Source organism: Phyllobates terribilis, unplaced genomic scaffold (genome assembly GCF_046119375.1).
Source record: "Phyllobates terribilis strain yellow unplaced genomic scaffold, ASM4611937v1 Scaffold_65__1_contigs__length_7625178, whole genome shotgun sequence".
NCBI lineage: Eukaryota > Metazoa > Chordata > Amphibia > Anura > Dendrobatidae > Phyllobates > Phyllobates terribilis.
The window spans coordinates 6,597,171-6,741,349 of record NW_027362825.1 but is presented as its reverse complement, the minus strand read 5'-3'; the positions used below and the strand labels follow the sequence as shown (position 1 = coordinate 6,741,349).

Sequence of the window (144,179 nt, the reverse complement as noted above, 5' to 3'; positions counted from 1 at the left end):
TTTTTATGTGAGATTCCCCGACATGACATGAACTTTTTTTATCTGCATGGATTTACTTCAATAAATTTTGCTATTTTGGAAGCTAGCTTTCCTTCTCTTTTTCCTAATAGGAACTCTCCTTGCCTGGGGATTTAGGATTTTGTACCCCTTGCAGTTGTCATTGTATCTAATATTGACTCCTTCTATTGCTCTTATGTTGAGTTTGTGCATTTTTCTTATGGTATATAGATGAATGCTCCACGACCAAAAACTCTGATGTGTTTTACACTTGACTTTTCATCGTGCCACAGTTCATTTTGAGATATTTCTCCTATTCTGGAGAAAAGTCCATTTTGTAAATAATAATTTTCACGTAGTCCAAAATCTAGTCATTACAAATTTTATTACCAGGTATGTCTCAGACCTTGTCTCTAGTGTATGAATCACTGCACTGTATGAGTCAGATAAACTGAATATCAATATGATTGCAACATGGCTGTCTTTTATATCCTCACCCAGCGTTTGACTGGGGTGCTAGGGACCCACCTGTAACATTTATTCTGGGGGCCCTCTCTTCAACTGTCTGCAAATATTACCTGATTCTTGTTCCCATACTCCTGGCTGACACATTCTTTATTTTATATATATAAATGGAAAAGTGGCTGCATTTGCTGCAGATTTAGCACAAAATGTTAGTTTTCACATTCATTTTTGTGGTCCAGGGATGAAGATGCTGCAATGTAATCTACTACTGCTCCTTAATGTCATCTCAGCCTAGGCTTTTATATAATAATAAAGTGGGGTTTTATTAAATAAATGATGAGATACTGATTCTGTCTTTGCATAGTGCATCAAGTGTAGTGTGCCAAGCACTGCTTATGTAAGGATGGTAGGGGCCCACTCCTGCATAGGGGCCCAGCGGGGGATTCACCTGTTCTCCCGTGGGCTAGTTCCAATCCTCACCCACTGATTGCAGCTGTGTGATCACTTTCAGCATGGCACTTATGTGTTTCCCAGTATTTGCCGAATCTCATTCTGTAGAGACATCCTCCATGAATAAAATGGTGGCTCTTGCTTGTCTATTTTTCTTGTTCTATTCCTGATTATTAATTTGTGGTCCCTTTGTAGTAATAACCTGTCACAAGTCATCAATGGGTCAATAGCTGGTAATTGTCATTTTTTTCAGTTTGGCCACTGTAAATTTAAGCTCTGGGCTGCTGGCCATATTCCTTCTCCTTTGTATGTAGTTACTGATTATGCCACGATGTCTCCCATTCACAACACAACAGACAAAGAAGGATTCTTGCTCTCCACTTCTTTTTTAGCACACACAGATGGAAGAAGCAGGAGCATGGAGGACAATTAACAGTGTACTGAGCAATGTAGATGTGAATCCGGCTCTGGGGTGAGGTAAAAGACTTATTAGAAAGCTCACCATGATCAATCTGCATCTTCCTCAGACAAATTATTCGGTTGAAAGTATTCCATGTTCCACTTCGATTTTGAAGTGTTAACACTCCTGCTGAAATCAGCCATAGGCTACGGCCCTACTATCAGTATTTGGTCAGTATTGTCAGTATTTTTTCTCAGGAGTGGGAGCCAAAACCAGGTGAGAAACAATCAGAGAGAAGGTGTAATAGAAACAAGTCACCAATTCTGCATTTATCACCGACTCCTAGATTTGGCTCCCATTCCTGAGAAAAAATACTGACCGAATACTGACCAAATACTGATAGTGGGGCCATAGCCTCAAGAGAAGAATTTTGAGATGTCAAATCTGACTACCAGATGAGTAAAAAAAATGAATGTATGTAAAAGACTGGACTAAGATGTTTTGCCAGCAGACAGTCAGGAATATCCAGACAAAGTAAAGGTGCATAAAATATCTATTCCATCTTAAAACATTTTGAGATTGGTACATTCTCACAATCAGATTCAATAATAAATGTTAATTACCTGTCCAGGCTCCAGTGCTGGGCTTTGCTTCCTCCTTCCCTGGTTGCTCTCTCCCATTAGGTTAGTGAAAGTCGAGGTTACTAACGTAACCTGCCACCTGCCGTACCTGAGATATTCTCAAAATCCTTTTAAGGTTGGCTTAGATGGCTATATGCCACCTAAGTAGTCAGGCAGCAAATACACACTGCAACCATGTGCTTTCAAGGAGTCTAGCCACTACTTCCATCTGGTTCTACTACAGACAGGTAACTGATAGTCTATACAGCTGCTATCCACGCATTCAGCTCTACAAGGTGGCTGTCTATTCAGCACTGTTGTTCTTTAGTGTATCCACAAATCCAGTTTGAAAATTTAAAAGAAAATGTTTATTAAAAATGTAAAAAAAATCTAAAAGTTCAAATCACCCCCTTTTGCTCCACTGAAAATAAAAAAAAAAATAAAAACATATACATATTTGGTATCATTGTTTGTAAATGTCCGATCTATCAAAATCTCAAATTAATTAGCCCAATCAGTAAACGGTGTAATGAGAAAAGAAATCGAAACGTTACAGCTCTTGAAAGAAGAAGAAGAGGAAAAAAATAAAAAGCAAAAAATGGAAAATAGTCATATCAGGAAAGAAAAGGAAAAAAATCAATCACTCCATTTTTTTACACCATTTACCAATCACCATAAATGATCGGATCACTGGATTTTTATAAAAGAGCGATAAAAATGACATTTTTGTGATTGCTTTTCATTATTTTTAATATTTTTTTAGGAAGAAAAAAATCTGACTTTTATTTTCCCTGAAGAATGCAGGTACATAGAAATGCACTGGTATGTAGAGATATATCTCTATGTATCAGTATAATCTGCCTGTGATTTCAGAGCCTGCACTGCAGATTCAAGTTTAGAAAATTCTCCTATACTTGTTAGTGCAGGCTGTGGCTCATAGCTTTAGTAACTGTATTCAATGATACAGGTTGTGGGTTTGATTCCCTGGGAGACCAGATCACAAGAAAATAATTGTTTAATTAATTGAAAGTGAGTGCAGCACAGAAAGATGCCGTCCCCACCCCCAAGGAGGAGCTACAGAGCAATGAAGACAGCAGGAAAGTAGATATCGCTCAGAGAGAGTGAGTGGAAGTTGGGTGACAGCCCTGACCCGTTGGGACAAGGGGAATTTCCCCTCAAATCAAGACTGTTCTGCTAGATCCAGGATGGTTGAGAGCTATTATTATGTTATGTGGGGTGTTGCACAGGACTGCAAGTAACTTCTACTACATCTATAATATAATGGGAGATACGTCCCTCTGTCTGAAGCCTTTATAGACTGTGCAAGTGCGACACGCCTGCGCAGTCTGGCTCCAGACAGAAGAACGCATCGAGCCGTTACAGGTAAGAGGAGTGTATGGCACCGGAGATCGTGGTATACACTGAACGCATACCGCGATCTCTGGCCCCATACTTACATACTTACCTGACCGGGAGGAGTGTTGCTGTGGCACCTCTGTTCCATCCAGAGGCCGGGGGAGGAGTGCGGCGTCGGAATCGGCACATAGCGCTATCCGACGCCATTTTACTGACGACACATTTGCAGTATGTCTTCAGCAAAATGGCATCGGACAGCGCGGTATGGGCACGCGTGTACTCCGGCGCCACACTCCTCCCCTGGCCTCTGGCAGAACGGGACGCAGCGCTGGAGCACAGGGAAGAAAGGTGAGTATAAGTGTTTATTTTTTTTGCATGTGCAGCGTAATAGGGATGAGGGATGGGATACCATGCATACCAGGATGAGGGATGGGGTATCATGCATACCAGGATAGGGATGAGGGGCCACCATGCATACCAGGTTTGGGGATGAGGGGTGTCATGCATACCAGGATAGGGATGAGGGGGTACAATGCTAACGAGAATATGGATTAGGGACCATGCATACCAGGATACGGATGAGGGGGTACCATGCATACTAGGATAGGGATGAGGGGTGCCATGCATACCAGGATAGGCATGAGGGGGTACCATACATACCAGGATTGGGGATGAGGGGTGTCATGCATACCAGGATAGGGATGAGGGGGTACCAAGCTAACGAGAATACGGATTAGGGACCATGTATACCAGGATACGGATGAGGGTGTACCATGCATACTAGGATAGGGATGAGCGGTGCCATGCATACTAGAATAGGGATGAGGGGCGACCATGCATACCAGGATGAGGGATGGGGTACCATGCATACCAGGATAGGGATGAGGGGCCACCATGCATACCAGAATACAGATTAGGGGGTACCATGAATACCAGGTTGAGGGATGGGGTACCATGCATACCAGGATAAGGATGAGGGGTACCATACATACCAGGATATGGATGAGGGGGTACCGTGCATACCAGGATGAGGGATGGGGTACCATGCATACCAGGATAGGGATGAGGGGTGCCATGCATACCAGGATAGGGATGAGGGGATACCATACATACCAGGATTGGGGATGAGGGATGTCATGCATACCAGGATAGGGATGAGGGGGTACCATGCTAACGAGAATATGGATTAGGGACCATGCATACCAGGATACGGATGAGGGGGTACCATGCATACTAGGATAGGGATGAGGGGTGCCATGCATACCAGGATTGGGATGAGGGGTGCCATGCATACCAGGATTGGGGTTGAGGGGTGCCATGCATACCAGGATTGGGGATGAGAGGTACCATACATACCAGGATAGGGATGAGGGGTACCATACATACCAGAATAGGGATGAGGGGTACCATACATACCAGGATAGGGATGAGGGGTACCATACATACCAGGATAGGGATGAGGGGTACCATACATAACAGGATAGGGATGAGGGGTACCATACATACCAGGATTGGGGATGAGGGGTGCCATGCATACCAGAATGAGGGATGGGGTGCCATGCATACCAGAATTGGGATGAGAGGTACCATGCATACCAGGATGGGGGTGAGGGGCCAGGCATACCAGGATATGGCTGAGGGGGCCATACATACCAGGATTGGGGATGAGGGAGCCATACATACCAGGATGAGGGATGGGATGCCGTGCATACCAGAATTGGGATGAGGGGTGCCATGCATACCAGGATTGGGGATGAGGGGGCCATGCATACCAGGATGAGGGATGGAGTACCATGCCTACCGGGATTGGGATAAGGGGTGCCATGCATATCAGGATTGGGGATGAGGGGTTGCCATGCATACCAAGATTGGGGATGAGGGGTGCCATGCATACCAGGATAGAGATGAGGGGTGCCATGCATACCAGGATTGGGGATATGGGGTGCCATGCATACCAGGATTGGGGATGAGGGGTGCCATACATACCAGGATTGAGGAAGAGAGGTGCCATGCATACCAGGATAGGCATGAGTGTGTCATACATAACAGGTTAGGGATGAGGGGTAGCATACATACCAGGATAGGGATGAGGGGTGCCATGCATACCAGGATAGGATGGGGGCAGTACATAACAGGATTGGGTAGCACAAATACCACGATGGGGGCAGCACAAATACCAGGATGGGGGCAGCACAAATACCAGGATGGGGACAGCACATAACAGAATGGGGACAGCACATAACAGGATGGGGACAGCACACAACAAGATGGGGGCAGCACATAACAGGATGGGGGCAGCAGATAGCAGGATGGGAGACCATATACCAATAAAAATGCTCGCCATCCAGGCATAGAACGGGTTCAATAGCTAGTAATTATACTCAGAGAGTTATCACTGAGTTATGTGTAGTGTTACATAGGGCTGCAAGAAAAGCATTTTTCAAAAGAGGGAGGTTTATTCTTCATGGTTCTTTTATATGATCCTTACATTCAAGGCATTGTTTTTAGGGGTTGGGCTTCAGTAAAAAATATATCTGTAGATGTAGAAGGAAGTCTATCATCTTTGAAATTCCAAATATGAAAAATCATATTCAAAGTTTACTTACTCTTTAAAAGCCAGAACTAATCCCTCCACAAACACCGACCAAAAACACAGACATCCCTATCCCAGGAAAGTCGTGATCTGTCAGACCAGAGCCTTTACCCCCATAATGATATCAGGATTTGTTGCATTTCTTACCGAAAGGATAAACAAGAAAAGCTGAAAAGTTCAATGGTGACATTGAAAGAAGGTGGAAGTAGCTAACTTCTCCATGAACCTGGAAATGGATATAACTGAATCGACCATACCTGAAAGGAAAGAAAGGAAAGATAAATGTAGAAGTTTTATTGTTTATCATTCTCAGGAAAGAACTTGTGAAATTGGGTATATAAATAGCTGAGGCTCACAGATTGTCACTGATTTACTCAGTCCCCTCTGTGTCCACCCTCCCGTCATGCACGAGTTACCGCCCAGCCAGAAATGTCCTTACAGGTCAGTGGTGAATTTGAAAGGTTTACTGAAAAATGCTGCTGGTAAACTTGGAGAAACTTTTTTTTTTTGCTGGCAACGTTAAAGTTATATGTAGCAAAATTAGTCATAATCACATATCTTCTGCCATAATGTGGGGCTGCTACAAGAGCCGCTCATTTGGAAAATACTCTATGGCCTCCTGCTATAAAGTCAGTCTGGCACTATAGTTTGAAGCCAGAATTCCTACCAACGGCCTGTTTTTCCAGTTAGAAAATCAGTTTATATCATGACAAAATGGCATAAATCCATAAAGCCACACAGTCCTTCAAATGAAATCTTATACACTGCTACTGCATGTATGTTGTGAAAAAATTCTCCATCATGTACTAACTTCAGTCATATATGTAAAGAAGGTCATGTTAATGAAAACTACAACACACGGATGAGAAATAACTGACATGTGAGTGAGCCCTTAGACTGACTGCATGGCCTGACCCCATGATCAGTGTGACGACACGGCCTGACCCAACAATCAAAGTGACAACACGGCCTGACCCCACATTCAGCGTGATGGCACGACCTGACCCAACGATCAAAGTGATGGCACGGCCTGATTCCACGTTCAGCATGATGACACGGCCTGACCCCATGATCAAAGTGACAGCATGGCCTGACCACATTCGGCATGACGGCACGGCCTGACCCCACCATCAGCGCGGCGGCACGGCCTGTCCCCATGATCAGTGTGACAGCATGTGTCACGCCCCCGGGGGCCTTACTGTTTGGGGACAGTATATATATATAACGGTGGCTGGCCCAGGGCGGACAGTGCACTAATAAAGTTCAGAGAAATTCGTGACGCCACTTGTGGTGTCTGGTGAAGGTCACCAGCGCTGCAGCAGTCCTCTGAGGCAGGTGACAAGGCAGCTAAAGATGGTACAGCTCCCCACAGGTGGAGCGGTCCTCAGGGCAGTGTAAATGGATAGATGGTGGGGTGGTGTGCTGGGCGTTGTAGTGCAGTGAGGATCAGTGATGCCGGTGAAGAAACAGACAGAGGCTGTTCGATGCAGTCGTCCAAGGTTTTACTTACAGTTCTTAGGTAACTCACAAATGCACTTTGCAGGTGAAGGCCTCCCTCGTCGCGCTGCGTTCACCGGGCAGGGGTCCAATCATTCCTCAAGCAAATTTAGGAATGCCTGGCGGAACCCCACTCTCATATGTACCTATCTTGACCTTTTTCACACTTGGTCCTTCTCACCATTGTCCTACGCTGCCCACTCTCATTCCCGCTCGGGTATGCTGAAGTCCTTCCTGTACGTTGGATCCGGGACCAAGCTGACCCCCTGGGGTTTTGAGTGTAGCAACCGATCCTTTAAGTAGAATGGAGCCTGCTCCCTGCTCCCCTCCGGGGCCTCTATCCTGGGCCCTAACTTGTGGAGCAGAGCTCTGACTGAGCCTCTGCTCCCGGACTGTTCCTCTGAACAGCCCTCACTAGAACTGTCCCCTGTACTGGACTGACTGATCTATTAAGGCTTCCTATTATATACTTACTGTATATGTGCTCCGTGTATCTGTTTCCTCCACCCACACCCACTATTGGTTCCCCCTACCTTTGGGTTCCCCCCCTACTCCAGCCAGGGCCAGGGCTCAGCAGAAAACTACATTGCGTCTTGCCCCTCCAGCTGGCCTGGAGCAGTGTTGTGTTGGATGTAGGTGGTTGGGGTTCCGTGCAGCACTCCCATCCTACCTGAGAGAAGGGAGACACCACACCTCGGGGAGAGGTGCAGTATCTCTGTGGCGACTGAACCCTCATGGGCGCCACATTCCCCCCCGGTAAAACACAGCACATCCACGGGCTGGAATAAAGCAAAACAGGGATAAATGACATGCAAAATTTTATAAGACATTTCTTCCCTTTATGGGAGGTACACTTTCTTTAAATGTTACATTGCAAAATACTTTTCTCATAAAACATCATAAGAGCACTTCTCAAGAAAGTTCCTGCACCAGGGTGCAACAGTAGTAGCATGAGGGACCCGATCCAAACCCTCAACGTAGGCCCTGGGCGTGGCTACAGGGCATAGATGATCCAGATACTGGACCTCGTCTTCCGCCACGCCAAGGGGTTTTTGTTCTGAGGTACTATGTTTCAAGTATAAAACCAAGAGGGTGCACTTTAAGAAGTGCTAAACTAAATACAAAGTGAATGTCCGGCTGCTCATAGTCCTCAGCCTGTGTACCCTGGCGGGTATTTATAGAAAACTTCACACTATATAGAAAACATTATGATAAAGTCAACATGGTAAACTCAGCAAAAACAACACAGCACCCGGACGGGTGACTATAAACAGTTATTTGCAGTCCCAGTACTAAGCCTAGTACTGGGGACCCCTCCTGGGGTATTCCTGATGCTTCCCTGACCCAGCCGGGTCACGAGGGACTTCCTGCAGGGGGTTATCCTTGGAGATGCGGTACACCTGCAGGGCATACCAGCCACATTCACCATGATGCCGGGTGAACGTGACGTGATCCCCAGGGTAGAGGTTCCGGTCGGGGTGGCCTTCTTCCAACTAGGGCTCCACATCCCACCAGTTCACAAATATGTCTCTATTAAATTCAGGGCTGCGAATGAAGCCCCATCCAGCCTGGAAGTTGAACTTGACGATGAGGCCTTCCTCACGGGGGCTGGGGTTGGCTGTCTCCGCCTGGCGGGTCTGCGCCTTGGCGGCCTTGTCTCGGGACTCCAGGCGTTCACTGCGCGCGTCGCTCCCTCTCGAGCTGCCGGAGCTCTCGCTTGCAGAACTCCTGCCTTTGTAGTGCTACGGCCTCGGTCTCCCATGGGAACCCATCAGGTCTCCCCTCCTCGGTTGTCCCAGCGAAACTCCACTCCGCTGGTATAGGCAACTGGGGGCCCTCGTGTCGGGAGCAGCAGGTACGGCTGCGGGTCCTCCGTCCGGGCGGACCAGTAGAAGGCCGGCGCTCCGCACACCCACTGGGGTGCCGGAGGTGGCGGAAGAGCGTCCAGCAGTAGTGGGCTCACAGTTTCAGCGCCCGGGATTAACGGTTCCGGATAGGTGCTGTAGCGTCGGCGTCCCTGCCTCCTGCTAGGCAGGGACGCTGTTCCCCTCACCTCTCCGCTCCGTGCCCGGCGTCCTCCTCCCGCTCTGCTGGCAGCACGCGCTGCTTCCCGGCCACTGTGCTTAGGGCGCGCGTGGGCCAATATGCCATACGGTTCCGTACCCTTGCTTCGGAGCTGGCCTGGGATAACGACGCCCTGGTGTCTGTCTTTTGGGAGGGTCTGTCCGGCCGTATTAAAGATGAACTCGCCGGTCGGGACATACCTACCACTCTCGACGACTTAATAACTCTTGCCACCCGGATTGACATCCGGTTCCAGGAACGCGCCAAGGAGGTCACCCGTGAGAGGAGGTTTCCACATCTAGCCTCTACCTTTCAGAAACCTGTCACTTCTCCCGCTACTCCCCAGGCGCACTCACCCGAGCCTATGCAGGTCGACCAGATCAAGATGGTCAAAACCCGTCAAGAGTTACGCCGTGCCGAGGGGAGCTGCTTCTACTGTGGCAGTAAGGAGCATCGGATCCGTTCCTGCCCGGAGAGGTCGGGAAACGCCTGTGTCTAGGATCGCTCAGAGAGGTCGTCCTAGACAAGAGTAAACCCTCTCCATCTCTGTTGCTGTCGGTCTCTATCATCTGCGGGGAGAACCGTTATTTTGAACTAGCCCAACTTGACTCTGGAGCTGCCGGAAATCTCATTTCTCAGTCTCTGGTAGAGAAATACCGCATTCCCACCAAACCTCTAGCTGTACCCTTATCTGTCGCTGCCGTGGATGGGGGCCTCTTACCACATCCCATCCAACTCATCACCGAATCCATAACCCTGCAGGTGGGAATGCTGCACTCTGAGAGCATCTTCTTTCATGTTCTGCCTGGACTCTCTCACGCCCTCTTACTAGGCCTACCTTGGCTTCAGAGACATGTACCCGTGCTTGATTGGCAGACCGGAGAAGTCCTTCGCTGGGGACAGGACTGCCATAAGACTTGTTTAGTTCCTGTCCATCCTGTCCGTCCTTCTCCTACTCCAGCCAATCTACCTGGTCTTCCGGCTCCTTATTAGTGTTGAGCCACCCCCGTAGTGTTCGAGTTCGGTTTGGTTCGTCGAACACCCGTGTGTTCGCCGAACTGTTCGTCGAACTGTTCGTCGAACACCTTCGAACACCGTTAAAACCAATGGCAGGCAAACAAAAACACATACAAACACATAGAAAACACCTTCAAAGGTGTCCAAAAGCTGACAAACTGCTCAGAAGACACAACTAACACATGGAAAAGTGACAAGTACATATAGTCATGCGAAAAGAAAAGAGGTGGAGGAGTAAAAGGAGGGGGAGACACAGATATAGGCATGTCATGCCCTTCTAAAATCCAAAAAGTGAGAAGCCGACACGGCCAGTCCGTTCCTGCCCGTGCCACCTCTGTGTCGCCGGGTTTGTGCCAGAGCCGCGGTGGACCCTGACGGCCAGCCCCCCTATGCCAATACTGGTGCCTGTCCGCCGGTGGGTCGAGGCCCCCCACGGTGGGGGGGGGAGTAACATCTGCAGAAGAAAGACCATCTTCCAGCCAAACTAAGATGTCGACTTCTTTTCGTGGACAATGTGATACGATCCCATTCTTACGGACACGCCCATCGCTACAAATTCTAAATGAGGCACAAAAACAGCAGGTGCTTCAACGGATATCAAGTGCTCCTTCAAGTGGGCTCTCCATCACCTCAATTTCAACATCACAAATACTCCAGTCCTCAGAGGTGTCACCCCAATCGCACTTGCTTCCTCACAGCTCCCAAGTCTCCAGCTGCCCGTCTGAGTATGGGGTAGCACAGATGGTTGAGTCTGCACAGCTGTTTACTCATACTATAGCCTGGGAAACGGAGGTCTGCTCCAGAGCTTCTGTTAATCCAGATGAGGAAATTATCTGATCTGATGCCCAGAATCTTTATAAGTCGGATCCAGGACCAGATGAAGAAGGTTCTGAGCATAATGTAGACCCTTGTTCCCAAACTGTAACTCCTGTTGGTGGAGACAATGATGAAGACGATGATGAGACTCAAATACCTGATTGGAGCGACAACTTGACTTTTCGGTCAGGGCAGGAAGAGGTTGGCTCTGAGGACGACGGGTGTGATAACACACAGGGTGATGATGACGAGGTTGGAGATCCCACTTACTGTCAACCCACAGTCAGCCAGTCGATGAGGTCAGCAGAGGAGGTGGAGGAGGATGTGACTAGCCCTGGGGATGGGGATGACTCGGTACCCGGGCATTTGCCTGGCCTTGGGGATGTCGCGGTGGTCGGCTCCCTGGCCCGTACCCTGGGGTCTCTCTTTAAAAGGGTGGATAATTGTTAATTTTATAAGAGTTCATGACGCCACCTGTGGTATCTGGTGACAAGCACCAGCGCTGCAGCAGTCCACTGAGGCCGGTGATAAGGCAGCTCGATGGTATAGCTCCCCACAGGTGGACCTAGGTCTCAGGGCAGCGTATGCAGGGGGAATGCAGGACAGGCGAGACCCAGCTGGGTCAGAGCAAGAACGGGAACGGACACGGTAGTCACTTCAGTACCTTTTACTGGTGGAAATTCAGGCACATCCCGGAGCACTGTAGGGTGAAGGGTGCATATCAGGATCCTCCCCAATGAGCGGGTGTAGGGCCTCCTGTTTCTTGCCTCTGCGTAGTAAGTTTCTGACCTGCCTGGAGCTAGGCCTAACTTTGTCTCTGTCCTGCGCTGGCTGACCTTGTGGTAGGGCCTTCTCTTGGAGTTCACGCTCCCAGTATGCGGGGCCTAAGCGTCTCCTGGCTCTGTTACATATCAGCACCTTAGCGATCCTGGGACTTGTAGTTCTCCAGGGATTCCGGTTATGCCTTACTGGGTCATAGAGATACCGGTAAGCTCGGATCCTGTGTCCGGTAAATGCTTCGGGGTGAGCTGGTTAAGCTCCTCTGCCCCTTATGTACTAACTCGCCACTCGCCTTCGGCCTACTCGGGCCCTCACTAGGCTATACACACTAACGGCAGCTTGCCGCGCTTCACTGATCTTACGGCACCGGCACACCTTAAGCTCTATCTGGGCTCCCTGAATCTAGCAAGCAGGAGCCTCGTGCTCCACTGCTGAACTATTAACTGCGTTCTCTAGACTAGACTGAGCTCCACTGCAGACTGACCTCTCTTAGGCTTCTCTACTGCAGGAACTCTTCAGAGGAACTGAACTGCCTAGCTCCACCTTCCCTATTTATATCCCTAACGGGCTCCCTCTGCTGGTCTGAGGTGGAAGGTGGAGATGTGTGAATGTTTATGGGGGCCTCTTGTGGAGGATTCCATCAATGCACTCTTCTAGGATCTGTGATACCAAGCGCAGCAGGGCATCACAGATGCTATTGACGACGAGGTTAGGTTGCACCTTCCTGAACAGAGACGGAGTACTGGAAGCACGTCAACAACTGCATCCTCAACCACAACTCTGCCTCTGACCACAAGTCGTAGTGGCTCTTCAGGTCACATGGGCTCTAAGCTTTGTATAGCCTGGGCATTTATTCAGATCGATAAGGATGACCCAACTCGTGTTATCTGTAATATTTGTCAGCAAAAGCTAAGTAGAGGCCAAAAAATCCATAGTTTGAGTACTTCATGCATGTACCATCACATGGATATGAAGCATAAGTTGCAGTGGGAAGCTCACTGTGCTGCAATGCGGCCTAGCCGGCTGGGCCAACCACCGTCTGCCCCATCTTGTGCATCCGCAGCCTCTTCATCCTCTGTGACTGGGGGGACAGCAGTCACACATGTTTTTGGACGCAGACCTGCCACCTCTTTACCCGCAACAGCCAGTGTGATTGGCAGGTCGTCAGTTCATTGGGAAGTGGAAACACCTGCTAGTGTTGAGCGCTCTTCGACATCGAGAGCACCACCTTTGGATCAAGGCAACCTAACATGTCCGCCTGCATTTTCCTCACAGACCGGCAGTTTGCCGGGGACACCCTACTCAACACCGTCTAAGCACAACAGCCAGCCCTCGGTCCCTCAGATGTGGAAAAGTAAAAGACCATTTCCTCCTAGCCATGAGAAAGCTAAGAGGTTGAATTTCACCATCTGCAAGCTGTTGGCTACAGAAATGCTGCCTTTCCACCTGGAGGACACAGAGGATTTTCAAGACCTTATGTCCGTCACAGTGCCCCAGTACCAGATGCCCAGTTGGCACTACTTCTCAAAGAAAGGTGTGCCTGCGCTCCACTAGCATGTCGCACACAACATCACCGCTTCTTTGAGAAACTCTGTGTGTGACAGGGTGCACTTCACCACAGACACTTGGACGAGAAGGCATGGACAGGGGCGTTACATGTCGCTGACTGGGCACTGGGTAACTATAGTGACAGCAGGACAAGGGGCTGCTGTCCAAGTCTTACCGTCCCCACGAGTTGTGCGTCAATCCTCTTTATCTCGAAGTTCCTCCACTGCTTCTGCCTCCTCAACCTCCTCTCGGTCCTCCACCTGCACCCAAAGCCTGTCTGGTAATGCCACCTGCTTTCTAACTGCGCAGAAGGAATCCTGCACACCTCCTTACTATGCTGGCAGCAGGGCTCAACGGCATCAGTGTTTACTTTGAAATGTCTGGGAAATGTGAGTCACACAGCTGAGGAGTTGTGGTCAGCTCTGGAGACCCAGTTTCATGAAAGGTTGTCTCCACTGGACCTGCAACCAGGGAAGGCCATGTGCGACAATGCTGCAAACCTGGGTGCGGCACTTCGCCGGGGCAATGTCACACACGTGCCTTGTATGGCTCACGTGTTGAACCTGGTTGTCCAGCAATTTTTAGCCCACTATCCCGGACTAGATGGCCTTCTGCAGAGGGCACGGTCGCTGTGTGCTCACTTCCGCCGTTCGCATCCCGCAGTTCAACGACTTACATCTCTACAGAAGTCGTTGGGCCTGCCAGTTCACCGGCTGAAATGCGATGTGCCGACACGGTGGAATTCAACTCTGCACATGTTGCAGCGACTGTGGCAGCACCGACAAGCCCTGGTGCAATACGTTCTGACGTATAGCCTGGGCCAACGAGATCCAGAGGTGGGGCAAATCACGCTGCAGGAGTGGTCTCAGATCAGGGACCTATGAAGTTGACGCGCCCCCTGGGCCATGGGGTACCCTGAGCTGGGACGGTAGACGCTGGGGGTTGTAGTCACTGTGGCGGTGACCCAGTCTGTGACCCAGGGCGGTCAATCCAAGGGTAATTTGTATATATGGATTTTATAATGTCTGACTACGCCACCTGTGGAGTCCGGCCAAAGGGGCCGTCGCTGCGGAACAGTCCTCTGAAGCTGGTGGTTTTGCAGCAACGGTATTATTACTCACCACAGGAAGAGTGTAGCTTCAGGGCAGTGTGGGTGGATGATGGTGGTTGTAGTGCAGGGAGTCAGTTATGAACACAGAGTCCGTGTGATGCCGTCTCAAGATATTACTCACAGTTGTTGTAGTCCAGATTACAGGTACCAGAGCAATCTCCCCCGTCGTGCTGTGCATACTCAGTGAGGGGCTCAGTCCACCCCCAGATAGCTCCGGAGTACTTAGCAGGACCCCCTTCTGTGTGTCCTTTCTCTGGCCTTCTCCCTGCACCTCACACCCAGTGACACTTCTATCCGGTATCCTCGGGCCTTGGCGGGTGACGTGTGTTCCGTCCCCTCGGTCCTATGTGGCTACCTTCTTAGTGAGACTGGTGTGGACTTTGGCCTGCAGTACATGAAATGCAGCAGCCTCCGGTTTCTAGTTGAGCCTTGCTGTTTCTCCGCTAGTTGAGGGACCGGTTCCCCTTATCTGGCCTGACCCCTCTACCTCCTGGTAGCAGCGGGAGTACGGGTGGCCTTCTGCACGGCCCGTAGCCGTAGGGTCCCTTCGGTTCCTGGAGCCTTCCAGCTCCCACTCCTCTCTTCTCTCCTTCAGTCCTGGGCCTCCCAGGCTAGGCCCGCCTCCGAAGCAGAGCTCATGCCTAGTCTCTGCTCCTGTCACTTTTCCTCCTCTGTCTGGCTTGCTCTTTCTAAGATGGCTTACTATTTATACTCTCCTTGTCATGTGCTCCCCTAAGCTGCTCCCCTAAGCACCCACTACATAGGACCCTCATGTTAGAACCTTGCTGTTAGGTTTTTTTTTCCTTTGCTGGTCACATGACCTTGTTGGCCTATTTAATCCTGCTCCGCCCTTCTGGCTTTGCTGGACTTCATTGTATATCTACTTTCTAGCTAGCCTGTGCTCTGTATCTAACTCTGTTAGTTTGCTTGGACTACGGACCTCTAGGTTCTATCTATTTTGTTTGTTCGTCTGTCTGCTACTATTTCTGTTAGGAGGTGTCCCATATTCCTCCCAGTCCTTAGTACTTCTAGGGATTCCCTCCCCAAATCTATAGGTCTCCGTACAGACTAGATTAGGACTTTAGCAGGTCTGATCGCAGGATCAGGTTCCCTGTTACATCGTAGGGATTCAGCTGAGTCTTATAGTAGGGACAGATCTCCTCTCTTTCCTTAGCTTTGGTAGCAGAACATAACAGTAAGTCCAGCCTGTAAATTCTCTAAGGAAAAATTTTTTTTTTGTTCCATCATGGTGTCGGTTCAGGATTTGGCTAAACACCTGCAGGGACTCTCTCTGGAAGTGGCCGAGCTCCGTCAGCACGTGAGTAACTGTCCTGGAGCATATTTCTTGGAGCCTAAGGTATGTTTGCCGGATTTATTTTTTGGTGAACATCGAGAATTTTTTTCATTTAAAAATGCTTGCTTATTGTATTTTCGTTTGAGACCCAAGTCCTCTGGGGATGAATCCCAGCGCGTAGGGTTCATAATGTCACTTTTGCGCAAAGAGCCTCAGGAGTGGGCCTTTTCTTTGCAACCTAGTGATACATGCTTCAGATCAGTGGATAGTTTTTTTTCTGCTTTAGGACTATTATATGATGATCCTGACCGTGTGGCATCAGCTGAGACTGAGTTGAGACGTTTAAAACAAGGATCAGGTAATATGGAAAAATATTGTACACATTTTCGTCGTTGGTCCACTCAAACAGGGTGGAACGATTCTGCTCTGAAAAGTCTATTTCTTGCTGGGCTCAGTGAAAAGGTTAAAGACCTGCTAATTGCTTATCCTACACCTGAGGATTTGCAACAGGCTATGCAATTAGCTATACGGGTGGACAGAAGACTGCGTGCTAGGGTTAATGAGAGCAAATCCTCTGCTATGTCAGTTTCTGGTTATGATAATGTGTGTACTAACAGTGGTGAACCGATGGAGATTGGATCGGTGGCACCTCGCTCTCAAGAAAAACACCGTTGTTTTTCAGAAGGCTTGTGTTTCTATTGCGGGAAATCTGGTCATTTGATTAAAGGCTGTGAGCTTCGTATGAAGAAAGAAAAAAAAATGGTCAGTCACGCCCGTATTGCCTGTTTAAATTCCAAGGGTATATTTTTAGCTGCTTCCACGATTGCTCAGGAAAAATTAATGGAATTTCGGGTGTTTGTTGATTGCGGGTCTACACTGAATGTTATTGATGGGGGATTCGTGGAAAAACTCAATTTAAAACCTGAACCTTTATCATCCCCCATTGCTGTGGTTTCTGTGGATGGCTCCCCTTTGAAGAATATTACTCTCAAGGTCAGTGAATTTCCTCTCACTATTAATGGTGTTCACCATGAGAAATTGGATTTGGTAGTGTTGAATAACTTGCCTTCTCCAGTAATATTGGGTTTGCCCTGGTTAAAATTTCACAATCCTGTACTGGATTGGTCTACCAGTGAAATTAAATCCTGGAGCCATAAATGTTATGACAAGTGTTGTAACGGGCGTATTGCAGCTTTGGATAGGGGAGAATTGCCTGTTCCTATTCAGGATTTTTGGAGAGTTTTTTCTGAGAAAGAATCGCAGGTTTTGCCTCCCCATAGAGACTATGATTGTTCTATTGAATTTGTCCCTGGAGCGACTCTTCCTAAAAGTCGTTTATTTAACCTTACTATTCCTGAGAGGAAGGCTTTGGAGGAATACATACAGACAAGTTTGGCCGCCGGTCACATTAGGCCCTCTAAGTCTCCTGTGGCGGTTGGATTTTTTTTTGTAAAAAAAAAAGGACGGCGGTTTACGTCCTTGTCTGGATTTTCGTGAGATTAACAAAATTACGGTACGCAATCCTTACCCACTGCCATTGATTCCTGATCTGTTTAACCAGTTATTGGGGGCCAAGTGGTTCTCTAAAATTGACCTTAAGGGGGCATACAATCTGTTGCGCATGAAGGAGGGTGATGAATGGAAGACTGCTTTTAACACTCCTGTGGGTCATTTTGAGAATCTGGTTATGCCTTTTGGTCTTACTAATGCTCCTGCATTTTTTCAGAATCTGATTAATGACATCCTTAGACCTTTGATCGGTAAAAATGTGGTTGTGTATTTGGATGACATTTTGATTTATTCGCCAGATCTGGAGTCTCATTGGCGGAGCGTGCGTGAGGTATTACAGTTATTAATGGACAATTCGCTTTTTGCTAAGCTGGAGAAATGTGAGTTCGCTGTACAGAGAATTAGTTTTTTGGGCTACATTATCTCCAGCAAAGGTTTTGAGATGGATCCGGTTAAGGTTCAGGCTGTGCAGGAATGGCCTAGGCCTATTGGTTTGAAATCAATACAGAGGTTTTTGGGTTTCGCCAATTACTATAGAAAATTCATAAAAAATTTTTCTAGTATTTTCAAACCTCTGACTGATCTCACCAGGAAAGGTGCTGATGCGGTTCAGTGGTCTTCTGAGGCCATTGAAGCTTTTGTGTATCTCAAGGAGAGGTTCACCTCTGCTCCCATCCTTATGCAGCCTGATGTTACTAGGCCGTTTTTGGTTGAGGTTGATGCTTCCTCTGTGGGGGTTGGCGCAGTATTGTCTCAGGATAACGGGGATGGATTACATCCCTGTGCATTTTTTTCAAAAAAATTTTCGGAGACTGAATTGAATTACGATATTGGTAATCGGGAATTATTGGCTATTAAACTCGCATTTGAACACTGGCGCCACTTCTTGGAAGGTGCGGAATTTCCCGTTCAGGTTCTTACGGATCATAAAAATCTGATATATCTTGACGCTGCCAAGCGCCTGAATGCCCGTCAGGCTAGGTGGGCACTGTTTTTCTCGCGGTTTAATTTCTCCGTTACTTACATCCCTGGTACTAAGAATGTTAAGGCGGATGCCTTGTCTCGCAGTTTTTCTCCCATAGTCGGTGCTGAGAAAGAGGAAAACATTTTACAAGAAGGTGTTGTGATAGCTGCTTTAGACTCCGTTTTGGAAGATGAGATTCTTAAAGCTCAGGAGAATGCCCCATCTAACACTCCTCATGGGAGGTTGTTTGTGCCTGGGACCTTTAGGAGAGATTTGTTTGTTGAGTGTCACGAATCTCGGTTGGCAGGTCATCCCGGAATCTCTGAGACCAAGAGACTGGTGGGTCGCAGTTTTTGGTGGCCTGGATGGCAGAAGGAAGTCATTAAGTGGGTGCGCCAATGTACTATATGTGCTAGATCTAAGTCCTCACATACTCCTGCTGCGGGGTTGCTTTGTCCTTTGGAGGTCCCCAGTGCTCCTTGGACACATTTGGCTATGGACTTTATAACTGACCTTCCCCCCTCTGAGGGTTTTACTGTCATCTGGGTGGTCGTGGACCGTTTTAGCAAGATGTGTCACTTGGTTCCCTTCGTCAAACTGCCCTGCGCTAAAACTCTCGCTAAGGCCTTTGTCAAGGAAATTGTCAGACTTCATGGCGTTCCTACTGACATTGTTTCTGATAGGGGTCCTCAGTTCGTGGCTCGTTTTTGGCGTGCCTTTTGTGACAGGTTGGGAATTCATTTGTCGTTTTCGTCCGGATATCATCCTGAATCTAATGGCCAGACAGAAAGGAAAAACCAGGATGTTGAGCAGTTCTTGCGTTGTTTTGTGGCAGACAATCAAGAGGGGTGGTCTGAGTTTCTGCCACTTGCCGAATTTGCTCTGAACAATCATACATCTTCTTCTGCTGGTTGTTCGCCTTTTTTTTGTTGTTCTGGGAGACATCCGTCGTTTGGGTCGTTCTCCAAGTTGGGATCTGCCGTGCCTGAGGAGGAGAATTTTTCCGATGATTTGGAAAGAGTTTGGACGGATGTGCGTGGTAATCTTCAGGAGGCCAACAGAAAATCTAAAGACTACTTTGATAGGAAACGACAGGAGGTTTTGTTCGCTGTTGGTGACATGGTTTGGTTGTCCTCTAGGAATCTGCGGTTGAGGATTCCTTCTAAGAAATTGGGTCCCAAGTTTGTAGGGCCCTTTAAGGTGCTTCAGGTTGTCAACCAATCTGCTGTTAGGTTGGAGGTTCCTACCTCCTGGAGAATTAATCCGGTCTTTCATTTCTCTCTGTTAAAAAAAGCTGTTGTGTCGGATGGTGACGCCTCTGCCTCTGTTCCTCCGGTGGTGGAGGACGGGGAATATGAAATTTCTCGCATCCTTGACTCTAGACGGTATAGAGGTAGTTTGCAGTATCTTGTGGCCTGGAAAGGTTTCGGACCCGAGGATAACTCTTGGGTGAGGTCAGATGATGTTTCCGCGTCCAGACTTATCAGAGCGTTTCACAGGAGATTTCCTGATAAGCCTGGTCCTAGGGGATCCGGAGGATCCTCTTAGAAGGGGGGGTACTGTTAGAACCTTGCTGTTAGGTTTTTTTTCCTTTGCTGGTCACATGACCTTGTTGGCCTATTTAATCCTGCTCCGCCCTTCTGGCTTTGCTGGACTTCATTGTATATCTACTTTCTAGCTAGCCTGTGCTCTGTATCTAACTCTGTTAGTTTGCTTGGACTACGGACCTCTAGGTTCTATCTATTTTGTTTGTTCGTCTGTCTGCTACTATTTCTGTTAGGAGGTGTCCCATATTCCTCCCAGTCCTTAGTACTTCTAGGGATTCCCTCCCCAAATCTATAGGTCTCCGTACAGACTAGATTAGGACTTTAGCAGGTCTGATCGCAGGATCAGGTTCCCTGTTACATCGTAGGGATTCAGCTGAGTCTTATAGTAGGGACAGATCTCCTCTCTTTCCTTAGCTTTGGTAGCAGAACATAACACCTCAAACCAGCTAGGGACCTGGGACTGTGCTCTCCCTTAGGAGCAATCTCGCCCTACCCCCACTGCGGGTATGTGTTGAATGCAGGAGTCAGGGTCCCGAGCCATACGCCTTCCTTACCTGAGGGTGAGATACCACACCTCTGGGTGAGATGCAGTAACTCTGTGGCGACTGAACCCTCAGGGGCGCCACACACCCTTCTGCACAGTTTTGAAATGGCGACGAAGATGTTTAGTGCTGACGACGATGCCATTATCAGCATGACTATTCCGGTGATTTACATGCTGGAGCACACATTAAACAGAATTCAGAGTCAGGTGGTGGGACAAGAGGAGGTGGAGGAAGTAGAGGAGGAGTCGTATGCGGAAGGGATAACATCTCCAAGGTCCAGACGGTTGGCAGCACCAAGGCGGCAGGCATGGGAGGGTGGGGGAGAGGGATTAACCAGGGCGCATGGTAGCAGCCAAACTGTTGAGGAAGGTGCAGGAGCCGAGGAAGAAGTGGAGGACGAACTGGCGATGGGCATGGAAGACTCATCAGATGAGGGAGACCTTGATCACATTTCTGTTGTGCGAGGTTGGAGGGAGAGGGCAGAGGAAGGAAGCATGATTCTTACCTCGCTACCAACACAACAAGGACTTGGTACTTCTGGATGCGCAAGACACATGAGTGCCTTCTTGCTGCACTACCTGCAACATGACCCCCGGATTGTCAGAATTCGAAGTAATCCCGACTACTGGGTTGCCACACTCTTAGATCCCCGGTACAAAAGTATATTTGCCGAAATAATTCCTGCCATAAAAAGGTATTGACGAATGCAGGAGTATCTGCAGACGCTGTTGCAGAATCTTACATGTGCTTTTCCACAAAACACCAGTGGTGCACGTAGTGAATCTCACAGTTCTAACTTGCCAACGGTGGGACTGTCGAGTCTTCATCACTCAAACAGTAACAGTAACACAGTATCTGCTGGTAACAGCAATTTTGTGGAATCGTTTCACCACTTTTTTAGACCATCCTTTGCAAGGCCACAGGAGACAAGAAGTCTGACACATAGTCAATGCCTAGAGAGGATGGTACAGGAGAATCTCCAAGTGAACATCGAAGCCATGACTGTGTCACTGGACCCTTGTTCATTTTGGTATTCCAATCTGGAATAATCGCCGGAGCTCGCCACTCACGCCTTGGAGATCTTGTCATGCCATGCAGCCAGCGTTCTCTCTGAACGTGTGTTCAGCGCTGCTGGTGGTGTGCTGACAGATAAGCGCACGCGGCTGTCCACTGAGAATGTAGACAGACTCACGTTCATAAAGATGAACAAATCATGGATTCGCAAGGATATTTCTACCCCTGTGTCATCCTTGGGAGACTAAAAGCTTGGGGATTTGGTAAAATCACCTCACCAACCGTTTTAAGCAACAGTGGGGCAATTGATGCCACTTAACCCTAGAACGCATGACCATAAAAATCTACACTTTCACATACCTGGGGCCCTTTAGGCCCGTGTGCAAATAACATGGAATAACTCAAACTCAAATGACAAACAACTATATACATGAAGAATACCTAGAGTTTCAAAATTCTAACTAAAGTAATCTTGCAGAAAATAGAAAACAATTAACTGGGAGGGCCTGCAAGGCCACAGGTATGCGTTCTAGGGTTAAGTGGTGTCTGTGCCACAATTTTGGGAGTCCCCTTGCTGTGTCTTACGTGACGTTGGCATCGTCAATTCCAGGTGGGTTGGGTCGCACCCCCCCCCTTTTAACTGTAAGAAACTACATACACTATGGCTTGGGGTAACACAGATGGTTGTGTCTGAAGAGCTGTTTACTCAGAGGTCTGCTCCAAATCTTCAGTGTCTGCTAGTCAGCGTAGAATTTTTAACTGCATCTAGCCTAGGCAATACTTTGGGCGTAGTAGCCCAGCTGCGAAGCAAGCTGCACCGCCTGTGTATCTAATAAGAATTTTTAAATGAATCTAGCCTAGGCAGACTGTGGGGACCCCCAACCAAACCCAGACGCTCAGCCCCCCTACCGCCCCCCTTTCATGGACAATACAATAATGTAACTCTTACAACTGGATGGGTGAGGATCGGTCACACCTTTATTAATTCTTTATACTCATTCCATTAGAAAGGCATTTTATTTCTAAAATAATTCAGCTTGTTGCAGCATGCCCTGGGTCCCCACTCCGGCAAGTTGGCCAACAAGTGTAACTCTCCAACATGTCCTTTCTATTTCCAGGCCACGGAGGATCCAGCGTACTCGTATGCAGGACTCTGACCCCCACCCATCACTCTTAACGCTTGTTCCACTCCGTCCTGGAGTCCTGACAGGAATATGTCCAGTCCAATATCTATTAAGTGAACACCGTCGGGCCGTATGAGGCCTGCTTTATCTCCTTCCAGTTGTCGGTGTCGTATCACTACACCGCCTCTGTCTCTTCTAAATTTTGCCATCCGAATATTTATTACCCGCCTTGTCCATTCGATGGCCGTGATGTCTCGCGCACCTTGCCATACCGCTATCGGCACAATCTCTGACCATACTATAGCTAATTTTGTGAAAAATTCTCTGAAGCGCTCAGTGTCTAGTTTCATTATTGCCATTAGTTATGCGCTCTTGTGATGACCTAGGTTGTTTCCCCCAGCCTGTATAACTAAGATGACCGGACCTCTTGCCTCTCTCCCTACCTTGATTACCTCCATTAGTACCTGTGGCCATAGCAGGCCTCTAATACCTCTCCAGTTGAAATATGTGTTATGAAACTCTAATTTCCTCCCGCCTGAGCGGACTTTCGCCCTTTTTTGTGCCCAATATATATACGAGTGGCCTATCACTCACACTGTTGGCTTAGCGTCACCTGTAAAAGAAACAAACCACGTTAGGATAACAAGTCCGGTCTTATGTATCTCGCCAAACACGTGGATCGCCATCTCCCTATCCTCTGAACTTCCGTTTCTGACAGTCCTGCTCTTGCTGCTTCCGTGGCCGCACCTATGCGGAATGAGTGTGTCCCGTAATCTTTGGGGTGGTTCCCTGCCGATGTTATGCATTTATTAAATATAGCTTGGAACAGGTATCTTGATAATGGCGTTCCATCAATGAGTGATAGGAAGAAATTACTTTGTGATCTGATGGTTAGATATGTTTTTACTATTGTTACCCGACTCAGTGTACCGTTTGTGGGTTGTAGAAGTACCCAAGTACCCCTGCCCGCTGGAACCGTTTTCGATTGGTGTATGCGTAGACGTATTGCATTATTGGCTATGACTACGTCCTGGTGTAATAAGCCTCCACTGGTGGTAATTTTGGATTGAGGGACTAATTCGCTTATACATAGCGCCCCGAAGAAGGCGATCACAAATGCAGTAGACATTAGTGTTGCTTCAAATTGTGAGTGTCATGTTAATGGTGTTAGGGATATGATGTGAGAAATCAGTTTTAGTGACACGGGACGGGACGTCTACATTCCTGACTTGGCTGACCCCTTTTCCACCCTTTTATGGATTGTCTGATGATGAATCTTTGTCACATCTCCCCAATTCAGTAGTTGGAAGTGAAATGCTACTCCGGTCAGACACCGCTGCGCTGACGCTCCTGATATGCCCCTCATCATTAGCTGGTGGAGAAATTCTATGGTGACTTGTGATCTGGCTTGTTCACATTGGTCAACCCGTCTGCCTGCTACTAGTCGTGTCCACTCTTCCCATGCCTTACCGTATGCTTGCCACGTTGACGGGGCAACTGACGCTCTGATTAATGGCATCAACTATTCGCCACTAGATCCCATAGGGAGGGTGGGCAACTGTTGCCCGATGGGTGGGCGTTGTGGAAGAGCTCTGTGAAAATCTGCCAATTGAATTGTTATAAAGCGTTAGCAGCAGCTTTATACCCCTCAGCATAGTCGCTAGCGCGGACCCATACATTGTGTTTTAGGCACCGGAATGCTAGCCTGCGTAGTAGGCCTAGCACTGGGAGAGACGATGATGCCATCTTATTAATGCAGTGCGCTAGGCTGGTGTTTTGTGTTATGAAGCGTATATTTTTGTTAGCCAGGCGCGTGCCCCATATTTCTATTGCTACCACTATTGGGAAAAATTATTTTCAGGGCTAGATGCAGCTAAAAATTATTATTAATTTCAAAGCTGGTGGAGCTTGGTATAGATGGCCTAATACAATGAGTCTCACACACTGCTAGAAGCCCAAATATTTTTTCAGAGCTAGATGCAGATAAAAATTATTTTTAATTTGCAACCTGATGGAGGTCAGTATAGATGAACTAATAGACCCAGTCCCACACACTGCTAGAAGCCCAAATATTTTTTCAGAGCTAGATGCAGAAAAAAATTATATTCAATTTGCAGCCTGATGGAGGTCAGTATAGATGGACTAATAGAACAAGTCCCACTCACTGCTAGAAGCCCAAATATTTTTTCAGAGCTAGATACAGAAAAAAATTATATTCAATTTGCAACCTGATGGAGGTCAGTATAGATGGACTAATAGACCAAATCCCACACACTGCTAGAAGCCCAAATACTTTTTCAGAGCTAGATGCAGATAAAAATTATTTTTAATTTGCAACCTGATGGAGATCAGTATAGATGGACTAATAGACCAAGTCCCACACACTGCTAGAAGCCCAAATATTTTTTCAGAGCTAGATGTGACGCGCCCCTGGGCCTGCTGTGTCGTGCGGCATCGCGCGCACGGGGGCTTACCCGGAGCCGGATCAGATGGGGGTAGTAGTCTCGTGGCGGTGACCCGGTCCGTGCCCAGGGAGTCAAACTGAGCGGCAGAGTTTAGCAGAAGATGGTACGGTGTTCGACTACGCCACCCGTTGACTGCGGCTATGAGACCGCCGCTGCAGGGCAGACCGCTGAGGCCGGTGATATGGTTGTGCAGCGTAGATGGTATAACCCCCAACGGGAGGGGTTTGGCCCCAGGGCAGCAGATGTGGATGATAGTGGTAGTGATGGTGCAGCAAGGAAGCTCAGAGACGTGTGGTGCAGTTTCAAGGCTTTTACTCACAGGTGTTGCTCCGGTCACTTCGGCCAAGAGTGACCACCCGAGCCGTGCTGCGTCCACCAGGTGCGGGACTCGGCCAACTCCCAGGCAGTTCCAGAGCGTGGTCCTGAGCTCCCCTCTCTTCCTTCCTACAGGCCGTCCTCACCAGGGACCCACCTATGTCCGGCTTCCTCGGGCCTTATGGGGCAAAACCTCTCTCCGGTTTTCCTGACCCTATGTGGCGTGCCTTCCTGGTGGATGTGGCGAGGGGTCGTGCCAAAGCTTGACCACGACCTCCGGTTCCTGGCTAAGGATGATTTGCCTCCACCAGCTTGGGATCCGGTACCCTTCTCTGCCAACCCCTCACCCGTTTTAGTTCACTCGTGGGATCTCAGGGTTCCCTCTGCTTGCGTCTCTGGGCCTTTCCTTGTGTTCCTTTTTCTTCCTCTCTCTGCTTCAGGCCTGGCTCTGGAGCTGGGCCCAGACGGAGCCACAGCTCCCCCTCAGCCCTCTCTGGCTGAGCTCCTCTCTGAACAGACCCTGTCTAAAGATGGTGCCCACCTCTTATACTTCCTCTGACACCCGAGCCCAGGTGACTAGCACCCAATGGGCTCCTTCCTATGCCCAGAGTCCCTCCCCTGACTGCTCCTACACTACTGGGATGTTCCTCCCCCCCTCCCACTCCAGCCAGGGACAGACGCTGTCGTACCTGCACATCTATCTGGTGGGAGTACCGTTGTTCTGTCCCCCGGAAATGGGATGAGTGTAGTGCATGCAACTAGCTGAGCTCAGTCCCACCCTCCATCCTTACCCGGGAGTGGAATACCACACCTCTGGATCGAGGTGCAATACCCCTGTAGCAGCCGAGCCCTCGGGGTGCTACATTCCCCCCTGGTAAACCACAGCACGTCCTCGGGCTGTAAAAGAATAAAACAAAACATACAAAAAATTTTTTTTTAAAGTGCACTTACATATAAAATATATCAACTTTTTTTAGCATAATATAAAACCTTTTCATATAAAACATTCTTGACTAATACGTCCTTGATCCCTGGCCACCGTGCAACTTGTGACCAGGTAAAGTGCAACAGTCACTAGAGAAAAACAGTTCTTTATAAAACCAGAAGGGGGCGCTTTAGGAAGCGCAACTATTTACAGGGTATGGCCGCTCTCAGTCCTCGGCCAGTGGGGAATGGGGAATGGCTGCTCACAGTCCTCAGCCTGGTAAGGGATTAGGGGCACACAGGAAACAGTCCCTTTAAACAGTTCCACACTAGTCCCAACGGGGACCACACTCCAATTAGCAACATGTCAAATACCCATACGGGTAACTTATCTACAGTACTTTGCTTATGCTACTCCCCTTTAGTAGCGGTGTCCTCTCCTTGTCTCCTCCTGAGGGTAGTCTTCAGACCCGTCCGGGTCCTCTTGATCTTCCTCATACCGCAACTCCTCCTCCGTCAACCGGTGCACGTGAAGGGCGTATGGTCCTTTGGCACACTGGTGCCGGGTGAAGGTGACCTCATCACCCGGGTAGAGGTCACGTCCTCGGTGTTCCTCCGGCAGGTGGCTCTCAACATCCCTGCGGGTAACAAAGACATCGCCGGGGGTTCTGTGATCCCGGATAAAGCTCCAGCCGTGCTCCATTTGAAACTTTATTACAGTCCCGGTGGCGCGGGGACCGTGGGCCGCACGGCGGTTTCGTCGGGTCCGGCTTTTCTGCTCCGCGCTTTGGACCTGCAGCCACTCCTCGCGGACCCGCCTCTCTCGCCGTTCCCTCTGAAAGACTTCCAGTTGCTGTCGGCAACACTCCTCACGTTGGGCTGCGGCCGCCCGGGTCTCTTGGGTGAACCCCATGAGGTCTTCGCCGGTGGGGTCCCATACAAATTGGGCCTCCTCCAGCGGGAGCGGAACAATTTTGGCGGGTGCCGGAGCCGGGATCAGAGGCTCACACAGAGGCCATTCCTTCCGGAGTCGGGGGTTGACGTACTCCGGTGGCCAAACGAAAGGCAGCCCGTCTGGGCTCGTATGCTGCGCAAACAGATCTTCGCCCAGAGGCAGCACTGTGGAGGTTGAGGGCGTGGTGGGGGCAGCGGCGCCCGGATTCACCAGGCCTTGCGACCAGGCCGGTGGCACTCTGAAGGTGAAGGGTACTGTGGAGACGGCGGCGCCCGGGGGTACTCGGCCCTGCGACCAGGCCGGGGGCACTTCCTCTTTCACCGCGCTCAGGGTCAAGGGGCGTGGCGTAACAGAGGGCGCGACCGCGGCTCCTGCCGCTTGAGGCCTAGTTGGAAGCAGCGGCGGTGCGGCAACGGGCGCGGTGAGTGGAACTTCGGGCTCTGCGACGGGGAGCTGGGGCAGGCTTACGGCTACGGGGCACGGGGTGATGACGTCCCCATTACCTGCTTCCATCTCTGCGGCTCCCTCCGCGGCGTCGTCTCCGGCCTCCGTTCCTCCTGCACCATCCTCAGGGGCAGACACGCTCCACGTTGCGGGTGGCATCCTCTGCTGGCGGGTTCCAGCCTGCTGGACCATCTCTCTCCTCCACTCAGCCAGTGCTTCTTGCTGTACCCGGGTCATCTTCCGGGCCAAGGCCTCCAGCGCGGTCTGTGCACGCTCCCGATTTCTGGGGAGCTGTGCCAGGATCTCCACCAGGCCTTCCGGGGTGGCAGCCTGCAACATGTTCCGGACCACAGGGTCGGTGCTGATTGACTCTTCCTCCATCTCCGGGTGCGATCTGTCCAGACTCTTCCAGGCCGCACCCATCTTCTCTGTTTTGTTCTGTATCCGCCCCCATTGAGGGTGGTCCCGGGGCAACTTAGTGATTGTCAGTTCCAGGGGCAGCCCTCTCACGCTGATGGACATTTCTATCATTGCAGTCTCTGCTGGTGGGGGCGGTTTCCGCTTTTGGCGCCATTCCTGGACCTGGCCCACGATGGGAGGTGGCCTCTTGCCACCCTCTGGCACGCCCATAATGGAGTCCGCTCTGCCTGGGCGGGAAATCGTCTCAGATGGCGGGAATCGTCTCCTTATGGCGGGAAACTCCGTGGATGGCGGGAAAACGCTGCAGATGGCGGGCAAACGGCGGGAAACGATCCGAGATGGCGTCCGATGGCGGGGACCCTCTGGAATTGGCGGGAGACTCCTTTTTACGGTAAATGTGAACTTTTCTTCAGGCACGCAGTACCCGTCGGTTGCGGGCACGTAATCCTGCCGACTACGCCAAAGTTGACGCGCCCCTGGGCCTGCTGTGTCGTGCGGCATCGCGCGCACGGGGGCTTACCCGGAGCCAGATCAGATGGGGGTAGTAGTCTCATGGCGGTGACCCGGTCCGTGCCCAGGGAGTCAAACTGAGCGGCAGAGTTTGGCAGAAGATGGTACGGTGTTCGACTACGCCACCCGTTGACTGCGGCTATGAGACCGCCGCTGCAGGGCAGACCGCTGAGGCCGGTGATATGGTTGTGCAGCGTAGATGGTATAACCCCCAACGGGAGGGGTTTGGCCCCAGGGCAGCAGATGTGGATGATAGTGGTAGTGATGGTGCAGCAAGGAAGCTCAGAGACGTGTGGTGCAGTTTCAAGGCTTTTACTCACAGGTGTTGCTCCGGTCACTTCGGCCAAGAGTGACCACCCGAGCCGTGCTGCGTCCACCAGGTGCGGGACTCGGCCAACTCCCAGGCAGTTCCAGAGCGTGGTCCTGAGCTCCCCTCTCTTCCTTCCTACAGGCCGTCCTCACCAGGGACCCACCTATGTCCGGCTTCCTCGGGCCTTATGGGGCAAAACCTCTCTCCGGTTTTCCTGACCCTATGTGGCGTGCCTTCCTGGTGAATGTGGCGAGGGGTCGTGCCAAAGCTTGACCACGACCTCCGGTTCCTGGCTAAGGATGATTTGCCTCCACCAGCTTGGGATCCAGTACCCTTCTCTGCCAACCCCTCACCCGTTTTAGTTCACTCGTGGGATCTCAGGGTTCCCTCTGCTTGCGTCTCTGGGCCTTTCCTTGTATTCCTTTTTCTTCCTCTCTCTGCTTCAGGCCTGGCTCTGGAGCTGGGCCCAGACGGAGCCACAGCTCCCCCTCAGCCCTCTCTGGCTGAGCTCCTCTCTGAACAGACCCTGTCTAAAGACCTCTTATACTCCCTCTGACACCCGAGCCCAGGTGACTAGCACCCAATGGGCTCCTTCCTATGCCCAGAGTCCCTCCCCTGACTGCTCCTACACTACTGGGATGTTCCTCCCCCCCTCCCACTCCAGCCAGGGACAGACGCTGTCGTACCTGCACATCTATCTGGTGGGAGTACCGTTGTTCTGTCCCCCGGAAATGGGATGAGTGTAGTGCATGCAACTAGCTGAGCTCAGTCCCACCCTCCATCCTTACCCGGGAGTGGAATACCACACCTCTGGATCGAGGTGCAATACCCCTGTAGCAGCCGAGCCCTCGGGGTGCTACAGATGCAGATAAAAATTATTTTTAATTTGCAACCTGATGGAGATCAGTATAGATGGACTAATAGACCAAGTCCCACACACTGCTAGAAGCCCAAACATTTTTTCAGAAGTAGATGCAGAAAAAAATGATATTCAATTTGCAACCTGATGGAGGTCAGTATAGATGGACTAATAGAACAAGTCCCACACACTGCTAGAAGCCCAAATATTTTTTCAGAGCTAGATGCAGAATAAAATTATATTGAATTTGCAACCTGGTGTAGGTTAGTATAGATGGACTAATAGAACAAGTCCCACACACTGCTAGAAGCCCAAATATTTTTTCAGAGCTAGATGCAGAAAAAAATGATATTCAATTTGCAACCTGATGGAGGTCAGTATAGATGGACTAATAGACCAAGTCCCACACACTGCTAGAAGCCCAAATACTTTTTCAGAGCTAGATGCAGATAAAAATTATTTTTAATTTGCAACCTGATGGAGATCAGTATAGATGGACTAATAGACCAAGTCCCACACACTGCTAGAAGCCCAAATATTTTTTCAGAGCTAGATGCAGATAAAAATTATTTTTAATTTGCAACCTGATGGAGGTCAGTGTAGATGGACTAATAGACCAAGTCCCACACACTGCTAGAAGCCCAAATATTTTTTCAGAAGTAGATGCAGAAAAAAATTATATTCAATTTGCAACCTGATGGAGGTCAGTATAGATGGACTAATAGAACAAGTCCCACACACTGCTAGAAGCCCAAATTTTTTTTCTGAGGTAGATGCAGAAAAAAATTATATTCAGTTTGCAACCTGATGGAGGTCAGTATAGATGGACTAATAGAACAAGTCCCACACACAGCTAGAAGCCCAAATATTTTTTCAGAGCTAGATGCAGATAAAAATTATTTTTAATTTGCAACCTGATGGAGATCAGTATAGATGGACTAATAGACCAAGTCCCACACACTGCTAGAAGCCCAAACATTTTTTCAGAAGTAGATGCAGAAAAAAATGATATTCAATTTGCAACCTGATGGAGTTCAGTATAGATGGACTAATAGAACAAGTCCCACACACTGCTAGAAGCCCAAACATTTTTTCAGAAGTAGATGCAGAAAAAAATGATATTCAATTTGCAACCTGATGGAGTTCAGTATAGATGGACTAATAGAACAAGTCCCACACACTGCTAGAAGGCCAAATATTTTTTCAGAGCTAGATGCAGATAAAAATTATTTTGAATTTGCAACCTGATGGAGATCAGTATAGATGGACTAATAGACCAAGTCCCACACACTGCTAGAAGCCCAAACATTTTTTCAGAAGTAGATGCAGAAAAAAATGATATTCAATTTGCAACCTGATGGAGGTCAGTATAGATGGACTAATAGAACAAGTCCCACACACTGCTAGAAGGCCAAATATTTTTTCAGAGGTAGATGCAGAAAAAAATTATTTTTAATTTGCAGCCTGATGGAGGTCAGTATAGATGGACTAATAGAGAAAGTCCCACACACTGCTAGAAGGCCAAATATTTTTTCAGAGCTAGATGCAGACAAAAAATTATATTTAATTTGCAAGCTGATGGAGGTCAGTATAGATGGACTAATAGAGAAAGTCCCACAAACTGCTAGAAGGCCAAATATTTTTTCAGAGCTAGATGCAGATATAAATTATTTTTAATTTGCAACCTGATGGAGGTCAGTATAGATGGACTAATAGAACAAGTCGCACACACAACTAGAAGCCCAAATATTTTTTCAGAGCAAGATGCAGATAAAAATTATTTTTAATTTGCAACCTGATGGAGATCAGTATAGATGGACTAATAGACCAAGTCCCACACACTGCTAGAAGCCCAAATATTTTTTCAGAAGTAGATGCAGAAAAAAATTATATTCAATTTGCAACCTGATGGAGGTCAGTATAGATGGACTAATAGAACAAGTCCCACACACTGCTAGAAGCCCAAATTTTTTTTCTGAGGTAGATGCAGAAAAAAATGATATTCAGTTTGCAACCTGATGGAGGTCAGTATAGATGGACTAATAGAACAAGTCCCACACACAGCTAGAAGCCCAAATATTTTTTCAGAGCTAGATGCAGATAAAAATTATTTTTAATTTGCAACCTGATGGAGATCAGTATAGATGGACTAATAGACCAAGTCCCACACACTGCTAGAAGCCCAAACATTTTTTCAGAAGTAGATGCAGAAAAAAATGATATTCAATTTGCAACCTGATGGAGGTCAGTATAGATGGACTAATAGAGAAAGTCCCACACACTGCTAGAAGGCCAAATATTTTTTCAGAGCTAGATGCAGAAAAAAATTATATTCAGTTTGCAACCTGATGGAGGTCAGTATAGATGGACTAATAGAACAAGTCCCACACACAGCTAGAAGGCCAAATATTTTTTCAGAGGTAGATGCAGATAAAAATTATTTTTAATTTGCAGCCTGATGGAGGTCAGTATAGATGGACTAATAGAGAAAGTCCCACACACTGCTAGAAGGCCAAATATTTTTTCAGAGGTAGATGCAGATAAAAATTATTTTTAATTTGCAGCCTGATGGAGGTCAGTATAGATGGACTAATAGAGAAAGTCCCACACACTGCTAGAAGGCCAAATATTTTTTCAGAGCTAGATGCAGATAAAAATTATTTTTAATTTGCAACCTGATGGAGGTCAGTATAGATGGACTAATAGAGAAAGTCCCACACACTGCTAGAAGGCCAAATATTTTTTCAGAGCTAGATGCAGATATAAATTATTTTTAATTTGCAACCTGATGGAGGTCAGTATAGATGGACTAATAGAGAAAGTCCCACACACTGCTAGAAGGCCAAATATTTTTTCAGAGCTAGATGCAGAAAAAAATTATATTCAGTTTGCAACCTGATGGAGCTCAGTATAGATGGACTAATAGAACAAGTCCCACACACAGCTAGAAGCCCAAATATTTTTTCAGAGCTAGATGCAGATAAAAATTATTTTTAAATTGCAACCTGATGGAGATCAGTATAGTTGGACTAATAGACCAAGTCCCACACACTGCTAGAAGCCCAAACATTTTTTCAGAAGTAGATGCAGAAAAAAATGATATTCAATTTGCAACCTGATGGAGGTCAGTATAGATGGACTAATAGAACAAGTCCCACACACTGCTAGAAGGCCAAATATTTTTTCAGAGGTAGATGCAGATAAAAATTATTTTTAATTTGCAGCCTGATGGAGGTCAGTATAGATGGACTAATAGAGAAAGTCCCACACACTGCTAGAAGGCCAAATATTTTTTCATAGCTAGATGCAGACAAAAAAATATTTTTAATTTGCAACCTGATGGAGGTCAGTATAGATGGACTAATAGAGAAAGTCCCACACACTGCTAGAAGGCCAAATATTTTTTCAGAGCTAGATGCAGATATAAATTATTTTTAATTTGCAACCTGATGGAGGTCAGTATAGATGGACTAATAGAGAAAGTCCCACACACTGCTAGAAGGCCAAATATTTTTTCAGAGCTAGATGCAGAAAAAAATTATATTCAGTTTGCAACCTGATGGAGGTCAGTATAGATGGACTAATAGAACAAGTCCCACACACAGCTAGAAGGCCAAATATTTTTTCAGAGGTAGATGCAGATAAAAATTATTTTTAATTTGCAGCCTGATGGAGGTCAGTATAGATGGACTAATAGAGAAAGTCCCACACACTGCTAGAAGGCCAAATATTTTTTCAGAGCTAGATGCAGACAAAACATTATTTTGAATTTGCAACGTGATGGAGGTCAGTATATATGGACTAATAGAACAAGTCCCACACACTGCTAGAAGGCCAAATATTTTTCCAGAGCTAGATGCAGAAAAAAATTATATTCAGTTTGCAACCTGATGGAGGTCAGTATAGATGGACTAATAGAACAAGTCACACACACTGCTAGAAGCCCAAATATTTTTTCAGAGCTAGATGCAGAAAAAAAATATATTCAATTTGCAACCTGATGGAGGTCAGTATAGATGGATTAATAGAATGATGCTATGCCCAAAAGATTTTACTTCACTAGGTGCAGTAAAAAAATTGGTATTCTATACACAGGTGGTATGTCTTGCAACACAGATAGGCTACTCCACTGACTAAGACACTCTGCAATAGGCCAAAAAGGATTAGCTTTGCTAGATTCAGCCAAATGCTGTGAAAAAAACTTGCACAGCACTGGCACAGACCTGCCTGGCAAAAACTGATAGGAACTGATGTAACCTAGTCCTGAAAAGGACTGCAATTACAATTAGTCTTTACTCCCACAATCCATCTATTTAAGAGCACAGACCTGCCTGATAAAAGTCGTAGGAAATGCTGTAACCTAGTCCTTAAAAGGACTGCAATCACAACTATTCCCTACTCCCAAGCTATCTGTAGATTTGTGCGAAAATTGGCTTGAAATTAACAAGGTATAGCGCACACAGCAACAGCGGTGCCGTCTAACACGCAGCTGCAGCAGTGAGAAAATGGTGGCGACAGGGAAAATGGCTGGGTCTTATAGGGCAAGGACATGTGACATACACTGCCAATGACACATGCCCTTGCTTGTATGAAAAAAAGCACTTCGCTCCGTGTGTGCGCTGCTGATAGGCTGACAGATTGCACCTCCCCACTGTAAATGCGGGAAAGAGAAAAAAAAATGGAGTTCTTCATTATTCCTGCAGAGATCCATCCCCTGCCCCACCCCCCACCCCGCTGTACACTCAAACTGCGTATTAACATTAATTTTCATCATTACTGAGAAAAAATCCAGTTATGATTTTGGTGCACGAACAGTTATCGAACATAACCTCGAACAGCCGAATTTTTCTCAAATCGTTCGTGTTCGCCGAACGGCTCGAACACCGCCCAAAACAGCTCGAATTTGAGATTGGCGAACAGTTCGAGTAGAACAACACTCATCTCTACTCCTTATTGGTCGTATGCGGACGTCTTTAATAAAAAGGAGGCAGAGACATTACCCCCTCATAGACCATACGACTGCCCAATCGACCTGATGCCCGGCGCTACTCCTCCCCGTGGGAACATTTACCCTTTGTCCGCTGCTGAGACCCGATCCATGTCAGAATATATTGAGGAGAATCTGGCCCAGGGATTCATCCGGAAATCTACTTCCCCGGCGGGAGCAGTTTTCTTCTTCGTCAAAAAGAAGGACGGCTCACTCCGTCCCTCTATAGACTATAGAGGCCTTAACCAGATCACGGTGAAGAATAAATACCCCCTTCCGCTTATTCCGGAATTATTTGACTGTCTGAGGGGGGCTAGAATCTTCACCAAGCTGGACCTCCGTGGGGCGTATAACCTGGTCCGTATCCGTCAGGGTGATGAATGAAAGACGGCATTCAACACCCGGGACGGCCACTATGAATACCTGGTAATGCCCTTCGGTCTCTGTAAAGCTCCCGCCGTCTTTCAAGAGTTGGTCAATGACATCTTCCGGGACCTTCTCTACTCCTGCGTAGTGGTGTACCTGGACGACATCTTGGTCTTCTCTCCGGATCTCCCCACACACCGGAGGGATGTTCGTCAGGTTCTGCTCAGGCTCAGGCAGAACCACCTCTACGCTAAATATGAGAAGTGCCTCTTTGAGCAGACCTCGCTTCCGTTTTTGGGCTACATAATTTCTCAGACCGGCCTACGAATGGATCCTGAGAAACTGTCTGCCATCGAGAAGTGGCCTCGACCAGAGGGGTTGAAGGCTATTCAGCGGTTCCTGGGCTTCGCCAGCTACTACCGCCTGTTCATACCGCACTTCTCTTCCCGGACTGCCCCAATCTCTGCGCTCACCCGTAAGGGCACTAATCCTAGAGAATGGCCGCCCGAAGCGGAGGAAGCCTTTCTTTCCTTAAAACAGGCTTTCTCTTCCACCCCGGTGGTGCATCGCCCGGACGGCAACAAACAATTCTTCCTGGAAGTTGACACCTCCTCCTCTGGAGACGGAGCGGTACTTACCCAAAAATCGTCTTCCGGGAGAATGGTAACTTGCAGCTTCTTCTCCAACTCTTCTCCTCTTCCGAGCGCAACTATTCTATAGGAGACCGAGAGTTATTGGCCATTAAGCTGGCATTGGAGGAGTGGCGTTACCTGCTCGAGGGGGCTCTTCACCCGGTAATAATTTACACGGACCACAAGAACTTGGCTTACCTCCAGAGTGCCCAGAGACTTAACCCGCGCTAAGCCCGGTGGTCCTTGTTTTTTGCTCGCTTTGATTTTGTTCTTCATTTTCGCCCGGCTGACAAAAACATCAAAGCTGACACCTTGTCCCGATCCTTCCTGGTGTCTGATCTTGAGGAGGAACCTAAACACATCATCGATCCTGCCAGAGTAATGCAGGTGGCCCCCGTGAGTCTAAATCGTCTCCCTCCCGGAAAGACGTTCGTAACGGTACCTGATCGAGAGAAGATCCTACACTGGGGTCACTCGTCTAAGCTTGCTGGCCATGCCGGTCAGAAAAAGACCCTCCAGCTTATCACCCGGCACTACTGGTGGCCTACCCTGCACAAGGACGTAATAGACTTTGTTTCTGCCTGTGTGTCCTGCGCCCGCAACAAGGTTCCGAGACACCTGCCAGCCGGTCGCCTCCTTCCTCTTCCAGTACCTGCTGCCCCCTGGCAGCATATAGCTATGGCCTTCATAACAGATCTCCCTGTCTCTGCCGGTTGTACGGTCATTTGGGTGGTCGCTGACCGCTTTTCCAAAATGGCTCATTTCATTCCCCTGCCAGGCCTCCCGTCTGCACCCGAGCTGGCTAAAGACGTTATCCGCCACATCTTCGGTCTCCATGGCCTGCCCCTCCACATCGTGTCGGATCGTGGGGTTCAGTTCACCTCACGCTTCTGGAGAGCCACATGTAAGCTGCTAGACGTCACCCTGGACTTCTCCTCCGCATACCACCCACAGTCCAATGGTCAAGTGGAGCGGATCAATCAGATCCTGACCAGTTACCTCCGGCACTTCATTAATGCCCACCATTCAGACTGGGTGGATCTCCTGCCATGGGCCGAATTCTCTTACAATAATCACGAGAGCGAATCTTCCTCCAAATCCCCGTTTGTTGTAGTCTTCGGTCAGCATCCTCGGATCCCATTTCCCGTCTCCACCTCGGTGGACAATCCGGCTGCGGAATCTCTCGTTAGCGAATTCTCCTCCATTTGGGAGAGTACCCGATCCGCACTCCTTCAGTCGTCCGAGCGGATGAAAAAACACGCTGACAAAAAACGCCTGGATCCTCCACAATTCCGTCCTGGAGATAAAGTCTGGCTCTCGTCCAAGTATGTCTGGCTCAAGATTCCTTCCTACAAGTTAGGGCCTCAGTTCATCGGCCCACTAGAAGTTATCAAACAAATCAACCCAGTGGCCTATAAATTGAAACTCCCGGCCAACTTGCGGATCCCTAACTCCTTCCATGTATCTCTCCTCAAACCCGTGGTACTTAACTCTTTTTCCAAGTCTACAGGTACGCCTCCTGCTCCAGTTTCCGTTGAAAACGAGTTTGAGGTAGAGAACATTCTGGCCACCAAAAGGGTAAGAGGAAAAACCTATTTTCTGGTAGATTGGAAGGGGTTTGGTCCTGAGGAGAGAAAGTGGGAGCCCCGGGAGAACATCCATGCCCCTCTCATCCTTGATAAATTTCTGTCTGGCCTAAAAAAGGGGGGGCCTAAAGGGGGGGGTACTGTAGCGTCAGCGTCCCTGCCTCCTGCTAGGCAGGGACGCTGTTCCCCTCACCTCTCCGCTCCGTGCCCGGCGTCCTCCTCCCGCTCTGCTGGCAGCGCGCGCTGCTTCCCGGCCACTGTGCTTAGGGCGCGCGCGCGTGCGCGCGCTCCCCCTCTCTTAAAGGGGCCGCGTGCGCCGTCCTAAGGAATCCTCGGCCAATGGCCGGAGGACCTCACCATATATAAGGCACCTCCTCCAAAATGGAGGTGCCCGAGCAATGTTGTTGCAAAGCCTTCACTCTGCTTCAGCCCTCAGGTCCCGTTACCAGTTACCTGCCAGTCACCTGCCAGATTCCTGCTTGATACCTGCCTGATATCCGCTTACCTGCTTGCAAGCCTGCGGTCCGACGGTCTGCCTTCCGACACCTGTCAGTCTGTCTATGGACCAGCCTGCCCGCTCACCTGGGAGCGCTCACCTGCTACCTGCCTGCTAGCCTACCTGGAGGCTCTGCCGTCACTTGCCGTGACCACCTGCCAGTCCAGAGACTCTTGCCCGCTCACCTGGGAGCGCTCACCTGCTACCTGCCTGCTAGCCTACCTGGAGGCTCTGCCGTCACTTGCCGTGACCACCTGCCAGTCCAGAGACTCTTGCCCGCTCACCTGGGAGCGCTCACCTGCTACCTGCCTGCTAGCCTACCTGGAGGCTCTGCCGTCACTTGCCGTGACCACCTGCCTGTCCAGAGACTCTTGCCCGCTCACCTGGGAGCGCTCACCTGCTACCTGCCTGCTAGCCTACCTGGAGGCTCTGCCGTCACTTGCTGTGACTACCTGCCCTTCTACCCAGAGACTGTCCCTGTCACTTGCCGTGACTACCTGCCCTTCTACCCAGAGACTGTCCCTGTCACTTGCCGTGACTACCTGCCCGTCTTCCCTGGGAGCCACCCGCTTCCTTACAAGGACCGCCCCCTTGTATAGTCGCTCAGAGGTTCCGCCTCCCAGACCCGTTACAGGTGCTATATATGTCATCTTCCGGTGCAGCGCCTGGGAGCGGTAGTTCCGGGACGGCTCCAGGTTGGTGGCCTTTTGGTTCCGCGCCTGGGGGTGAGGGTTCCAGGCTACACATTTCTTCCCACCAGGGCACGGCGGCATATGGCGAGGGCGGGGGAAAGAGGCCCAGGAGCAGGTCGGCGCTGGCAGCGCCCGGGACTGGGGATTCTCTCCTACCTGCTCCCAGATTCTTCACGGCCTCCTGGTTCTCCACCGGGGCTGGAACGCCACTGCCGACTTCCGGTTCTGCCTTCCAGCGTGCCTTTAGTTTATTCAGCAGCTCGCCTTTCCATTTGGCGATCGCTGTCTGCTGGGCCTGCTCGACCTGCTGGCCCAGCTCGAGAACCTCACTCTCGAGGAACTCCACGTCCTCCGGGGACAGCTTCTTCTTCTCCTGGGTGAGGGGGGTTACCTGTTGCAGCGGCAGGCCTGAGGCGGAGGCTGGACTCTCGCGTGCTTCCATCTCGGCTGCCGGGTGCGGTCTGACCAGACAGGTGGAGACCACCCCCTGTCTCCATTCTTTCTCTCCGCCTCCTTTCTTCTTTTGAGGCCAGTCCCATAGCAACTTGCTGTTGGTTACTCCCCGTGACGGCCCCCCCGCTTTGACGGACACATCTATGCGGACAGTCACTGTGGCAAGGGGCAGGGCCTGCTTTCGGCGCAATTCTGGGACCCGGCCCACGATGGGAGGCTCCATTTTGTTGTCTTTTGACATGCAGACAATGGCGCCCGTTCTTCTGGGGCGGGCACCACATTCAGTATCACAACACAACTGTTTAGGCACACTTCACCCGCTGGTACGGGCTGGTCACGCATCCTGTTCGTGACGCCAGTTGGGATGTCGCGCCCCCGGGGGCCTTACTGTTTGGGGACAGTATATATATATCATGGTGGCTGGCCCAGGGTGGACAGTGCACAAAAAGGGGTAGCGATTACTAATAAAGTTCAGAGAAATTCGTTACGCCACCTGTGGTGTCTGGTGAAGGTCACCAGCGCTGCAGCAGTCCTCTGAGGCAGGTGACAAGGCAGCTAAAGATGGTACAGCTCCCCACAGGTGGAGCGGGCCTCAGGGCAGTGTAAATGGATAGATGGTGGGGTGGTGTGCTGGGTGTTGTAGTGCGGTGAGGATCAGTGATGCCGGTGAAGAAACAGACAGAGGCTGTTCGATGCAGTCGTCCAAGGTTTTACTTACAGTTCTTAGGTAATTCACAAATGCACTTTGCAGGTGAAGGCCTCCCTCGTCACGCTGCGTTCACCGGGCAGGGGTTCAATCCTTCCTCATGCAAATTTAGGAATGCCTGGCGGAACCCCACTCTCATATGTACCTATCTTGACCTTTTTCACACTTGGTCCTTCTCACCATTGTCCTACGCTGCCCACTCTCATTCCCGCTCGGGTATGCTGAAGTCCTTCCTGTACGTTGGATCCGGGACCAAACTGACCCCCTGGGGTTTTGAGTGTAGCAACCGATCCTTCCTGACACCTGGCAGGAGAGGGGCGTACGGGTACCGTCCGGCACGCGCCGTACCCCCTGGGATCCTTTAAGTAGAATGGAGCCTGCTCCCTGCTCCCCTCCGGGGCCTCTATCTTGGGTCCTAACTTGTGGAGCAGAGCTCTGACTGAGCCTCTGCTCCCGGACTGTTCCTTTGAACAGCCCTCACTAGAACTGTCCCCTGTACTGGACCGACTGACCTAATATGGCTTCCTATTATATACTTACTGTATATGTGCTCCATGTATCTGTTTCCTCCACCCACACCCACTATTGGTTACCCTACCTTTGGGTTCCCCCCCTACTCCAGCCAGGGCCAGGGCTCAGCAGAAAACTACATTGCGTCTTGCCCCTCCAGCTGGCCTGGAGCAGTGTTGTGTTGGATGTAGGTGGTTGGGGTTCCGTGCAGCACTCCCATCCTACCTGAGAGAAGGGAGAAACCACACCTCGGGGTGAGGTGCAGTATCTCTGTGGCGACTGAACCCTCAGGGGCGCCACACATGCCTTACCCTGTGATCAGCGTGATGGCATGGACTGACCCCACGATCAGCGTGATGGCACCGCCTGACCTCAGGGTCAGCATGATGGAATGCCTGACTCCCACTATCAGTGTGAAAACACAACCTTACCCCACAATCAGCATGATGACATAGCCTGACCCCATGAGTATGAGCAGCGTGATGGCCTAGGCCTAACCGCACGATCAGCGTGATGGCACGGCCTGACCCCAGGGTCAGCATGATGGCATGCCTGACTCCCACTATCAGTGTGAAACCACAACCTTACCTCACAATCAGCATGATGATATGGCCTGACCCCATGAGTATGAGCAGCGTGATGGCCTCGGCCTAACCGCACAATCTGCATGATGGCATGGCCTGACCCCACGATCAGCGTGATGGCACAGCCTGACCCCAGGGTCAGCATGATGGCATGCCTGACTCCCACTAGCAGCGTGAAAGCACAACCTTACCCCACAATCAGCATGATGACATGGCCTGACCCCATGAGTATGAGCAGCGTGATGGACAGGCCTGCTCCCATGATTAGCATGATGGCATGCCTGACCCCCACAATAAGTGTGACGGCACAACCTTACCACACAATCAGCTTGATGGCATGGCCTGACCCCACGATCACCGTAACGGCAAGGCCTGACCCCACAATCAGTGTGATGGCATGGCCTGACCCCACAATCAGCGTGACAACACGGCCTGATCCCACGATCAAAGTGAAAGCATGGCCTGACCCTACATTCGGCATGACGGCATGGTCTGACCCCACCATCAGCGTGACGGCAAGGCCTGTTCCCATGATCAGCATGACAGCATGCCTTACCCTGTGATCAGCGTGATGGCATGGACTCACCCCACGATTAGCTTGATTAAATGACCTGACCCCATAATCATCGTGGCGGCACGGCCTGACCCTATGATCAGCGTGATGGCATGCCTGACCCCGCAATCAACGTGATGGCATGGCCTTACCCCAAGATCAGCATGATGGCATGGCCTGACCCCACGATCAGCGTGATGACACGGCCTGACCCCAGGGTCAGCATGAAGGCATGCCTGACTCCCACTATCAGCGTGAAAGCACAACCTTACCTCACAATCAGCAAGACGACATAGCCAGACCCCATGAGTATGAGCAGCTTGATGGCAACGGCCCTGACCCCATGATCAGCATGATGGCATGCCTGACCCCCACAATAAGTGTGATGGCACGGCCTGACCCCACGATCAGTGAGACAGCACGGCCTGACCCCAAGATCAACATGACTGCATGGCCTGACCCCTAAATCAGTCCCTAAACCATCTGACCCCACCATCATCATAACTGCACCGCCTGACCCCACGATCAGCGTGACTGCACCACTTGACCTCACAATCAATGTGGCTGCAGCACGTGAGCCCCACAATCAGTGTAACTGTGTGGCCTGACCCCACGATCAGTGTGACTGCACCAACACTTGACCCCACAATCACCACGACTGCACCACCTGACACGATAATGATTATTACTTTTGCTAGTGAACGCCAAATCCTTTTCTGCTTTTGTGAATTAACGACACCCAAGTTAGTAAGCAGCCAGCTCCTCTCCTAGACCTCTGTCCTCTTATCACTCCTCCCTGCTGATGGGCTGGCCTTGCTCTACCTCCTGTCAGTGTGACAAAATTCTTCTCGTCCACTGCCTACCAGACGTAGATAGGGATCGAAGGGGGAGTTAGACCAGTCACGCAGCTAGAGATCTCCTACAAGTACAGCCTGTGTTAAGTGTCCTCAGCTCTGTGCACTGATCAGATCCAGCAGCCAATATGTCCGACGCTCCATCCGAAGAATCAGCGCCGACCGTAGAGGAGGTCAGTACGGCGCCAGTAGAGAACCCCTGCACCGAACTCAAAGCTGCCATGGAAAAATGGTGAGTGACCCTCATATAATCTAGAACTGAAAGGTTAACAGGCCGTAAACATATTTTATTAATTATACGGTATATGTTACATTCTATATTGAGCGTTACATTATATATTACACATTACTTTATATTATTACGCTATTATATACTGTGTTACCAGTTTGCTGGATTTTATATCCAATTAAAATATATACTATTATAATTATTTAAGAGCCCACCCATATGATGCGTAATAAAAGTCTCAGTAATTTTATGTAATATCGAATAGGTTATAACAGCCAGATGTGCCGAAAATAAAATGTCTGTCACGCAACCTTGTACTTAATGCCCTTGACTCCCGAGGCCGTCACTTTTTGTCTGCACATTCTTTTGCGATTCTGCCTAACTACATGTCTTCTTGTCTGATGGGTCAGTGAAAATGGTGTAGATAAAGGTATATAACTCACTCTGATAGATCGATTGATAGATCGATAGATGATAGATAGATAGATAGATAGATAGATAGATAGATAGATAGATAGATAGATCGATAGATAATAGATAGATAGATGATAGATGATAGATAGATATAGATAGATAATAGATAGATAGATAGATAGATGATAGATATAGATAGATATAGATAGATAATAGATAGATAGATGATAGATGATAGATGATAGATAGATATAGATAGATAATAGATAGATCGATAGATGATAGATAGATAGATAGATAGATGATAGATAGATCGATAGATGATAGATAGATAATAGATAGATAGATCGATAGATAGATAGATAGATCAATAGATAGATGATAGATAGATAGATAGATAGATAGATAGATAGATAAGCCTGTAGAGCTATGTAACCGACTTTTAGACTATTCAGTTCATTTGGTAATACGGCTGCAGATTTCTAATTTAATCTGGATTATTCGGGGTAATCATGGTTATCTAACATTTGACTAAAATATTCCATTGAATTCTTGAATTTTGGGTGTCCTTTGCGAGCAGCCTGACTTTCAGCCTGTGAAACGATTTATTACGATTTCCCCCTTTGCTTCTATAGAGTATAGGCAGGAGGAAGTCTCATGGATTATATAATATATACAGGCCGCATGATGAAACATGAAGATGAAAAGGAATACACATAAAGCGACAGCACCCAAAGTATTTAAAAAATCCCAGAGTTAAATATTTATACTGTAAAAATGTTGGTCCTGTGACCTTTGTGTTTCCACGAGTAGATTCTAAAGGTCAGGAAACGTATTAATGGGCAATTCATGTTGGATATGTGTCTTTTAGCTGTACGTCTGTCCATGGCTTCTTTATTTTAATTCTAGATTTGGAGAATTATTTTCTGTTTCTGTAAAATATTATTCATAAGTCCTTTCTCTGTTGCCACATGTACAATTAAATTGGCCTGAAACTGGATCAGAACTGAGCAAACTGCCAAATTTGCAAACTAGAGCTGAAAATGTTACCACTTTTATGTTTTGATTTATGTCATTATTTTGAACTTATAACAATTAACAAAAAATAGTGATTACTGCTCTATATACAAAATTGTAATATGGAGAATGTCTGAGTATGCTGCTTATATATGTACAGTACACATGATTGGACTGGCCAACCGGGGAACAGGTGAATTCCCCGGGGGGCCCCAGTGCTGAAGTATGCCCCAAATCCCTCATATGAACAGCAGCTGGGATAATACACTTGATTCACTGTGTGCAGACAAATGCAGCATTTTTTCATTTATTTAACAAACTACTCTCTTTTTATTATTATATAGAAGTATAGATATTTTGTCAATGGGGTAATGTAATATTTGCATGTATTGGAACAGTGGGTCCCCAGAGTCATTGGTACTGATGGGCCCTTGGCACCCCAGTCTGACACTGTATGTACAGATTATAAAATATATGAATGGACACAATCTCACAGTTTGATGTTTAACATCCCCCAATCCCAGTTCTAAGATGACAAAACTCATAGTAACCAGTCAGGACTCCATCTAGTACAATAAAAGCCATTTCTGGTTGCCACGTCATAGACTGTCTCATGTACAATGGCCTACATGTGCTGCTGTACAGGGTGTGCGGAGATATTGCCGCCTATAAGAAAGGCTTCTTTTTACTCCCAGTGGAGCAAGTCACAATTTTCTTTCTGTCAGATCTGGGCAAAATCCAACAGAAAAAAAACTCACATCAAACATCAGAGACGACCTCAGTGGCAGCTCTCATGGCTCTATCACCCTGGGGTCCCTAGATCTCACTGCCGGAGTCACAGGAGTGAACAAGTAATATAAGTATCAGGAAACTACACACACAGCAGTTATATTTATGGAGCTGGTCACTGCCCCACATCCAGATCCTCAAAGTGCACAGCCGCGGGGCTGGAGACTGGAAACGGCAGTGATATAGTGGATATACAGGAAAACAATAAATATATCTGCCCACCTGAACAAGTGCATCATAAAGAACAGAATTGTGATGCATGGGTTATGGGCATGGGTGCATGTGTGCATGTGTGTACTATATACACACATATATATATATATATATATATATATATATATATATATATATATATATATATATATATATATAAATATTTCTTTGTATTTTAAAAAATACAATTTAAAAATTGCAAAAAGGAAAATGGGCTGATGCAAAAGTTTGGGCACCTTGCATGGTTAGTGTAACAAACTGTGCCGTGATCCAAGGAGAGCCCAGAGGGGCGTAACTAGGGACCTCACCAAGCTCGACTTCGTATGCCCGGCGGCTTGACGATACCGTGATCCGAGGAGAGACGAGAAAGGCGGGACCAGGTGCTAGTCTAGGACTCACCTCAGGTTGATGGTTGCTGACCCCCATGGGACAGGAGGCAGGAAAGGCCAGGAATGGTAGATGGACTGACACCGCTGGTAAAATGACAGGTACGCCAGACACACGAGCAGTCAGGTTCAGGCGGGCACGATTGGAGTATAGGCAGGCTGGTGCAAGTGGATACGTCTGATAGACATAGGCACGACTGATGGACAGGCAGGCAGGCACGGCTAATGGACAGGCAGGCGGGCACGGCTAATGGACAGGCAGGCATACAGGATAAGAGCACTGGGACCTGAGAACTAGCAAGCATGTTAATAACAAACAACATTGATCAGGCGCCTGCGTGCACCCCGGGCACCAGCAGACGACGAGGAATGAGATAGTGTGGGATGGGGGCCACGGCGGTGAGTAAGCTGGTGTTCCTGCCGGGGGAGAGGGGCAGCATGCAGGAACACTGGTGCTACAGTTAGTTCCTAGTAGCACCCCCTTTTGAAAGTATCACAGCTTATAAACGCTTTTTGTAGCCAGACAAGAGTCTTTAATTTCTTGTTTGAGGGATTTTCATCCATTCCTCCTTGGAAAATTCTTCCAGTTCTGTGAGATTCCTGGGTCGTCTTGCATGCGCTGCTATTTCGAGGTCTAGCCACAGATTTTCAATGATGTTCAGATAAGGAGACTGTGAGGGCCATTGTAAAACCTTCAGCTTGCACATTTTGATGTCGTCTATTGTGGATTTTGACGTGTAATTAGGATCATTATCCATTTGTAGAAGCCATCCTCTTTTCAACTTCAGCTTTTTACGGATGGTGTTATGTTTGCATCAAGAATTTTTCTAAATTTCATTGAATTCATTCTTCCCTCTTGCCGTGAAATGTTCCCCATGCAATTGGCTGCAACACAACCCCAAAACATGATTGATCCACTATATATATACAGTGGGGGGAAAAGTACTTAGTCAGCCACCAATTGTGCAAGTTTTCCCACTTAAAAAGATGAGAGAGGCCTGTAATTGACATCATAGGTAGACCTCAACTATGAGAGACAAAATGAGAAAACAAATCCTGAAAATCACATTGTCTGATTGGGAAAGAAATTTTTTTTTCAAATTTTGGTGGAAAATAAGTATTTGGTCACCTGCAAAAGTTCATCTCAATACTTTGTTATATATCCTTTGTTGGCAATGACAGAGGTCAAACGTTTTCTGTAAGTTTTCACAAGGTTGGCACACACTGTTGCTGGTATGTTGGCCCATTCTTCCATGCAGATCTCCTCTAGAGCAGTGATGTTTTGGGGCTGTCGCTGGGCAACACGGACTTTCAACTCCCTCCAAAGGTTTTCTATAGGGTTTAGATCTGGAGACTAGCTAGACCACTCCAGGACCTTGAAATGCTTCTTACAAAGCCACTCCTTCATTAACTTGGCGGTGTGCTTGGGATCATTGTCATGCTGAAAGACCCAGCCATGTTTCATCTTCAATGCCCTTGCTGGTGGAAGGAGGTTTGCACTCAAAATCTCACGATACATGGCCCCATTCATTCTTTCATGTACACAGATCAGTTGTCCTGGTCCCTTGGCAGAGAAACAGCCCCAAAGCATGATGTTGAAGCTGCTTGCCTATTGCAGATTCAGTCTTCCCAGCCTGGTGCGGGGCTACAATTTTGTTTCCGGTGTCCTTCGACAGCTCTTTGGTCTTCACCATAGCGAAGTTGGAGTGTGACTGTTTGAGGTTGCGGACAGGTGTCTTTTATACTGATAACAAGTTCAAACAGGTGCCAGTACTACAGGTAATGAGTGGAGGGCAGAGGATCCTCTTAAAGAAGAAGTTACAGGTCTGTGAGAGACAGAAATCCTGCTTGTTTGTAATTGACCAAATACTTATTTTCCACCAAAATTTGAAAACAATTTCTTTCCAAATCAGACAATGTGATTTTCAGGATTTGATTTCCCATTTTGTCTCTCATAGTTGAGGTCTACCTATGATGGCAATTACAGGCCTCTCTCATCTTTTTAAGTGGGAGAACTTGCACAATTGGTGGCTGACTAAATACTTTTTCTCACATTTTCACATGCATATACACACATATACATACTGTGTGTGTGTATATATATATATATATATATATATATACATACTGTATATATATACACACATATACATACTGTATATATATATATATATATATATATATATATATATATATATACACATATACATATATGTTTGTAATGTGTAAATGTGAGTATAATATATTGGTATATGTATTTTATGTGTGTATACGCTTATATGTGAATATGCATGTAAATGTATGATGTGCGTATATGTTGGTGGGGAAAGACGGAAGGATGGTCTTTGCTATCAGTGACCACACCTGACAGATAGGTATGAAACAGATAGATAGATATATGGATAGATAGATGATGATGATAGATAGATAGATAGATAGATAGATAGATAGATAGATAAATAGATGACAGATAGATCATAGATACCATGTGAATGTTATCTCTGTATTAAAGCTTCAGTTAATGACCTCCAGTTATCACAAGCTACAGGTACAAGGGCCACTCCGACCGCCTGCTGCCAAAGTCTAAACCCCTGATCTGAACGTCCTCCTATCATGAAATGTTCTACAACTTCCATCAAGCAATTTCCGCCATTTCTCTGGCGCACATAAGTAGTACAGCTTTGCACCACACTTAGACGCAAACATTTTTGGTATTTTAGTGTTTATTATCTGGAGGGGGAGAGGCCACGCCTGGTTTCATAGAATCCCAAAAAGTGGCATGAATTATAGCCTAAGAATACTTCATCTCTAGTAGATTTCAGATTATGGCACACGGCAGCCTGAAAGACGTGCCAAATTTATTAATGAGGGCGCATTTCTTGATGAATTTGGCCCATCTGACTCTAGCAGAGTAAGGCTGTGTGCCCACGATGCGTTTTTTAAGCATTTCCGCAGTGGCAATTCCGCTGCAGAAACGCTTAAAAACGCTTGGTAGAAGGTCTGCCATGTTCCCCAATGATAATCCGCATGTGCTGTGCTCATGCTGCGGAAATTTCCACTGCGGATTATCATTGCGGAAAAAAAAAAAGCACTACCAATTATTTTGCAGAAGCGCTGCGTTTTCGCCGCCATTGACTTGCATTGGATGGATTACGCATCACTGTATATGTACATGCGGAATCCAAGCGTTTCAATGTGTGGATGGTACCCGGGTTTGGAGAAGAAGAGACTCTCCTCCGGACCCAGGTACCATAGAAAACTGTAAAAAAAAGAATAAAATAAAAAATAAATATTATACTTACCTTCTGATGGCCCCCGTTATCCTTGTCTTCGTTTGCGGTGGACTGAAGGACCTGCGCTGATGTCATTTAGTCATGTGACGGCAGGTCCTTCAGTGTACCGCGAGCTGCCAGCAAGCCAGGACGGATCGGATAAAGACTCCGGGGGCCATCAGAAGGGAAGTATAGATTTATTTTTTATTTTTTACGATTCTTTCGGTCACACTATATAAATCCATGCCGGTTGCATGGATTTATATAGTGTGACCAAGTTGTCAAGCACTTTCCAAGTGATGCTAAAATCGCCTGGAAAGCGCTTGTCAACCCGCATGCGGAAATACAAGTGAAGAACGCTTCACATCCGCTGGTCCCTGGCAGGAAAACGCATGTACAATCCGCATGTACAATCCGCATGTACAATCCGCATGTACAATCCGCATGCATTTTTTCTGCCAGGGAGATGCAGAAACGCTCAGGAAAAATCCGGAGCATTTCTGAATCGTGGGCACATAGCTTAAAGCCCCCGTCTCACATAGCGAGATCGCTAGTGAGATCGCTGCTGTGTCACGGTTTTGGTGACGCAACAGCGACCTCACCAGCGATGTCGCTATGTGTGACATTTTGCAGCGATCAGGTCCCTGCTGTGAGGTCGCTGATCGCTGCAGAATGTCATGGACCTTTTTTTGGTCGTTGCCCTCCCGCTGGTCAGCACACATCGCTGTGTGCGACCAGCGGGACCAGCGATCAGGCTGGTAACCATGATAAACAGCGGGTTACTAGGGGCACACGCGCACTTAGTAACCCGCTGTTTATCATGGTTACGAGCCTGTTAAAGTGAGCAGTAACCTCCCGCTCACCGTAGCAGAGTGGTAACAATGATAAACAATGGGTTACTAGGTGCGCGTGTGCCCCTAGTAACCCGATGTTTACCATAGTTACCAGCCTGCTCCTGCTTCAGCAGGCTGGTAACCAGGAGCAGGACATCGTGGAAAGATTCTCTCCACGATGTCGCTGCTCCCCTGATCGCTGGTGAGCCTGTCTGTTTGACTGCTCACCAGCGATCACATAGCGACGCAGCAACGATCCCTGACAGGGCGTATCGTTGTCGGGATCGTTGCAGCGTCGCTAAGTGTGACGGGACCTTAAGACTTTAAGACGGGCATTGGAAACTAAACATGGAAGTAGCACAAATCTGACCCCATAGCCCAAATAGATGCCACCTACCCACAGCCACACAACCTATCCGCAAGAAGCTTACATGGGGGAGGACCCTGAGTGAATAAGTGCCGGGCCGGACCCTCCGGAGCATCTGTTACTGCAGCTTTTAATACACTTTTGCTATCCACAAGCAACCTTATTATAACCACAATGTCAAATTCTGCCGGTGCAGCTCTTAGTTTCTCCGTCCGAGCTGCAAGTGACCCACATTTTCCCTGGCATATCGCCATGGTTACAGTTATCCGCTCATGAACAGACTTGGCCTTTTTCTGTGAAATAACTGGGCACCGCCAGACATAAAGGCCATAGGAAGACTGTATAGATTGTGCCCGGCATCATACACAGGACTGCGCTATGGTGGCATCTGATCATTCAGAAATATTCACATTGCTTTTGGTATGGTTTAGTTCCTGTATGGTTGTATCATTTGGACATTATCTGACAGTATTATGTACATCCAGTATAGCGATGTAGTTACAGCATGTCACTATTATTGTACTGGTGCTGTATAGCGATGTATTATTTAGATACAGTATGTCACTATTATTGTACTGGTGCTGTATAGCGATGTATTATTTAGATACAGTATGTCACTATTATTGTACTGGTGCTGTATAGCGATGTATTATTTAGATACAGTATGTCACTATTACAGTACTGGTGCTGTATAGCGATGTATTATTTTTACAGTATGTCACTATTATTGTACTGGTGCTGTATAGCGATGTATTATTTATACAGTATGTCACTATTATTGTACTGGTGCTGTATAGCGATGTATTATTTAGATACAGTATGTCACTATTATTGTACTGATGCTGTATAGCGATGTATTATTTAGATACAGTATGTCACTATTATTGTACTGGTGCTGTATAGTGATGTATTATTTAGATACAGTATGTCACTATTATTGTACTGGCGCTGTATAGTGATGTATTATTTAGATACAGTATGTCACTATTACAGTACTGGTGCTGTATAGCGATGTATTATTTATACAGTATGTCACTATTATTGTACTGGTGCTGTATAGCGATGTATTATTTAGATACAGTATGTCACTATTATTGTACTGGTGCTGTATAGCGATGTATTATTTAGATACAGTATGTCACTATTATTGTACTGGTGCTGTATAGCGATGTATTATTTAGGTACAGTATGTCACTATTATTGTACTGGTGCTGTATAGCGATGCATTATTTAGATACAGTATGTCACTATTACATTACTGGTGCTGTATAGTGATGTATTATTTAGATACAGTATGTCACTATTATTGTACTGATGCTGTATAGCGATGTATTATTTAGGTACAGTATGTCACTATTACAGTACTGGTGCTGTATAGCGATGTATTATTTATACAGTATGTCACTATTATTGTACTGGTGCTGTATAGCGATGTATTATTTAGATACAGTATGTCACTATTATTGTACTGATGCTGTATAGCGATGTATTATTTAGATACAGTATGTCACTATTATTGTACTGATGCTGTATAGCGATGTATTATTTAGATACAGTATGTCACTATTATTGTACTGATGCTGTATAGCGATGTATTATTTAGGTACAGTATGTCACTATTACAGTACTGGTGCTGTATAGCGATGTATTATTTATACAGTATGTCACTATTATTGTACTGGTGCTGTATAGCGATGTATTATTTAGATACAGTATGTCACTATTATTGTACTGATGCTGTATAGCGATGTATTATTTAGATACAGTATGTCACTATTATTGTACTGGTGCTGTATAGCGATGTATTATTTAGATACAGTATGTCACTATTATTGTACTGGTGCTGTATAGCGATGTATTATTTAGGTACAGTATGTCACTATTATTGTACTGGTGCTGTATAGCGATGCATTATTTAGATACAGTATGTCACTATTACATTACTGGTGCTGTATAGTGATGTATTATTTAGATACAGTATGTCACTATTATTGTACTGATGCTGTATAGCGATGTATTATTTAGGTACAGTATGTCACTATTACAGTACTGGTGCTGTATAGCGATGTATTATTTATACAGTATGTCACTATTATTGTACTGGTGCTGTATAGCGATGTATTATTTAGATACAGTATGTCACTATTATTGTACTGATGCTGTATAGCGATGTATTATTTAGATACAGTATGTCACTATTATTGTACTGGTGCAGTATAGCGATGCATTATTTAGATACAGTATGTCACTATTATTGTACTGGCGCTGTATAGTGATGTATTATTTAGATACAGTATGTCACTATTATTGTACTGGTGCTGTATAGCGATGTATTATTTAGATACAGTATGTCACTATTATTGTACTGGTGCTGTATAGCGATGTATTATTTAGGTACAGTATGTCACTATTATTGTACTGGTGCTGTATAGTGATGTATTATTTAGGTACAGTATGTCACTATTATAGTAATGGTGCTGTGTAGCGGTGCAATATTTAGAAACAGTATGTCACTATTATTGTACTGATGCTGTGTAGCGATGTAGTATTTAGGTACAGTATGTCACTATTATCAGGGAAATTTATGGGAACACTATGTAGGTACTGTATTGCAGTTTTTTTATATCTTATTACGGTGCTATTATTTAGTCACTGAATGATTATAATCTTTTAGCATTGCATGGCATGTGGACACTAATGCAAAATCTCTAACAGACTGCCCAACCATCACGGGTCTTCAATAGTATTGTTTTTCTCATTTGAGCCGAAGAGACATTTTGGGCCCTTCTGGCCCCAGGACTTGGATGGGACTGCAACCATTGCACCTACTATAGCTACATCCCTGCCACGTGGCACAATGATACAGACAATAACTGAAGTATTATGTGGGCACCACATACTTCTGGCATCTGGTGCCATATACTGCTATGTTATGTAGGCACAGTGTAGTACTACTATGTGGATATTGTTCTGCAGTATTATATGGGCACTAATATTTTGCAGTATTATAACACATATGCTGTGAGACCTCAATGTCTCAGTGTAAGAGGGGCCATAAATGACCACCTCAATGAAATTGTAATATAAATCCTTCCGGTGGTACAAATAACATTTTCTCAACCAGTATTTTTTGCCGCCCCAATTTGAAGATTTGCATTTGTTGCACAAATACCCCATGTAACGCAAATGTAAAAAAGTAATAATGACATTTCTGCTCCAGAAATTGATTTAGAGCAAAAGTATGTGCACCCTGCATTCGGTTTAGGGAACGTGCGGGCCATTTTCCTCCTCTCATGATGTAGGTGATTACTTGGCACATATGCGCTGTCCACATGCATGGCTGCTGATGCAAACTGACAGCTAGCTGGCTGCTTATCTGACAGCACAACCCCCAGGGACTGACACTCCCTGCCCGCAACCTGTAGAAAGCAGGGGGTTTGCTGAGTCAGCCTGGGCCTCATTAGCTGCAGATAAAGCGGGCATAATAGCCGGGGTGCAGTTATGCAGGGATAATGTGGCGAGTCAAGTTCTGACGCCAGGACACGGCTGCACATTGAGGGATTTCAGCATCAGAGGAAGGCGGCCAGCATCCATTATTGCTTCCAACATGGCCATACAGGGGTTTAGGAGGTGGAGGGGTAGCAGTCAGTTTTGAGGATTATTAGATCGGGAATCTAGGTTGTGAGCCGAATTGGGGACAGCAATAATAATGTATGCAAAGTGCTGCGGAATTAATGGCGCTATATAAGTGAGCACTATATGTGAGCACTATAAGTGAGCGCTATATAAGAGAGCATGATAATGTAAGCGTTTTTGCAGCCTCTGCTTTCTTATGCAAATTAAAAGCTGCTTTTCACGGTACCAGAAAAAGCTGTGAGATTTCAGAAATCTCACGGACATCTTATTTTAGCTTTTTTTTTTTTTTCCCTGACTGAATTTGAGAACTGCAGCGTTTTTAAAATCTGCAGCACGTCAATTCTTTCTGCGTTTTTGCAGCTTTTTTTTTCCACCAAGCCAGGAGAAAGTGAAAAATAGCAGCAAAGAAAATGCAAGAAACGTTTTTGCGGCGCTCTTCATAATGTTTTTGATTAATAAAAATAATTCCATTAAACATGTACTGTAGAGTAGACAAAGCGCACATGTAATTTGCACCCAAAAACGCCACGAAAAACAGGGAAAACGCTGAAAAACAGGCATTTCGAACTCAGCGTTTTTACTGCCAATAGAGCAGGTTTCACTGCAAGAAAAAAAAATGAACCAAAAAAGCTGAAGGTAGCCTTACAGGTTATGTGCACACAAAACCTTTCCTAGTATCAGCAAAGTGAATGAGATTCCTGAAGTCTCATGCACACTTTGCTTTTTTTTTTTCTTGCAGATTTGAAGCAGTTTCGCATGTGCAACATGTCAATTCTTTGTGTTTTTCACCCATTCCAATGCATGGGGAAAAATACATAAAAAATGCAAGTGAAAAAACGCAGCAAAAATGAGCTTATTTTAGGCAGCATTTTTCTTACAAACACATTGGTACTAGCAGCAGATTTTTCTGTTCCACATACTGAGCATATGCAAACACCCATTCGAGATGTCTGCGATTTTCTCACTTTTTTCAAAAACTTTGTTTGCTGTCAATTAATGAAACATTCCAGTTTATAAATCAGACCTGTGCAGATCAGATATTCTTCACTGCTGAAGTTTTTCCTACAAATGTATCCAATCTAGAACATCAGCTATGAACCAACTGCATCAGCAGCATAAATCTCTCTGCTGTTCTGATAGTTTGCTACAATGTATCAGAGCAGGAGTGTCAGTGTAGGCTCCAGGCAGTTTAGCTCACAGAGGATTGTCTAGACCAGAGCTGGGCAAAGTGCAGCCCCGTGGGTCACATCCATCCCTCTCACTGTCCAAGTCCGGCCCACGGACTGAGACAGCCGAGGGGGCTGAAAGCAGTGGCCCAAGCCCTTTGCCACCCGCTGTAATGCACACGCCCGGGCTGAGTGGCGTGTGCGTGTATATGTAGTGATTCCACTGGACCGTGCCGGAGAGTGAATACCTGGAGGGGCGTAACTAAGTATCCACTCGATCCGACCAGGGTCGCACGACGGCATACGACGCCAGTGCACCAAGGAGGAACCGAGCAGAGGGACCAGGTGCTACTCCAGGACAGACCCCGGACACGGCTGTTGACCCACACAGGGGAATACAGGAACAGGCAGGTTAGGCTGGCACACAGACTGCTGGGTATAGGCAGACACGGCTGGTATGCAGACTGGCGGATGCTGGTAAGCACGACTGGTATGCAGGCAGGGAGGTACTGGCAGGTACGACAGGTTGGAGCACCGAGTGGATAGGACCCAGTACAGACTGGGACTCAGGAACAGAACCGCAGATGCGGTGGACAAACAGCAGAGTGAGGCCGCCCAGAGCGGTGAGCAAGAGCAGAACAAGACGAGACCGCCTGGAGCGGTGAGTGAGAGAAGAGCAGGACAAGGCCGCCTGGAGCGGTGAGCGAGAGAGGAGCAGGACGAGACTGCCGAAGCGGTGAGCGAGAGAGGAGCAGGACGAGACTGCCGGAGCAGCGAGCAAAGGGTCAGAGCAGAGCGAGACTGCCGGAGCAGCGAGCAAAGGGTCAGAGCAGAGCAAGACTGCCGGAGCAGCGAGCAAAGGGTCAGAGCAGATCGAGACTGCCGGAGCAGCGAGCAAAGCGTCAGAGCAGAGCGAGACTGCCAGAGCAGCGAGCAAAGGGTCAGAGCAGAGCGATACTGCCAGAGCAGCGAGCAAAGGGTCAGAGCAGAGCGAGACTGCCGGAGCAGCGAGCAAAGGGTCAGAGCAGAGCGAGACTGCCGGAGAAGCGAGCAAAGGGTCAGAGCAGAGCGAGACTGTCGTAGCAGCGAGCAAATGGTCAGAGCAGAGCGAGACTGCCAGAGCAGCGAGCAAAGGGTCAGAGCAGAGCGAGACTGCCGGAGCAGCGAGCAAAGGGTCAGAGCAGAGCGAGACTGCCGGAGCAGCAAGCAAAGGGTCAGAGCAGAGCGAGACTGCCAGAGCAGCGAGCAAAGGATCAGAGCAGAGCAAGACTGCCGGAGCAGCGAGCAAAGGGTCAGAGCAGAGCGAGACTGCCGGAGCAGCGAGCAAAGGGTCAGAGCAGAGCGAGACTGCCGGAGCAGCGAGCAAAGGGTCAGAGCAGAGCGTGACTGCCGAAGCAGCGAGCAAAGGGTCAGAGCAGAGCGAGACTGCCGGAGCAGCGAGCAAAGGGTCAGAGCAGATCGAGACTGCCAGAGCAGCGAGCAAAGGGTCAGAGCAGAGCGAGACTGCCGGAGCAGCGAGCAAAGGGTCAGAGCAGGCAAGAACCGCCGGAGCGGTGAGCAAGGCAGAGCAGAGGGGACAGGGCTCTGTTCACACGGAATAGACTGGAAGGGAAAGGCAGAAGCAGGTACACACAGAATACTTGCAATGAAGTAGCGAGAGGACTCTAAACTCACAAACGGGAGTACAGGGACAACGAGTAGGAGTTAGGTACGGGATCAGATTCTGCAGGAAAAGGGAAGGTACGGACATAGAGAAAAACAGGTAACAGGCTAGGAGAGTATTCAGACAAGAACAGACACAGCAGCAAGATACAGGAGCGGGTCTAGGTATGCGGCCCCTAGAAGGCGGAACGAAAAGGCTAGGAGCGTGTTCAGACAGGAACAGGCAAGATACAGGAACGGGTCTAGGTATGCGGCCCCTAGAAGGCGGAAAGAACAGGCTAAGAGCGTGTTCACACTGGCCTGGAAATACAGCCTCCAGGATAGGCAGAAGACAACAGGCTAGAAGATAGTTCAGACAGGACACAGTTCAGACACGGGAACTGATACCGCAAGGCAGGAAGCATAGACAGGACCTGGCACATCAGTGACAGGAAGCCAACTGACAGAACACAATGCTCAGGCATGGATTCCAGGGAGGAGCTGGGTTAAATACCAGGTGACAGACAGCAATAGGCTGAGGACGCACAAGGGGTGTGCCTGCAGCAGCTACAAGAAGCAGGAAGTGATTGGGCGCCGCCCTTAAGCTGCAGAAACAGAGGCAAGCAGACAGCATGGAGGGAAGCAAGGCTAGCAGACTGGACTGGAGATCAAGTGCGTGCTCTTGCACAGTGGGAGATGGACCACTATGCAAGGACGCCGCCAGGTATGTTACACCCATCCGCCGCTTCCCGCTGTCACAGCAATCTGCATCCTCAGGATGCAGAGGGCGGTGAATACATTGGTGGAAGAGAGGCCGTTGACTCCTTCGTCCACTAATCAGCGTGTGAGACAGAAGACGCGATGATGTCACTTGCTGCTGAGAGTCAGTGCACTGGAGACAGGAGCAGAGCGCTGGGGGAACAAAAGCGAGGTGAGTATGTCCTTTTTTTTCACATGTGTGTGGGAGGTTTACACATACATAGGGGGCTACGTTGGGGCTCATACTATATTTAGGGGGCTATGTGGGGGCTCATACTGTATATAGGAAGCTATGTGGGGGCTCATTCTGTGTATAGACTATGTGGGGGCTCATACTGTATATAGGAGGTGTAACAGAGCCAGGTAGGGCAGGGTTAAGTCCTAGCTCTGCAGGTTTTGATTAGATGCACCTGCCTTGCTTTTTACTAGAACTAGGGCCTGTGTTCACTAGGTGTGTCAGTCTGCTGGATGGAGCAGAGACGAGTGTGCTGCTGGTGAGTGACCAGCCAAAATGTGAGCTGTAGCTGAGAGAGATGTGTTGGGGTCTCTCTCTGAATGGAGACTGCATGGGTCAGCTAGGAAAGCTGAGCAGTCTGTGGGAGCTACAGAGAACCGTGTGGAAGCTGCAGCCTGTTCAATGTGAACTGTACCCGGAGATGAACACTTCTATTTGGCACTGGAAGCTGCAGGAGCTCTGGCTGAAGGGGATACCTAGACAGATGGGATTGGGCCTCTTCTGTGTATGATGTTTACTCCTGGAGAGAGAACTGTAATCTGTTCAGGTGAGCCCGGACTGACATATATGTGCCTGCTAAATGAACTGTTTATTTGCTGTGATTCCTTTGTGCCCAGAAGAGGCCGTTTTTGGTTTTTGAATCCATTGGAGTTTTGTGAAAGCAATAAAACTACACATTTGGACCAAAACCACATTGCCTGTGTGAACGCTACTTAATGCCTACCTGAGAGAGTGAATCCCTACCGAGACTATGTGTCTCGATTCTTCCTCTCAGTATGGTAAATGTCAGCTCAGCCGTCCAATCTGCGGCAGTGGCATGCTGAGCTGTCAGTATCATGATAGACAGCTCAGCTATCCAATCTGAGGCTTGGGCGTGCTGAGCTGTCGGTGTGCTGAGTGACAGTCCAGTCGCCAAAGCAGAGCCGGGGCGTGCTGGGTTTCTTACAAGTGTCTACAGTTTGGAATGATACCCAGACTATTTTTCTGGCTGTCTGCCTCTTATCTCTGCCAGTTGTAGCTCTGCTCAGTTTGCTGTGTTTTCTCTGTGCTTTGAGTTCTAGTATTTTGATCTTTGTTGACCAACTTTGAATTTGCCTTTGACCATCCATTTGCCTAGCCCCTTTGTCTTGATCCACTATCTTCTTGGAATTCTGACCCCAAAATGTGACCTTATTATGCTTTTGCCTCACCCCCCCCCCCAAACCCCGTTTATGATGTACTCTCCTGGCTTTTGATCTCGGACTCCCTGACTTCCCCACCTCACGGCGTGTCTGTAAGTAGTGACAGGCGTCACATTATGTGAGGGCTCATATTGTATATAGCAGGCTATGTTGGAGCTTATACCGTATATAGGAGGCTATGTCGGGGCTTATACTGTATATAGGAGGCTATGTGGGGGCTCATGCTGTATATAGGAGACTATGTGGGGGCTTATACTGTATTTAGGAGGCTATGTGGGGGCTTATACTGTATATAGGGAGGCTATGTGGGGGCTCGTGTTGTAAATAGGGAGGCTGTTTGGGGGCTCCTGCTCTATATAGGGGGATGTCAGCATACTTAATTCTGTTCAATATTAAGTGATAATATAAATATATAACAATTAGAATTGTAATTCATATTTTAATATTAATAGTGAGCAGAATTAATTTCATCCTATTGGTTCGGCCTCTACAACAGTCACGGTCTTTCATGTGGCCCCTTGGGAAAATGAATTGCCCAACCCTGGTCTAGACTAAGTACAATCATAGCAAACTTTCAGCTGAGGGAAGTATTAAATCTGTAAAGTGTTCACATCCATAGACAGCAAGCAGAGATCCTGAAAATGGTGCGAAAACGAAACACAAAGTATATTAGAAAGTTGCAGAATTGTTCACAATACGATGATTAAGCTTTTTTTTTTAACCCTTTCTAAGATTAGCCATCTTCTTCTGTTCCTATCCTCCGACTTCAGGCGCAGTAATCTCCTTATCTACAGGAACAAGTCCCCCATATTTCCCTATCTGCCTGACCTGCACAGGGAGGAGGCGCGCAGCACAGTCCTAACCTACTGTTGCCCTAGCCAAAAAAATGAAAAGCCATAAGCAGAGAACAAATTAGTAATAGGGGGGCCCTATAACCAGAGCTGGAGGGGCCCCGACTATACCGATAGTGGCATGTAAATTCCAGGATTAACCCTATGCATTCTGTATATGTGCACACCGGGACTCTCGTGTCTTCAAGTGATTGTGCCATCTGCTCGATGACCCATGTCCTCTCTGTTTGTAAGCTGAGCAGGAAATGAAGGACACAGTCAGGCCTCGGGGCATCAGGCTGAGAATGTTCTAGAACTCGTTTCTGCATTCCAGACCTGATCTAATACTACAGAGCTTCATGATGGGGGTTACATCCAGAGCTGCATTCAAAATTCTGCTGAGTTCCTGCTGTCTCTCAGGCAAAATATCACATCCCATTAATGCATCTGTCCATTGAGTTTCAGGGCAGACATTGCAGAATTCTATATTAGTTAAGGAAATATAACCTGTGCTCTGCTATGTCATGGTTTCTTTTAGAGTAAAAACACCAATCCAGGTCAAAAGAGGACATATACCTTCAGTGTGATGTCCAAAGGGGTAACATTTCTCCTTTTGAAGAGTGCCAAGCTTAAGGAGACTTACAAGCCATGCAATGCTCCTATGGGAAAATAAGTTAGAAATTTTGTCTCTTCAGAGAAGAAGAGAACTTGAACTCTAGCATCACCTATTGGGGGTAGCAATCCTAAAAGTTATTATTTAACGAGCCTTGCCACATGACTTGGATTAAAAGCCAACCAGACATTCTATTTGCAGACAAGTGTTTCAGGATATTTGCCCCTCCTCAGTGCAAAGCAAGAGTTCTGATTTAGCTGGGTCAGAGGCCTTTGATGGGGCTCTAAAGGGTAATGTCTCTCCTTGTGGAGAGTGTCAAGCCAGCATAAGGAGATTTATAGGCCATGCAGTGCTCCCCAAAACAAGTATCTGAAAATAGTGTCTGGTTTGGCTTTATCGTAAGTCATGTGGCAAGCGTCATCAAAGGGTCGATATTGACTTTTAGAATTGCTAAATCCAATAGATGGCGCTAGAATTCAAGTGCTTTTCCTCTCTGAAGAGGTACTTTTCATAATCCAGTGTAATGTTACAGCACTACACCACAAGAGGGTGCTATAATACTGATTATATCACACAAGAAGGAGATAAAAAAAAACCTCAAATAATGAATGTGGGGGTTAAGTCTTGTGGTATTCCTTACCATTTTTTGCGCCTAATTCTTCAAAATGGCGCACGTGGTTCATGAATTTTGTGCAAAGTCAAAAATGGTTTACCTTCTTTGCGATGTTTTAGAGCAGTTTTCGCAAAATGTTGCAAAATTTACGCCAAGTTTTTGGTGTACATAAAATCACTAAGGAGTGGAGGGAAAACATTTTCAACAAATATTGCGGTTTTTCAAAATCTCGCACATAGGTATACTAAAAAAACAGGCGACCACAAAAAGAGCGACTTCAAAAACTAGACAAAGAACAGACATAAATGCAATAATGAATAGGGGCTTTATTATAGATTTATGCTTAGTAGGAGCGGACACAGACAGGAGAGGGCCCTGTGCAAGAACAGTATATGGGCCCTTTGCAGTCCAATAATGCACAATTCCACCTGCTTTGGAGCTGATAGTGGCCCCCTCACCTTTTGGGTCCACGAATGATAAGATGATCAGTCCGTCCCAGACCCTCAGATGTTTGCACAATAGTCAAATCCCTGCATTAGCCTTTAGGACTCCGGGGTAGAAGTGTGCAGCAATGGCAGATAGTAATGTCTGTTTCTGAGAAAGTTGAATGACAATAAAAGTTATATAAAGTAAGAACTGCACATACAGACACATACTCCATATACAGACAGACTTGTACCAGTAACGTGTTTGTTGCTTTCTTGTTACTGCAGTGCAGCAGAGAAAGGTGAAGAAAAGTGCCAGGATCTAATTCAAGCCTATAAAGAATGTATGAAATCTCTGGGACTGGCAATCTAACGTCTGATAAGGTGAGAGCCACGTACAAGGTGACATGGAGGACGGAGAGGTGGAAGCCTCTGCCATGCTATAGGGAATGCTATATGCTATAGGGAATGCTATATGCTATAGGGAATGCTATATGGGGTCTACAAGAGGGCTTAGGTGGATGATGCGTTTAAAAGTAACATCTACATGAAAGCCAGAACTGTCGGCATCATATTGCCTCTGCTGGCTTCTTCATCCCATAGAGCCTCCTGGTGCCATCTCTTCTCTAAGTGATACATGCACTGGATTTCGTGGTTTATCAGACCAAATCCATTGCTCCATGGCGTCCTGATTCTCGCATTCCCATTGTAGGTGCTTTTTGTCGGGGGACAGGGATTAGCTTGGGCTCTGTGACCCATTGTAACCACATATGTTGTACAGCACTTAGAACCCAACACATTAAAGCTTTCACACGTAAAAGCTTTGAAAAAAATGCAAAATTTAGGCACAACTCTGCTCAGAGTTGTGCTTAAATTTTGTGACTTTTGACGTATTCCCACCAGTCTCTCTCACCTCTGCCTAAATGGGCAAAACTCGGGCGGGACAGGGACCACTGTGTGAACAACCACCTATATACAGTATACGCGCATGTAGACAGAGACCTGTCACTCCAGGGCAGAGAGCAGGGAGAAGACTCTGAGGTTCCGCCTGCAGACTTGTAGTTAAGGTCTGACAACCCCTTTAACTTGTCTGACGGCTAGTCTGCAGTCACTGTGCTGTACTGATCCTGGAGTACATCCTGTATTGTGTCCCAGATTTGTGCTCACTATTCTGTTGGTGCAGTCACTGTGTACATGTAAGGGACCTAGGGTGGCTGTGATGGCGAGGATATGCTGTACTCCTTCACCCCGGTTCCCAAACAAAGACAAGTGTCCCGATCCTCCTTTGTTGTGTGTATAATGCATGTCACTCATGTTTTGGTTGCAGGTCTCTGCTGCCTTTGGTTCTTTCACTTCAGGAACCGCTTCACACATTAAAGGACTTCCACTCCATTTTGTAAAAACAAACTTTACTTGACGCTTTCAATTCAACATACAAGAATGAGTAGTTATGTTTCCAGGGTTACAGTTCCTTGCACAGCACATGTTCTTGATCACTGTCCATCCTAAGCTATCCCTTTCTTAGTTGGCCGCTTTGGCCCTTGAGATGCTTGAGGTACTTGCAGCTTTATGAGTCCCGCTCAGTCTTCTCTGGACTAATTCCCGTCCGACTATTCCCCCAGCCTGGGGAGGTTTTGAGGAAAGCTTCACTGCTACCTCTTGTGGACCGTAGGTCCCGAATGCTACGGGAAAGTCTGTGTCAGATTTACAGACCGACGTTCCTCTGCTGCTAGACAGACCGGGCTCTTGCTGCTCCTCTGGATCTCCAACTAACTGACTAACAGGAACTTCCCTTCCCTTTACTGTCCTGCTCCTCCCACACTGAGCATCTCCTAATTCTTTGACTATTTCTTACCTTATCTCCTATCTCCTTTGGAAGTGCATTGAGCTGTAGGGTGCATTGGTGGAAAAGGGGGAAAAAAAACTCTTTAAATCTCTTAGTTTGCGAGTGTGAACGAGCTGAGTGGGACCGGAGCGCAAGTGCGAACGAAAGTAAGTATGTGACTTGTTTTTCAGTGAAGAGGTATTTGGAAATCCTGCAGAAAATACCTGTGTGAATTGCGGTGAGTGCTGCATTGTGACCTGCTGAGTGCTTTTCTACCTGTTTAGTTTTATTGGGCTTTTTAAAACCTATTTTCTCACTACAGTTTTACAGTTTCTTAGTTTACTACCTGTGTATTTAAGGGTTAACTACATTGCACTAAAATCCTGAGGTGTAGCTATACTCACAAGGGGTTAATTAAGGGAGAGGGGTCATAATTAAGGGTTTATAAGGGGCAGCTGGTTGGGCATCCAGTCCTTTGGAAGTGCATTGAGCTGTAGGGTGCATTGCTGGAAAAGTGGGGGGGGGAAGCAACTCTTTAAATCTCTTAGTTTGCGAGTGTGAACGAGCTGTGTGTGTCCGGAGCGTAAGTGCGAACGAAAGTAAGTGTGTGACTTGTTTTTCAGTGACTTTGGATTCAGGGAGTTTGGAAGGGAGGACTTTGGACTGAATTGCTGTCTGTATTTTATTAACTCTTTACTTTTCTTTTTACTTAACATTCTGTCTATTGCAATCCCCATTAGGAAATGAGCTCCATTATTGACAATGCTATCATGTGTACATCTTGCCACATGTATGCATTCCTTGAACAGCCTTTCGGGGTTGCTTACTGCTGTGCGAAATGTGTGCACGTTGTGCATTTGGAAGCCCAGGTACTGGATTTAAATGAGCAGCTGGCAACACTGAGATCCATTGACAATATGGAAAGGAGTCTGCTGCTCACTGAGCAGCAGCTCACTGGGGTAGATGTGGGGGAGGGTGGTAGTCGGGAGCTGCAGGACAGTGAGGCCATTAGTTGGGTGACAGTTAGAAGGGGAGGTAGAGGGAAGAGTGCCAGGGAGGCTAGTCCTGATCTGGCACACCCCAATAAGTTTGCAAAGTTGGCAGATGATGGGAGTAACGGTCCAGGGGTAGCACTGCTGCAGCAAGGCATGTCCCCTGAAAGCCGGAGGAGTGTCAGCTCCAGTAAAGAGGGAAATAGGAGAGCAGGGCAGGCCAGGCAGGTGCTGGTAGTGGGGGACTCAATTATTAGAGGAACAGATAGGGCAATCTGTCACAAAGACAGGGATTGTCAAACAGTGTGCTGCCTACCTGGCGCTCGAGTCCGGCACATCGCTGATCGGGTTGACAGATTACTGGGAGGGGCTGGTGAGGACCCAGCGGTCATGGTGCACATTGGCACAAATGACAAAGTTAGAGGTAGGTGGCAGGTCCTTAAAGATGATTTCAGGGAATTAGGCTGCAAGCTGAAAGCAAGGACCTCCAAGGTGGTATTCTCTAAAATACTACCGGTACCACGTGCCACGCCAGAGAGGCAACGGGAGATTAAGGAGATAAATAAGTGGCTCAAGAACTAGTGTAGGAAGGAGGGATTTGGGTTACTGGAGAACTGGGCCGACTTCTCAGTTGGCTACAGACTCTATGCTAAGGACCGGCTGCACCTCATTGGGGAGGGTGCAGCTGTGCTGGGGGAGAAAATGGCTAGAAGGTTGGAGAAGTGTTTAAACTAGGGATTGGGGAGGAGGGTATTCATTTTATAGGTGGGGAATATAGTGCAGATAGTGACCTGGGCACAAATAAAGAAATTGGGGGTGGGGTTAGAACAGTCAATAAAGTAAGAAGGAATAGAGGTACAGAGAGATACATAAAATGCATGTACACTAATGCCAGAAGCCTCACCAACAAAATGGAGGAATTAGAAATAATTTTGTTGGAAAATAATTATGACATAGTAGGGATATCTGAGACGTGGCTGGACGAGAGCCATAACTGGGCAGTTAATTTACAGGGCTATAGTCTGTTCAGAAATGACCGTACAAACAAGCGAGGGGGGGGGGGTGTTTATATGTAAAATCATCCTTAAAACCCGTCTTGCGGGAGGATATAGGTGAATCTAATGAAAATGTAGAGTCCCTGTGGGTGGAGATAAGGGGAGGGGGAAAAATAATAAATTACTGATAGGGGTTTGTTATAAGTCTCCAAAAATAATGGAAGTAGCGGAGAATATCCTCGTAAAGCAAATAGATGAAGCAGCGACTCAAGGAGAAGTCATTATTATGGGAGACTTCAACTACCCTGAAATACATTGGGGGACAGAAACATGTAGTTCAAGCAAAGGTAATAGGTTTTTTGACAACGATGAGAGACAATTACCTTTCACAACTGGTTCAGGACCCAACAAGAAGGGGGGCACTGCTAGACCTAATATTAACCAATAGGCCAGACCGCATATCAAATATACAAGTTGGGGGTCACTTGGGTAATAGTGATCACAAAATAATACGTTTTCATGTAACCTTTAATAAGATGTGTAGTAGAGGGGTTACAAGGACACTAAACTTCAGGAAGGCAAATTTCCAACGGTTGAGAGATGATCTTAGTGCAATAAACTGGGATGATATCCTGAGACATAAAGCTACACAAAGCAAATGGGAGACATTTATTAACATCCTGAATAGGACCTGTGCACAATATATACCCTTTGGGAATAAACATGCTAGAAATAGGAGGAAACCACTATGGCTAAATAGAGGTGTAAGGGGCGCAATAAGTGACAAAAAGAAAGCATTTAGGGAACTAAAGCAAGTAGGTAGTGATGAGGCATTAAATAAATATAGAAAATGAAATAAATTATGCAAAAAACAAATCAAGGCAGCAAAGATTGAGGCAGAGAGAATCATTGCCAGAGAAAGTAAAAATAACCCCAAAATATTCTTTAACTACATAAATAGTAAAAAACTAAAAAATGATAGTGTTGGCCCCCTTAAAAATAGTCTGGGTGAAATGGTGGATGAGGATGAGGAAAAAGCCAATATGCTAAATGATTTTTTTTCAACCGTATGTACACAAGAAAATCGCATGACAGAAAACATGATTAGTGATAACAAAAATTCTCCAAAAAATGTCACTTGCTTAACCCAGCAGGAAGTACGGCGGCGTCTAAAAACCACTAAAGTTGACAAGTTCTGGACTGGACCAAGGAAATGCAGTGGATGTTGTGTATATGGACTTTTCAAAAGCTTTTGATAAGGGTTCCACACAAAAGGTTGATACATAAAATGAGAACAATGGGGATAGGGGAAAATATATGTATGTGGGTTAAGAATTGAATCAGTGATAGGAAACAAAGGGTGGTTATTAATGGAAAACACTCAGACTGGGTCTCAGTTAACAGTGGGGTACCACAGGGGTCAGTATTGGGCCCCCTTCTTTTTAACATTTTTATTAATGACCTTGTAGGGGGCATACAGAGTAATATTTAAATATTTGCAGATGACACTAAACTCTGCAGGGTAATCAATACAGAGGAGGACAATTTTATATTACAGGAGGATATATGTAAACTAGAAGCTTGGGCTGATAAATGGCAAATGAGCTTTAATGCGGATAAATGTAAGGCAATGCACTTGGGCAGAGGAAATAAAATGTATAATTATATGCTTAATTGTAAAACACTGGGCAAAACTGTAACTGAAAAAGACCTGGGTGTATTGGTGGATGACAAGCTCACGTTTAGTGGCCAGTGTCAGGCAGCTGCTGCAAAGGCAAATAAAATAATGGGATGCATTAAAAGAGGCATAGATGCTCATGAGGAGAACATAATTTTACCTCTCTACAAGTCATTAGTGCGACCACACTTAGAATACTGTGTACAGTTCTGGTCTCCGGTGTATAAGAAAGACATAGCTGAACTAGAGAGGGTGCAGAGAAGAGCGACCAAGGTTATTAGAGGACTGGGGGGTCGCAATACACTTGGGGTTATTTAGTGTGGAAAAAAGAAGGCTTAGGGGTGATCTTATTACTATGTACAAGTATATGAGGGGACAGTACAAAGACCTTTCTACTGATCTTTTTACTCTGAGGCCTGAGACGGGGACAAGGGGGCATCTTCTCCGTCTGGAGGAAAGAAGGTTTAATCATAATCACAGACCGGGATTCTTTACTGTAAGAGCAGTGAGACTATGGAACTCTCTGCCGCATGATGTTGTAATGAGTGATTCACTATTAAAATTTAAGAAGGGCATGGATGCCTTTCTTGAAAAGTATAATATTACCGGTTATAAATACTAGATTCCTTGATAGGGCATTGATCCAGGGAACTAGTCTGATTGTCGTATGGAGTCAGGAAGGAATTTTTTTCCCCAATGTGGAGCTTGGTGTTTGCCACATGGGTTTTTTTGGCCTTCCTCTGGATCAACATGTTAGGCTATGGGTTGAACTAGATGGACTTAGTCTTCCTTCAACCTTAAAAACTATGTTACTATGTTAAACTGCCCCCTTCTGCACTATCCCAATCTTATCTATCTAAACCTAAATTCACCCTACAGCTAACACATCCGACAGTAGTCATATGCATGTTCATATACATATAATAAACAGAGTATGATACATTGTGCACAAGGAGGAAAGAGGCGCATGACCGTTCCAGTCACCCCCTTACATACATACAGGATGTAATTTAGGATTAGTACAGCATAAGTAATTTAATGTATTATACTCCAGAGCTGCACTCACTCTTCTGCTGGTGGAGTTACAGTGTACATACATTACTGATCCTGAGTTACATCTTGTATTATACTCCAGAGCTGCACTCACTATTCTGCTGGTGCAGTCACTGTGTACATACATTACATTACTTATCCTGTACTGATCCTGAGTTACATCCTGCATTATACTCCAGAGCTGCACTCAGTATTCTGCTGGTGCAGTCACTGTGTACATACATTATATTACTTATCCTGTACTGATCCTGAGTTACAGCCTGTATTATACTGCAGAGCTGCACTAATTATTCTGCTGGTGCAGTCACTGTGTACATACATTACATTACTTATCCTGTACTGATCCTGAGTTACATCCTGTATTATACTCCAGAGCTGCACTCACTATTCTGCTGGTGCAGTCACTGTGTACATACATTACATTACTTATCCTGTACTGATCCTGAGTTACATCCTGTATTATACTCCAGAGCTGCACTCATTATTCTGCTGGTGGAGTCACTGTGTACATACATTACATTACTGATCCTGAGTTACAGCCTGTATTATACTCCAGAGCTGCACTCATTATTCTGCTGGTGCAGTCACTGTGTACATACATTACATTACTTATCCTGTACTGATCCTGAGTTACATCCTGTATTATACTCCAGAGCTGCACTCACTATTCTGCTGGTGCAGTCACTGTGTACATACATTACATTACTTATCCTGTACTGATCCTGAGTTACATCCTGTATTATACTCCAGAGCTGCACTCACTATTCTGCAACCTTCAGGAATGAACTCTCCCAGCATTCCTTGTTTGGTCAGTGACTGCACAGCATGTGCTTTGAAAATTTTCATTATGGAAAGTGTCATCTTTCCATCAAGTACTCTACAATCAGATACTGTAGGAAAATGTCATGGTTGTGTCGCCACGAAGATCGTCACGATTGCACAGCCTGACTTCTCGCAGCTGAGTTTTTGGTGCTTTGTGCTTTTCGGCAGTGAGGGAGTTAACTCTCTCTCTCTCTGTGCTAGACAAGGTCCAGCCTCGCCCAGCTGCAATCAATTCTGCTGTAGTGAGATTCCTTCATATGTCTGCTGCTCTGTTAGGGAAGTGTCGGTGAAAGCATTTCATGCAGACTAACAGAGCGGATCGTGGTATTTGGAGTTTCAGAGATAAGTGTATTTGGAGTGTTTTTTCCCTTCCTCGCTTTATCATTTATCTCCTTTCCCGTTGGTGTTCCCTCTGTTGTAGTTGTGTAGTTTTTGTATGCAAGGTGGTTTTGGTTTTACCCTTGTACTGTCTCGTTCGTCTAAGTACTGAGTGTTGGCATATTATTACCTATCCCCTTTTGTTGTGATCGGGGTCCTTCTCAGGACTAGATTACTTAGGTGCAGGGATCCTCAGGAGGTAGGGGATACGCTGGCGGCCTGGACCTCTGTACCTTTAACAGTACCTCCAGGTAGAGGGATTAGTCAGGGCCCCAGCTCAGGGTCAGCTTAGGCCCCCTACCTCCAGTACACAGAGACAGCGTGACATTTTCACCGACCCCCTTAGATTTTCTCCAGCTACCATGGATCCAGTAGCCGGTCTAGCTCGGCAGTTGCAGAGTTTGTCCATGGAGCTGGCGGACGTTAGGTCCAAGGTTTTGTGTCTCCAGGAGCAAGCTGGACCAGAACCTAAGGTAGCTCTCCCTGACAGGTTCACTGGGGGGCGGGACAAGTTTTTTGTTTTCCGAGAGGCATGCAAGTTGTACTTTCGGCTGCGGCCTCGGTCATCGGGGAGTGAAGAACAAAGGGTGGGAATTGTCATCTCGCTCCTACAAGGGGACCCACAATCTTGGGCGTTCTCTCTTCCACCGGGCTCCCCGGCTCTCCAGTCAGTGGATAGGTTTTTTGCTGCTCTGGGTCTTGTATATGATGACCCGGATCGGATCTCCCTTGCTGAATCTAAGTTACGTAGGATCCAGCAGGGAGATCGTCCGGCGGAGGAATTCTGTTCGGAGTTCCGTAGGTGGGCCACTGACACCCAGTGGAATGACCCGGCTCTTAGGAGCCAGTTTTGTCAAGGTTTGTCCGAGAAATTAAAGGATGTGTTGGCACAGTATGACTCTCCCGCGTCACTGGAAGCCGCTATGGCCCTTGCTATTCGCATTGACAGATGGCTTCGGGAGAGGTGCGGGATAACTCCACCCCCTGTGATGACTCCACCTCCTACAAGGTCCCCTCATTTGGTGGTTCCCCTGGTCAGTCCAGAGGAGCCTATGCAATTAGGAGGGACATCATTTCGGGGGAGGGGACCGGTGGCACACCACAAGACTGGAAGGTGTTTCTTCTGCGGGAGAAAGGGACATTTTATTGGGGGGTGTCCATCCCGTCCTTTGCAGAGTAAAGAGTCGTCGGAAAACTTTTAATCCCAGGTTGTGTGGTGGACGGCAATCTGGGAGTAGGTATTTCGTCCCTGGGGTCATCTGTTTCTCGTACCGGCGGAGGTGGTGGTGGGTATGAGAACTGAGAAGATATCTGTTCTTTTAGATAGTGGGGCCGGGGCTAATCTGGTGGACGCTCGGTTTGCCCGGGTTCAAGGTATGCATTTGAGTGAGTTGGCTAAACCCATCCCCATATTCTCGATCGATGCCAGGCCCCTCGGTCAGGGAAGTTTTTTGCATGTTGTGCATAACGTAAAACTTCAAGTGGGGGCGATACATAATGAACTGTTGTCTTGCTACGTGTTGGAGGGTCTTCCCACTCCTATAGTGTTGGGCCTTCCTTGGTTAACTAAGCATAACCCGGTTATTAATTGGCAATCCAGAGAGATAAGCCAATGGAGTAATTTCCGTAATAAAAACTGCATGAATACGGTCATCGGTGCTGTCACTCCTAGGGTCTTGCCTCCATTTTTGGTGGACTTTGAGGATGTATTCTCGGAGAAGGGGTGTCGGGAACTACCTCCTCATCGCGAGTATGACTGTTCTGTTAAACTGCTCCCTGAGGCCAAGTTACCTAAATCTAGGTTGTATAACCTTTCTGGTCCTGAGAGGCAGGCCATGAAGGATTATATTTCTGAAAGTCTGGCTAAGGGGCATATTAGACCTTCATCTTCCCCGGTGGCCGCGGGGTTCTTCTTTGTGAAGAAGAAGGATGGAGGCCTACGCCCTTGCCTGGATTTCCGTGAACTTAATCGGATTACGGTCCGAGATCCGTACCCGCTCCCACTTATTCCCGATCTCTTTAATCAGATCGTGGGCGCCAAATAGTTCTCTAAGTTGGATCTCAGGGGGGCGTACAATCTGATTAGAATGAAGGAGGGGGATGAGTGGAAGACAGCGTTTAACACTCCGGAGGGGCATTATGAGAACCTTGTCATGCCATTCGGTCTGACTAATGCCCCGGCGGTGTTCCAACACTTTGTTAATGACATTTTTCGCCGCCTGGTTGGACAGTTTGTTGTCATATATCTGGATGATATCTTAATTTACTCGCCTGATCTGGTGTCTCATCAGGAGCACGTTAGGCAGGTGTTACAAATCTTGCGGGATAATAAACTGTATGCTAAATGGGAAAAGTGTGTGTTCGCCGTACAGGAACTCCAGCTTTTAGGTTTCCTGGTTTCAGCGTCTGGTTTTCGTATGGACCCTGGGAAAGTGCGGGCAGTTCTTGAGTGGGATCTGCCTGAGAATCTTAAGGCACTACAACGTTTCCTGGGGTTTGCTAATTATTACCGGAAGTTCATTCGTAATTTCTCGTCCATGGTTAAACCTCTCACTGACATGACAAAAAAGGGGACGGATTTTTCTAGGTGGTCTGACAAGGCTTGTCAAGCTTTCTCCTCCTTGAAAAAATGTTTTGCCTCAGCACCCATACTCATTCAACCTGATGCGTCACAGCCATTCATTGTAGAGGTAGACGCTTCCGAGGTAGGGGTGGGAGCAGTGTTGTCACAAGGTTCGTCCCCTGGTAAGTGGCATCCGTGCGCCTTTTTCTCTAAAAAATTGTCGTCCGCCGAGAGGAATTACGATGTCGGCAATAGGGAACTCTTGGCCATTAAGTTAGCTTTTGAGGAGTGGCGCCATTTTTTGGAGGGGGCAGTCCATCCGGTCACCGTCATCACCGATCACAAGAACCTGCTTTATCTGGAGTCTGCAAAACGTCTGAATCCAAGACAAGCCAGGTGGTCGTTGTTTTTTACCAGGTTTAATTTTGTCGTTACGTTTCGTCCTGGGTCAAAAAATGTGAAGGCGGATGCCTTGTCTCGTAGTTTCCCTAGGGCCGGGAATACGGATGACCCGGTTCCTATCCTTCAAGAGGGGGTGGTGGTGTCGGCAGTATGCTCTGAGCTTGAGGAGGAGGTATTGGAGGCTCAGGGGGACGCCCCTGTTGGACCTCCAGGGAGACTGTTTGTTCCAGATCAGCTACGACAAAAGGTGATCGAGGCACACCATAACTCAGCTTTAGCAGGACACCCAGGAAGTAAAGCAACTGTGGATCTCCTCTCGCGTCGATTTTGGTGGCCTAACTTACATAAGGAGGTGGTAACTTTTGTTACGTCCTGTGGGGTTTGTGCGCGCTCTAAGACCCCACATACCCGTCCGTCTGGGGCCCTCTTACCTTTGAAGATCCCGGAGCGTCCTTGGACTCATCTGTCTATGGACTTTATTACGGACCTCCCGCCGTCTTCGGGTAAAACTGTCATTCTCGTTGTAGTAGACAGGTTCAGCAAGATGGCACATTTTATCGCTCTTCCTGCTCTTCCTAATGCTAAAACTCTTGCGCAGGTGTTCATTGGGGAGATTGTGAGGCTTCACGGGGTACCCTCCGATGTGGTGTCGGATCGGGGGTCTCAGTTTGTGTCCAAGTTCTGGAAGGCATTTTGTACTCGGCGGGGGATGCATTTGTCGTTCTCATCGGCTTTTCATCCCCAGACCAATGGTCAGACGGAACGTCTGAACCAGAGTTTGGAGACATATCTCCGGTGTTTTGTGTCAGAGAACCAGGAGGACTGGGCTTCTTTCTTACCTCTGGCGGAGTTTGCTCTTAATAATAGGCGGAGCGAGTCCACTGGTAAGTCCCCGTTTTTTGGGGCATATGGTTTTCACCCCCAGTTTTGTACTTTCAGTAGAGGGGGCTCTTCGGGGGTTCCTGAGGAGGAACGATTTTCGTCATCACTCGCTTCTGTATGGAGAGGGGTACTGAATAATCTGAGTACTATGGGGAACCGTTACAAACGTATGGCTGACAGGAGGAGAGTGTCTGGTCCGGACCTAAGTGTGAACGATCTGGTATGGTTGTCTACTAAGAATATAAAACTTAAGGTTCCTTCCTGGAAACTGGGTCCCAGGTTCATCGGGCCGTACAGGATCAGTTCTATAATTAATCCGGTGGCATTCCGTCTTGATCTCCCCCCTACGTTTAAAATTCACAACGTGTTCCACAGATCGTTGCTTAAGAGGTATGTGCGCCGGTGATACCGTCACCTTTACCTCCGCCTCCAGTGGTGGTCAATGGTAACTTGGAGTTCCAGGTATCGAAGGTCATCGATTCACGCTTTAATCGTCGGTCCCTTCAGTACCTGGTTCATTGGAAGGGGTATGGTCCTGAGGAGAGGATGTGGGTTCCTGCGTCAGATATTAACGCAGACCGGTTAATTCGGGCCTTCCACACGACTCACCCGGATAAACCTGGCCCTGAGGGTCCGGAGGCCCCTCGTAGAAGGGGGGGGTACTGTCATGGTTGTGTCGCCACGAAGATCGTCACGATTGCACAGCCTGACTTCTCGCAGCTGAGTTTTTGGTGCTTTGTGCTTTTCGGCAGTGAGGGAGTTAACTCTCTCTCTCTCTGTGCTAGACAAGGTCCAGCCTCGCCCAGCTGCAATCAATTCTGCTGTAGTGAGATTCCTTCATATGTCTGCTGCTCTGTTAGGGAAGTGTCGGTGAAAGCATTTCATGCAGACTAACAGAGCGGATCGTGGTATTTGGAGTTTCAGAGATAAGTGTATTTGGAGTGTTTTTTCCCTTCCTCGCTTTATCATTTATCTCCTTTCCCGTTGGTGTTCCCTCTGTTGTAGTTGTGTAGTTTTTGTATGCAAGGTGGTTTTGGTTTTACCCTTGTACTGTCTCGTTCGTCTAAGTACTGAGTGTTGGCATATTATTACCTGTCCCCTTTTGTTGTGATCGGGGTCCTTCTCAGGACTAGATTACTTAGGTGCAGGGATCCTCAGGAGGTAGGGGATACGCTGGCGGCCTGGACCTCTGTACCTTTAACAGTACCTCCAGGTAGAGGGATTAGTCAGGGCCCCAGCTCAGGGTCAGCTTAGGCCCCCTACCTCCAGTACACAGAGACAGCGTGACAGAAAAGCTAACTGCATCTGAGCATAATAGAGGCTAAACTGAGCTTAGGAATGTATAGGACAAAAAGCTTCATTACATTTTTTTTTTTATTAAAGAAGCACTCCTCCTCCTCCTCCCATCAAAGTTGTTAGCCTCTTAAAATATTGCAGTCATTATATTATATAGCATTGTGTACTTACAATTGCTCATTTTCCATTCTACTCCGCTAATTCTTCTCTTTTCCATTAGGTTTATGACATCACGTGATTAAAAACTGACTACTGAATCCTATTAACCGGTTCAGGACCGCCCACTGTACATAAACGTCGGCGCTGCCTGGGCTCTGTGCAGCGCCGACGTTTAAAAACGGTGGGTGGTCCCGCAGCGCTCAGGACCCCCAGGGTCCTGCTAGCGCTGCGGTACCGGTTCAGAGCGATAGCTCTGACATGTGGCATCATGGGGACCTGATTGGATCAGGTCCCCATGATGTTAACCTGTTCCTATCTTCTAGATGCCGCGATCCATAGCGATCGCGGCATTTAAAAGATAGGGACAGCCGGTGGTCGGCGATCGGGACCCCCCACATACCTGTCAGCGGCGGGGATCCCGGTGCTGTGACCTCTGACATCATCGAGACCTGATTGGCTCAGGTCTCGATGATGTCAGCGTCACACCAGCCAATCAGAGAGATCACCAGGGAAGTTTGTTTTAGCAACAAACTTTCCCGGGCGATCTGCCTGATAAATGCAGTTTCTCCTCCGATCTCAGTGAGAGAGCAGAGGAGAAACAGTGTGACAAGAGCTGTCAGCCTTGCCACTGTGAAAGTAAAAAAAAAAAAAAAAGAAAGTAAGAGTTAGGGTTAGTGAGTCTGTCAGATCAGTCAGTCCTGTCAGATCAGTCAGTCAGTCCTGTCACATCAGTCAGTCAGTCCTGTCAGATCAGTCCGGTCAGTCCAGTCCGGTCCCGTCCTTTCAGTCCGGTCCGTTCAGTCCAGTCAAAAAATATAAAAATAAAATGGCCCGTCAGACTTATACCGCAGAAGAGGTGTATGCCCTGCTGTGTTCTGATATTGATGACAGCGCAATCTCAGATGGAGATGTGGATTTTGAGGGCTTTAGTAGCGGCGACACTGAGAGCTCAGAAATGAGCAGTGATTCTGTTCCATCCTCAAGCCCAAGGACCAGTACAACAATAGGGGCAAATAGCGCTACTGGAGAAACGTCTCTAAATCAGGGAACACTGCCCAGTACAAGCGCTGTCCCTGCTACTAGTGAATTGGCGCACGCCAGTGTACAAGGGGCGTTGCCACATGATCTAGCATTTCCCAGATGGGAGGCTTCAGATTCGGCTGCTCCATTCAGCCCTGATTTCAACGCCATTCCTGGTATAAATGTGGAGGTGGAAGATTTTGGACCAATTCATTTTTTTAATTTGTTTTTTACAGACAGCTTGCTAGAGCATATTGTCGTGCAAACAAATTTATACGCGTCCCAATTCATAAGCCAGAATCCCCGATCTTACTATGCTAGGGCAAATTTATGGACACCAACTAATGTCCCGGAAATAAAAAAATTTTTAGGACTTACATTTGCCATGGGGCTTGTTAAAAAACCGAGCATTCGATCCTACTGGTCCAACCACCCTGTTCAAGCCACCCCTATGTTTTCAGTCATTCTGCCTAGGACCCGTTATGAAATGCTCATGCGGTTTTGGCATTTTAACGACAATAGTCAGTGCCTGCCCAGAAATGCCCCAGAACATGACAGGTTATATAAAATTAGACCCATCATTGAAAATTTGTCAGAAAAATTCTTAAGCCTCTACACCCCAACACAAAATATTTCTATAGACGAGTCCCTTGTAAAATTCAAAGGAAGACTGCACCTCAAGCAATTTATCCCATCTAAAAGGGCAAGGTTTGGAATAAAGCTCTATAAAATGTGCGAAAGTTCAACCGGATACACATCCGCTTTTCGCATATATGAGGGGAAAGATAGCCAACTAAACCCACCAGGATGCCCTACTTATCTGGGGACATCTGGAAAAATTGTTTGGGAGCTGATAAGTCCATTTTTTCAAAAAGGCTACAATCTATATGTGGACAATTATTACACCAGCATACCCCTATTTAAAAGTCTGGTTGAACACCACATCGGGGCTTGTGGGACCATCCGTAAAAACCGTCAGGGGTTTCCACAACCATTGGTCAACCAAAAGTTTCAAAAGGGGCAGTCAGGGGCTGTACGCAACGGAGAGCTGCTTGCCCTGAAATATAGGGATAAGAGGGATATTTTTGTCCTCAGCTCGATCCACACAGATGCCACAAGGGCCACTGTAGAACTAGGATCCACCACTCCGAAGCAAAAACCTGTGTCAGTCATTGACTACAACAAACACATGGGGGGTGTGGACCTTGCAGACGAGGTTCTACAGCCATACCAGGTATCAAGAAAGTCCTATACCTGGTATAAAAAGTTGGTTATTTATTTGTTTCAGGTGGCCACATACAATTCTTTTGTGTTGTACAAAAAAGCAGGAAATTCAGATCCTTTTCTTGATTATCAAGAAAAGGTAATTGAAAATCTTGTCTTTCAAAGTGTTAGCCCCGCTCATCCATTAGAATCTGAGGATGTGAAAAGACTCACTGAGCGACATTTTATTGCACTTATTCCAGCAACGGAAACAAGAAGGAACCCCCAGAAAAGATGTTGTGTATGTACTAAGAGAGGAATGAGGCGTGATACCCGCTACTATTGCCCACAATGCCCATCATTGCCAGCCTTATGCGTCACTGACTGCTTTAAAATCTTCCACACAGAACCACGTTTTTAAACTGTAAAAATGTATCCCAATTTGTCATTCAAACATTTGGTTCATTTAGTGAATGACACATTCGAGTAGAGCTCACTTAATTTCCAGGGGGGGTTCTCCAGAATCTAAACCTTCCATTGCGTGCTTGTTTCTGGAAATCATCCATTGAGTTAAAATGGTCACTAAACCCATAGATGAATTCCCAGAGGGGTTTCATTTCCAAAATGGGGTCACTTCAGGGGGGATTCTTTAGCTCTGGTACTCTGAAAAGTGCCAGAACAGCATAATCCCCCCTGAAGTGACCCCATTATAGAAATGACACCTCTGTGGGAATTCATCTATGGGTTTAGTGACCATTTACCTATCTACTTATTTTCCCACCACTAGATTAATTTATACAGAGGAGTAGATTGTAAAATTCGGTCACTTGTTGTGGGTTTCCTCTGTTTAGGCACCTCAGGGGCTCTCCAAATGCAACATGGCGTCCGCTATCCATTCCAGTCAAATTTCCATTCCAAAAGTCAAATGGCGCTCTTTACCTTCCAAGCCATGCCGTGCGCCCAAACAGTGGCTTTGCACCACATATGGGGTATCAGCGTGCTCAGGAGAAATTACACAACACATTTTGGGGTCCATTTTTTCTGGCTGCCCTTGTGAAAATTAAAAATTTGAGGTTAAAGTAGCAGTTTTGTGAAAAAAAGTTAAATGTTCATTGTTTTCTTCCACATTCCAAAAATTCCTGTGAAGCACCTGAAGGGTTAATAAAGTTCTTGAATGTGGTTTTGAGCACCTTGAGGGGTGCAGTTTTTAGAATGGTGTCACTTTTGGGTATTTTCTGTCATAAAGGCTCCTCAAAGTCACTTCAAATAAGATGTGGTCCCTAAAAAAAATGTTTTTGTAAATTTTGTTGTAAAAATGAGAAATCGCTGGTCAACTTTTAACCCTTATAGCTTCCTAACAAAAAAAAATTTTGGTTCCAAAATTGTGCTGATGTGAAGTAGACATGTGGGAAATGTTATTTATTAACTATTTTGTGTGATATATCTCTCTGATTTAAGGGCATGAAAATTCAAAGTTTGAAAATTGCAAAATTTTCAAAATTTTCGCCAAATTTCCGATTTTTTTCACAATCAAACGCAAGTGATATCAAAGAAATTTTACCACTATCATGAAGTACAATATGTCACAAAAAAACAATCTCAGAATCAGGGGATCCGTTGAAGCGTTCCAGAGTAATTACCTCATAAAGTGACAGTGGTCAGAATTGAAAAAACTGGCCCGGTCACGAAGGCAAAAACAGGCTCTGGCGCGAAGTGGTTAATGTCTACCTAGAAACAGGAAATCTATTTTTCCTGTATGAGTCATGAGTCACTGCAAAAGTCCCTGGCAGGGGAGAGGGAGCAGCTAGGTCAGGAGGTGAAGGTGGGAATGATAAATGCAGGGACAAGAGACTTCCTGTTCCTACATAGAGCAGAGAAAAGAGAAAAATTACTAGGTAGAAAGGTAAAATGAGCAATTGTAAGTGCACAGTGCTATATAATATGATGACTGCAATATATTAAGAGGATATAAATTTCATTGTCAGTGCGTCTCTAATAATGCATCACTCCTGTGGTGACAAGGAGGCCCATCTTATTTTCAGTCGAGTCAAAGCTATTGCTATGTTATAAAGAACAGTCTCAGAGACTCAATATTTTCTCACCGAGTATCATAGGTTAATTCATTAATAAGTCTAAAATGCTTTTCAACGTCAAGCAGTTTTTTTTAAGCAATCAAAGGGCCTGAAAAATATTTACCGTACTTGGAAAATGAGTCACAACACAGAGCTCTCTAATGTTGCCACCTCTTAGGTGATAGCAGAGAACAACAGCTCACAAAGAAAACAGGAGTTTGGGAAAAGAGTAAGGGCTCAGTCACACAATGTACCGTATTTTTCGGACTATAAGACGCACTTTTTTCCTCCAAAATTTTGGAGGAAAGTGGAGGGTGCATCTTATAGTCCGACATACATGAACACTGTGGCTGTGGGTGGTGGGGGATGTGGGGGAAGCGACAGTGGTAGAGTAGCGGTGCATAGGAGGCAGCAGCAGCCGCCTGCTGCAGCCTACACTGTGCCCGCTACAAAAGAAAATGAATATTTACTGCTCCCCACACCCATGGGCGTAGGGAGCAGTGAATATTAATTTTCCTTAATAATCGGCACACTGCGCCCGCAGTGCGGCTCCTGGTATGTATGGCCCCCCTCATCCCTCATCCCGGTATGTATGGCACGGTTACCCTTCATCCCTGTATGTATGGCCCCCTCATCCTGGTATGCTTGGCACCCCCTGATCCCCCTCACGCTGCACAGTTTTCTGTGAGGCGTGACGGGGATCAGGAGGTGCCATTCATACAGGGATGAAGGGTGTAATACATACCAGGAAGAGGAATGAAGGTGCCATACATTTCAGGATGGGTGTGAGGGGGGCCATACATAACAGGATGAAGGGTGCCATACATACCAGGAAGAGGGATGAGGGGGCCATGCATACCAGAATGCCTGATTGGGGTGCCATGCATACCAGGAATGGGGACTGGGGTGCCTTGCATATCAAGATGGGGATGAGGGCCACATATAACAGGAAGGAGGGGGCCATATACACCAGGATGGGGGATAGTAACAGAATTGGGGGACATTACCTCTATAACAGTGTCAGCAGAAGACCCCCTCCCCCTTAACAGTGCATTATGACCACATTTTTTGCTTAAATTTTTTTTCTATTTTCCTCCTCTAAAACCTAGGTGCGTCTTATGGTCCGGTGCGTCTCATAGTCCGAAAAATACATACATAATGTTATAGCCACATGGAACTATTAAATGGAATTAACCCAATGAGTAACATAAGGCTTTCTGTTTGAGTACAGTAGAACAAGGGTCCCACAGCACAATGGCGGTTGCAGTAGTGGCCCAGCAGGTATGGCTGACCTGCTTATATCAGTGTAAGGCCGGGGTCACACGAGCGTACATTTTCTTACGAGAGAATCGAGGCCGATTGTGCAGATGACACTCGTCTCAAACATTTTTATTAGATCGTCATGAGAAAATAATGGCAGCTCTGCACTGCCCCATAGTATAACACTGGTCCGAGTGCTGTCCGGTAAAGCATCAGATGGCACTCGGCCGTCTTATACGCTCATGTGAGCGAGGCCTGACAGAGAAAGTGGCATAAACATTTTATAGCCACAAGGGACTGTTAACCCCTTCATTATTGGGCTCTCTTACATTTTTCCTCCCCTTCTTCCAAAAGCCATAACTTTTTTAACTTCTCCATCCAGATAGACACGAGGGCTTGTTTTTTACGGGACAAGTTGTACTTTTGAATGACACCATTCATTTCATCATGTGATGCACTGGAAAGCAAGAAAATAATTCCAAGTGTGTTCAAACTGCAAAAATAGTGCAATTCCACAATTGTTGTTTTTTTTTTTTTTTTTTTTTTTAATTTACCACTAGATAGTGAAACTGACTTGACAATATGATTTTCCAGGTCAGTATGAGTACACAGATACCAAACATGTTTAGTTTGTTTTTCTTTTTTATTTACGCGTCAAAAAAAATATTTGGAATTTTGGGGGAAAAAAAAAAAATTTTTTGCTTCTGGGGCCGGGTGAGAGCTTATTTTTTGCGCCCTGAGCTGACGTTTTTACTGATATCATTTTGGTGTAGCTACAATGTTTTGATTGCCTCTTATTACATTTTTTTTCTGTTGATGCAGTACCCAAAAACTCGTTATTCTGGCATTTCTATTTTTTTCTCATTACGCCGTTTGCCGATCAGATTAATTTAATTTATATTTTGATCAGGCTTTTATGAATGCAGCGATACCAAATATGTATATTTTATTTATTTTTTGTTTTATTTTAATGGGGCAAAAGGTGGGCAATTTGAACGTTTGTATTTGAAAAAAATTTTCATAAATTTTAAATACTTTTTTTCACTTTCTATTGTATTTGTCAGTCCCCTTAGGAGTCTTGAATCTGGGATCGTCTGATTGATTGTACTGTACATAGTAGGGCTTCATCATTGCTATGTATGGCAAAAATCACGATCTCCTATGAACGCCGGCTAAACGCCAACTTTCACAGGAGAATTGTAATGACAGGCACGGATGTATTCAGCATATCCGTCCTATCAGCTCGCGGAGCAGAGAAATTCCCCGTACATTGTGCTGATGTAGGGACATAAGGGAAATAACACTTTTTCAAAATGTGCTTAGTATCAACAGCAATAAGTTTCAGGTTTCTTTAACATTTGTTTTTTTCTATCCTCTTATCAGGCTCCATTATTCCTAAGAGGGTCTGTGTGTTCCGAGTCTTCTACTTTCCCATCATCCACCTGTCCTCTTCAAGTCCGACCAATCTCTGTGGACAGACGGATGGGCGAGCCTTTCTCCATGAGATGACGACAATCTGTCTAATTGTGTCCTAGCTGCCGGTCACCTGTTAATCTACCTTGTACAATTCCCCCTACCGATGGGCTACAAGCAGACTCGGACGAGGCTGCCAGAAACCTCGGAACCACGATGACCACCATAAAACTGTACATGTCTAGAATTTATCTTATTTCTTATGTATGATTGTTTCAGGTGCATTAGGAGAACCCGTCAATAAAGTTCAACAGGGAAAATAACATCAGGACAGGTTAAAAAAAAGCTTGGACATTTTTAAATATGTAACCACTGATTTATGGGATTTCCATTGTGGGTCAGTGTTGTCCATCAATACTCGAGTGTATACTTACAATGAAACAGACGCTCAGGCAGAGTGGACATTTTTTCTGTCGCAATGGCCTGTGCCCTGTCAGCCCCAAGAACTTGTAAAAACATCTAAACATTTGGTAAGATTGGGAGGATCAATAAAAGAAACATTTTGCCTGTTGAATGGAAAGTTGTCACTTGTAATCTGTATTTTAAAGTCTCCTAACAGATCCCAACCCAGGTCCCGTGTAGTGCTCCACTTCTCCTCTTCTCCATCCCACAGGCAATAACAGAAGGGGCAGAGAGACTGCAGGATCAGACTACAGTGTTTGCTTGTAGTCTGTAACCATGGAGACACGTATATCTGCATAGGAGCTGTAAACCCAAAATAGTAGCTTTATCCAGACTGTTCCAAAAATGTTTTTTTTCAATTTTGACTACAAAATGGTTGTAAAAGAGCACATTGCTGTTGATGAGCCTCTGTTCAGTATGGCAGTGAAAGGTACCTTTTTACACATACTTATTTTGAGTGGGTGATACATATCATAAACGAGCAGACTGGGAACCAGAGCAGCTTATACTCCAGAGCTGCACTCCATATTCTACTGGTGGAGTAAATGGGTATAATAATTACTAGTCGAGAAATTCCCCATATAGGTTTTCTAGGGGTCTCAGCAACGGCACTCCAAAGAATTGTACTATCTACGGTGGATAATCCATTAATGACATCTCAATGGGATGTACAATCCTACAATACATTCCCATATTCTAAAGCAATGCTAATTGTTTAATATTACTACAAAGCTTATTCTGCCCAAATGCATTCCATAAACCTAAATATATACAGGTGCTTCTCACTAAATTAAGTTTTTGATGATATTCTATTTCAGTTCTTCAATACAAAAAGTGAAACTCATATATTATATAGAGTCATTACAAACAGAGTGATCTATTTCAAGTGTTTATTTCTGATAATGTTGATGATTATGGCTTACAGCCAATGAAAACACAAGTCATTATCCCAGTAAATTAGAATAATTAACAAAACACACCTGCAAAGGCTCCCTAAGCGTTTAAAAAGGTCCCTTAGTCTGTTTCAGTAGGCTCCACAATCATGGGGAAGACTGCTGACTTTACAGATGTCCAGAAGGCAGTCATTGACACACTCCACAAGGAGGGTAAGCCACAAAAGGTCATTGCTAAAGAAGCTGGCTGTTCACAGAGGGCTGTATTCAAGCATAATAATGGAAAGTTGAGTGGAAGGAAAAAGTGTGGTAGGAAAAGGTGCACAAGCAACCGGGATAACTGCAGCCTTGACCAGGGCTATGGAGTCGGAGTTGGTATAAAATGGACAGACTCCAACTCCTAAAATATATAATAAATTGGGTACAGTAGTTCAATGCAGTTTGCGGGGAATATTTTTTTCATAAGAACTTGGGAAAATTATGAAATGTCCTACAAATTGAGGAGTCGTAGGTTTGGCTGGCCTTGAAAGGATTGTTAAGAAAAAGCCATTCAAAAATTTGGGGGAGATTCACAAGGAGTGGACTGCTGCTGGAGTCATTGCTTCAAGAGCCACCACACACAAACGTATCCAGGACGTGGGCTACAGGTGCCACATTCCTTGTTGTTTTCAGATGAAAGTAAATTTTGCATTTCATTTGGAAATCAAGGTCCCAGAGTCTGGAGGAAGAGTGGAGAGGCCACAATCCCAGCTGCTTGAGGTCTAGTGTGAAGTTCCCACAATCAGTGATGGTTTGGGGAGCCATGTCATCTGCTGGTGTAGGTCCACTGTGTTTTATCAAGACCAAAGTCAGCGCAGCCGTCTACCAGGAAATTTTACAGCACTTCATGCTTCCCTCTGCTGACAAGCTTTTTGCAGATGGAAATGTCATTCTCCAGCAGGACTTGGCACCTGTCCACACTGCCAGAAGCACCAATACCTGGTTTACACAACAGTATCACTGTGCTTGATTGGCCAGTAAACTCGCCTGACCTTAACCCCATAGAGAATCTATTATAGAGCATCTATGGGGTATTGTCAAGAGGAAGATGAGAGACACCAGACCCAATAATGCAGACGAGCTGAAGGCTGCTATCAAAGCAACCCAGGCTTCCATAACACCTCAGCAATAACACAGGCTGATCGCCTCCATGCCACGCCGCATTGATGCAGTAATTGATGCAAAAGGAGCCCGACCAAGTATTGAGTGACTTTACTGAACATACATTTCAGATTTTAAAATCATTTTTCAAGCTGTTATAAAGTAAAATGTAAAAAACTGCAGTAGCGCTGATGCTATAGTAAGATCAGATAGGCAAAGAGCCGCAATCTCAAAGCACCGTATGCCCTGGTGCAAATAATAATGAAATGATTAAAAGAAAAGAGATGCGCTGCAAACCAGATCATGGGTCTTCATCCCTGTATCCACCTAGTGCAACGGCTGCATGTACCTGAAAGCCCGAGTCTCTGCAGCCCTCTATCTCCGGCGTTAACACGCCGTCTGAACCCATTTTCTGCAATACTCACGGCTTGTTCTATAGACTCCGGCACTTGTCCATCACCTCTAGTTGCAGTTGTGACTTCTTCAAAGGACCCCTGGAAGCTGCACGCGTATATCTGAAGTGCTGCATTTGGACTACCATTTCTCTAAGACAGGTAGGAATCACTCTTTTTGGACTTTATGAGTGGTGTGCAGCGCATCTCTTTTCTTTTAATCATTTGTTGCTATAAAGTATTCTAATTTACTGAGATATGACTTTTGTGTTTCCATTGGCTGTAAGCCATAATCAACATTAACAGAAATAACCACTTGAAATAGATCACTGTTTGTAATGACTCTATATAATGTTTCTCTTTTTGTATTGAAGAACTGAAATAAATTAACTTTTTGATGATATTCTAATTTAGTGAGAAGCACCTGTAGTTATAGAGCACTTACCTCTTTCTCTAATCCTTCTCCCTGTGCAGAGACATAAAATAAATATTCTCATTGGGAAAAAAAAAAAACCACTTAAAATCAGAGCACTAGGGAAGTATTGGCCTTTATTGAGCTAGAATAGAATAATGAGCCGTATTGTCAGCGCTTTGTGCCCGGCTCCCATTGCCACACAGGGAGCTGGAGGAGTGCAAACAGCAGTGGAGAGGAGAGGTAGGACAAGCACAAGGCTTCTGGGAAATGTAGTTTCTCTGTCTAAAAAAATAAGATACATGCTGGGTAATGCAGGGCCGCTCACCTTTGTCAAAGCCGTAAAAAGAGAAAGAAGAAGCATAGTAAGCTCATCTATGCCTAGGGCTAATATGGGGTAGTAAATAAAAGAACATTATATTCTGGGATAACCTTAGTAAAGCCTGTCAGGGCACAGATTGCAGCCCTGCCTGATTGACCTGTCATCATCTACACCTCTTAGTGGTACAGGGGCTGAATCACATTAGCATGAGGTCCATATAATTATATTTATGCATTTCCTATCAATTGACACCTTTATTACCTCATTTCCACATGAGAAGTGTAATGACGGAGCCGCCCGTACCCTCCAGGTGATAAAACCACTGCACACCTCACAGTAGTCACAAGTCCATGAGTCACTAAGGAAGCAGCTGATATCATACTTTACTTATAGATATGGACACAAAGCCGTGCCCAGATGTCCTGCAGAAACCCTTCATAATAGCCCATCACACTAGTTAGGGAGAGAGGATCCTGCTGCCAGGACAGGCCTCTATAAAGGGAATCGATCAGCTATGTAATATGGGAGCAGCATAATGTAGGGGCTGAGACCCTGATGCCAGCAATGTGTCACTTACTGGGCTGCAGGGAGAGGGAGTCAATCCCTATATAATGGATGGGATCTATTAAGTAGTCTGGAGCTGCTTGTAAATGTAAAGGTGGTGTATTGGAGTATGGTTACTTTATTATGCCCAAAGTGACCACATTTGCTCAACTTTATGTACCTTATTGGATAATATAGCTGAGCGTTTTTCATTAATCATAGACCAAGAGATCCATCTCTTTACTTCCAAGAAGTCAAGCCATGATTTTTTCCAGGCTGAAGTGATAGATAGTCAGCAATGAACATGAAAGAAATAAGGGTACAGGAATATTTGGGAATATTGTGGATGAGTTTATTTATTAAAGCCTCCCAAGGGGTTTTCGTTAAATTATGACATATATATGATGCATGTCGACTATAGACTGAAAGCCCTGCCCAGAGGATGGCAAACTCACGAGCAAAGAGCTTGTAAGCACTGCGCAGCGGCCAGGCTCCTTGGAAATGGGCAGTAAAAATTTAGGAAGAACAGGCCAAGTTGGAAAAAGGAAAATGTAAATTTGCTGTTTTTTTTTTTACAAGCAATTTTATACAACAGGAAGAACCTTTTAAAATTTAAAGGGAAAAACCCCTTTAAAGTTACAGATGGCAGATTTCTTGCAAAAATTTCTGTTACATTCATCTAAAAGAAGGCAAACAAAAAAAAGTCCATGTGCTTTCCTACAAACCATCCCTAAACAAATTTTTCAGTTGCAGAAATTTCTGCAACTTATTTGCCACATGTGAATATGCCCTAACAAAATCTTCCCATTAACCTAGTGGTGCGTGTGTTTGTAGGACTATGGTCATCATTAACAGAGGTCCATGTGTCGCCTGGGCACATATACAGTCTCACCACTCCAAGTTTACCCATCAGCCGCAAGAATTAACTTTTATTAGACAATGCAAACTGAGAATCATAAAAACAACAGGAGTTACAATCTTTGTAAGAACCTGCAAGACTGATGGTTGAGCAATAATTATCAAGAGATTCAGGTGCCGGCTTCATGTGGGAATTTTTGAGGGAGTGGAGAAATCTGGTTAAAGGTCCTACACTTATGTGCAGCCTTGAAAATATGGTGGACTTTTCTGTGCTTGGAATATCCTTTTGTGCGACCGCTCTTCTTATGTGTATTGTTTATACATAGAAGCTTATGCACAGAATTAAAGGGGTGGTCTGGGACTTTAAAACCGATGACCTATCTTACGGATAGGTCAATACCTGATTGTGGGGGTACGAGACCCAGCAGCCCACCAATTAGCTGTTCCCAATGCCACTGGTGGCGGGATGTGCCTAGTTGTGGAGCTGTACAGTAAAGCTCCATCAACCACAATGCCCGTAGTCAGGTACTGCACATCAGCCCCTACTGAATCCAATAGGGGGTGGATTTGCAGTATCAGGCCGCTGCCACTAATCCACTGACAGAGTAGAATGCAGCTCCGCAACTCAGCACACCTGGCCACCGCCAGCTCCGGGAACAGCTGCCACATCCCCATGATCAGATATTGATGACCTAGCCTTAAGATGTGTTATCCATATAAAAGACCTGGACAACCCCCTTTCATTCTGTGTATAAACAATATATAGAATCAAAATTCACATTTATGTTCTAAACTACCATGGAAAAATCAGCAGTGGATTGGTTGCTAACTTTTCTCCAGACCATTTTGATGCAAAGACCAAATGTATATAAACTTATTTGCATCCATAAGGATGGCAATTCTCCACTTTGCACCGCAGGGACACAGAGGGAATGTTATAAAAGGCTTTGGTTCTCCAGATAAGTTTTATTTACAGAAAACGACACCTTTTGCCCTGTATGAAAGCGGAATAGAGAGGAACACGAGAATAAGAACTCTGCAACACAAAAAGGTAATGATATAAAATCAGAACAGTCTTCCTTGTCCGGTTACTAGTGCACGGACGGGAGCAGAATCAGGAACAGCTAATGGCCGGGGACTGGAGATCCTCTGCTCAGGACACACACTGACTGCGGTCCAGCCATTCTAATGCTCTCCGTACACAAGGCTCCAACCATTAACCTACATCCCCATGTAGAACGCAGAAAATAAAATAAAAAGATAAAACTCAGAGTCTGTAGTGCAGGGTCGGACATGTTAGTCTCGTCGCAGATTGTTCAGCCGCTCCTCCAGATCGGCATCAGCGTCAGCTAGAGCGGCTGTGGGTTCTCCTTTCTTGGCTCCGGCTACGCTGAGAGATCCTCCGGTGGAGGGAAGGTCTACAAGATAGAAAAAATTGTAAGTTTCTATAGAGAACAGCATGCACAATTCTATAGGGATGAGGTATGTCACCAAAGATAAGTTTGTTAGGGAGGTTTAACAATAACCTGAGGGTCTCGCTGTTGGATCATCACTGGGAAAAATATTGACTTAGCGAAAGACTTGCAATATTATATCAAATCTTCCGAATATAAATTGTTGCAGCAAATCTTTGAGAGAGTAAAAGGTGCCCCTACACCTCATACACTCAGACAGGCCTTTCCTGAAGGCTAACAAGTTTTCTTTCCCTACTCTCCCATCATGTGTTCTCTATGGGGAGAGAGGTAAGCTGCTGCTGAACACAGCAATCAATGGAGCGCATTGGATCATCATTATCTGTCGAGAGAGATACAATACACAGATGGTCGCCGATTTTGGCTTTCCAGAATATATGGACAGGGGTTATCCTGAACTTTAACATGAAAATGCAAGTGTTTACTTATAGACATTTTCAGGATGGGTGGAGGGGGAGAGGGGTGAGAGGAGGTTTGCTGCAAGTCTCAATTGAATGACTTGAGTTGAATTTCATAACCACTGTAAAATATGGTGGTGTATAGGACCTGAGATCCCAGAAATCCCCATAGAGCTGTTACGTGACACCACAGTACAATCAACAACAATGATATTCTCATGAAATGATGGGTTAATTAGAAATGGTTTTCTGGGAAAGCCATTAGACACCATCTATGTGCAACTGGTTTAGGTCTTACCCCCCAATATCCCACCATTTAGCCAAGGATGGTAATGTTTGTCCCAGAAAACCCTTTTAAACCAGACAATCCTTGTATATGCAAATACTAGAGCCACATGAAGACAACTCAAACTGAAAAAAATCCCATTTTTTTGTCATCTTTCAACAGCAGCAACAACATCTTTCTAGAAAACAGGACAGGCGATAGAAATGTGTTTAGCTTGATTGTTAGGGCTATATAGCAGTACCAGTAATTCTTCCCAGTTGTGCTTTTTTCGGTCCTTCCTGGAGATCAGGTGTCAGCGTTGGGCAATAGCTTTCTTTTATCTTCATTTACCTTTTAAAATTTGTCTATATGGGTCCATATAGATGGAAAGTATTTGATTATTATATTTATAGCTATATGGTTTACCCCATAGATTCTATATTTACATCCCGTTTCAGGGTCTGGGCTGGTCTCTGTTCACCTTGCTCTCTCCTTTTCAATGTGCACTGACAGTGCACTCTCTTGCTGTCTCTTCTCTTTAGAGCTGACTAGGGAGCGCACTGTCACTGCACATTGAAAAGATTATAGCACAAGGAGCGTTTACTTAGCATGCATCAGAATTGACAGCCGGCAGATGCTCAGTAGAGAAGGGACTAGCCCAGTCTCCGACATGGACATCACTGATGATGCTTAGTTTCAGAGTGGTGAAAGCAACTACGGTAGTGACCGCAGACCTGGCCCCCTGATGACATCCTGTCTGAGAATCCCCAGTGCATGCTGGCATACTCAAACAAAATGTAATCATAAAATTAAAAAAACGAGAGTTAGGAAGTCTGAGTATAGAGTAAGGAATTCTTAATGGAAGTACATTAGAAAAGTGATTAGATTCTATTTTATTCAATACATTTAGAATAAAAATCACCATTGATTTCGGGCCACCCCTTTAATAATTCTTCCTCCCAGGCGAAGGAAGATCTACTGAGGTCTCCAGTGTTCATTCAGGTCATGAAGTTTTTTTCTCATCAGAGCTGGGGGATATTGGTCACTTCAGGTTCATATATGAGCTTTCATCCTCCCTTTCAGAAAGCGAGAGTGACCAAGACATCAATCTCTTTCCACTAGAATGTCTAAAATGAATAAGTATCTTGACCCCAATGAGGGCATATATATTTCGAAATCACAGGGACAGACAGTGTTTCTAAGAAAACCCGAGTATTTACAGCAAATCACATGATTAAAAAGCTAATGATGAATGAAAAGAAGGACCCAGACAAAGGCCCTTTCTGAACAAGAGATTCAAGACAAGGCAGGTTGTGGATCCAGAACAAGAAAAAGTAGGGGGAGGACAACGTAATGTAGTTATAGCAGGGTCAAAAATGTTTTTAAACAAAGTAATACTTAGTGAGGACAGCTCTAATTTTCCTGATCCAATGGAAGGAAGGATTCAGATGCTATTTGTCTGCCTCTGACAAGCCAGAGCATCATACACTGTAGCAAAAGACCTTAGGTGTTTAGATGGACCACCTTGATAAAAGGAGTATGCAGGGACGATGATATTTTAAAAGTGTTTTAAAGGTGGCGTTTGCATCCAATTTTCTCTGTAACGCTGCTGTCCAACAGTTGTACTTGCCACTCACTGCATGGAATGGTCTACCGAAGGAAGAAGGGTAGAGTGGATTAAACCATGGGGTGCAGATATCCCTTCTAAGGCTGTCCTCTGCACTATGGAAAATCAGCCAGGCAATCCCTATGGTGTGCAGCTAGATACACTGATGGAAAAAATCTGTCCGACAGTAAAGGGAAGTCCCTCCCAAGACCCATTAGTAGGACATGGGTGGCCTCCTTTCATGACCCAAACAGAAGAGCCAGACTGGGCCACCAGGACGGTGCAGAGCCCACCTCAGGAAGAAGTCGGAACTTCCAAAAGATTTTTCAGCATGCGTCAGAGGACTTCTGATGCCATAGTCCCACAGAGAGGAGGGGTGTTAGAGATTGCCCCACTTATACCACGAATGATAAAGATTGGTAAAGGATCTCTGGGTTATAGACATCATAAGGGTTGGGTCTCATATAGAATTGTTGTTGTATCCTCAAAGATTTCTCTCTATCCTAAGAGCATCTGTTGTAAAGCAGATACCAAATTCGAAAGGAGAGGACAAAAATAGCCTTGGAGGGATGTACAATAATTATTAACCTGATGGAGAGAGCCCCATATAAATATCCATCTCTATTAGGCTGCAAAACTTAGCTTTTATTATTGTTGTACATAAAATTGTGTATAGGGTATTAAAATTTGTCCCTAATTTTATTTGAATAGCCACTTGAATATTGTTTTGATGATACCACAGGGTGTCACCATTTATGGAAGAATAGGACACGAGTTATAGCACATGTCCCCCCAACATGTTTCACTGCAGGAGCGTCGTCATCATGCCATTCATGCCAGTGTCCCATCCCCTGATGACACCGCTCCTGCGGTGAAACATGTTGGGGGACGTGTGCTATAACCCGTGTCCCATTAGTCCATAAATGGTAACACCCTGTGGTGTCATCAGAACAATATATATGAGTGGCTATTCAAATAAAATTAGGAAGATTTTTATTTACAACAATAATAAAATCTAAGCTTTGTAGCCTAATAGAGAGGGATATTTATATGGGGTTCTCTCCATCAGGTTAATAATCTGTTGTAAAGCAGCACCTTCTAGAGGAAGCTTAGAATTTATCAAGATAAAGGTCCTAGAAGAGGTTCCTGTACACGAGAGGAATCTGGAAGTATACTCCCAAGGTTTTCCTTGTTCCCAATCCCCAGGGCAGGTGGAAAACCATTATAGATCTGACAGTAGCCAGCGAAGCGATAGAATGGGCCAGGTGGCATCGGTCCCTTACAACAGAAAACACTGAGAAAAAAAATGGGACAGTGACCTACAATCTGTGGATGAGGTGATATTCCATTCGAAAGACACAAGATCTTGCCTGAAATGGTGGCTTTGCCAAAGCAATGGCAGATTATATGCTCCCCCTATGTGGGCAGAGATAGCAACAGATGCCCCTCTAACAGGATGGGGTTGCCATGTGGAGGGCAGGAGGGTGAAGAAAGGAGACATTGTCTCCAACAGAGAAGCTCTTTTTGTCAAACCTCAGGGAACGTCTCTGATGATAACCAAGGGGACATTTCGGAAGCGTCCCGACATTCTTCATCTTTTAACGTAGGGAGGTCAATATTGTCCTCACCTGGACCAACTACATCAGACTTGGAGGATGACCGCTCAAGTTCTAAACAGCATGGGGCTTTCACAGGCTCTGATGAACGCCCTCTTCCATCCCAGAAGTGGTGCCATCAAATAGATCTTACTCTAGGATTTAAATCATTTTTTCCACTTGGTGCACCAAGAACAAAGTATCATCTCTGTCTGCTACAGTACAGGACACACAAAACTTCCTACAAGAAGGGTTGGAAGGAGGCCTGAGATCCAATGCCATTAGATACCATAAGCTCTTTCAGCGGTTCTACAGAGAAGACTGTCACAGGAGCCATTCATCCAGAAGTTTATCAAGGCAGTCCAGAATATTCGCACAACTATATCAGACCCAGTTCCCAGATGGGATCTCTGGCTTGTCCTAGATAAATTCTGCAAACCTCTTATCGAACCTCTGAAATCGACAGATGTAAAAATCCCGTTTTTTATAAAACCTTTTTTCTAGTGGCTATAAAACTGTGCAGAAAGGTAAGCGAGATAAAAGCCCTAGCTTCCTCCGACTTTTACTTAATACTCCTGAAAGATCAGGTCCTTCTTGGGACATTGTGGTCCTTTATCCCCAAGGTGCCATCCTCCTGCAATATAAATTAGCACAGAGCTGCATTTTTTTTATCCTGACCCCTCTTACTGGAGGAAGAAAGGAGACTACATTCCTTCAATGTAGGAAAAGCTCTAAGGATATATGTGGATCGCATCAAAACTTATAGGAAATCAGAACATTCTTCCTCGCCTTTTCAGAGAAAAACAGAGGTCAAAAGGATCTACAAGTTCCCTATCCAGTTGGACAAGGCAGATAATTACCATCTGCTATGAAAAGGATTGTCTTCAGGCTCCTCAGACTAAAAGGGCCCATTTGACCAGGATTATGTCCAATGGGCGAAAAGGAACTACGCACCAATCAACACAACGACCTTTTGGAGGTCAGTTCATACCTTAGTAAAACATCACAGGCTGAACTTCCAAACATCTGGGGAATCAGCCTTTAGCAGAGCAGATTTACTGTTCAAAGTACCCTCCAAAGCAGCACAGACTTTCCCCACTCAATAAAACTGTGTGTTCAGCAGATTGGGTGTGACGTTTCATAATTATATGTGATAAAAACACAAGTGGTCAGAGGTACTAGCAGGACTTTAAGGCCTAACATCCAACCTAGACTAACTGCCATCACGAGGATGAAATTCCCATCGGTGCTGCTGCTTCAGACTAGCGGAAAGAATTTGCACTTTAATTGACCAAGGTTAATAGGACGACAAGTGAATAATACTCACTGGACAGCTCATCAGTCAGTGTCAGGCCCAGCTCATCCAGTACTTGTGAGACCACAGCGTCGCTGCAGAGAGAAATGCAGAGACATTACAAAGCACTGATGAAACGCTCTACAAAATGTAACACCACCCACCCTAAAAAAACAAAAAAAAAACTCACTTCAATGGGAAAGCCACTCAAAAGTGACCTTTTGATATAGTATAAGCAGCTAGCTTGGACCACTAATCATTTTAAGACCAAAGAGGCCATTGGCCCTTTATAGAAGGCTCTTGGCAACTTTAGCTACGATAAATCTATGACAACACTGTAATAAAGCTCCAATAATTGTAGCGGCCCTTTAGGATATAGTGTCTTATTCTACTGATGTACAGTTCTGTGCCGTGCCAAAGGGCTCCGTACAGTTTTAGAAACCAGCCGTGGCTGGTAATCATGGACTTCACAGATGTAATCTTCTGACATGTCTATGTGAAAGCAGATCACTTTTAGGTGGACTTTCCCTTTGACCCTAATCGTTCTTATGTCTACAGGTTTAGTTGATGTATCATACTAAAAGGACACCACAATGCAAGACAAGTCTACATACGTCTCCTCTTCATCGTCCTCATCGCCCATGGCATCGTCAATGGCATCATTCATCATCTCCTCCTTCATGTCCATGATTTCTGACTGTTTCTCAAATTCCATCATTATTTTCTGGATCTGAGGAAGCTTCAACTATAAGAAAAGGCGTAACATTAAAGAGGTGAAATCAGAAAACCAGCAAGAATTCTCCAAATACTTGGCGCAGCAAGGTGCTAAAAATACTGGGGCTTTAGGAGCCAACCTGACTTAGTTTTAGCGGTATGACAATAAGAAAGTTCATAGACAAAAAAAAAAAAAAAAAAAGGAAAACAGCGGGGAGTTCCAGCCCAACACCCTCCAAAAAGAAAAAAAAATTAAAAGGATAACTGTAGTTGACCCCAGTATCCCCCTCCTCTCGTGTTACACTCAGAAGAAGCTGAGATATGGGAGCTGTTTGATGGAACAGTTTGTCTCCTCATTGATTTGGACTTCTTGATTAGCGGCTCTGTTATTCAAGAAGTCAAAAAAACCTTAACGGACAAGTAGAGATGCTTTTCTACAAAGTTCCGCAATGTAAAACAATTACAGTTTGTACCAAAACTGCAACACCGGTGGTCTCCAGCTTTCTTGGAATTACATCTCCCAGCATGTCCTGACAGCAGAGTTGTAGTTTCCCAACAGCTGAGAGACACAGGCTGCGCCATATTCTAGTAACGGATACATTTGTAGCTCTGTGCTTCTCGGTAGTGCCGCCTAGTGGTGCACAGTGGAGTCAGGCTGTACCTGTCTGTTCATGGTGGCCATGGCTTTAGTCACGCCTTTCATAGCCTGAGCCATGGAGTTGTTAGACTTCAGGGTCTGGATCTTTAAAGACACGGCTTGGATGTTTGCCCGCATCAGTATGAACTTCTTCACATATCGCCGTGTGCGAACCAAATCCTTGGCCATAATTTTCACAGCATCCTGGAAGAGACAGAAGCAGCATCTTTAAAAGACACACACACCCCGGCTAAACTCATGTGGATGAAATATTCCCACACATCAGATGGACCGCCCCATTATGGCTGCTGTAGAAGCGTATGTTCAGCCATGTTATACCCACTGCACGCGCTCCGCCACTCACCATCTGCCCCTGCTTGGCCATCTTCTTGATGTCGGCTATGATTTTCTTCTCTTGCTGCTCCAGCTTCTGCCTCTCTCGGTCGAGCTCTCTCATGGCACGCGTCAGGGCCCTCTGATTCTGCCTCAGCAACTCCTCCGGGGTTTTCCGGCGGCCAAATAAAAAATCCATCTTTGCGTCTTAGATCTGATAGGAATAAGAAATAAGCTCTTATAAGTCACAGACACTGCGAGCAGGTGATGGACGGGGCTCTCTGGGCACACAGCACAGGTGACATAGCTGTAGGACAGGACATCAACATTTATCATCCTCAATGATCACCCGGCAGCGGCTGGATCTAAACCCTGACTGGGCTGCACAGCACCCCCTATGTGTAGTGGCCACTGCCAGGTACTGCAGATCAGCCACTGCTCTGCAATATGAGCTGATCTGCAGTACACAGCAGCGGCCACTACACATGGGGCGGAACAGCACCAGTCAGGGTTTACACGGAGCGTAGGGTGTCGGACCCCTGAAAATCTGATGACGACTGTACGGATAGGGCACACTAGGACAACAACTCATAGGAAGCTCTCGGCCCCATATATGGCTCCTGTGCCCCGACACCAGCACTTTATCCACACAAGAGACATTATTACAGCAGGATCCGTCTCACCGTCATCAGGACAGGAAGAGTTATCATAGGAGCACCCGGCCTGTCAGGTATTACAGCTCTGCAGTGTTATATATTGGGGGGTGACAGGCAGACAAGGGGTACGATGTGGGAGAACTTTTTTTGCCCTCATTATCGTTCCTGTCCGCCAAATTCCAGGCTTTACAGGACAGGGTGAACACAACAAGTCCCAGCATAACCCAGGCAGGAGAGACGGTACAGGAAGTGCTGGGACTTGTAGTCCTGCAGTCAGCTGCCTGCTATAGCACCAGAGGACCCCAAAACCCAGCGTCGTCGTCCCCGGCTGTGTGTGCCCAGTCCGGGGCATGCAGCGCCGCCGTCACCCACCTCCTCCCGGTCAGACCGCAGCTCGTCCTCGGCTTCTCTCTCCTCACTCTCTTCCTGTTTGTCCGGTCCGTGACGTCACCGGTCACAAGGGTTTTTGTTTTTTTTTACGTGGGAGCGCCGCTCCGTCACCGGTGACGAGATGTCGGTGAGCGACTAGTGCAGAGAGTGTAGTACAGGATACTGTCTGTTCTAGGAGGTGTCCTCAGTGCGCGAGCGTGTGACGTCACTGATGTCCGTTGGCTTCAGTTGTAAAATGGTCTTCAAGAAAATGGCGGCCGCCCGCGAAGTGCTGCTTCCGAGCGCTTGTATCTGGTCCTCTAGTGTTTGGAATGCAGTAATGCTGCCCAGCTGGGTCCTGAGCACAGTCGTGGTCTCTGGTCTGTGCTATTGGGGCTCATAAGAGGATGGTGCGGGGACGCCGGGACAACCAATCAGCGCCCAGCTCTCATGTTACAAATATACGTTAGCAATGGAAAGCTGGGGTGGTTGCTATGGGAGACAGTGCTGTACCCCAGTTTTAAGAGGACTTGATCCCCATCACTGTAGGTCACATTGGATGCATTACAGGTTATTCTCAGCTGTTATCCACAGGATAGATGATAATGTGCTGGTCGGTTGGGGGTCTGACCCCTTGGATCCCATTGATCCCAAGAGCAGGTCTGAGCAGAGCCCCCCTGATTAAATGGAGCGGTGGCCGGGGTGAGCACCTCAGATCTCGTGTCTATGGGACTGCCGGACAAAGCCGAGCGCTGTACTCCGCTGTCTCAGGGAATGAAGAATGGAGGGGTTCACCCCGGCCATAGATCGTTTCAGGGGGTCAGACCCTCAGCCGGTCAGCACGTTATCACCCGTCCTATGGATAATAGATGAGAGTGACCCTTCACTACATCCAATCCTATTGTGGTCGGTGCTTGTCCCATCGGTCGCACCCCCAGCGCTCATCACTATATCATGTCCTATGGGCAGAGAACTTCTAACCATAAATTACAGGACTATTCCCATCTTACAATATGTCGCCTTCAGTCTATACCACAGACTCTCCTCATTTTGGTTTTTATTTAGTGGAAGCAATTGGCTGAAGAAAATCCCGCAACAATCATCTGCACTATCCTGGTCCTCAGCTGGAGTGCGGTAGGGCCAGGTGCAGGAGGTGCAGTCACACCCAGGCCAGAGCTTCAGTAGGTCAATAAAGTGCCGTCAGCCCCATGTCAGTGACTTCTGATAGGTGGGGGACCAAGCACAGACTTTGCGGGAGCTTCAAGATGGTGAAGCATCACTCCAGTGGTGAAATAAAGCAAGCGCCCCATGTCTTATACTTCCCATGAACTCTTCATCTGTTATCGGCGACGTTCCGGTCAGTCTTCTGCAAGTGGTGACCTACCGGATCACTTGGTGTAAAAGAAGTTGGCGCAATACACTGTCCAACGCATAACGTTTGGTGAAATCTCTGACCTTCATCAGGTGCACAGACTGCTCTTAGACAAATGTGAAGAAAATGAAAACATGCAGCCTAAGAGCGTGTCACCGCTGGAAGGATGGTGCTTTGGATTGCATCTGTAAATAAAACATTCATTTGTAACTAAGAGTGCCAAGTTCTTCTATAATGTTACTATGTGGGATGGGACCCAACGTGAGCTCCAGCGAATAAGAGGAGAGCTGTGTTTCTGATATACAGGTGCTTCTCAATAAATTAGAATATCATCAAAAAGTTAATTTATTTCAGTTCTTCAATACAAAAAGTGAAACTCATATTATATAGAGTCATTACAGACAGAGTGATCTATTTCAAGTGTTTATTTCTGTTAATGCTGATGATTATGGCTTACAGCCAATGAAAACACAAAAGTCATTATCTCAGTAAATTAGGCTGTGTGCCCACGTAGCATTTTTCAAGCGTATATGCTGCGGAATTTCCGCAGAGTAAACGCTTGAAAAACGCATGTATATCCGCACCCCATGGTCCCCAATGGCATTCCGCAATGTCAATGCCCATGCTGCGGATTTTTCCGCAGCGTATATGCTGCAGTCAAAAATCCGCAGCATGTTCATTAATTTTGCGGAAGCGCTGCGGAATCAATGTGCGGATGGTACCCAAGTCTGGAGGAGAGGAGACTCTCATCCAGACCTGGGTACCAAAGAACCGGTAAAAAAAAAAGAATAAAATAAAGTTTATACTTATCTTCTGATGTTTTCCCTCCATCGCGCTGTTGTCTGAAGGACCTGCCACGTCATTGAGTCATGTGATCCCACCACATGACTCAATGACGTCACCGCAGGTCCTGCACACAACAGCGTGAGCCGCTCAAGCCTCCGGACGGGGCAGAGAATGCATCAGAAGGTGAGTATAAAGTTTATTTTTTACCATTCTGAACAAGTTGTCAAGCACTTTTCCAAGTGATGCTTGGAGAAGTGCTTGATAACCCGCATGCGGAAATGCATGCAAAGACGCCTCACAAAAGCTTCTACCTGGCGGGAAAACCGCATGTAATATCCGCATGCGATTTTCCCGCCAGGGAGAAGCGTAAAAAATATGCTTCAGGTCCGCAACGTGGGCACATAGCCTTAGAATACTTTATAACAACAGCTTGAAAAATGTTTTTAAAAATCTGAAATGTTGTCCGACTGAAATGAATGTTCAGTAAAGGCCCTCAATACTTGGCCGGGGCTCCTTTTGCATCAATTACTGCATCAATGCGGCGTGGCATGGAGGCGATCAGCCTGTGGCACTGCTGAGGTGTTATGGAAGCCCAGGTTGCTTTGATAGCAGCCTTCAGCTCGTTTGCATTGTTGGGTCTGGTGTCTCTCATCTTCCTCTTGACAATACTCCATAGATTCTCTCTGGGGTTAAGGTCAGGTCTTCCTCCAGACTCTGGGACCTTGATTTCCAAATGAAAATTGAAATCTGGTACCTTGTGGAGTGTGTCAGTGACTGCCTTCTGGACATCTGTAAAGTCAGCAGTCTTCCCCATGATTGTGGAGCCTACTGAAACAGACTAAGGGACCTTTTTAAACGCTTAGGAAGCCTTCGCAGGTGTTTTTTGTTAATTATTTAATTTGCTGAGATAATGACTTGTGTTTTCATTGGCTGTAAGCCATAATCATTAACATTAACAGAAATAAACACTTGAAATAGATCACTCTGTTTGTAATGACTCTATATATAAGTTTCACTTTTTGTATTGAAGAACTGAAAAATTAACTTTTTGATATTCTAATTTAGTGAGATGCACCTGTATTAAGTAGTGCAAGTCGATGAGGGCCAGAAAGAGGCATTCAGACATCCATTGAGAGCTTGTGACCGTTACCTCTGACTTCCGATCAGTCAGACATTGTGGTCACAAGATGGTGGATCAGGAACGGAGCAGCAACAGCTGAAGAGGGCGACTGGCAAGTATATTGTTAGGATCAGGGAAGTTAAATTAGTGGCACCACAACAGTGCAGAAATTTAAAAAAAAAAAAAAACGCTGTGTGGTACTTTAAAGAGGTTTTCCCACAAACAAAAGGTGATTTTAATCAATAGGTCTTGGAATAATAATATCTTCCACAATTGGATGTGTTTAAATAAAATGTTCCTGTGCTGAGATAATCTTATAAATGTGCTCCTGCTGTGTACTGTGTAATGGCTGTGTCTGACCGTACAGAGACATGGTCTGATCATACCACATCTCCTGGGCAGGGGAGGAAGCAAAAGAGTATACAGACAGGACAGCACGGGATCGCACATAATTCTCTTTGAAGTAAAACATTGTTGGCAGTGAAATGTTTTACCCCTCAAAAAGAATCAGCTGTGATCCCCTGCTGTAATGTCTGTATACTCTTTTGCGTCCTCCCCTGCCCAGGAGATGTGGTATGATCAGACCGCGTCCCTGTACGGTCAGACACAGCCATTACACAGTACACAGCAGGGGCACATTTATAAGATTATCTCAGCACAGGAACATTTTAATTAAACACATCCAGTTGTGGAAGTTATTATTATAAGATGTATTTATGAAAATGACCTTTCGTTCATGGGAAAACCCCTTTAGGGCTGGGGCTATACGGTGACATGGCCACGCTGTGTGTTGTTATAATGCAGCACTTTATAAGTGAATTGCGACCCAAGGATACTGCAACAAGCAAGTCTTGAGAAGTGTAACCACGTCAGATTTTTTTGCAACTTGTTTGTCGGGTGACAGATGTCACAGGCAAAGTTGCCGTGCAGTCCCAGCCTAGAGGACTTTCCGCCATATCACTTGACAGGGGCTGTGCTGCAATCATTGCACAGCTATACTACGCCAATAATTGCACAGCGCAGCGCCAGTGTCACAGCTGCTGGAGCACAACTCCTATTCTTTGCTGCATTGGTCGGAGCAACAATCAGCTGATCAGTGGGGGCCCTGGGTGTCAGACCCCAACAATCTGCTATTGATGACCTATCCAAGGGTCCATGTGAAAGGAAAAACATAAACCATTGTCTATTCAAGTCTGTGGCTGCAGAAAAGAAAATAATAATCCGATCATGTACAGATCATCTTGTTGCAGATTATTGCGGATACATTGCAATTATTAACAGAGGAAACTGAATTTGTATCACGTACATTTTAAACCGTTGTATAAATATGAGGTCACACTGATACGGATTAAAATCGAGTTTTTGGATGAAAATTGGATGATTTTTCATATGCTCATCTGACAAAGGATTAAACAGCTTGAAAGTAGTCACAACAATTCAGACTATGTTCACATTACAGATTTTTATATGCGAGACAGAATCAGAATCTGACCCTACAATGGGTCTAATCAGTATGAGGTCAAACAGTCACAATCCACTATAACCTGCGACTTTCTGCCACAAAGAAAAATAAATCCCCACTTAACAGAGATGCAGATATCCCTTTAAAATCAATAGGATTCACATTTTCCCACAGAATACGTTCCTAAATGCAGGTGAAAACTCCATCATGTGAACATGCCCCTAAAGTTATATGAATTATTTCCTTCAAAATTAAACATTAGATGAAGATCGACTGTAAAGTGGGTCTGTCACCAGATTTCACAATAAGAACTGCATGCATTATTAAATAGATCTTAGACCTGATGAGACAGGTGTAGTTGCTTTGATAATCTATGTCAGAATGGATTCTTTAATGAAAAATCTCCACCGACCTAGGCTGACAGACAGCTCCTCACTGTCCTGCCGCTGCTGCGCTCTCACTCTGCTCACTACAAGCTGCAGCTGTCAGTCAGGCTGCGAGGGCAGAGACTGAATAGACTTACGCCCACCGATTCATCAAGACTGGTATATTGTAAACCAGTCTTGACGAAGGGTCTTCTGGAGTAGGATGTGAAAAATTCATTTAGGCATGTGCATCTTAATGATTCAGATGCATCTATCAGCTGCCGGGCCCCAGTGTAAATGTACTGTAGTCAGGAACTGGAGTACATTTCATGAATTTTTTGGGTGTGCTTGCACACGCTCCTTCCCACTATTCCACAAAGTTGTCAGGACTGGTGTAAAAATGCACAGCTACAAATTTATGCCAGATTTCAGTTCAGTTCATGCCAGATTTCTGCCAAAAACTGATGAATTGAGGTCTTGGTCTCATGAGCTCTTCTATAGCTGAACTCATGAAGTGCTCATCCTAATATCAGGATTATACAGCCATATTGACCTGGATTTTCAAGGTAAGTCACCAGACTCATCAGGTCTAAGAGCTATGCAATAAATTATACAGTTTTTATTGTTAAATCTGGTGACAGATCCGCTTTAATTCCCACTGATTTCAATGGAGCAGCGTCTCCTATAGCTGGACCACTGTAGTCTAGAGGCTGACCAGTGCCAATAGGGGGTCAGGCAGTTTATGGAGGGGTGCTAGCACTTTCATCTGTTTAATTGTCTGACAGTCTAAAGTTAGAAAACACCATGATGAATCCTCCAACAGCAGGACAAAAAGCAAAACCCCCCCAAAGAAACAACCACCACTCGGCCAACTCAATAAATACTCCTCTGGTTCCTCCCGGGCACCATCGACACCTCGTGCCCACATGAAACACTGGACGCCACTCGGATCAGGTTTACATTTTATTTATTTTTTGTCTTTTTGTTTTATTATTTAAAACCATACACATCAATAAGTGGACTCCAAGAGCCCCTTTATCAAAACCTGACGTACCCATTACTGTACAGTAATCCAAGTTTTGAGAATGAGACTCTTTAACTGAAAAAGGGCACCCTCTGCCCCCCCCCCCCCCGACACGCTGACGTACAGATCAGGGCGCAGGCATGGCTGTCGCAAAGGAGGAGGGAGAGGGGCACCATTATGTTGGCCTTAAAACCTGCTTCAACTGATCGGGTCCTTATTTAACCCTGATGAGTACAGAGCCCATCGCCACCCAAGGACCACCCAAAAAAAAAAAAAAAAAAAGCTTCCTCACGTAGAAGGTGAAAATGCCAGTCAGGTTTTTCGATCCGGTCCAGAACGGAGCTTTTTATACCGCCCCCCGCTCGTCTATTCAACCCATCTGAAGCCATTCGTTAATAAATACGTGCACTTAAAAAAGCCTTGATCCCGCACAGAGGAAGGGAGGGAATGGGGCAGTTATATGGACTAAGACAAAACAGAGGGCGGCAGGAGGACAGTGTCTCGTACTCACTGAGCCCCACTAACAGAGACGACTCGGCTGAGCTTGTAGAAGGACATGCCTTTTGACCCCAGAAAAAAAAAATAAAAAAGGCCTCGAGTAAACAGTATTGGGGTCCATATGCGATTTGTTGTACGTAATATCCCCCCCCTTCCCAGACAATGGAGAAGAGTTTCAAACGTGAGCACCTCACATTACGAGGTTGCTCTTAGAATGGACGCTACAAATAAAATAAAAATTGTCTTTTGGGTTCAATTCCATCATCTTTTTTTCTCCCTTAAGAATTTATAATGTCAAAAAATCAGCTAATGAGACAAATAAAAATTGTAAGGCCACCAAAAAATGATGAAATGACTCATGGTGGGTCAAACCAGGAAGGGGGGGGGGGGATTAAAAAAAAAATCTCCCCGGTACAAACTCCGCAAAATCAGAATGTTTGATGGCATAAAAAACGGGAAACCAAAGGGCAGGAGCAGTTATTAACCTAAGGAGATAACAGCCGCTCCATTAAAGAAGGACGTAAGAGCACGGTGAGGTATCGCAGAGCCAGGTGGCGGCACAATAAGTACTATGTTATGTGTGCACACAAGTGCTCCCTCCCAGAGGCAAAAGGGGCGACAGCAGCAGCGGGCCCGGGAGACGCAGGGCCCTGCATAGCTCTATCCACATTGAGAGCTCAGCTTGGATCACTTTTTTTAATCATTATTTTTGTGGCGGTAGAAGAGGGATGGCCGAACGTAAATGGGGTGACTCTTGAATTAATGAGCGAAGAGAGGAAATATGGCAAAGGATGAAGGGGTAGAAACAGGTGGGTCAGATGGATGGCAGGCATCGCACTCAAAAGCTGCGTAGTTCTATTTCAGGCAGCGTTCAAAGTAGGTGGATCCTATGTAACCCCCCCGCATTGACCGCTGCACGTTCTGTTCAAACAGGCGTCTGTTATTCTGAAGAACTTCAGCAGCTTCTTTATTTAAAGGGTCTTCGGGATTTGGCTCCTGTAGGGTAAAAAGCAGAATGAATGCATGTAATGGCAACAGTGACACCTACAGGCAGCAAACGGCATGACATGATCCATGCGACCAAACTAAAATATTCAAATCATAGAATTATATTCAAAACACACTTTCTGTGAACTATTAGTTCTTTACTTACCAAGAACAGATACTGCAGGCCATATATTATAGAGTTTATTGTAAGTACAGGCTTCCAGTCCTCCCTGTATGAACAGAAAGAAAAAAAAGTGTTAGGCTATGTGCCCGATGCAGAAATGCTCCGGATTTTTCCTGAGCGTTTCTGCTTCTCCCTGGCAGAAAAAATGCATGCGGATTGTACATGCGGATTATACATGCGGATTATACATGCGGATTATACATGCGGATTGTACATGCGGATTGTACATGCGGATTGTACATGCGTTTTTCCTGCCAGGGACATGCGGATGTGAAGCGTTCTTCACTTGCATTTCCGCGTGCGGGTGTAAAGTACTTTCCAAGCAATTTTAGCATCACTTGGAAAGTGCTTGACAACTTGGTCACACTATATAAATCCATGCAAACGGCATGGATTTATATACTGTGACCGAAAGAACGGTAAAAAAATAAAAAATAAATCTATACTTACCTTCCGATGGCCCCCGGAGTCTTGCTTCGCTCCGTCCTCCCTTGCCGGCAGCTCGTGGTACACTGAAGGACCTGCCGTCACATGACTATGACTTCAGCGCAGGTCCTTCAGTCCACCGCGATCTGCCGGCAAGCACAGACAAGGATAACGGGGGCCATCAGAAGGTAAATATAATATTTATTTTTTATTTTATTCTTTTTCTTACAGGTTCTATGGTACCCGGGTCCGGAGGAGAGTCTCCTCTTCTCTAGACCTGGGTACCATCCGCACAATGAAACGTTTGGATTCCGCATGTACAGATCCAGTGATGCGGATTCCATGCGTTTCAATGCAAGTCAATGGCGGCGAAAACGCAGCGATTCCGCAAAATAATTGGTAGTGCTGCGAATTTTTCCGCAATGATAATCTGCAGTGGAAATTTCTGCAGCATGTGCACAGCACATGCTGATTATCATTAGGGAACATGGCAGACCTTCTACCAAGCGTTTTTGCCGCTGCGGAAATGCTTAAAAACCGCATCGTGGGCACACAGCCTTAAAGGGGTTTGTTCAACATTTGTTAAACTGATATAATGCAAAGCGCTTGTAAAAACAATCAACTTTTCAATTTACTTGTCAAAGGTGGACAATCTCCTATATCAGGAGCAAATGCTGCTCTGGAGCTGTCCGGACTGCTGGATGTGACCAGCATCAGCCACCTGCGCTCCTCCAATGCTGCAGACACAAAGCTGCCTTCGCTTGTAGTATGGAAGAGAACTATTTGGACCAGCGGCTCAACCATCCCGCTGATCTGAGCTGTCAATCATCTCCTGGAGATCAATGTTGAGAATTACTTTTTAAAGGGAACATGTCAGCAGATTTTTGCTACCCTATCCGAGAGCAGCATGATGTAGGGACAGAGACACTGATTCCAGCAATGTATCACTTACTGGGCGGCTTGCTGGATCTACTAGTTCTCTGAATGCGGAGCTCAGTAAAACCCCGCCCACAACACTGATTGGCCGCTTTGTGTACACATGGGCAGAAAGCTGCCAGTGTTGTGGGCGGGGTTATACAGAGCTCAGCATTCAGAGACCTGTTAGATCTGCAGCAGATAAAACTGTGATTTTATCAAAACTACAGCGAGCAGCCCAGTGACACATCACTGGAATCAGGGTCTCTGCTATTACAGCATGCTGCTCTCAGATTAGGTGGCAAAAACCTGCTGACATTCACTTTAAAGGAAACCCGTTTGGCAATTCAAACCACCGGCAAAAGAATCACAGCCCGGATGCATGATTACAGCCTGGTATATCATTCTCTGAATTGTTCCAGTGCTTCAGACAAAATACAATTTAAAGATTGGACCGGGGACCATAGTCGGAGACAAACTATTCCTGCTCCGCCTCCAGCTGGCTCTTCCCAATGCCGCTGCAGGTAACTGGCAGGTCTCTTTCTCTCACGTGTACATAGGGAGAGACCTGTCAGTCACCTTCAGCTCTTCAAAGTATATTTTCTTTGAATTTTTTTGGGGGGGAATAATATACCTGTCTACCAGGGCTGAGGAGTCAGTATAAAATGGACCGACTCCTAAAATATATAATAAATTGGGTACAGTAATTCAATGCAGTTTGAGGGGAATATTTTTTCATAAGAATTTGGGAAAGTTATGAAATGTCCTATAAAGCTATGTGCCCACGATGCAGAAATGCTGCATATTTTTTCCGCTTCTCCCTGGCAGGAAAAACGCATGCGGATTTTACACAAGCGTTTTTGCATGCATTTCTGCATGCAGGTTATCAAGCACTTTTCCAAGCGATTTTAGCATCACTTAGAAAAGTGCTTGTCAACTTGGTCACACTATATAAATCCATGCAACCGGCATGGATTTATATAGTGTGACCAAGTAATAGTTAAAAAAAAAAAGAATAAGAATGGTAAAAAATAAAAAATAAAGATTATACTTACCTTCCGATGGCCCCCAGTCTCCTTCTCCGATGCGTCCGGTCTCCCAGGTGTCTCGAGGTTGTGTAAAAGGACCTGCCATGATGTCATTGAGTCATGTGACAGGTTACGCGACCGCTGACGTCAGCGGTGCATGCGGTGAGCGTGAGAGAATTCTCCTGCACTCACGGCAAGCGCAGGAGAATTTTCCCACGCTGTCAGTGACATGCATGAGGTGAGCTGAGTTCACTGGACATGATCTCGGCTCATCTGGATGCCGTCACAGCCAGACACTGAGGAGCGCAAGCATGCCTGCGCTTCTCATTGTCTGCCTCATGGCAAGCTGGATGGCAGCTTTCGGCTGCGATCCAGCCTGTCATGTCAATGTAGAAGAGCTAGAGCCGTCCTGGGAACCATGGAAAGGTAAGGATGATGTTGGTTTATTACTTTATTTTTATTGCAGGAGATCGTTGGCTTCAGCTGGAATGGGCGTGATGGTAAGTATGGTTTAATTTAGAACAATAAAGGATTGTGTCTTTATTTCAATTAAAGGACTTTATTCTGGGTGTTTGTGTTTTTTTTTAACTTTGACTATGGGGTTAGTAATGGGGGTGTCTTATAGACGCCTCTCCATTACTAACCTGGGCTTGATGTCAGCTGGCATTATAAGCTGACATCAACCCCAGCCCTATTACCCCACTGCCACCGCTACAGGGCAGTGGGAAGAGCGAGGCTAAGTGCCAGAATTGGCACATCCTATGGATGCGCCATTTCTGGGGCGGCTGACGGCTGGTGTTTCTAGCCTGGGAGGGGGACAATATTCATGGCACCCTTCCTGGGCTATTAATATCAGCCCCCAGCTGTCTGCCTAGCCTTTGCTAGCTATTAAAATAGGGGGGACCCCACGTCATTTTTTTGGGGGGTCCCCCATTTTAATAGCTAGTAAAGGCTAGGTATTCAGCTGGGGGCTGATATTAGTAGCCTGGGAAGCTCCGTGGGTATTACCCCTTCCCAGGCTTCAAACATCTGCCCCAGCCGTCTGCTTAACTTCCGCTAGAGACTAAATTTAAGGGGAACCCCACGCCAATTTTTTTTTTTAAATAAATCCTTTATTTTAACACTAAATGACAAGTACAGTAATCAACACTATGACTGTACTTATTATATATGTGACTGACATGTTTCTATCTATCTAATCTATGTGTAATGCTCTATTCTTTCTGTTCTAAATTATCGGGTACCGATGCTGAATTGCCGGCCAGCTTTTTTAAAGAGACGGTGCATGAAAACACTTATTTTTTTTAATAAATCCTTTAACACTAAATGACAAGTACAGTAACCAACACTGTCACAGTACTTCTTATATATGTGACTGACATGTTTCTGTCTATCTAATCTGTGTGTGATGCTCTATTCTTTCTCTTCTAAATTGTCGGGTACCGATGCTGAATTGCCGGCCGGCTTTTTTAAAGAGAGTGTCTTCTGAGCAGTTTGTCAGCTTTTGGACACCTTTGAAGGTGTTTTTTATGTGTTTTTATTTGCCTGCCATTGGTTTTAACGGTGTTCAACGTTGTTTGACAGTGTTCGAAGGTGTTCGACGAACCGAACCGAAACTGGACACTACGGGGGTGGCTCAACACTAGTTCTAAAGTTGTATTCCAATAAATATATTTTATGTTCTATCTAATTAGCTTGATTATTGTATCATAATAATGATTAAAAGCCTGATGTTACCATTTTATTACAGTAAATGTATCACTTAAACATGAGCCATGTATGAGGGAGTCGGAGTTGGAGTCAGTGAAATGGAAATTGAGGAGTCGGAGGTTTGGCTTACCAACTCCACAGCCCTGCAGTCTACAATAGTGCAGCCAGGCTCTGGCCCATGATGCCCGCGGTTTGGCCGACGAACAGGTTCCCTTTAAGTTATAATTGTGGCCAACCACTTTAACCACAAACTCAATAGCAAAAATACTGGGGATCCATAAACATACTGATTGTAAGTGCACCAGACTCATTGATTCCATAGAAAGGAACACAGGACTGTAACAGGGAACAATTGACTGCATTCAAGTGCAAGACAAATGGTGATAAGAGGCAGCTTTAGTGGGATATAATAATGATGGCGACGAGCCCTATCCCTGGAACGTCACTACACTTCTGAGTGTTTAGGAGGCCACGGAAACCACAAAATAAATGGCTCAATATGGTTTCAGGATCTAGGGCATTTCCCACTACTGATGAGCCAGGTGTGCCCAGTGCATGAGCGCGATAGCACAGGCCTTCATCCATCTGCTAGATGTGAATGCAGCCAAGAAGGGGACACACAGCAATCATCCCCATGTTTACGAGAAGGCATACCTTAGAATATTTAGGCAGACGTTACCCTCTAGGTCTATGTTTGGATGATATAGCATTGTCTCACACTTCACTTTTGGCGGATCGTGAGGGTAGCCCTGTCCGACCTGCAGGAGAACAAGCACCATGAGAGTCAAACAAATGCAATGAATGAACAAAGCAAGCAGCCATCAGCCCCACATAACCCTATGTTCTGTCACCGCAAACAATTCCTCCCGTATGGGAGCGTCGATGCTGCAGGAATAAAAGGCCTTCTGCTCCCAGGCTCTAGCGTTGCTTTATAGAAGATCTTATTCACAAATTAGTTTTCAAAAGCCAAAAAGCAGGAGTGGCCCCAAAACACAGAAGAGGGGTGACTCTCCCGTGGTCTGTCTAGGAGTCCAGTGGGCGGTCCTATTCAGTGATTGGCTGTCTCCGTGTATGACTGTGCAGGCAGAGATAGTACGACCGCCTACTTTTTTTTCCCTGACTGACTCTGCATGTGAAAATAAAATTGTAGCATGTAGTTTGTTGGGTCAGACTCATCTATTCAAGTCTATGGGGGTGCAGAAAAGAAAAGCAGATGCCATACAGAACATCAGAATAGCATCCGCATTTTTACAGATACATTGTAATTCAGTAACATGAGATGCTGTAAATTTTGTACATTTTAATAACTGTTGCAAAAAAAAACAGGATTGTATACGGAGATAAGTGAGAAAAAGAATCGTCTGAGTGTTTTGGATGAAAGTGAGAACTAAGGGGTAAGATAAAAGAGGACTAGAACTTTAGTGCCACCTATTGGATAAAACGGACAATTTTTTATACACTCATGTGAACGCGGCCTTAGGCTTGTCACCTAGCAGGATCCTGTGTCTCGCTTTGGTGCGACTATACCGTGGATGTGAGACACCTGATTGTTACTCTCGTTACATGTGATGGCGTCATTGGGTTTTATCTGGTGTCTGCTACTACCGAGGCTGTTTGACACCATCTACAGTAATGTCACTCCGTATGATCATAACTCAGGACAAGAGGCGCAGCAAGAAGTGGGGAGGCACACACAACCCGAGGCACAGTTTTGGGACTTCTGCCAGAGACATGCTCAACAGATACCATTAAATCATCAGAATCTGGTGATGCCTACTGTATATTATGTCTATGTTCCGGTTCAGGAAAGAAAATGTGGACATCTTCAGATAACTTACCTTAAAACTGAACACAAATTTTCCACCTTTGTAAAAGCCCTAAAGCAAGAAAAAGAGCGACAATTAGCTACACAATACTGATCAGATTTACAACAATCCTACATAGCAAGATAAGGATCTCTGGGAAAATGGATTTAAGTGATCAGTTTCTTAAAGGCCTCAGTTTTATTCCTTACAGACCTGTATCTGAAACAATGACAATATTTCCACAGCTTTCCTGGAGCAGACTGGCACTGGGCTTACCAACCTAACCTGCAGCCATGCATGTAATCAAATTAGATGGCGCCATGCCAAAATATTAGTAGCATTTACTAAATCTAACCATTCCAATTGTCCATTTATTGAGGATGGTATGTACACTAAATGGAGAAAAGTATCAGCCCCACATCTTAATCATTGAATTCAGATTCATCACTCAGCCCTGGTGTATAACGTCCGGCCCCTCAGCCCCGGTGTATAACATCCAGCCCCCCGCCATGCAATCTGCCATTACTAACATGTGACAGAATAGCTGGTGGTAAAGAGCTCCCCAATACCAGTGCGATCCTGTATCAGGAGCCACCGGGGTAACAAGTCAGAACTAGTGTTGAGCGAGTATTTTCTGTTAACCCTTTCGGCGAGTATGCTCGGGCCGAGCTCCGAGTATTTACAGCTGCTTGGTGATCAGGTTAAATCGCTCCCGTGTGCATGATTTGCAACGGTTTTAATACATGTGAGGGATGTGTAAGAAATAGACATTCCTCCCATGTAATAAAGCTGTCAGTCACAAATCATGCACACGGGAGCGATTTAACCTGATCACCGAGCAGCTGTAAATACTCGGAGCTCGGCCCGAGCATACTCGCCGAAAGGGTTAATAGAACATACTCGCTTATCAGTAGTCAGAACATATTTCTTCCCTCCTAAATCTTCCACCATCATCTGTGACTGAAGGAACTCAGCCAGAAAATGGAGGCACCATCACTCTTACAACTGAGCTAATGATAGAAATATAGGCAAAAAATGAAACATTTCTATCGCTGACTACTGAAGAGCATCTCCTGAAATTCAGCATTCAGCATCTGGTGTCCAAGATAAGACCCAGTAACAAGTTGCATGGATGCTTTTTACTAATGCACTAAATCATCTTTACCTCGCCAGTTAACAGATTGCTGATCCAGAAAATTAAAAATAATAAATGCTATGTATTCCAGAGTAGCAGCCGCCCCTCTTATCACAAGTGCAGGCTGCTCTACAACATAAATACCTATAATGAAACCGCCACTGCACAACGGCCAAATGTCACAGCGCCCCCTGCATCCTCAGCTGTGCAAGTCACCCATCACACGGGAGCACAGACCTCTCTGATTGTAAGGGCTACTCTGAATTTCCATGATCCACTCCACTCAGGACGTGTTTCAGGCTGCATTCACACATCCACGTGTCAAAGGTCTGCCAACCCAAACTCAACACAATAATAGGCATATATGAGGCTGTCATGTCTTAGTCAGAGATCCATGGCCAGGCCGTGCATCAAGGTCTGCAACTCATGGATGTGTGAATCCGGCCTACAGACCATTCACTTGTAGTTTCTGAGCCGGCCCATGGATCATAGTGGTGCCGTTTCTGCAAGCCACAACTTTGAATTTTTTTTAATAAGACTCCTTAAAGAACCCAATAATCCCTTTAGGGGCCAAAGTTTGCTGTGTAGACTGAGCCTAAGTTTGACAATGTGGCAGAATAATCCCGTTAGGGCTCCTAAGTGGGTCCCAGAACCCATTTTAGTTTAAAACCCCTGCTATAGATCATCTCTAGGGCGCGGCAGCGGCATTGGCTGCTCAGAAGCTGTCCTATCCGCATGGACCAATATTCCTGTAGAATGCTGGTATCACCAGTGGAGTGGGTGAAAGCAATGCACTACTAGATGGGTGTCCCTAATAAAGTGGCCACAGTGTATAGATGCTAGTACATCTCTGTGTCCCAGTAAGTACACTCTAACAGGGACTATGGCCAGTAAGTCCTGGGGTGTGTCCCACCAAGAGACACTTACCTCATCGGGGCAGATGACTAGCTTGAAATTAAGAAGGTCGTCGTGGTCTGAGAATTCTATTTCACACGTCTTCGGCAAATTTAGTTCGTTAATATCTGAAATACAAACAACAGCCTTGTGAATGCCAGGAGAACCCAGTGCTATATAGATGTAGCGACTGGATGACCAACATTGGCTCTACAGTCAGCCAACATAAAATCTGCAATACTTTTCAGTCTACAGTCATAGCCAAAAGTTTGAGACTGCCACAAATTTTCGTTTTTCCCATAGTTTGCTGCTTCGGTGTTTTTAGACCTTAGTCGGATGTTTCTCTGGTTACTGAAATACAACTATCAGCATTTCTATTACATTTTTACAATTTATTGACAAATATATGAAGTTTATGTAAAGACTCAACAATGACATTGTTATTGTTTTTCCAGACTTCTGCCCTTTCCCCGGTAGCTGGGTATCAGCTTCTGGGCCAAATCCTGACCAATGGCCGCCTGTTCTTGTCTCATCAGTGCTTGGAGTTTATCACAATTGCTGTGCATTGTTTGTCCTCCCACTTATTGAGGACTGACCACAGGTTCTCAATGGGATTGCAATTTGGACCCAAAATGTGTTATGTTTTGTGGTGAGGATGTTTAGCTGCTATTCTTTATTCATGGCTGTGTTCTTAGGCAAAACCCCTTCAGACTGTTTGAGACATCTGGGAGGATGATTGTCTCGAGATGAAAAGGTGAGCGCTGCCTTCAGACTTGTTTCGTGCCGATAGTAAAGTATCCTGACACCATTCATGTGGGGGGGGGGGGGGGGCTTTTCATTCATAGAGGGGGCTCATTCACAAATTAGATTGTGAGCCCTAATGGGGACAGTGATGATGGTCTCTGTATAGCGCTGGGGGTTGAATGGCATTATAAGTGAGTAAAATAAATAAAATCTTCAAAAAGCGAGTAGAAAAGCACAAATTGTGATAAACTCCAAGCACTGATCAGACTAGAATGGGCGGCCATCAGTCAGGATTTGGCCCAAAAGCAGATACCCAGCTGCCGCAGGAAGGGCAGAAGTCTGGAAAAATAAGGGTCGATGCTGTAAATATTGAGTCTACATAAACGTGATGCATATGTTAGTATGGCTATGTGCCCACGATGCAGAAATGCTCTGGATTTTTCCTGAGCATTTCTGCATCTCCCTGTCAGAAAAAAACGCATGCAGATTGTACATGCAGATTGTACATGCAGATTGTACATGCAGATTGTACATGCAGATTGTACATGCAGATTGTACATGCAGATTGTACATGCAGATTGTACATGCAGATTGTACATGCAGATTGTACATGCAGATTGTACATGCAGATTGTACATGCGTTTTTCCTGCCAGGGACATGCGGATGTGAAGTGTTCTTCACTTGTATTTCCACATGCGGGTTGTGAAGTGCTTTCCAAGCGATTTTAGCATCACTTGGAAAGTGCTTGACAACTTGGTCACACTATATAAATCCATGCAACCGGCATGGATTTATATAGTGTGACCGAAAGAACGGTAAAAAAAAAAAAAAAAAATCTATACTTACCTTCTGATGGCCCGCGCTGTCTTTATCCGATGCGTCTTGACTTGCTGGCACCTCGCGATAGATTTAAGGAACTGCCGACGTCAGCGGTCGCGTGACCCGTCACATGACTAAATGACATCAGTGCAGGTCCTTTAGTCCTTGCCGGCAAGCAGAGACAAGGAGATCGGGTGACATCGGAAGGCAAGTATATTTTTTTTTTTTTTTTTTTTTACAGGTTCTATGGTACCCAGGTCCGGAGGAGAGTCTCCTCTTCTCCAAACCCGGGTACCATCCGCACATTGAAACGCATGGAATGCGCATATACAGATGCAGTGATGTGGATTCCATGCGTTCTAATGCAAGTCAATGGCGGCGCAAACGCTGCGTTTACGCAAAATTAATGGTAGTGCTGCGGATTTTTCCGCAATGATAATCCGCAGTGGAAATTTCCGCAGCATGTGCACAGCACATGCAGATCATCATTGGGGAACATTGCAGACCTTCTACCAAGTGTTTAAGCGTTTCTGCAGCAGAATTGCCACTGCAGAAACGCTTAATAAACGCATCGTGGGCACAGAGCCAGTGTGAAAACTTATGAAATGCTGATAATTGTATTTCAGTAACCAGAGAAACATCCAAGATAGAAAAAGCACTGAAGCAGCAAGCTACAGGAAAACCAAAATTTGTGTCAATCTCAAAACTTTGGGTCATGTCTGCACTTTTGCTCAGTGAAAATAGGTGTGGCTATATGGAAACAAGTGAGAAATCTGAATATCAGTAGGTATATCAACAAGTAGGAAATCTGCAACTGAAAAAAATCCAGTTATAACTCAAAAGGAGTCTGTCAGCCCAAACTGACAGTATACAACCCGTACAGAAATCACACCTTTCGTGTTCTGATCGCTGCCCCCGTTCTGTGGGTGGAACGATGCACTGAGCCTCCTGGCCTCACCGAGGATGCACCGAGAAGCAGAATTAGCACATCTGAATGGAGTTCAGTTTTGCAAAACAAAGGCAGCGCTGAGATCACTAACTGCGGCAATTCCGCTGCAGAAAAGCTTAAAAAATGCTTGGTAGAAGGTCTGCCATGTTCCCCAATGATAATCCGCATGTGCTGTGCACATGCTGCGGAAATTTCCGCTGCGGATTATCATTGCGGAAAAATCCGCAGCACTACAAATTATTTTGCGGAAGGGCGGAGTTTTTTGCCACCATTGACTTGCATTGAAACGCATGGAATCCGCATCACTGGATCTGTACATGCGGATACCATGCGGTTCAATGTGCGGATGGTACCCAGGTTTGGAGAAGAGGAGATTCTCCTCCAGACCCAGGTACCATAGTACCTGTAAAAAAAATAAAAAATATACATTATACTTACCTTCTGATGGCCCCCGGTGTCCTTAGCGATGCGTCTCGGCTTGCCAGCAGCTCGCGATGGTCTGAAAAGGACCTGCCATGACGTCATTTAGTCATGTGACAGGTCACGCGACAGCTGACGTCGGCAGTTCCTTTAGTGTACCGCGAGCTGCCGGCAAGCCGAGATGCATCGGATAAAGACACCGGGTGCCATCAGAATGTAAGTATATATTTATTTTTTTACATTCTCTCGATCACACTATATAAATCCATGCCGGTTGCATGGATTTATATAGTGTGAACAAGTTGACAAGCACTTTCCAAGGGATGCTAAAATCGCTTGGAAAGCGCTTGTCAACCCCCATGCAGAAATGCATGTGAAGAACGCTTCACTTCCGCTTGTCCCTGGCAGGAAAACGCATGTACAATCCGCATGTACAATCCGCATGTACAATCCGCATGTACAATCCGCATGCGTTTTTTCTGCCAGGGAGATGCAGAAACGCTCAGGAAAAAATCCAGAGCATTTCTGCATCGTGGGCACATAGCCTAAGAAGGGAATAACCTTTTAAAGTTTTTTTGCCCACTAAATACATGTATCAGAAAAGATTATTATATGTTGATGGCTGGGAACCACTGGGGCCTTAATGATACTAACAATCGGGGTCCCAAGTGCCCTACGGAATAGATGAAGATGGCCATTCCGTTAGTCACATGGTATTGAATCCGTAATATAGCTATTGGTGGGTAGGACAGATGGGGCGGCTACCTCGACTCCTATGAAAGTACTATTCCGGCACTTACAGAACCCGTTAGGGGCACACACAGGACATCAGCATCCAGGCGCAATAATGTCATTATTAAACCGCCGCGCCTGCAATTCAACATGCAGCAGAGTCGGGTGGTGAGCTCGTCAAAGACTTGGGGTATTTTTTTCCCCCTTGCACATTACTATTATACAAGCATCCCGGCTTCCCCAGGCCTGCTCGAGCAGTGATGTTGACAGAGCTGATCACTGCTGCAGTCAATCACTGAAGAAGACTGCAGATGACTCTTGGCACAGCCACTGCAGCAAAAACACAGACTGGAGCAATGGCGGTGGGGTGTGCATACTGGACCTAAGGAGGGCAAGTACATGCTCCGTTTGTAAGAGTGATTACGGTCCACTTTCCTTACAAATTAGAAAACAACTTTAAGTGGGCACAAAAGGGGCATTATAAATATTTAGGGCATTACTGCTTTAAAAGAAGCACTCATGGCATTTCTAGTTTAAAAGGTTAAACTTGGGGCATTATTACAGTAAAAGGGGGCGATCATAGAATTATAGTCTTCAAATGAGCACACATGGGAAATTATTACTGCCAGTGCCTAGGGGGCATAATGGAGGCTTTATAATGACACCAATATTTCTTAAATACAGTATTTAGGGTAAAGCACAACAGGGGCAGCAACAGAATAGGGGGAATCAGCAGGAGGAGTTTGTGTAAAGCGGCACAGACTGAGCCGGTGCTGGGCATGTGTGTGCTACAAACGTAAAAGACGTCAAAACGGTAACAGCCACTAAATGGTCACTGAGTGCTGATAATAATGGCGCTTGTTCAGCAATCTTATGTTTGTCACACAATTGTCATCTGATGAAGTGCCCACTTTAACTAGAGTACATACCCATTGTAAATATGCGTTAGTCAGTTTGGGAGTCCTCCCCGATGTGTCTTGATTCCCCCACCCATGCTGGACCCCTAGCTACTAAAGATTGTGCAAATTAATTCATAAGTTCCAGTCAAATAGCCATGCCAGTAATCTGTGGCCGACGGACAGAGACCCTGGGAACCTTCTGCTGCCCAGCGGCATCTGCGGTTTCTCTCTTGGTTAGCCGGCTGGTGCCACGTCATTGTTGTGAAGTGATGCCCATGAAGAAGCGCTGATACTCCCAGGTAGGAGACTGTTCTCACGGCTCTCGTCGGTCGGAAACAGATTCCTACACGAGGCTTCCAGGCTCCAGTTTGGTGGGGTCATAGTTGTTGGACCCCCAACAAGGATACATCAATTAACCTGTGGATAGATGATAAATGTATCTGCTGGAAACACTATCTAATAAAAAGCAGAGTCACTGTAAAGTCCTATTACGTGTTCCATTTTCACAAAAAGTCACACCACGGGGTGCGGCCGCGGCAACATGTAAGCTGCTAGTGAGCACCTGACTCAGACAGCAGCTTGTAAACCTCATGAAGATGGGAAAGCCCGGCTAGGAGGTGAACGGCAGTCAGGTCCAGGATACCTACAGAGCGTTCATTTCCAAATCTGTCCCACTGACGACGGAGGCTCGGCAGGAGGGAGGGGGGCACGGCCCCCGGAGGCTCGGCAGGAGGGAGGGGGGCACGGCCCCCGGAGGCTCGGCAGGAGGGAGGGGGGCACGGCCCCCGGAGGCTCGGCAGGAGGGAGGGGGGCACGGCCCCCGGAGACTCGGCAGGAGGGCATTACTAGAGGTCTGTAAAAAATGGCTCCTCTCCTCCAAAAACAGCCCCATACCTGTCTGTAGATACATGCGATTGAATCTCAGCCCCCGTTAATGTCAATGGAGCTGAGCTGAATTACTACACATAACCAGTAAGGTGAGGGCCTGCTTATGTCAGGGGATCTCACTAGTGGACCACCCCAAATCACCTGAACTGCATACTACCATTGAGAAGCCCCCCAGACAAGGATCAAGAGGAAATGCCTGAATGGTAAAGGTCTTGGTCTCTGTACAGTGATGTTTCTCAGTAAATGCTGAGTCTGCAGTGATGTTACTGTATGTGCAGACGGTTCATGCTGAGGAATGTGAGGGGCCGGCAGCACGGGGTGGCTGTAGGTGCCGAAATCAACAGGTCAATTGTGAACTAGCAGTCTATCAATGAGAAGGCGGCTTCTTGTGGTGTATGATGTGCAGCAGATCACGCAGCGGTCAGTCCTGAACCGGTTCATCTCCCCGTACATGTCACGTGTCGGACAAACCCATCATTTTGGGCAGCATGTGGGCACAGGAACAGTCCGGAAGTATTGGGACAAGAGGGTCAGCCATGCCGAGGATGAAGCTCTATCCAGTGTGATGTTTTAGGGGGGTCTGACATTACAGTTTATTATTTTTATTTTTTTCAGAGGGGGGGGGGGGGGGGATGTCACCTGCCAACACTCCTCTAGTGCTTATATGGCACTATTCAGTTGAATCTATTGTTTTCTGTTATCAGCTGCTTGTAGGAGCTCCATGATCAGCTGCCAAAAGGAAACAAAAATTAAAGAGTTATCTAAAATAACAAATCAAGTGAGACACAGGATCATTGGCAGTAAGAATGGACGCTGCCCACGGCTCAGGTCACACGAGATCTCGGTGGCTATGAGCTCACTAACAGATGGGGACCCCCCTCCTAATAGTTTACTAGGTGTAGACAACCCCTTTAAGAGGCCAATGTGAACTATATAGTAAAAGTGAGTTAAATAACCACCATGAGTCCTCCAGAGCAGGGCCACGCACACAACAGCCTGATGAGAGCCCCTCCAATACCACAAAATAGCCCAATGGGGTCTCACACTCTATGGCCACAAGGTAAAGGCAAAACCGCGACAGAACAGAACAGCTCTATAAACGGAGCATGGAAAGTGTGGAGGATGGAGAGGCCATAACCCCCCGGGGAACGGACACCGGTCCTGACAATGGCGCTTACAGATCACTGCCCACACTGCCTTATACCAGCGCACTGTAGGAACGGAGGGCTTATCGTCTACTGGGTGCAGGCTGGGTGTGTGGCAGCAGCGCCCCCCGGAGGCCGGCCAGCCGAGTGTGTTGCAGCAGAGTGTCAGGCAGCGCCCCCCGGAGGCCGGGCAGCCGAGTGTGTTGCAGCAGAGTGTCGTGCAGCGGCCCCCGGAGGCCGGGCAGCCGAGTGTGTTGCAGCAGAGTGTCGGGCAGCGCCCCCCGGAGGCCGGCCAGCCGAGTGTGTTGCAGCAGAGTGTCGGGCAGCGCCCCCCGGAGGCCGGCCAGCCGAGTGTGTTGCAGCAGAGTGTCGGGCAGCGCCCCCCGGAGGCCGGCCAGCCGAGTGTGTTGCAGCAGAGTGTCGGGCAGCGCCCCCCGGAGGCCGGCCAGCCGAGTGTGTTGCAGCAGAGTGTCGGGCAGCGCCCCCCAGAGGCCAGGCAGCCGAGTGTGTTGCAGCAGAGTGTCGGGCAGCGCCCCCCAGAGGCCGGGCAGCTGAGTGTGTTGCAGCAGAGTGTCGGGCAGCGCCCCCCAGAGGCCGGGCAGCCGAGTGTGTTGCAGCAGAGTGTCGGGCAGCGCCCCCCAGAGGCCGGGCAGCCGAGTGTGTTGCAGCAGAGTGTCGGGCAGCGCCCCCCAGAGGCCGGCCAGCCGAGTGTGTTGCAGCAGAGTGTCGTGCAGCGCCCCCCAGAGGCCGGGCAGCCGAGTGTGTTGCAGCAGAGTGTCGGGCAGCGCCCCCCAGAGGCCGGCCAGCCGAGTGTGTTGCAGCAGAGTGTCGGGCAGCGCCCCCCAGAGGCCGGCCAGCCGAGTGTGTTGGAGCAGAGTGTCGGGCAGCGCCCCCCAGAGGCCGGCCAGCCGAGTGTGTTGGAGCAGAGAGTCGGGCAGCGCCCCCCAGTGGCCGGGCAGCTGAGTGTGTTGGAGCAGAGTGTCGGGCAGCGCCCCCCAGTGGCCGGGCAGCTGAGTGTGTTGGAGCAGAGTGTCGGGCAGCGCCCCCCAGTGGCCGGGCAGCTGAGTGTGTTGGAGCAGAGTGTCGGGCAGCTGAGTGTGTTGGAGCAGAGTGTCGGGCAGCGCCCCCCAGTGGCCGGGCAGCTGAGTGTGTTGGAGCAGAGTGTCGGGCAGCGCCCCCCAGTGGCCGGGCAGCTGAGTGTGTTGGAGCAGAGAGTCGGGCAGCGCCCCCCTGCGGTCGTGCACACGCTCGGGCCCGCTCACCTTTCTGGATGCGGAGCTGTGCGGCGGACGCCTTCTTGCTGCTGCCCTTGGTGCCGCCGGCGGATTCCTCCTCCTTCTTCTGCTGCTTCAGGGAGAAGAGTTTGATCATGGTGCTGATTCCCCCGCGGGCCTCTCTCGGTCTCTCACCCGGTAGCTCCGGCTCTCCCTGTGTCCCGCACCGGGGGAAGCTCCCGGCCTCCCTCCGTCCTTTCCTCCCTCCGCCTCACGTACAAGCCAGGCCGCAGCCGGGGCTGTCTCCGCCGCTGTCAGCTACGTAGGAGGGCGCTAGTCGGGAGTCCGGAGCGCAGCAAACACTAGGCCGGCTCTACCCAGAGCCCGGCAACGGAAACACTGCTCTGCGGGCGCTTCACTCTGCTGCTCCTACTGCGCAGCTTCGGAAACACTGGTCCCGGCACTCGGTAAATTCCGGAAACAGAAGGCTTGGCGTTCGGAAACTCTCGTATTCGGCTATCTCCGGAAACATTCGGAAGAAGTCGGTGAAACGATCCCGCCGAAAAGCGTCGAAGGCGCGGAAATGACGCATCGTGTGCATATGATCGGAGTGTGCATGCGGGGCGAGGCTTAACTGCCAATATTTCAGAGTGGGTTCACACCTTAGACGACAGGGGGCGCCTGGTACAGCCCGATCCCCTATATAAAGGATCACAGTATAGCTTTCTGCTGGTTTTCCTGCTGTATATAACCAAAGGCATTTTTGGATGAAGGCGCGCTCGTTCCCAGGCTTCTTCCTACACAACGATCGGAGATCAGATCAGCCATGTCAGCGTACAACTCATGGTGACACATCAGCGGTGAATGTGCTGCCGATATCACTACACAGTACGGGCAGAGCGCTCGCGAGCACATCCGGCCAACACACGGAGGCCATCCTGACCACCAGGGCCAGCACATCCGGCCAACACACGGAGGCCATCCTGACCACCAGGGCCAGCACATCCGGCCAACACACGGAGGCCATCCTGACCACCAGGGCCAGCACATCCGGCCAACACACGGAGGCCATCCTGACCACCAGGGCCAGCACATCCGGCCAACACACGGAGGCCATCCTGACCACCAGGGCCAGCACATCCGGCCAACACACGGAGGCCATCCTGACCACCAGGGCCAGCACATCCGGCCAACACACGGAGGCCATCCGGCCAACACACGGAGGCCATCCTGACCACCAGGGCCAGCACATCCGGCCAACACACGGATGCCATCCTGACCACCAGGGCCTGCACATCCGGCCAACACACGGAGGCCATCCTGACCACCAGGGCCTGCACATCCGGCCAACACACGGAGGCCATCCTGACCACCAGGGCCTGCACATCCGGCCAACACACGGAGGCCATCCTGACCACCAGGGCCAGCACATCCGGCCAACACACGGAGGCCATCCGGCCAACACACGGAGGCCATCCTGACCACCAGGGCCAGCACAAGGTATTATGCCTTAGGCAGATGAAGCCGATGGCGCCCCCACCCCTCAGCCACCAAGCAAAGGAATGGGTCAGAGAGTGAGGTAACAGGACCCCTAACGCACCTCCGCCTCCGATGTGTCAGGAACAACCTCTGACACCACTTACACTACAATTGATATCTTTTTCACCAAAAAATACCAGCAAAAGTAAAAAAGTGGCGCACTCCAGGGGTGAGGCTCAACAGGGAGTGTAATTTGAAAGTTGGATATAGAATCACTAATTATTTGTGGACGATTTACACAATGCCAGGGACAAATAACAATATTAGCCTCTTACAGCCTATATTTCAAAATGTCAGATCGAAAGACAGTCATGAAAACGAATATAATATATATTATGTACTACTGATGGTTCTGGTGATGTATTCATGTAGTCATGGTTATTCTGGTGACATTCATCACTAAAACCATCAGCAATATATGAATCCGAAACCAAACTCATTATCAGTACATAAATAGAACACCAGACCATCAATAATACATAAATACAGAACCATCATCAGAAAATAAATAGGTCATCAGAACCACCATCAGTAAATAAATACAATGCCAGTACCATCATAAATACATTGATGCATCACCAGGACAACCATAAGTACTTGAATACAAGGACACAGCTTAGTACAGCATTCAATTGTAATGTCAGGTCAGTCCCATATACAATTGTATCGCATGAACCTACAAATCCCAGTGTGTCCTTAACAATGGTAAGGAGATGCTGAGAGATGATGTTACCAGTCTTTATCAGACTGCAGACCATACAGGAACCACAACACTGATGAGACACAGGCATGATCACAATCAGATACCTTACAGATGACACCTTCCGTGATTTGAGTCGTTTTCTTTCTTTTCGTCTCCATCTTGTCCAGGCGCCATGATGACTTCTCACCTCAACAGCTTGTCTCTACAGACTTCCATCCTCTCTGGATTTCTGCAGCACATCCCGACACGGTGCCCTTAAAAATAAGAGTGTTATTAAACTTCCCTTTACATAAAACATCTGTCTATACTGTGCCCTAAATAAGCCTCTTGTGCTATATGACCTCCACACTCTCTGCCCTTATGAGCTATAACCACCCCACTGTCTGCCCTTATGAACCAAGGCCTATACAATGGATGTCCCCTCTCCACTGTTTTCCCTTACACTCCGCTAACTACACACTGTCCCCTGCCATGCTAACATCTCTCCATAATGTGTCCCCATTTCATGCTGCCCCCTCTCCATATCCATTCTTTGCCTCCTCTTCACACTATGTACTCAAACTGCCCACCACGTTATCCACTCCGAACTGTACCCCTTCCTCACACTGTCTTCTCTACACAGTAGGATGGGCACAACAGCTGCCCAACATACACTATGATGGTCCACACAGCACCCCATACAGCATAGCTCCCAACTGTCCCGTATTTGGCGGGATTGTCCCTATTTGAGGGCTCAGTCCCACGTCCCGTCACGGCACAGCTGTTCTACCGGCTTCAGTAGCACCGTTCTATACCTAGTAACAAGCCACTTCCACAGACACCTTCCCCTTAAACACTCAGCGCCGCTCAGTGAGAGAAGGCTATGAGCGGACACTTCCCATTACGTCTGCCAGCATCCTATCGCTGCTCACGTTAACCAATGAGGTAACTCACACATACTCCCCCCTTCGACCCCCTCATACCTACTAATTACTACCGAGGGGTCTCAGACTATGCGCGTCATGTGACGCTCTACCTGGGCCATGCTGCTCCTCCTGCTCCGGTGCTCGGCGGCTGGAAGTAACCAGGACCAGGGTGTGGCAGGAGCGGGGCTGACTCCGCTTGGGGGGGGACCCTACAGCCATTAAAATCTGGGGATTGGCTGAAGTTTTGCCTCTGTGAATGGAGTGTAGTTGCATGAAGGCTTGTATGAGGCTCGCTGGTGATTCACAGAGTGTAAAGATGACGTGGGAGCCGTAAATGTGGGAAGAGTCGGCTTGTCAGCTGCAATCCTTCACGTGTCTGTGACCTGCAATGACTAAAAGGGTTTGGATGCCAGTCAGGGTGCTGCCTGTGTGCTCGCCCCTATGTACGAATAAACTAAGGGTGGCATCACAGCTGGAGTGCCCATTGTACATGGTGCGTGCCAGCCCCCCCCCCCGTGTACGAGTAAACTAAGGGTGGCATCACAGCTGGAGTGCCCATTGTACATGGTGCGTGCCAGCCCCCCCCCTCCCCACTTGTACGAGTAAACTAAGGGTGGCATCACAGCTGGTGTGCCCATTGTACATGGTGTGTGCCAGCAGGGCCAGCATCAGCACCTGGGCAAGTGCCTGGGCCCTAAGGGAGCGTGGGGGCCCACTCGGCATCGGGGACCCCGGCACGCTACGGCCCCGATGAGTCAGGAGAGCCCGGTGTCAGCGCCCACGAGTGGGCCCCCCTGCTTCCTCGGAGCCCCAACACTTGCCATACTTACCTCTCCTCGATCCTCCACAGCTCCGGCGTCATCTGCGTCTCCTGATTGACGTGTCAGGGCAGAGGGCGCGCTGACGTCACTACACTGCGCCCTCTGCTCTGACAGTGCAGAGTGCGGGAAGACACTGAGGAGTCCTGACCTGCCGCCAGTGAGGAGAGGTGAGTATTTGATTATTTTTTTAAATTTTTTTTTTTTTATATGGGGCCCATACTGAATGGAGCAACAGATGACGTCGCACTGCCCTGGGTGATCGAAAGCCGTGCTGGGGACGCCGGATGGTTAGAGATTCACGGCCTCCTATCCAGCCGCTAGGTAGCACTGATCTGGATGCTGGACCTGAGTCCCTTTAATCGATCCACTCATCTCTAGTTCCAACCGTCCTGGATACAGCGGTCAGTCCTGGATTTGGGTCTGCACCCTGCAGTCTTGGGCGTCTGCTTAATGTCCCTAATTACCAGCGCCCCTCTGACAACTTCTCCTGCCAGGGGAGAAAGAAAAGGTAAATGGGTGTGGCCAAAATTTGTAGCGTGCCGCATGATGTGTCCCTCTTTTTATTCTTCAAAGGTTTGGAGGTATGCGTACAGTATTATGGCCCCCATATTTCCCCATATACAGGTGCATCTCACTAAATTAGAACATCATCAAAAAGTTAATTTATTTCAGTTCTTCAATACAAAAAGTGAAACTCATATATTATATAGAGTCATTACAAACAGAGTGATCTATTTCAAGTGTTTATTTCTGTTAATGTTGATGATTATGGCTTACAGCCAATGAAAACACAAAAGTCATTATCTCAGTAAATTAAAATAATTAAAAAAAAAACCTGCAAAGGCTTCCTAAGCGTTTAAAAAGGTCCCTTAGTCTGTTTCAGTTTCAGTAGGCTCCACAATCATGGGGAAGACTGCTGACTTGACAGATGTCCAGAAGGCAGTCACTGACACACTCCACAAGGTCCCAGAGTTCCAATTTTCATTTGGAAATCAAGGTGCCAGAGTCTGGAGGAAGACCTGACCTTAACCCCAGAGAGAATCTATGGAGTATTGTCAAAAGGAAGATGAGAGACACCAGACCCAACAATGCAGACGAGCTGAAGGCTGCTATCAAAGCAACCTGGGCTTCCATAACACCTCAGCAGTGCCACAGGCTGATCGCCTCCATGCCATGCCGCATTGATGCAGTAACTGATGCAAACGGAGCCCTGACCAAGTATTGAGTGCATTTACTGACCATACATTTCAGGACAACATTTCAGATTTTAAAATCATTTCAAGATGTTGTTATAAAGTATTCTAATTTGCTGAGATAATGACTTTTGTGTTTTCATTGGCTGTAAGCCAAAATCATCAACATTAACAGAAATAAACACTTGAACTAGATCACTCTGTTTGTAATGACTCTATATTATATATGAGTTTCACTTTTTGTATTGAAGAACTGAAATAAATGAACTTTTTGATGATATTCTAATTTAGTGAGATGCACCTGTAGTCTTATTACTCTCCAGTCTCTGATGCTGTATATTGCCCCCCACAGCCCTTTCTATACAGTATATTGTCCCCCACAGCACCCCACACAGTATGATGTATTATCACAGCTCCCTATACAAAATGTCCCTCAAAAATTATGACGTCCCCACAGCCACAGTATAATGTCCCCCACAAACCCCCATATAATATTATTTCCCTCATTCTGTGGCCAAATAATATAAGTAAAAAAAAAAGCTTATACTCATCTAGTCCAGGCTCCTCATCCACCACTCTGTCGTCTCATCTTCTATCTGGTACAGCAGTGGGCACTGGACAGCACAATGCAGTGATGTCATTGCGCTACCCGACGTCCCCAGCAGGGCAACGTGTTCAACAGGGCACAGGCCAGAAGTAGCCTGCGTCTTGCTGGAGTTACCGGCGGAGTAGGGAGCTGATTAGAGCCCCGGATGGTGCCAGAGGCGTTGCTAGAGTCCGAAAAGATCAGAAACTCAAGACATTTACTTTGCTCCCCCCTCCCCCACAAAAAAAGAAAAAAATTAACACCAAGGAGAGTCTCAATTCTCTGAGTACAGATAATGTAGTAGATGTCACCTGCAGTCCTATGTAACACCACATATAACACAGTGATAACTCTCTGAGTACAGATAACGTAGTAGATGTCACCTGCAGTCCTATGTAACACCACAGATAACACAGTGATAACTCGCTGAGTACAGATAATGTAGTAGATGTCACCTGCAGTCCTATGTAACACCACAGATAACTCAGTGATAACTCTGAGTGCAGATAATGTAGTAGATGTCACCTGCAGTCCTATGTAACACCATAGATAACTCAGTGATAACTCGCTGAGTACAGATAATGTAGTACTGTATATGTCACCTGCAGTCCTATGTAACACCATAGATAACTCAGTGATAACTCTGAGTGCAGATAATGTAGTAGATGTCACCTGCAGTCCTATGTAACACCATAGATAACTCAGTGATAACTCGCTGAGTACAGATAATGTAGTACTGTATATGTCACCTGCAGTCCTATGTAACACCATAGATAACTCAGTGATAACTCTCTGAGTGCAGATAATGTAGTAGATGTCACCTGCAGTCCTAGGTTGTACCACAGATATTACACTGATAACTCTTAGAACTGCAGATAACATTATCTGTGGTATTACATAGGACTGCAGGTAGCATCGACTACATTATCTGTACTCAGAAAGTTACCGCTGTTATCTGTGGAGTTACATAGGACTGCAGGTGAGTGGGTGACATCTACCACATTATCTGTACTATGTTACACCACATAACAGTGATCACCCTCTGAGTACAGATAATGTGGGAGATGTCACCTGCAGTCCTATGTAACTCCACAGATAACACACTGATCACTGGATCATGGGCCAGTCCCAGGCTGGATTCATCACAGTGGTAATTACAGCAGGCCGCCCTGTCACAGATCAGGCAGTGATTAGTGACAGCGCTGGCAGCTCCATGCTCGGTCTGTGCTGTGTGTGGATGAGAAATCTGATCCTGAACCAACCAGATAATGAGGAGCTCTGGGATCACAGTCACTAATCACTGGTTCTCATCAGTGATCCTGCAGAATCTGGCATTCAGCCATTTGCATTCCCATGCTCAGCTCCTGCTGAAGAGTCCCTGAGTCCATGTGTGCAGATGCCGCTCAGCACAGACTGGAAGAGGAAGAAGAAGCTGAAGACTGTATGTAAGCATGTCGCTGAGGAAAGGACGAGTTACAGAAGGAGCAGCCTGCGGGCATGGCCTGGAGGCGTGCATGGCCTGGAGGCGTGCATGTCAGCGCTGTGGAGCTTGGCGATGGCTGGGGCGCAGGCTCACCTGAGTGTTTGCTCCCCAGTCGTCAGCGTGCTGAATGCCTGCGGCCGGGGGAAGGTGTCTGGCAGCCGCAGGCATTCAGCAATGTCAGGTTTGTTTGTTTGTTTTTGTTTGTAAACTGCGACCCCCTCAGGGAGGCAAGAGGTAGCACCCTAAGCGGGTGCCTACCCTGCCTGCCCCTCATCCTGGTGGCCCTCCTGACAATGGGAGAATTTTATGTCTGCAGAAAAGATCCACGACATCTGTGTGCCAGTCCGTCCACTGTCGCCGCTCATCCTACGATCAGTAGCGCCTTTGGAAATTGACCCTTGCAAAAGTATAAGAACGTCCTGCAGTTCCACAACCACGGAGCGTGATGACGAGGAGGGGCTTAAAGGAGAACATATCATCAGAAAATCACCTATTGTTTAAAAAAGGTTTTTGTGCTACTTGTATATATATATTTTTTGAATTTACTGTTTATTTTCCATATCACAATCTGTATTAAAAATAAACCATTCCAGCATTGTCGGCGCTCACGTGAGGTTGTTATGTCAGCACCCAATTGGCGTCACTGTCATGAGATGTGGCTGCTACCGGTGCCCACAGTTAGAGCCCCGCTGCTGGGAGGAAATGAACTTTATTAAACACCATAAAAATTAGCAGCAAATAAAAAGGCCCATATCTCAGGAACCATATGGCGGATTTAAAAGGAAAGAAAAAAGCTGAATACTCAAGGGAGTATCAGAAATAAAATAAGAGCAAAAGCTGGACACTTCTGACCTGGGGACAGGCCTCTGCTACTGGATATGGAGGGAATATGCTGGTAAAGTTAAATTCAACAAGCAATTATGTATTGATGCTGTGTATACCGGCTGTGTGTAAATACTGTTACCATATTTTTGGTACTTTATGCAGTTCTATGTGTTACCCAATTTAATTAACTCCTTCCTGACAAAAGGTGTAATAGTATGTTTTATGCCGGTTCCCTGTGCATAGAGATGGCTCAGGAGCTGAGCTCGCACTATACCAGGCAGATGCCCACTGTGTCACATAGCCGGCATCTGCCTGTAACTACAGTAGCCACAGTGCGCTCAGGTGGTCGACGTTTACCCTCTTAAATACTGCTGTCAATCTTTGACAACTGCATTTAAATGTGTCACAGGTGTATCAGGTGTGACAGACAGTCGTTCTGGATCCGGCTGTAGAAGGTCGCTGCGCTTGGCACTGCAGACACTTTCTTGATCTTTTAATAATCCTTCTCTCTCTAGAACCCAGCAGTGATCTCCACCTTCTGCTGCTAATTAACACACTCTTGCTTTATATTTAAAAACCCTCAGTGTCTCCAGAGAGTCGCCAATGATAGAAGTATTTTCCTCTGTTCAGGCATGGAGTTCTAGCAGTCGGCTAGTTTCTTCTTGGAGTTTATTGGTGGATTGTTGTCATGACCTCTCTGGTGTCTTTTCAAAGCTAAGTATTTCCCCTTGTCTGTTTCTCTTTAAATTTCACCGAAAAATACACCTAAAATTTACAGTTTATTGATATCATTTAAAAATTCCCAGTATTCAAGAAAAACCCTCCAAAAAAGCAAAAAAAATGCCAATAAAAAACAGGCCAGCACAAAAAAATCCAGCCAATTAGATACAGATAAATGGGAAAGGGGTAATGCCCTGAGCTGACCCTTGATCTGTTCCTGCCTGTCAGCGGAGGTTGGCACCCTCTTGAACGCAAATGGCACCCCCGCACCTTGACGGCTCTCCCTGAATGACCCTAGGAGGCCCTCAATGAATGGGAGTACAGTACAGAAGTGAGGGGATAAATAAAGGTAGCCAATGCTACATCATCAGATCATCACAACCAGCAACACTGTACCTGCTGCGAACAGGTGTGGTAAGTAGAGTGTGAGGTTTCAAATATTAGTCCTTATTAAATAACACCTTCTTACCCTGCCTTCACTTATTATTCACAGGACAATACATGTAACCAAAACATTAAGACAGAGATACCTATGTCATCACAGCCTCTGCCAGTCAGCTGTATATTATAGCCGTGATACAAGACAAGGGACATATGTTATGTATAGATATCACAAACTCTGAATATATCAATCATCTTCAGTTACATACCACATGCAAACATAGGTAAGCCAAATAACCAGGGAAGGTTATATACAACAATATTAACCCCCAGTCACAGGAACAAATCAACAATGTGGTAGTCAGTCAAGACTCCACAACACAGACATGCTAAGTTCAAAAGATAGATGCAGGTGTGTATTGCTCGACACGGGCGCGTTTCTCCTGCAAATTGGCTCACCAGGAGCCACAGACCATATAGACTCTAATTGTTATGATCTGCAACAAGAACTAAGGAAAGATAGGGGAAAGCTGTCCCTACAGTAAGACTAAGCTGAATCCCTACGATGTAGCGGGCTACCTGTTCCTAGTGAACAGACCCGCCTTCGTCCTCAGCTAGTCTGAGCAAAGACCTATAGAATTAAGGGAGGGGTCCCTAAAAGAACTAAGGACTGGAACAAAAATGGGACACCTCCTAAACAGAAGTTGTTGCAGAACACAAAAGACAAACTGACAAAAAGTACTAGAGGTCCAAGAGGACCAAGAAACTAACAGAGAAAGGCACCGAATCACCAGGCTAGCAAAACAGTCAAACAACACTGAAGTCCAGCAAAGCCAGAAGGGCGGAGCTAGAATATATAGCCAGATGGTCACGTAACCGCAAAACAGAAGATAGAAAAAAACTGACAGGAGGGTTCTAACACTAATGATATGAGTACTTAATAGAAAACTTAGCTTAGATGAATGATGTTGGCATTCTTAATAAGGTGCCTCGTGCATGCTCCTCCACATTTTTGCAGAGGTGGTGTTGATAAAGTGCTCAGTGCATCCCTCAGGGACCAAAATCCCACTCCTATAGAGGGTTGTCAAATGGCAACAGAGCGCACTATCCACCTATCTTTGCTTGTCTTTAGTTGCAGTGGGGCTGACTAGTGCTTACCCCTTCCCCTCCCTACCTAGGGCCTAGCTCTAGGGTCAGCCAGGGATTAGGTATCCTGCTCGGCGATAGGTGCAGAACCTATTTAGGAACAATAGGGGAGTCAGGGTGTTGTAAGATCAGCCTAGGGGTCGCCAATCTCCCTTTCCCTAGTTGTCGGGCTTTTCCCATCGTTGTATGCTGGGTCCTTCCCATACGTAGCATGACAAAATGGTGCGATCACCAGTTCATACAGTTACTGGATCCACGCAATGCAATCGTTGGGAACCAATGGAATGTTAAGGTGACCTGGGGTTTCCTTAAGGCCCCCATTACTACCATGTTGGTCCTCCTATGAAGACCAGCCTGTAGGTGAACTTCATAGGACATTATCTTCATAGTATACTGCAATGTTGTTATATTGCAGTATGTAGTATGAGCAATTGAACGTTTAAAACCCCTAAAAATTAGAGTAACAAAAAATATATATATATATAGTGATTCAAATTAACCTCTTTCCCCTCATTAAAAATCAAAATTGTTATTGCAGAGTTCGAAAATGTCTGATCAAAATATGAAATTATCACATCGGTAAACAGCGTAATGGGAAAAAACAGAAAAACAGAATAGCGTTTTTTTTTGGGGGGGGGGTGTTTCTCCATCAATGGAGAAATTAAAACTTTAAAATACTAGACAAGTTTGGTATCGTAGTAATTGTATCGACCTGTAGAAAACCCAAAAAACTATTGTGGAGTTGAGGTTTTTGCACCACTTCACCACAGTTGAAATTTTTTTCCTCCTTTTGCCAGTACACTGTTATACCATTATACCGTTTATGGTGCCATTCAAAACTACAACTAGTTCTTCCAAAAATAAGACTTGATAATGGAAAAAAGAAAATCGCCAGGTCAGGAATGAACTAAGCCACACCCATTACAGATGTCAGCCGCTGCCCAAGGTTGAAGTTATTTTGGAAATGTAACAGCTTGTCTGTGCAATCATCTAGACTATAGACTGGCTTCTATCTATTTGCAGCTCTTCTGTTTTCATTCCTTTGTACATTTTGGAAAATAGCCATTTTAAAAAAGAAAAAACCTTGTTGCCATGTTGTTCCTGGGCTTGCCTTGTAAAGACGACTACACGGTGACCTGCATTTCTTTAAATGGTTTGTCTCAATTCAATTCTAGACGATAGCTAACCATTAATAGGAAAACAATTCCATTTTATTTTCTACATGGTTTTACTAGCGAGTTCTGGCTATTACACTTCTGAACCATACATTCTTCTCTGCCCAAATGGGACATCTCCAAATGTTGTAATAATTTTATTACATCTTAAAGGGGTTCTCGGGAAACTGAAAAAAAGAAAAATAATTAAAATGGCATTACAAATAACTTCCTAAATACCCCTACTAAGCAAACTAAACAATTTTTGCCTAGGGAGGTAATCATAATACAATACGGCTGCTGCATTATTACAATTAAATGTCAGAAATGGAATTTCCCCAAATCAGTCTAAAATGGAAATCTGTCAGTTTCACCAGGCCCCCAAAACCTTTAATAAAGCCTTGGGCTACATTCTCATGATGTGCTTTTGATGTTGCAGATTTTCTCCACCTATCAAGCAAATTAGGTTAACTGCGTTTTTTCATTGCGCTTTTGAGTGTGCTTTATCGTGTTTTTTTGTCTCTTGTTGGTATTTCATGTTTTAAAGAAAGCTGCTTTGTTTTTTATACTTCCTGGTATTTGGTTTTGATAAAACTTTATTTATATAGTCAGAAAGGCTGAGTTACTTACCGGTAACAGCATTTTCCAGAGCCCATGACTGCACCACCTGAGAGAGGGGATTCGCCCCACAAGGACAGAAAACCTACTGAATTAAAGGGCGGCATCTCTGCCGCATCAGTTGGGTTACAGAGCATGTGAAAAGCTCCAGACAGTCATATGTACATACCGTCACCAACAGGGCTGTGAAGTCGTGGAGTCAGTCCATTTTGGTGGAGTCGGAATCTGAGTCGGTATAAAATGGACCGACTCCAACTCCTAAAATATATAATAAATTGGGTACAACAGTTCAATGCAGTTTGTGGGGAATATTTTTTTCTTAAGAATTTGGGCAAGTTATGAAATGTCCTATAAATGTCTGTCCTATTCCTGATCTAAGGGTCTAGACTTTCAGCTGAGATGAATCTGTGCTACAGTAAATTTATCACTTAAATATGAGCCATGTATGAGGAAGTCGGAGTCGTGGAGCCGGAACTGGAGTCAGTGTCATGAAAATTGAGGAGTCGGAGTTGGAGTCGGAGGTTTGGCTTACCCACTCCACAGCCCTGGTCACCAATTCATAACCACAACATATTCTAAACTTCACACCCATACTTAATTAGTCCACATAAACCAAGTGATAAGGGTAGAGGGTGAATATAAGGGTGCTCTCATGGGCTCTGGAAAATCCTGTAAGTCTTTTCCTTTCCCTCATGACAGCACCACCTGAGAGATTTACAGTGAAACAAAATCCACCTTAGGGAGGGACCACCGCCTGTAGAACCCTTCTCCCAAAGGATAGATCAGCAGAGAATAGATGAAGCCTATAATGTTTATAGAAGGCCAAAGGAGAGGACTATGTTGCTGCCTTACATACCTGGTCGATAGACAACTCCACCTTCTCTGCCCAAGAGGTCACGACAGACCGATTAGAATGTGCTTTTTTAGTCACTGGAACTGGCACATCACTAGAGGAATAGGCTAGTCTAATAGCTTCCCTAATGCACCTAACTAGGGTACCCCTTGAGGCCTTTCCTAGAACCTTGGAAATAAACAAACTGACTCTTCCTCCACTGTTTTGACACTGATATGTACTCAACTAGAACCCGTCTAACATCTAGCGTGTGAAACTTTTTCTCTTTTGGGTTCTTAGGAGATTATTCTTCCCTCTTTTTGTAATGATCCTGGCATCTATGAAACTTCATGGCCACCATCGGAAGATAGGTTGGATCTGGTTTTAAAACAAACCTATTTTCAAAAATCTGTGTAAATGGCTTTGTCAATTAACTATCCATTTACACAAATATCACTAACTCTATGTGCTGAAGTTAACACTACTAGAATCACAGTTTTTAAGGTGACATTTTTGATGGACGACCCTTTCTGAGGTTCAAAGGGGGGGTTTAGTTAAATCCGCTAGAACCAAGTTCAAATCCCAGGAAGGCACCTTCAGACTAGGGAATAGTCAGTACCTATCACAAGCTCTAATAAAGCTGGTTGTTATCCATCAATCAGATACCAAGTTCGGGGAAAAACCTCTCTGGTTCAATAGTGACATTTCAAATTTCAGGTCAACAAATGAAAGCCTGTTACTTGTGGATAGAAGACCGGATCTTGGATAAGCAGATTCGGGATTTCTGGCAGGATCCATGGATCGGAGATGGACATCATCCTCATCCATGAAAACCAGGGTCTTTTGGGCCAGAATGGGGCTATCAGAATTAATCTCGCTCTGTCCTCACTGACCTTCCTCAGTACTGCTGGAATCATCATTACTGGAGGAAAAGCATAGGTGAGCTTGAAGTTCTAGGGAATCTGAAAAGCATCTACCACGTGGGGATTTTCGTTTGGATTTAGCAAGCAGAATTTAATTACCTTCCTGTTCTGCCTGCTTGCGAACAAGTCTATGCATGGAACACCCCATAAAGCTACAATCTGTTGGAATATTATTATAATATTATTATTGAAACTAAGTTCATAACTTTGGACATTTTCTCTTCTGGTAGGAGACAGATTTGATTTACTGAGTCTAAAATAAGACCTAAGAACGACTCAATTCTTTATGGCGCTAATTTTGACTTTCTTAAGTTTAGCAGCTGGTTCCGTTTAGGGCTCTTTTACACGTCAGGATATTTTCGGTACTGGAAAAAACAGTACCGGAGATATCATGTCTGTACGTGTGAATGATACGTGTGTCAACCGTGTGCCACATCACTATCACACGTACCGGCACCTGGGAATCAGCGGTACAGTTAGCGCTGTTCCCAAGCGCTGGGTACTGAACGCTGTCCTCATCATTGTCCCCTGCCTGTTCTGCGATCAGCGCCAGCAGGGGACAATGTTGAGAGTAGAATTCTGCCCCCTGTCTCCTAGTGTAAAAATAAGAATAAAAAAAAAAATCATTATACTCACCTGTCCGAAGATGAAAAAAGTGTCCCACGCTGTAATCCATCTGACCGCACAAACTGAGGAGCAGGGCAGAATGACCCGTTGCAGCGAACAGGCCTCTTAACTGCGCTGAACTCAGTGAGCATTGTCCTGTCACTCACTGAGCTCAGCACAGGTCAGGGGCCCGCTCACTGCAGCGAGTCATTCTCCTCAGCGTGTGCAGTCGCCTCAAGCCATCGCAGACTCTGATGCAGAATTGTCGGTCAGATGGATTACAACGTGGGACAGCATGTTAGACATGTGAGTATTATGGTTGTTTTTTATTTTATTTTTTTACAGGGGACAATGGCTTCAGGAAATTAGGTGTAAAGGTGAGTATAATGCTTGTTTTTATCCTTATATTACACTTACTAGACACAGTGGGGACAGAATACAACTGTCAACATTGTCCCCTGCTGGTGCTGATCGCAGCGCCAGCATGGGGCAATGATGACAGATGAATGCAGTACCTGGTGCTTGGGAACAGCGCGAACAGTACCGCTGATTCCCAGGTGCCAATAAGTGTCACACGGATGATGCGTGATGTGTCATCAGTGTGCGGGACGTTTTGCAGCCATGCTGAGGGTAAAAAACGGACATGTCAGCGTGTTTTGCCCACGGACACATGGTCCGTGAAAACACACTGCTATGTGCACAGGCCCATTCATTTGAATGAATCTACATGTGTCAGGGTCTCCGGTACATGTGGAAACGGACATCACACATACTCGAAACACAGACATGTGAAAGAGCCCTAAGATGGTTCTGACCCTTGCAAGCTGACAGTTGCAATGTTCTACTGATCAGCCTACCACCAGGAAATTGTTAAAGTATGGAATTTTTAGAGTATCATGTTCCCGAAGATGCGCTATCATTTCTACTATGATCTTTGTGAATACTCTCGGAGCCATAGACAGACCGAAGGGCAAGGCCCTGAATTGAAAATGCCTGACTCTTGTTTTAGGCAGAGCTACTCTCAGGAATTTTGATCTTCCGCATGGATTGGAACATGGTAATACGCATCTGTTAGATCCAGCACACTCATGTAGCAAACTAGAAACAGAAATTTTATAGCCAATTTTATTGACTCCATTTTGAAGGGTCGGTATTTCAAATATTTAAAATTCACTATTAGTCCTGAAGGTGCCATCCAGCTTCTTTATCAAGAAAAGGAGCGAATAGAATCCACTTCCTTTTTCTTTTACTGGTACCTCCGAGAGGACTTGCTTCTGAACGAAGTCCAAAACCTCTGCGTCCAGGGCTAACTGTTCCTTGCAAGACCTTCGGAGAGATGTCACCATGAAGGTTCGACTGGGAATAGTATGGAATTCCAATCTCAGGCCTGCTTTCACTATCTTTAGAATCCAGGCACTTGATGGAATTTTCTCCCAGGCAGTGAGAAACAGGGAAAGCCTGCCTCGTACCCGGGAAATGACGTCACTGAGAAGACTTCCTTCCCCCTGAAGAGGGACCCACAAACGTTAAACCTTTTATTTTTTTGGTCTTTTATCTTCCCATTTTCCCTGATCTCTAGGTCTTTTCCAACTGTATCTTCTCTTCTGAAAGGTTTTCTTGTATTCCGGGATAGACAGCTGGGAAATCCTTTTTTTATCACCAGCTTTGTCCAAGATGTCATCCAGAACTTGACCAAAAAGAAACTCCCCATCATAAGGGATCGAACACAGCTTGGTCTTAGACTGAACTTCCCCTGCCAGCTTTTAAGCCATAGCGCCCTACAAGCGGCATTGGAAAGGCTCACTCACCTGGCCGCCAGCCTGAGTCTGCTGAGGCGTCTGCAATAAAGGCCGCTGCTCCTTGCATCAAATGGGAGATTGGCCAGAATTTTTTCACTTGGGACATTATCCTTCAGTTCATCTTCTAGTTGCTGTAACCAGATCATCATAGACGGTTGCAGAGACTGCCGGTTTCAGTGCACTTGCCGAGGATTCCCAGCTGCGTATTAAGTATCCATCAGCCTTTCTATCCAGAGGATCTTTTAGAATACCCATATCCTCGAAAGGCAAGGTAGATTTTCTGGACGTTTTGGCTACTGCTACATCTATCTGAGGGATCTTATTCCATATACCAGATTTCTCCTCGTCAAAGTGGTACCTTCTTTTAGATGATGGTAGTGAATCCTTTATCTCTGTTTTTTTCCATTCCCTTTTAATGATACTGAATTTTCTCATTAATTGGAAATGTGCGCCTATTTTTATTTTAATCCACCAAACATGATATCCTACAGTGATTTGGGGGTCTTAGCATCCAAGATGCCCATAATAGCTCTCACAGCCTTAACTAACCTATCTGTGTTCTCTGTATGAAAGCATGGCCTATACCCCCTGTATCGCCATGAGAGGATGAAGAGGAATCCAATCCACATTCACCTTCCAACCTTATTGATTCATCTGAGTCAGTTCCTAATCTCTTAGATATTTCCTTTCCCTTTCTATCACTTTCCTTCTGAATAAGGGTCTTAAAGGGAAGGTGCCATCAAAAAAAATTTTTTTTCAACAATTGCGAAAACTTAAAGTATTATTGTTTTGATTAGTTTTTCCAATATTATCATATTTTTTTAATGGAGTAAAATATGAAAAATAATTTAAAAAGTTTGATATGTTCCACTTTCAAACACTAGGGGGAGCAGCTACTGAAATTTGGCATGAAAACCTTGTGTAGAGATGGCATGCATTACGACTGCTGAAAATCTGGGCTGGATTTGCGCCATGTCTGATGTCTCCTCCTCCCCCCTCACTTTCTGGGTGTTTACAAATGGATAAGAGACAATGAAGTTTAGGAATTAGGAACTCTCACAGTGAGGAGCCATTTTGTTGTAGACACAAAGTGATACCAACACACAACTACATGCAGATCCTTATGCAGCAAGGTCTGATATTAGAGCGTCAGCTCTGCAGCCCAGGCCTGGATATAGAGGAGTATATAGTACAGAACGGTCACTGAGGTCTGATATTAGAGCGTCAGCTCTGCGGCCCAGGCCTGGATATACAGGAGTATATAGTACAGAGAGGTCACTGAGGTCTGATATTAGAGCGTCAGCTCTGCGGCCCAGGCCTGGATATACAGGAGTATATAGTACAGAACGGTCACTGAGGTCTGATATTAGAGCGTCAGCTCTGCGGCCCAGGCCTGGATATACGGGAGTATATAGTACAGAACGGTCACTGAGGTCTGATATTAGAGCGTCAGCTCTGCGGCCCAGGCCTGGATATACAGGAGTATATAGTACAGAGAGGTCACTGAGGTCTGATATTAGAGCGTCAGCTCTGTGGCCCAGGCCTGGATATACGGGAGTATATAGTACAGAACGGTCACTGAGGTCTGATATTAGAGCGTCAGCTCTGCGGCCCAGGCCTGGATATACAGGAGTATATAGTACAGAACGGTCACTGAGGTCTGATATTAGAGCGTCAGCTCTGCGGCCCAGGCCTGGATATACAGGAGTATATAGTACAGAGAGGTCACTGAGGTCTGATATTAGAGCGTCAGCTCTGTGGCCCAGGCCTGGACTGAATATTGTCCTTGTGTTCTTACTATTTATTTTGTATATAATGTATTTAAATGTTTCAGTTTTATTTAGTAATTTGTATTTTCATTATAAATGCAAATATAAAGGGTCGCCAGTCATGTGACCTCTCACGTTATGGATTAGGTACCAGTGACAAGTAACAGTAGAATAGTGACTGCAGCTCTGGAGGTGACTGGAGGATAAGACGTGCTGTCTTATTCTTCAGTCACCTCCAGAGCAGAATTCACTATTCTGTTACATGATGACACAGAATAGTGAGCGCAGCTCTGGAGGTGACTGGAGGATAAGACCAGATGTAACAGCAGAATAGGGAGTGCAGCTCTGGAGGTGACTGGAGGATAAGACCAGATGTAACAGCAGAATAGTGACCGCAGCTCTGGCAGATAAAACCAGATGTAACAGCAGAATAGTGACCGCAGCTCTGGAGGATAAAACCAGATGTAACAGCAGAATAGTGACCGCAGCTCTGGAGGTGACTGGAGGATAAGACCAGATGTAACAGCAGAATAGTGAGCTCCCTGATTTTTGCCCTGATCACAGATCTCAAATCCATGGCAAAGTATTCTTCAGAGATGGTTTTCTGTATTCAATTTGAACAGTTTTCTCAGCCATGAGTCAGGAAACTTATCTCTGCATAGCGCACACTCCTTATTCTTACGTTTGGTGCTACATTTCTTAGGCCTTTTCTAGTAATTACACACAAGAAAAAGGACCTAATTACCATGATGAACTGTCACGCAGATCCTTCACATGCTGACGCTTAATAAGGGTACCGGATTCGGATGCTGGATCATATCACATGATTGTTCTCCTCTGGAGGCAGTGGACTCACGACCCACTCTGATTCTCTGGCTGGTCTGTCCCTTCTGCCACTCGTGCGACTGCCACTGCTGTGACCACTCTGACACTGGTGCTGTTGTTCCTGCATATCACCAGAGGGAGAGCTGGACAAACTCACTCTTTTGGCTGTAAGACCTCATTTTAAATGAGGGACCAGCCAAAGCAACCCTCCTTCCCCTCCGGAAGTGCAATTCAATTCTTTCGGGTAAAAAAGTCACCGGCAGACATTCAAAACAGGTCTCCACCTGCTTGCGTCCACAACCCCCCATTGGTCCAGCAGCGACTCTTCCAGGACCCGCCACCGGTGCTACAGGCAGGGAGCTGTTCTTCCAGGCAACCGGCTGCTCCTGATCTTTAGCTTCAGGTTTCCTCAAGGACAGGATACCAAACTGATGCGGGGGAGAGGTGACGCCTTTTTATTCGGTAGATTTCCTATCCTTGTGGGGCAGATCCCCTCTCTCAGGTGGTGCTGTCATGGTGGAAAGGAAACCTTTATTAAAGCCTTCGGCTACATTCTCATGATGAGCTTTTGATGTTGCAGATTTTCTGCACTCATCAAGCAAATTAGGTTAATTGCGTATTTTTTATTGCTCTTTTGGATGTGTTTTTTGACTTGTTGGTATATCATGTTTTAAACAAACTGCTTTGTTTTTTATGCTTCTGACTCGCCCCCTGGGCCGTGGGGCACTCGGGACCGGACTTCAGGGCAATGCTGGGAGTAGTAGTGGCGACCCTGTCCCGTGGCTCAGGGTGGTCAGGCCAGTGGTAGTCTATGATGTGCTGTAGGTAATGTCCGACTACGCCACCCGTGGATTGCGGCTATTATGAACCGCCGCTGCAAGGCAGACCGCTGAGGCTAATGGTGTGTGCAGATGAGATAGTGTTACTCCCCACGGGAAGAGTGCAGCCCCAGGACAGTGTAGAGGATGGTGGGGGTGATGGTGCAGAGAGTCCCAGTGCCATTAGTGCTGGAGGAGCAAGGAGTACACAGACAACGTACTGCAGTCCAATGGCTTTTACTCACAGTTCATATGCTCCGGGTCACATCAGCGCAATCAGTGACCACCCAAGCCGTGCGGTGTCCACCAGGTGAGGGACTCGGTCAACCCCCAGGCACTTCAGGAGTATGGTTCAGAGCTCCTTCCTATCCTTCCTTCGGCTCATGCCCCGCCAGTGACCAAGCTTTTGTCCAGCTCCCGCGGGTCTAGGCGGGCAAACGTGGGCCCCGTTTCCCGCTACCCTATATGGTATGCCTTCCTAGCAAGGTTTAGCAAGGGGTCTCACCAAGTGATGGTCGCGACCTCCAGTTCTTGGCTGAAGATTATTAGCTTCCACCAAATTGGGATCCGGTACCCTCTTCTTGCCTGACCCGTCACCCGATTCACGTTGGTCCTTAGGGTCCCTTCCACCTTCTTGTTCCTGAGCCCTTCTGTTTCTCGGCCACTTCTTTCCCTTTCCTGTTCCTTCTCTTCTCAGGCCCCGGCCTTTTCTCTAGGCCTGCCTCTGAGCAGAGCTCCTACTGAGCCTCTGCTCCTTGTTTTCTCCTCTCACTGACTGAACTGAACTGAACGGACCCCGATCTAAGATGGTGCCCACCTTTTATACTTCCCTCTAGAACATGAGCCCAGGTGACCAGCAACCAATGAGCTCCTACCTACGCTCAGGAACCGTCCCCTCCTGCTCCTACATCACTGGGTTTTCCTCCCCCCTCCCCACTCCAGCCAGGGACATGGTCTGTCGTGCCTGCATTAATATTTAAATGGGAGCACCGTTGAGCTGTCCCCCGGAAATGGGGTGTGTGTGCTGCATGCAGCTACCTGAGCCCTGGCCCATACTCCATCCTTACCCGGGAGTGGAATATCACACCTCTGGCAGAGGTGCAATACCTCTGTAGCAACCGAGCCCTCGGGGCGCTACACTTCCTTTATTGATATATTTGGAAACGCACTAAAAACATTTTTTTACCTGCATATTATTATTATCACATGACTAAATGGCGTCATGGAAGGTCCTTTTAGACCATCGCGAGCCGCCGGGGAGCCAGGATGCATCACTAAGGAGACCGGGGGCCATCAGAAAGTAAATATAATGCTTTTTTTATTATTTTAAATTTGTCTTTTTACAGGTACTATGGTACCCAGGTCTGGAGGAGAGTCTCCTCTTCTCCAAACCCGGGTACCATCTGTACATTGAATCGCTTAATATCCGCATGTGCACATGTAGTGATGCGGATATTAAGCGATTCAATGCAAGTCAATGGCGGCAAAAACGCAGCGCTTACGCAAAATAATTGGTAGTGCTGCGGATTTTTCTGCAATGATAATCCGCAGCGGAAATTTTTGCAGCATGCGCACAGCACATGCGAATTATTGGGGAACATTGCAGACCTTCTACCAAGCATTTTTTTAAGCATTTCTGCAGCGGAATTGCCGCTGCAAAAACGCTTAAAAAACACATAGTGGGCACACAGCCTTAATCATTTTCATATGGGCTGACATTGCGACCAAGGTCGCTTTCGATTACAAGTGTTACAGGCCTACAACCCCTGGCAAAAATTATGGAAACACCGGGCTCGGAGGATGTTCATTCAGTTGTTTAATGTTGTTGAAAAAAAGCAGATCACAGACATGGCACAAAACTAAAGTCATTTCAAATGGCAACTTTAGAGCTCTAAGAAACACTAAAAGAAATCAAGATTAAAAATGTGGTACTCAGTAAGTGTAATTTTTTCACAGACCAAGCAGAGGAAAAAAATTATGGAATCACTCAATTCTGAGGAAAAAATTATGGAATCATGAAAAACAAGCACACAAAAGAACACTCCAATACATCACTAGTATTTTGTTGCACCACCTCTGGCTTTAATAACAGCTTGCAGTCTCTGAGGCATGGACTTAATGAGTGACAAACAGTACTCTTCATCAATCTGGCGCCAACTTTCTCTGATTGCTGTTGCCAGATCAGCTTTGCAGGTTGAAGCCTTGTCATGGACCATTTTCTTCAACTTCCACCAAAGATATTCAATTGGATTGAGTTCCGGACTATTTGCAGGCCATGACATTGACCTTATGTGTCTTCTTTCAAAGAATGTTTTCACAGTTTTTGCTCTATGGCAGGATGCATTATCATCTTGAAAAGCATCAAACCTCAAACATCCTTTCAATTGATGGGATAAGAAAACTGTCCAAAATATCAATGTAAACTTGGGCATTTATTGAAGATGTAATGAGAGCCATCTCCCCAGTGCCTTTACCTGACATGCAGCCCCATATCATCAGTGACTGTGGAAATTTGCATGTTCTCTTCATGCAGTCATCTTTATAAATCTCATTTGAACGGCACCAAACAAAAGTTCCAGCATCATCACCTTGCCCAATGCAGATTTGCGATTCATCACTGAATATGACTTTCATCCAGTCATCCACAGTCCACAATTGCTTTTCCTTAGCCCATTGTAACCTTGTTTTTTTTCTGTTTAGCTGTTAATTATGGCTTATGTTTAGCTTTTCTGTATGTAAATCCAATTTCCTTTAGGCGGTTTCTTACAGTTCGGTCACAGACATTGACTCCAGCTTCCTCCCATTCATTCCTCATTTGTTTTGTTGTGCATTTCCTGTTTTGGAGACATACTGCTTTAAGTTTCCGGTCTTGAGGCTTTGATGTCTTCCTTGGTCTACCAGTATGTTTGCCTTTAACAACCTTCCTATGTTGTTTGTATTTGGTCCAGATTTTAGACACAGCTGACTGTGAACAACCAACATCTTTTGCAACAATGCGTGATGATTTACCTTCTTTTGAGAGTTTGATAAGCCTCTCCTTTGTTTCAATTAACATCTCTCGTGTTGGAGCCATGATTCATGTCAGTCCACTTGCTGTAACAGCTCTCCAAGGTGTGATCACTCCTTTTTAGATGCAGACTAACGAGCAGATCTAATTTGATGCAGGTGTTAGTTTTGGAAATGAAAATTTACAGGGTGATTCCATAATTTTTTCCTCTGAATTGAGTGATTCCATAATTTTTTCCCTCTGCTTGGTCTGAAAAAAATTACCCTTACTGAGTACCACATTTTTAACCACTTTGCGCCAGAGCCTGTTTTCGCCTTCGTGACCATTCCAATTTTCAATTCTGACCACTGTCACTTTATGAACTAATTACTCTGGAATGCTTCAACGGATTCCCCTGATTCTGAGAGTGTTTTTTCGTGACATATTGTACTTCATGATAGTGGTAAAATTTCTTCGATATCACTTGCATTTATTTGTGAAAAAAACAGAAATTTGGCGAAAATTTAGCAATTTTCAAACTTTGAATTTTCATGCCCTTAAATCAGAGAGATATGTCACACAAAATAGTTAATAAATAACATTTCCCACATGTCTACTTTATATCGGCACAATTTTGGAACCAACATTTTTTTTTGTTAGGAAGTTCTAAGGGTTAAAAGTTGACCAGCGATTTCTCATTTTTCCAACAAAATTTACAAAAACATTTTTTTAGGGAACACATCTTATTTGAAGTGACTTTGAGGGGCCTTTATGACAGAAAATACGCAAAAGTGACACCATTCTAAAAACTGCACCCCTCAAGGTGCTCAAAACCACATTCAAGAAGTTTATTAACCCTTCAGGTGCTTCACGGGAATTTTTGGAATGTGGAAGAAAACAATGAACATTTAACTTTTTTTCACAAAAATGTTACTTTAGACACAATTTTTTTATTTTCACAAGGGTAACAGGAAAAAATGGACTACACAATTTGTAGTGCAATTTCTCCTAAGCACGCTGATACCCCATATATGAGGGAAAACCACTGTTTGGGCGCACTGCAGGGTTCGGAAGGGAAGGAGCGCCATTAGACTTTTTGAATGTAAAATTTGTTTGAATAATTAGCGGACGCCATGTTGCGTTTGGAGAGCCCCTGACGTGCCTAAACAGTGGAAACCCCCCACAAGTGACACCATTTTGGAAACTAGACCCCTTAGGGAACTTATATAGATGTGTGGTGAGCACCTTGAACCCCCAGGTGCTTCACAGAAGTTTATAATATTGAGCTGTAAAAATAACATTTTCACATTTTTCCCACAAAAACGTTTTTCATCCCTTAATTTTGCATTATCATAAGGGTAACAGGAGAAATTGCACCATGAAATTTGTTGTGCAATTTCTCCTGAGTACGCCCATACCCCATATGTGGGGGAAAACCACTGCTTTGGTGTAAGGCAGGGTTCGGAAGAGAAAGGAGCGTTATGTTGGCTGGGATAGGTTGCAGACACCATGTCACATTTGAAGAGTCGCTGACATGCCGAAACAGCAGAAACCCCCACAAGTGACCCCATTTTGTAAACTACACCTCTCAAGGAATTCATCTAGGGAAGTAGTGAGTATTTTTTAATTTTTAAATTTATACCATTGGGCAGTGAAGAAAACAATTATATTTTTACCACAAAAAAATGTTTTACCCTCAGATTTGACATTTTCACACAGGGCAATGGGTAAAAATGGTGAAATGTGTCACATAATTTCTTCTAAACGTGGCAATACCCCATATGTGGCTGTACCGTACCGCTTAGCCATACGGCGAGACCTGGGAGGGACGGAGCGCTATTTGACAATTGGAGAACAAATTATTGTAGAATAGTTTGCGGACTCCATATATACAGTTAGGTCCATATATATTTGGACAGAGACAACATTTTTCTAATTTTGGTCCTAGACATTACCACAATGAATTTTAAACAAAACAATTCAGATGCAGTTGAAGTTCAGACTTTCAGCTTTCATTTGAGGGTATCCACATTAAAATTGGATGAAGGGTTTAGGAGTTTCAGCTCCTTAACATGTGCCACCCTGTTTTTTTTTTTTTTTTTTTTAAACCAATTATTTTTATTTAGGTTTCAAAAATTTACAGCAAACAGTTATCAATATACATATAACAATTCACATAACGTGTAGTAATACAGTCAAAACCCTCTCCCCCCTCCCCCCTCCCGCCAATACTCCTTATGCCGGGCATACCTGGGAACATTGACAATCATATTACCGCCATCCATGCGGCCCATATTTTCCCAAAAGTTCTCTCTCCATGCCTCCGCCTGTAAATGCTTTCCTCTAAATGCATTACCGTACGTGTCTGAGCAATAAATTCCCTCCTAGTGGGGGGTTCCGAATCTGTCCATTTTCGTGCTATTAGTTTGCGTGCCACATATAGCAATCGCGCTATCGCCACTTTGTAATGTTCTGAGACAGGTATTCCATCCACCTCCCCCAAAACACACAGCACCGGGTTTCTGTCAATTGTACATGTATAAGCCCTCTCAATTTTGTTAACAACGACCAACCAATAAGCCACTAGCCGCGGGCATGACCATAGCATGTGTAGCAGTCCGGCCTGGTCCGTGCCACATCTAGGGCAACTGGAATCTCCCCTCAAGCCCGCCTTGTACAGGCGCAGCGGTGTTTTGTATG

General features: G+C 46.2%; 2 protein-coding genes and 1 long non-coding RNA gene across 3 annotated transcripts; 1 reads left to right on the top strand and 2 right to left on the bottom strand.

Annotated features, from left to right (window-relative positions):
• The first annotated feature begins 42,290 nt into the window (after positions 1-42,290).
• On the top strand, positions 42,291-81,538 carry LOC141193189 (uncharacterized). The gene is made up of 3 exons (XR_012266451.1): positions 42,291-42,564; positions 61,240-61,335; positions 80,935-81,538. It is a non-coding gene; the product is annotated as an uncharacterized lncRNA (long non-coding RNA).
• Positions 81,539-86,029: 4,491 nt separating this feature from the next.
• On the bottom strand, positions 86,030-95,507 carry CHMP2A (charged multivesicular body protein 2A). The gene is made up of 6 exons (XM_073662095.1): positions 95,329-95,507; positions 94,332-94,514; positions 93,992-94,171; positions 93,231-93,361; positions 92,650-92,711; positions 86,030-87,404 (listed from the first exon to the last, which is right to left on the bottom strand). Exons 2-6 carry the CDS (start codon positions 94,497-94,499, stop codon positions 87,283-87,285), a joined length of 663 nt encoding a protein of 220 aa, XP_073518196.1. The 5' UTR covers positions 94,500-94,514; positions 95,329-95,507; the 3' UTR covers positions 86,030-87,282.
• A 6,696-nt stretch (positions 95,508-102,203) lies between these two features.
• On the bottom strand, positions 102,204-119,342 carry UBE2M (ubiquitin conjugating enzyme E2 M). The gene is made up of 6 exons (XM_073662094.1): positions 118,896-119,342; positions 111,070-111,164; positions 109,041-109,079; positions 107,857-107,960; positions 103,106-103,169; positions 102,204-102,948 (listed from the first exon to the last, which is right to left on the bottom strand). The coding sequence occupies exons 1-6, from the start codon at positions 119,002-119,004 to the stop codon at positions 102,808-102,810; spliced, it is 552 nt and encodes a 183-aa protein (XP_073518195.1). The 5' UTR covers positions 119,005-119,342; the 3' UTR covers positions 102,204-102,807.
• Between the last annotated feature and the right edge of the window lie 24,837 nt (positions 119,343-144,179).

Bases quoted from the DNA above. Each gene is read 5' to 3' on its own strand.
- CHMP2A (XM_073662095.1), bottom strand. From the start codon at position 94,499: ATGGATTTTTTATTTGGCCGCCGGAAAACCCCGGAGGAGTTGCTGAGG. The intron at 94,172-94,331 runs GTGAGTGGCGGA...TGTCTCTTCCAG, and splicing joins TGGCCAAGCAGGGGCAGATG to GATGCTGTGAAAATTATGGC. The intron at 93,362-93,991 runs GTACAGCCTGAC...CTTTTCTTATAG, and splicing joins TGGCCACCATGAACAGACAG to TTGAAGCTTCCTCAGATCCA.
- UBE2M (XM_073662094.1), bottom strand. From the start codon at position 119,004: ATGATCAAACTCTTCTCCCTGAAGCAGCAGAAGAAGGAGGAGGAATCC. The intron at 111,165-118,895 runs GTGAGCGGGCCC...TTTGTATTTCAG, and splicing joins ACAGCTCCGCATCCAGAAAG to ATATTAACGAACTAAATTTG. The intron at 103,170-107,856 runs GTATGCCTTCTC...CTGTTCATACAG, and splicing joins GTCTGCCTAAATATTCTAAG to GGAGGACTGGAAGCCTGTAC.